The sequence below is a fragment of the Ursus arctos genome, unplaced genomic scaffold (genome assembly GCF_023065955.2).
Source record: "Ursus arctos isolate Adak ecotype North America unplaced genomic scaffold, UrsArc2.0 scaffold_1, whole genome shotgun sequence".
Lineage (NCBI taxonomy): Eukaryota > Metazoa > Chordata > Mammalia > Carnivora > Ursidae > Ursus > Ursus arctos.
In genome coordinates, this window is record NW_026622763.1 from 82,289,481 (window position 1) to 82,391,250 (window position 101,770).

Here is a 101,770-nt window from a genome sequence, read left to right on the forward strand (position 1 = left end):
CTCAAGATCTTCAGGAAGTGATGTATGAGGTGGAAATGAGCCAGGAGGGGGGGAGATGGTGACCTGAGTAGGACTGGGCCGGTAGGAGCTGGGTTTACTGGACGCTGATGATTTGGCACACGGTATACCGGCCAGACGCAAAGGTACAAATGGCAGTCACACCCTCAGCCCAACGTGCCTGCCCTCCTCTTTGTCTGGGTCTGCTTCTTAATTTCTGTCCTATTTTTATGTGACATTCACAGACCAAGTAGCCCTGTGGACGTAGAGCCCGTGAGATACACACAACCTTACATACCTGGTTATGAAGTTCTGTCGAATGGACATCTGTAATGTCTTGGGGCGCCTGGGTGGCTCAGTGGGCTAAGCGTCTGCTTTCAGCTCAGGTCATGATCCCAGGGTCCTGAGATGGAGTCCCACATCGGGCTCCCCGCACAGCGGCGAGCCTGCTTCTCCCTCTGCCTGCTGCTTCTCCTGCTTGTGCTCTCTCGCCCTCTGACAAATAAATAAAATAAAATCTTGTAATGTCTTGATATTAAGAACCGAAACAGAATTAGCAGACTATTTGCCTTGTGTGCCATGGTCACAGCTATTTAAACACTTTGCTCCAGGGGCGCCCAGCTGGCTCAGTCGGAAGAGCCTGCAACTCTTGATCTTGGGCTTGGGGGTTCATGCCCCGTGTTGCATGTAGAAATTACAGAAAAAAATAAATAAACTTAAAAAAAATAGATACTTTGTTCAGAAGGCAAATTATCCCGGTGGTTGCCAGTCCTGCCTCCATGTTAGAATCAGCTGGGGGAACTTTGCAAACATTGGGATGCCTCAGAATAACTCAGTCTCATCTTTGGGGTGAAGCCAAGCTTCAGGATTTTTGGGAAAACTCCCCCAGGTGATCCAAATATGCAGCCAGCACGGAAAACCACTGCTCTGGAGGAATGTGTCAGAGCGCTGGGCTGATGGGGTTTGGGCAGGTGCTGCACTGATGGTCTGTGGAGGGAGGAAGTGGTAAGAAGAGATGGCAAGAATCTACTAGACACTGAAGAGACATATGTACCCATTAAAGAATTACAAACTCAAGATGGAAAAAAAAGATGGCATCCAGAAATAACACAGATTAAAAAAATATTGTCTTAGGAAACATTTCCACAATCTAAAGGTAAAAAATAAATGAATTACAAAGAAAGGAATGAAAGTCCACTAAGCAATTCATAATTATCCTTATTAAAGGAGAAAATATGATTGTTTCCCTAAAAGGGAGGGAGGTTAAGCTTTAAATGAACTTCTATCCACATTTATTAAAACATTCAAGTATGAATAGCTGTTCACTTGGGGGAGAGTCTAGGAATGTGTTTGAAGTTGAGTGGCTCTGTGAGCAGAAGTTTTGTTACGGAATAATTACGTGTGTCTACCCCCATGTTAAGTAGAACAAGGTCCAGCTCAATATGGGCTTCCTGAATGTTATTGCATTTGCTCCTCACAGAAAGCTGGTGAGGCAGATAGGGCAGGAATTTGTGCTGGCATGTGACAGAAAAGGAAACTGAGGCTCAGAGAATCACATAAAACCATGCAACTCAGAAGAAGCATATTGGGCACTTGTGACCCCAAATCAAACCTCTTCTTGTCACACAATCCCACTGCTAGTTACAAGCGGGAGTTTTACAAAGCATTGGTTTTAGAACTTTACAGAAGTTCCAAGTCTGGTTTTCAAAATGAGATAATAGATTAAAGGGCCATATTAGGCATATGGTTGTGTGAAGACTCGGCCATTCAAAGGAGTGAGGGAGGGAGGAAATCCCACAGGGTTGGGATCACTCCCAGACTGGCCTTGAACAGATCAGCAAGGTCATTGACCCTAGTTTCTAGACAGTTTGTGGTAGAACCATCTTACAACTTTACACATTAATTCCATTCCAGGGTCTACTCACTTTCATCAACAGGAAGCTCTTACTTAACCCTAAGTTCTTCCAGTAACATGTGAAAAAAAAAAAAAACCATTCTAAATTCCAAGGAAGAAGGAAATCATGTTCTGTTTCATAAAGTTGAAGTTGACAGGCTGTTGACCTGAGAAATCAGAGTGTTATCAATAGACTTTGGCATCTGTGTTCCTCATAATGATGGAGCTGGTAGCTAGCTTGCCCCTTAAGTAGCTGGGGTATTTGCTACATGCTGTGGCATAAAACAAGCTACCAACTGGGGCGTCTGGGTGGTGCAGTTGGTTAAGGGTCCAATTCTTGATTTTGGTTCAGGTCATGATCTCAGGGTCCTGGGATCGAGCCCTGCATTAAGCTCCCTTTTCAGTGAGGAGTCTTCTTCTCCCTCTCCCTCTGCCCCTCTCCCCGCTTGTGCTGTCTCTCTCTCTCTCAAAAGAATAAATAAAATCCTTAAAAATAAAGACTTTCTGGCCACCTGGGTGGCTCAGTTGGTTAGGTGTCTCCCTTTGGCTCAGGTCTTGATCCCAGGGTCCTGGGCTCCCTGCTCAGTGGGAAGCCTGCTTCTCCCTCTCCCTCTGGCTGCTGCTCCCCCTGCTTGTGCTCCCTCTCTCTCTTTCAAATAAATAAATAAAAATCTTAAAAAAAAAAGAAAAAAAGACTTTCTCTTCCTCTGCCCCCCCTTCTCTAAAATGAATAAATAGATCTTTAAAAAAAAACAAACAAACCAAGTTACCGACTTTCTTTGGATTTTGCAGTGGGCATTAGTTGGGTGGCAAACATCTATTTTTATTCCTGCTTAGAATCCATACCACTTTCTAGTGCCTCATGTTCTTTAGGTGAATGTCTCTTTCTCATTCTCATTCCAGGCAGCTTAGGTCTCAGGGATTCTATCGCCCAACTCTAGGGTTGAGTTCAGGCTTCGCCTTCAGCCATTCAGAGTCTTCTATTCTACTGGCCCCGGTGACTAGCTCAGGAAAGGGGAAATTCAGTCAAGCTAGGCCAGTGAGACTCAATGTCAAGATTTTTTAGAGCTCTCCATTGGGATTCTGAGACACAGGGTGTGGTAAGCCTGGAGCTGTTGAGGTCCACCATACGGAAAGAGCCTGTTGGCAGTGAAGCCAACACAGAGAAAACAGAGCTGAGGAAGACACAGGGCTACAGGGAAGGACTCCTGATGATCTCATCTGAACCCCTGTACCCATCCATGCCCAAAGCTTTTAGATTATATAGACTAGTAAATTCTCTTTTTCGTTTAAGACTGTGTGAATTAGTTTTCAGTCCCTTGCCATTGGAAGAGTCCTGCCCAGCAAAGTAACAGTGGCCTCAGCTCAGTTAGAGTTATCCGCATTCTGACCTGGCAGGCTGGTCTTGCCTTTCCTATTTTGCGAGAAGACGGAACTGAAACTCCGAGTACAGGTCACGCAACAGTTACTGCTGAACTTCTGCTGGATGCTCTCCATGCGGAATTGGGCGCCTGGGAGGCTCGGCCAGTTAAGGATCTGACTCTTGATCTCAGCTCAGGTCTGGATCTCAGGGTGGTGAGTTCGAGCCCCATGTTGCGCAACACGTCCATCATGGAACCTACTTTAAAAAAAAAGTATTTTGCAGATTAAGTGTAAAACACTGAACACTTATCTCTAGCAAGTGAGAGATTTGTTCATATTGGCTTCTTAAAAAATCAACTTTGCCCTTAAGTTTAGGTTAGGTTATTAAAAATGGCTACGAAGCTCCATTATTATTGAAAATGGAAGCTGGAAATTTTTTTGCTAAGTTAAAACTTATGTGCAAGACTTCAAAGGAAGGGAAAGCAAGGATGAGGCTCATTTAAAAATGTAATTACTGCATATTTTTGGGACAAAGAGTAGATGAATTTAAGGTCCATATTTCCTGGTTTTTTTTTTTTCCCAAAGGGAGGATAAATAATATCGGTTACATTTTTCTTTACTTTCCTTACTACTATGGATATCAAAACTGGGGAAACAGAAGTTGGTTGTTTTTTTTTTTTAATGTTCTAGTAGTTACTTGTGCTTTAAATCTTAAAAAAAAACTCAAGAAAAGGAGAATAATGCCTTGACTGCATAATAAAATGTATAATATTGATACTATAACAGTTATGACAACAGAAGCTTACATATATTGAGTACAGAGTATAAGCCAAATTCTGTGCTAAATGCTTAGCATATTAATTTGTCCTTCACAATAACCCAGCCAACCATCCTGCTGTTGAGGCTCGGAGAGGCTAATCTAACTTACCCTTGGCCCCTTAATTGGTTAGAGGGAAAACCTGATTTCAAACCCAGGTCAGTCTGACTCAAGGACTTAATTACCAACTATACTGACTTAATTTTCAATCTCTCTTTTGATCCTAATTGTGCAGAAATGTAACTGAGGAAGTTTTGCTTGCCCTACAGGGTGATTTTTTTTTTTTTTTAAGATTTTATTTATTTATTTGACAGAGTTAGAGACAGCCAGCGAGAGAGGGAACACAAGCAGGGGGAGTGGGAGAGGAAGAAGCAGGCTCATAGCAGAGGAGCCTGATGTGGGGCTCGATCCCATAACGCCGGGATCACGCCTTGAGCCGAAGGCAGACGCTCAACCGCTGTGCCACCCAGGCGCCCCCTACAGGGTGATTTTTAAAAGGCTAAGCCAACGGGCGCCTGTGTGGGTCAGTTGGTTAAGCATCTGCCTTCAGCTCAGGTCAGATCCCAGGGTCCTAGGATCGAGCCCCACATTGAGCCCCATGTTGGGCTCCCTGCTCAGTGGGGAGTTGGCTTCCCCTCTTCTCTCTCACAAATAAATAAAATCTTTAAAAAAAATAAAAATAAAAGTTTAAGCCAATATTAAAAATCAGAGTGGGGGTTGATAGTCAACACCAGAATGTACAGTTCTAGATTTTCAGGAAAAGTGGGGAGATCTGGCCACACTGGGCCTCCTTTCCCTGGATGGGAGGCGAGGTACGTCTGGCTATCCCTTTTTGATGGGACAGGTCCTCCGTACAAGGCCCGGTTCTCTGCACATGCTCTGTGGCTCCCTGGGTTTCCTGCCTCCACCCCTCTTCCTGTTTATCAGTACTTCATCTTTAAGGAAACAAGTCCAGGTACACCAAGCCTGCTGAATGCCTTCCATGGTCCCCTATTATCTGAAAGTCCTTCACACCCTGCTCTACCCCATCTCTCCAGCGTCTTCTCTGAGCTGTCACCCGTGACCTGTGACCCACCTTCTCCCTCCAGCCGCACGGGGTTCCTCACAGTCCACCTAACACACCACACCCTGTCATGCCTTGATGGGTTCCAGCCTTTCTCATGATGTTGTCGCACATCCTTCTGCTCTTTCTCCACTGTTAAATTCTTACTCAGACTTCAAACTCCATCTCCAAGGTCATCTCTTTGGGAGACAGCAAGTCCTTTTCTGGAATTCTCCTTACTTACCTGGGAAGAATTTACGTCTTTCTTCTTTCTGGCCTCTGCAGCCCTTCTCCTCCTCAACTCCTACGCAGGTGACCGCATTTTACCTCATGGAGTTAATTGTGGGCCTGCCTCTCCTGCTAGACTCCGAGCTCCTTAAGGAGAAAGGCTCTGTCTTAGTCCTCTTTGCATTTCCATAAGCTGATATAGAGATGGGCACAGAATAAGGGCTCAGTCTGTGTTGGTCCCCTCCCCTATCTGCCTAATGGCAGCTACTGTCTTACTATCTCAGAAACTTCTCGGCTTAACTCAGCAGCACTGGTTCCTGGGGCGTAGTAAATGCTCTCTGAGTCTGTGTGGAACTATCAATCGAATGAATGTGTGCCCGTCATCGCAGTTCTTCACCTGTGTCTGAGCCAGTATTGAGTCCGGCCCTTCTGGGACAGTTCTGTCTCTATCTGCTCAAGTACTTCCGGGGACCAGCAGTTCCTGGTGCCTAAAGGCTCTGCTCTTCTAATCATGAAGCCGATGAGAGAGTTGGCTTAGAAACCAACATATGTTACAATCAGTGTTCTCAGGAGCAATAGAGGTGAACAAAATCCCAGATTGCAGCCTGGACATCAAGGTCCTCCCCACCAGCCTGCCTGTCCCTCTGGTGGGAATTATATTCTGCTGGACTGGCCTCACCTTCTTGCCTGAATTCCCCACTGGGACAGAAGCCCAGGCTTGAGCAGCAGTCTCGTAGGTGTGGGTTCCAGACCCCCAGCCAAGTTCTTGATGCCCGTCTTCACGGCTCCTAGTCTTTCTGTCGACACCACATTAGGCACTGCTATGAATGTCCTGCCACTATGCCTTGTTGGGTGTTTTGAGCACTGATGGGAACTCAGAACTTACTGGCATTCGTGCTCCTCTCAAACTTGGTCGTTTACCCGGTAAATCCTCTGTTGGAGTAGGGAGCACATCTCTGCTCCTGAGTTAGGTAACTCCTGCCAGGAACCCCCAGCATGCCTTCCAGAGTTGTGTCCTCTCTTTCCCTGGGTCTTCTCAGCTGCTCCATCCAAGCTGAGTTTTCACTTTGTTTTCTGTCTTCTAAAGATAGATCTTGGACTTCCTAGTTCTTCAAGTAACTATCTTGGTAAATTTGTTCTATAAACCAAATAAAGGGGGGCACCTGCTTGATTTCGGCTCAGGGCATGATCTCAGGGTCATGATCTCAGGGTTGTGAGATCCAGCCCCGAGCTGGGCTCTGTGCTGGGCATGGAGCTTACTTAAGGTTCTTTCTCTCCCTTTCCCTCTGCTCCCCACCCCCCCAAAAAAACCCAAAACCAAAAAAAAATTCGTATTATTTTTAACTCAAGATAATAAACAATAATCATAATGCTATGGGTTTTCAGTCTTGGGCTGTCAAAATCTCTTTTTAAAAGAATTCCACAAGGAGCCTGCCCCCACCCCTAAGTCCCTGCGTCATAGGAGGGGTCTGTGGCCCTCCCTCACAGACTCAAGTGACCCAGCTCCATCCTCACTACCGAGACGGCTGACCGCAGGGGCAACCTGTGCTCACATTTCTTGTCTTCCTGGGAGCACAGAGACAGGTTTCCTCTGTTCTCTGACAGCAACACTGGGAAGCATCCTTACTGTTTTCTCACCGAGAGTGACTTCCTGGGATAGTGCGGCACGTTCCCTGCCTTCCTTCTCTCTCCTCGTTGAGCTTGTAGGACTTGTCTTCGTGAGGCGATCCCGCCGATGCCAGATGTCCTGCAGTAGAAACCCGAGAGCTGGCTTATCCAGCCTGTTCCTCCCCAGATGAACCAGGGTTGTTGACGGTGAGGGGGGCAAATTAGTGCAAGTCTAGGCCCGCACATGTATTGCAAGTATGTCCCTTGGATGCAGGGACCCGAACAGCACACCTTCTTTTACGGCCTTGCTGACGATCTTGTTGAAGATGACAGAAGCTACAACATACCGTCTGGTTCCCTGAGTGTTAAAGGCCTGAAATCTCCTCAAACAGCTCTTGCTTTTGAGTTTCTCAAAGGCCCTTTTCGTTTCCAGGCTTCCGGGTGGTGGTGGAGGGGGGGCACTTTCCTTGCCTCCCCCTCTGCTTCTTTCCTTCTTGCTTTGGATGAAATTACAACGTTCGAGTAAATTATTGCGAGAAATGGCATGTCCTGGGAAATAGTACACACACGTCTCTGCGTCCTCCGCCCTCTTCCCCAAACTTCCCGGGTGTCCCCTTCCACGCAGAGACAGCAGAGCTTGCGGGTGAAATGTGAGGATTCTGGAATCAGATCTGGCTTCCAATCCTGGCTCTGCTGCTCTACGGGCGTGTAGCCCTGGATTAATCATTTAACTGTTCTGAACTTGTGTCCTTGTCACAGCAGAGAGGACTCGGATCTAACTCATGTGGTTGCTGTGAAAGGATTGAAATGGGTGTGAAGTGATGGGCACCATGCCCTGGAAACACTGGAATTGTCAATGATTATATTTGGCCGCATGGCAGAAAGAAAGACTATCACAGCGGCGGGCCAGCCTTCCAGACCTGCTCTCCTTTCAACGGCTGCTCAGTCCTTGCTCACTGATATGTGTGTTATCCGTGCCAACAAGTCAGCCTCGCATAGCTGCAAATGTATTCCAGATGCTTGAAGAATTTCAATATTTTCCGCAGTGGAGAATCATCTTAATAGTGTCAATTGGTTTTATCTCTAAAATTATGATAATGTGTATTATACCTCATGGGGAATTTTTTGGTTTGTTTGCTCTGGAACTAATAGAAACATTAGAATTAATTGCTCCAGTGAGGAGGGGGTAGGGAAGAGGCCTCCTCCCAATGTCACCATTTTATTTTATTTTATTAAAGATTTTATTTATTTGAGAGAGAGAGAGAGAGAAAGATAAGGTCTTTATAGAGAGAGAAAGAGAACATGAGCGGGGGAGGGGAGAGTGTGTGGGGGGAGGGGAGGAGAGGGATGTCAGAGGGAGGGAGAAGCAGGCTCCTGAGGAGGGCTTGATCCCATAGGGATCTTGACCTGAGCTGAAGGCAGAGACTTAACTGACCGAGCCACCCGGGTGCCCCCCACTGTCACCATTTTACAAAGCTCCCTATAGGGTCTCAGTGACAGGGACTCCTCACTGCCCGGGGCAAGCTGAGGTCTAGCAGTTTGCATTGTTACAGCTTTCGTCATCAGGAGCAACATCAGGTTGGCTCCTGCATCTCTCCCTTCCTTGCTCCCCATTTTTTCTTTTAGCATTTTCCTACTTTCTGGTACCAGAAGTTCCACACTCCTCTTGTATTTTCTCTGCTCCTGCCCCAGGATGAATCACTTCTCCTAGAAGCCCTGGGTCCTTCTATTGGACTATGGTACTTCGAAGTAAAGGAAAAACACGGTATCGTTTTCCCTTACGTGACACACAATACTCTGAACACTTCTATATTCTGGTCACCAGGTGGGCGGTATTTTTCCACACATCTAGCAATTCTGCGACAGCAGCTGGTGTCTTACATTGTAACTCAATTCTGACACTAGCTACCTGAAAATGGCATCAGGTTCCACAGATGAAAGGCTCGGTCCTACAAGCCTGCCCCCCCCCCCAGTCCCCACCCCACTTCAGACACCAGTCAATGCCTAGGTTGTCACCTGGACTTCTGGTCACTGGAGGCTCCCACGACCTCCTTCTTGGGTTTGATTAATTTGCTACAGTGACTCACAGAACTTGGGAAAACAGTTTATTTACTGGGTGACACATGTTTTGTAAAACTATATGTTAAGTGGTTTTAGTTTTAGTTTCTTATTTATTGGTTTAAAGAAAAGACATTTACTAAAGGCCGCTAGCATTAAGACGACGGCCATCGAACTAGTTTCTCTCACAGGGAGTGGTTATTCCTCTAAGTGTTTCTGAAATTTTCTTGGACAGTCTTAGTATTCAGAGAGTCTGTAGTCACACATATATCATTTATTGTCACTTAACAGTCTTGGGCAGCCCAGATGACAGACATGCATATGGCAAGGCGTGGGGGCAAAGGGCTCCGAGCTTCCAAACCGTCTCTGGGCACACCACTCCCCTAGTAGCCCCCTGTGTGCACCGACGAAGCCTCTCTCCAGACCCCGTCCTGTTGGCTTTTTAAGGAGGTTTCATTACACAGTCATGGTTGGTTAAATTGTTGACCATTGGTGATTGAGCTCAGTCTCCAGCCCCTCTCCTTTCCCCAGGCATGGGAGTGGGGGTGCAGCCGAAAGTTCCAACACTTCAACTTCAGGTCAGTTTCTAGGACCATCAGCCCCATCCTCAGGGGCTTTCTAAAAGCTAAGTTCTCAGGACATGAAATGAGATAAATAGGAAAGTAATAGCTGCCGGATCAATAACCAATGGGTACCCCAATACCAAATTCACATGAATCATGATTCAGAGAATTAATTCTTACAAATGTTTTCTCCTGCTAATCTGAATTTGGAAAGGAAAGGTCAAAATGAAATTTAACCTTCTTTTCTTGATTGGGCACTACAGGCAGAGATCTGGGAGAGCTGACTTTGGTAAGAATTCTTATCCTTCACCAGTTTCTGCCAGATTTCCAGGATCCCATCTGTAGGTTCTAGAGCAAGTGGTGTGTCCCAGAGGGTCCCATCTGGATTTCCAAAAATTTAGAGGAGGGAAAATAACTTTCTACCCTTCTGAGTTCTTGGTTGAAACACTCCATAATAAAAGACAGATTATGAAGGGAAAACCACAGTTTATAAACATGTAGACCTCATGTATACATGTAAAATTTCCAGGGAAACTCCCAAGTCACTCCCCAAGACAGCCCAAGCCACCATCTTAAATACCATCTTTAGCTCAAGACAAGAGAAAGATGTTGGGGTACAGTGGGGAGACCCGTTCTGGGAGGCTCTCAGGAAAAGCATGGTGAATGAGGGTGAAGTTTGTTTTATAGATTTAGATTGCTGCTTTCTCTCTTGCTAAGATTCTCTTGGATTTAGAGTCATCCTTCTTTCTGTTCCTGGTACAGAGAGAGAGAGACACTTACAAATGGCACCAAAAACCCCCAGATTTTTGTAGTGAATGTAGATGTCCCTGACAAAGAGGTAACCTGCACTCTGTTCTCAGAGCTGCTCCCGTGTCTGCTGTTTCTTAAAAATTACCAGCTCAAAAGAAGCCGTATGCCAAAGAGGCACATTCCGGGGTGGCGTATTCTGCTACCTTTCCCCCATGGGCCAGAGACCAGCAGGAGCGCACCCATCAGTCAACAAAGTTGAGTTTATTGGTACTTGCTGCAACGAGGGAGGCTGCACGCCGTGGGGCAGCCCAGTAAGAGGGGGTTTGGAGGCGTTGGTGTAGGATGTGGTCTTGTGTTAAGTGATTTGGGGGAGGGTCACAAGGTGGGATCTGTTCTAGTACCTAAATATGATCTGGGAGGCGGGAGGAATGGAGTGAGGCCGAAGCTGTAATGGGAAGGAAATAGCACTCACTCGCTGTTATCTGGAATGTTTGGTCAGCTTTGCCATGTCTGGTGCCCTTGTTCTTGCTTGTCGTGCTCGGACACGGTATGGAGTGCTCTTGTTTCGGTCTGGCTCCATCACAGCCACAGAGTGACCTCAACTGGTGATAGCAGTCTGTGAATTGTTTATGTTGCGTTGGAAAACATCATGGCCTCACTGAGTGCCAGGCCAGCTCCCAGCTGCGGGCTGTCAGCATCTGCTTTTTCCTCTCTCTTGACCCAAGGAAGTGCCCCCTCGGGGATCTCCCACCAGAGCAGGCAGTGCTGGCGGTTCTCAGGGTACTTATCTTCCCAGCCCACAAGCATCAACAAGGAGCTGTGCTCTTCCTAACCCCATGCTAGGCTTCTGGGACGCTACCCAGGACATCGCCTCCCCTCCATATCTTCAGATCTGCCCCTTCCCTCTGCCTGGAATATTCTTTCCTCATTGCCAGTCTTTGTATTAAGTTTTCCAGGTGCAGCTCCAGGGCCACCCCCTTCCTGGACTGCTTGTGAAAATATTGGAAATGCTTCCATACTGTGTGGCAGATGGCTCTGGCCCTGAGTCTTGGGGCTCACCTATGTCACTCCTTTGGGATCCCAGTTCAGCCCCAGGACCCCATAGCTGGCCCCCATTTCCATAGGTCTCTGTTTGTGCTTTGTCTTCCACGCTTTACAGACCACCCCCGTGTCTCTTTGCTCACTGCCACAGAATTATGTTAAACTCTCACTGCACGTATTTCTTGTTCCATTTTAAATCAGTTTTGTGAATGCCTATCTCTCTCAGGTATCCAGGACTATGTGTACGTAGACATTTATTTTCTGAATTTTACAACAATGCTCGATTTAGAGACTGCTGTCTGTTGTGTATTGAGCCAAATTGGTTCCCTGACCTCCAGGCATTTATGATGAAGGCAGTTTGGCTTGGAGACAAAATCGTAAATTTTTCTTTATTTTCTTCTTTCTTTTCCTTTCCTTTCCTTTCTTTCTTATTACATAATTCATAAATATTCATTGCAGAAAAAATAGCTAAACAATAATTGATGTCATCTCGAATCCCATACCTTGGAGACAAATGCCATTAACATTGTAGTGTTGATTTTTCCAGACTATTACCTACATGCACAGAGAAACATGAGATACTACTTCGAGGCTCTTTTCACAAATGTTATTTTACTTAAAATATCAGGAACAGTTTGCCATATCAATAAATATAGACATATACTACCAATAGTCAATTGTACATATGTATTAAACAATGACTACTGTGGGGATTTTAAAGTTGGACAGTTTTCCTGCTGATATTATTAACTTGACATCATTGGTATTGTGCGTACTTAAAAAGGTTAATTAATGCCACAGAGATAACAGGAAGAGCAGAAGCTTTTATTTAGATTCTGGGCAGCGGGGATGGGGGGGCTGGTGGTGCACACCCACAAAGGAGTTGAAATTTAGGTACGTACTGATATCTTAAGCAGATGTCGCTGTGAAGAGGTCTGTACTGTACACAAAACCTTTCTATTGAAAAGAAATTTTTGAAAATCTTGGGAAGCTCTCTGGTCCATTTAAGACAAAAGTTATCCTATAGGGAGGGCCTGGCCCATTTCTAGGTAATCTACAGATCAAACCGCTGTAAATTAAGCTTCCACTTCCATTCATTTGCACCAGGTTGAACCCAATTGGCTCCTGCAATCCAATAGTTATGATTTCGAGAAAGAAATTTATTTCCAGATTACTTTGGAAATTATAATAATCTATTCTAATAGAAGGAAACTCTTGTAGCAAGAAAAGGTGGACCTATCAGGGAAAATGTTTACAGAAGGAAAAATATTGTTCATATTACAGAAAAAAAGGCTTTTTTGGGATCACCCAGAGAAATTGGAGGCATGGTTGTTATCTGTGTATTCAGGAGTCTTCCTGCAGCAGATATATGTTAGCATTTGTCAGCCTAACATCTCTTTGACTGCTCCCCCCCCTCCCCCTGGAGCTAGCGGTCCCAAGTTCCCATCTCCCCTGCACCGTGGTGGCCATGGGGCCAGGGTGGCCGAGGCAAACATGCCGTCCTCTAGCACTCCTGGTTCAGCGGTGGCATCTTGCCCCCGTAGGATCAACAGGAGATCTTCTGAAAAACCTGATCCAGACATTGAGAGAGAGAGATAGGGATTTTGGGTACTAGGGATCTGGTAATCCTGGAGTGTCTAGGCACCATCTCATGGAAAAAGCCCCTTTAAGGGTGAAGCCCACATGGCAGAAAGTTTATCACTGTTGGAACCCTGGAATCCATCTCTGTGTGACAACAGCTGTGACTTCCTACTTCTAATCCTGTTTCATTTTAAACTCTTTCGAGTTGAGGATCTGTCAATTGCAATGAAAGGAGTGTACTATACCTCCCCGCAATCACATAAACTGACTCCCGTGAGGAAGAAGAGAACTCGCTGGTAAGTTCAGTTCCACCTACATGGAAACCCTCTTTATTATTCAGTGACCGTCAGCTCCTCCTTGAATACTCTGCAAGGCTCCCATTACATTGCCAGATACCTCTGGCTCCTTTAACATTTCTTTCATGTTGGGCTGATAACAGCCTTCCCCCAAGTCACACCCATTGGTATTAATTCTATACCGGGCCCACATGGAACATAGTCTAGACTCCTTTTTACATGGTAGCATTTTAAATATCTGAAAATACTAACAATTTTCTTCTTCAGTCCGAATAGTGCCAGTTTCTTTATCTACTCACAGGAGATGGTTTTTAGACTTCATAATCCTAATGTTCTCTTTAGAAAATATGACATTTTAGTAATGATCCCTTTACAGTATGTTGCTTAGAATTAAACAACTGTTTGGCTAGTTTGGAGAACAGTACACCTACTGTTTCCTGTATTCTAGGTACCGTAGCTCCATAAATACACTTAAAATGACATTATTTGCAGCCACACTGCCTCATCCTGGAACATCCTACATTAAACTCTGGGCTTTAGGATAATTTTAAAAAATCCACAAGTACAAAATACCATACCTAGGACAGTAAAAAAAAGATAAATAAAATGTAATAATAATAGCTCACGTTGAATAAGTTCCTATATGCCAGCCATTTCACAACGTTATATTGTTATTATGTCTCACAAAACCCCGTAAGGTGGGTTTTAAGATTATCCCCATTAGGCAGATGGGAAAACTGTAGCTTTGGTTAAGAGAGGTTAAGTAGCTTCCCTGATGTCCCACAGCTGGTTCATGGTAAGGTTAGTATCTAAGTTTGACTCTCAAAACTAGCTCTTGGGAATTCAAGAGCTATGTTTTCAACAGAAACCAGCTGGATGGTTATGGTAAACTGTCACTGTGCCAACCGACGTTTTGAAAAGTTGTAATGTTTATTTGTGGGAATTTGAGTTTGTTGTGCTGCTGCCTTTTTTTTTTTTTTCCTCCTACTGCTGCTGCTTCTTAAATGTAAATTGTGTTCTGTGAATCCTTGAACATGGATTTATAATGGAGGGCAGGGGGCGGGGAGACAGAACAATTCTGAAAAAAAACCTTTAAGATTAAATAAGTAGTAAAGACGAAGAGTTGTGAAGAACACGATTCAAGATAGGTGGGACAAAATTTGAAAATGTATGAAGAACAAAATTACGAAGTCGGTAGAAAGAGTGAGCTGTGGGGCATGGAAACCACGGAGAAGAAACAGAAACATGGGCAGTGGTGTGGTGGGCCGGGAGAGTCCGATGGTAAGACTTGGCTTAGAACAGACCCATTTGATTTCCTGGAAAGAAAAGGTGGTGAGGTAAGACGGGGTTTATCTTATTTTCCAGGCCAGGACCCTGAGAGGGTGAGGCAGGTGGCCACAACATCAGAGAGGAACAGGGTCCGTTTCAAAGCTGGAGTCTGGTAGCTCCTCAAAGGGATCTGGGATCTGGGCTGGTTTGCAGAATTCCCCAGCCTGGTGGGACATAGAGTGCAGGTGTTCTGGAATGCTTCACAGAGCCCAAAGGATACAGAAGGTGAACTCTATTTGTGAGCTTTACAAATAGTTCCCAACTCCCACCTTTGAAACCTACGTAAACTGGGAGTAGGAGGGCTCCGGCAGAAAGACAAACATCGCTTGGAAGATACTGCTCAAAGCAGCCTCAAGGGGCGCCTGTGGCTCGCTTGGTTAAGCACCTGCCTTCAGCTCAGGTCATGATCCCAGGGTTCTGGGATTGAACCCCACGTCAGGCTCTCCGCTCAGCGGGAAACCTGCTTCTCCCCTCTCCCTCTGCCTGCAGCTCCCTCTGCCTGCAGCTCCCCCCTGCTTATGCTTTTTCTCTCTCTGGCAAATAAATAAGTAAAAATCTTAAAAAAAAAAAAAAAAAGCAGCCTCAAGATGCATAGCTTGGGCGTTACGGTAAAGAGCCAAGGCTGCGACTTTCAAATGCAAGGATGGGCAGGAGGGGAGCCACGCTGCGCGCTGTCCGTTGTCTCTGCACACACCGAGATGAATCTGGGAGAGTTTAAGACCGATGGGACGAGGCTGTCCTTGTACATCTGCAGACACTGAGAGAGGGTCAGAGAAACACAGCAAGTCAGCCAACAAGATCTGAAATAGCTCTCCTGCCCCCCCCCATGAGATAATCAGACTTCTGTAAACAATGATTCATACACAATGGTAAGAAAAAAAATGCAAAGGATATAAAAACGAGTTGGTTGAGAACTCATAAGGAGATAGGGGTTGAGCCTGAAGGTGACGTGGAGGAAATGTTTGAAGAAGGATTCGGAATGTATCTTACTTGTGGACTCGAAGTTTTATAAATTGGATCCGTCTCATGTTGCAAGATGGAGGAAGAAGACAGGGGCTCTGCTAAAAGTCACCATGCAAACGCTGGATTCTCCACCTGAAAGGGCGACATCCGCTCGGGTGAGCACAGATCCGCGGTCATGCTTTTCTTCGGCTGCTCTTATGAAATACTTACAGTGTGTCACGAAGCTCTCAAGCCCTGCTCTTTAAATAAGACTTATATTGGTTTAATAAGCATTTTGGCTAATAGTAAGTTTGCCTCACATACACTGCCTAGCAGAGTATATTTAAAAGGTACAAAATAATCTCTTAATACATGTGATTTTGGAAAAAGCTTTTAAACCATACTTGTCTTTTTTCTGGTGAGCACTGGGTGGAGCTCTTATCTAAATTAAGTAAAAGCACTGTCGGAAAAGAGAAAGAAGCTACTTTCAAAGAGTTTGGAATTTTTAGTTATTTAGCTCTGTGTGGTGCAAAAGACCTCCAACTTTTCACTAAAAACAAGTAAATAGAGGGGCACCTGGCTGGCTCAGTTTCTAGAGCATGTGACTTTTGATTTCAGCGTTCTGGGATTGAAGCGTTCAAGCCTCACACTGGGTATAAAACTTAGTAAAAAAAGAAAAATTAAAAATGGGTCTTCCTTAAAAAGAAAAGGTAAACAAAATTTTAAAAAAGAAAGAAAAGAAAAAGAAGAATTATTACAGGAACCATAACAGTAAGAACGATGTGAGAACAATGGCACAGAGAGAGGATTTGTGAATGGAAACTTTGTTGGTAATAAATTCAGCTGACAATTTAGGCATAGCTAGGTTCTAAAGATTTCTTCATATTCTAAAAACTTTGTTCCTAAGCAAGATAAGTATCTCTTTGAGCCTCAGGTGATTTCAGCTGCCCTAATCAACAACAACAAAAAATTGGGAAAAGGCATTGCCCCAGGCCACTGGGTCTGTCTGTGGCTTTCCCTGCAGGGCCTGTCTACTTAGTGGCGCTCCCCCCCCCCCCCCACACACACACCACGCCCCACACCTTCCCTGCGGTGCCTGATTCTGCCACCAGGGTAGGGGGCCTGTCCCTGTCCCTAGGAAGGACTCTCATACTCAGATAGTTGTTCTGCCTGTGCCTTGGTTCGATCTGAAGGGATGTTCGGAGCCCCATCTTGACCCTAGATTCAAACCCTGTTTTCCAATCAAGCTTCATCCTTGTTAAAATACTAGGCATATTTGGATATCTAGAATAGATAAGTCAAATATGTAAGTTGATAAATTTTCAATCAGAAGAGAAAAGTTACTTGAAAATTACATAATTAATTCAGAACCTTTGGGAATGTGGCCCAGGCATTAGCATTTTTAAAAGCTCTGTAGGTGATTCTAGAATACAGCCAGACATGAGAAGTGGTGATCTGTACTGCACGGGATTTAGGGGATCCCGGCTTCTCAAGTCCACAGGTACAGAAAGATCATCTGGAGATGTTGTTAAAATGCAGATTCTGATTCAGCGTGGCTGGGGTGAGGTCTGAGACTCTGTATTTTTAGCGAGCTCCCAGCGCATTCCTCTGCTGCTGGTCGGCAGACCACGCTTTGGGAAGAAAGGCTTTCGCCTGGTGTTTCCCAAATGTTCAGTGTCATAATCCTTGTCGGGGGACCTTGTGAACCCGTACACATGCACAGGGAACTCCCTGGAGATCTGTGGTTCACCAGGTCTGGGCATCTGTGTGCTGGAAGTGTCTAGGTGGTTCTCATGGGCTGCGTGCTGGAGAAAGACTACCCTCACTTAATTGGGGTAAGGCCTTCGTCACTCTCACTTAAGTTTCAAAGTCCTGAATCTCTTTCTTAATAATTCTTAATTTCGGTTAATAAGCACCACGGCATTTCTAAAATATTCATTACAGTTTTTCAAATTTTCTTTTCTTTTCTTTTTTTAAGATTTTATTTATTTATTTGAGAGAAAGCCCACGCCTGAGCAGGGGGAGGCGCAGAGGGAGAAGCAGACTCCCCGCTGAGCCGGGAACCTGAGGCAGGCTCCCTCCCAGGACTCCAGGATCAGGACCTGAGCCCAAGGCAGAAGCTTAAGGACTGAGCCACCCAGGCACCACCCCAAATTTTCTTTTTTCTTTCAGCTTTTTTTTTTTTTTGTTTTAAGTTATCTCTACTCCCAATGGGCTCAAACGCACATCCCTGAGATCGAGAGTCGCATGCTCCTCTGACTGAGTCAGCTAGGAGCCCCACAAATTTTCTTGATGAACTGGTAGATCGTGCTCTCTAATGTAATGGCCAGAAAGTCAAAAGTGATATGAAACAACAATTAGAGTCCACTTTTCTAATTATCTTGGCATTGTTTCTGCTGACTTCCGTGTTTCCAGATTTATCTGCTTTCAATAATTAGCTAAAAAGTCATTACCATTTATTAAAAAAAACCTTTAAACATTTAAAAATGTATTATTATTATTATTATTATATTTTCAGTAATCTCCACGCTCAGTGTGGAGCCCAACGCAGGGCTTGAACTCACGACCCTGAGATCAAGGCCTGAGCTGAGATCCAGAGTCAGACACTTAACTGACTAAGCCACTCAGGTGCCCCATAAAAAAACAACAAAACAAAACAAAACAAAATCCCTCTTTTATTTTTTAAATTAAATTGTTTTAAATGAAAGAGAAAACTTTTATTGTGTTAAGTCACCGAACTTTAGCATTATTTGTTAGCCCTCCCTCCCATACATTCATTTTATTTTATTTTTTAAAGATTTATTTATTTATTCTAGACAAAGAGTTCGTGTAGGCAGGAGCAAACACCACAGTGATCGCAGAGCCTGATGCAGGGCTCGATCTCATGACCCTGAGATCACGACCTGACCTGAAACCAAGAGCTGGTCGCTTAACCAATTGCACCACGCGCCCCTCACACATTCATTTTAAAGCTGGGGTGTCCAAGGCCTCTCCAACACACACTCCCTGAGAATCCTATCCCAATTTATGACTTTGAATACCATCTACCCTCCGAGGACTTGCAAGCATTGATCTCCAGCCCATGCCTCTCTCCTGAGCTCCAGGCTGGTTGCCTGGTTAACCAGTAAGCAGTTGTCTGGTTAACAACTCCACCTGGATGTTCCTAGACATCTCAAACCCCTCTTGTCCAGAACGGGACACCTGGTTTTCCTCCCCAGACGTGCTCCCCCTGCAGTTTTCCCTGTTCAGGTTGCAGACAATATCATCCTTCTAGTGGCACAGACCAACCCTCTCCGTCACACCCACATTGAATCCAATAGGAGTTTTTGTGTTCACAATGTCTTCCAAAAGCAGCCACTTCCCACCTCGGTAAATGCCACCTGCCCTAAGCCAGTGACCTCTTTTTTCTGAAGGCTGCAGCACCTGCTAGCTAGCTGGTCTCTGTTTCCTTCTTCACCTCCTCCTCTTTTTAAAGTTTCTTTAAACAATTTCAGCAGTTATTAGTAACACAAACAACCGTATCACAAAATATTCTATATTCTGATTTTGGTTTTAGAGAAAAAAATAGTTTTTTAAAAGAAAGCTGGAAGTGTTTAGGCAAAGTTACTACGAGGTTGCGGGTGTGTGTGTCAGACTAGCCACAGCCTCTTAGAGGAGAAGGGGGTCACACGGCTTGTGGAGAAAGCAGCGTTCTCGGCTGCTACAGCTCGCCCCGCACCGTTCTGAACAGTGACTCTTGCCGGCAGGTGAAGGGAATCCAAAGGTCTGGGAGCTTTGTGTCCTCCTTCCCCCAGTGACCAATGACAGAGGGGACTGGTGTGGAAATACCACCCCCCACCCTCTCCCCCACCCCCATCCTTTGCCTCCAGGCAGGAGACACTAGAAAGGGTGATTCAGGCTCCAGGTCTCTCCACAGAATCAGGCTGAGCTGGTTTCCTGCCCTTCTCAATTTCGCTTCCCCACTCCCTCACCTTTCCTCCTGGGAGCACTTCTCTCATAAATCCCCTCCTCCTGAATCTTTGGTCCATGATCTGGGTCTGGAGGAGCTTGACCTAAGACTCTAGCCTGGCTAACACAAGATCATTTGAACTTCAAACCCAAGCAGTCAGCTCGAACTCCAGGCAGGTTTGAAACTTCTACTCCCTCATTATGCTGCCTGTCATGTGGGTGTGATGATTCTGTTTCAGTGTCTTGTTCCTAGCATTCCACTGAAAAGATACCAGAAGACTTTGGAGCAGTGCCTTTTTTTTTTTTTTTTAAGATTTTATTTATTTAATTGGGAGAGAGAGAGAGCACAAGCGGAGGGAGGGACAGAGGCAGAGGAAGAAGCAGACTCCCTGCTGAGCAGGGAGCCCGACGCCAGGCTCGATTCCAGGACCCCAAGATCATGACCTGAGCTGAAGGCAGACACCCAGCTGACTGAGCCACCCAGGTGCCCCGGAGCAGTACCTTTGATACACGTTCATAATTCGTACTGTGGTGATGGAATGTTCAAAGTCCCTTGTAGTGATGGATGAAGCCGCAGTGGGATCATCTCAGAATACTCTAGTGGCTTGGGCTTCTTCCTCAATGCCCTACAGCACTTTCAACATACTTGCCTCTACTATGCACAGGCAGAATCGCTTTAAAAATTCTGTTGGAAGTTCTACTTCCCCTCTAGACTGTTCTACTCATTCTTATTTTCCAGTACAGAACGCAGTGTCTAAAACGGAGGTGCTCAATCTTTTAGGATGTAGTTCTGTAGTGCACAAAACTGGATTTAGAACCATGGTTCTCACATGTCATTTGCATAAGAAGCCGCTGAGGGCGGGGTCTGGAGTCTACATCTTAACAAGCGTCCCAAGTGATTCTGATGCAGGTGATTCTCCTCCATTATTGATACTTTGAAAAACACTAGTTTATAAGCTCCAAATACTCCATAATAACCAAGGAACATAAATGATTATTATATAGCATCTACTTTGTGCCTGGAACCATTGTCAGAAAATTAAATATTTAAAAATAAAAACTCATGTAATCCACAACATAGTGTTATGAGATGAAGAGCGTTATTACCCCAATTTTTACAAATTAGAAAACCAAGGCAAAACAGAAATGCTAAGGAACTCGTCCCATCACCTGTTGCCGCTAAGGATTTGGACCAGGCATTCGGGTTCCAGAGACTGTGCTCTTAACTGCTACCCCATATCACCCTTTTCACTGATATGTGTAAGCAGATCCACGTTATTCCCAGCTTGCTTTCTGCTGAGTCCTTCCAAGGAGACTGAAAGGAAAAGAGGACCACATGACTGCATGAAACACACAGGAAATATTTTATTAGCTTCCAGATGGAGAAGAGGGTAGAGTAAAAATATTTCAATAGTAATCCACGGCTCTCCTCAATGAGCCCACTCGGGCACTCGTGGCCCCCCAGTCGTGGTAGCGCCTGTAGTCCCCCGGTCTCAGTAGGTACTGTCGCCCCCGGTAGTTGGGCATCTCGTAGAGGACCCAGCAGCCCTCCAGCACGTGGAAGGAGTGGATCTCACTGAAGTGGAAGCGGTCATGGAGCGAGGAGCAGTCCTCAGTGATCTCTACCATCTGGCCCCTGTAGTCCTCTCGCTCATAGATCCTGATTCTGTGGGAGCTGGTCTGTGGGTTCAGCAATCAGCAGATGAGAAAAGTCAGAAAACCTAGCCCTTTGCAACTAGTCACACATCCCACAGGGGGAATGGGCATCTCTCTATCTTTTCTATATCAAAGGTGACCAAATTAAAGGAGACTACCAATACCAGGGCTGCTCTGTACAGTTGGATAGGTTGTATACTGCAAAACTCAAAAAAACCCCACCATTCACATAGACCATGAAAGGGATGAATTTGTGAATGGTGCTCCCTAGGGTTTTTTGGGGGGGGCACAACCTTTATGAAGCGTACACACTGGATCCATTTCATACCATTCTTTTTTTTTTTTTTTTAAAGATTTTATTTATTTATTCGACAGAGATAGAGACAACCAGTGAGAGAGGGAACACAGCAGGGGAGTGGGAGAGAAAGAAGCAGGCTCCCAGCGGAGGAGCCTGATGTGGGACTCGATCCCAGAACGCCAGGATCACGCCCTGAGCTGAAGGCAGACGCCTAACCGCTGTGCCACCCAGGCGCCCCCATTTCATACCATTCTTAAGTAACAATTTGTATATAATTGTTTTGTTCTATCCTTCATAGACCTTTGGTGGTCTGGGGTTCTCCTTGAATGATATAAAAATAATTAGATATCAAAATAAAAATACAAACATATCCCTAGCAAAAGGCATTATTTTGAATCTTCATAGCATTAGAAGAGGTGAGGGAGAAAGGAAGTCAAATTGCTTTCCCCAAAGCAAGGCACAGATGGGCTGTGGCATTTCAGCCCAGGTAGTCCCTTAGTCTCTTCTTTTCTGCTTTCAGCCCTGCTACTCTAAGATCCTGAAAAGCAAGAGCCATCACAAAGATGAGATCCCGGTTCTCAGCTCTAACATATCCTCCTGCAAAAGAGTTTTAGGTCATTAATAAAACCAGAAGCTCAAGATCATGAGGGAGGCCTGCACAGGACCAAGGGAGTATAAAACCTTTAGAAAAATGGAAAGTTAGGCTGTTTGTCCTGAGCAAATGCTGTCTGTCCTTCCTTGAGCTCTCGCTCTTCTTTTATCTGCCTTCCCAGAAGGCCCCGACGGTCTCAATGTCTTCCTTCTCCCACCACTGAACGCTCTTCAGGAGAAGTTCTCACAGGCTACCATCCTGCGTACCAACGATGGCTAATCAGGCATCCCCCGTGGTTGGGAAGGACCCACATGCGCATCATCTAATCTGGTCTTCACAGCAACCCGCAACATGTGGGGCAACCATTCTAGCCTTTTCTTCTTCTTTTTGCAAGAAGCTAAGCTGGAGCGTTCAGTCTGTAATTAGGAAAGTCTGGACGGGAAAGGAGAAGCCCGGATTTTCAGGCTCCTCCTGCCCGTCGGGGTCCATCAAGGCATTACACCCGCTGGGGGGGAGGTGTTCACACTTTGCAAAAGTGATACGTTTTCCACAGGACTGTGTCAGAGTCAGATTAGAGAATCCCCAGCGGTGGGATTTCAGGCTGCTGGGCTTGATTTGGGGAACAGTGGGTTTTGCAGGAGCTGCCGGAATCCCATCGTCTGCTACTTGTCTTGACTGAACAAAAAGCGGGACTTGATGTTCTTAATAAGAATCGTTCATGCTTAGGGGAAGGGGTGGCTCGCCCTGTACTCTCCTTTCATCCTTATTCCAACCCTACGAATTAGCTACTTTTATTGGCCCCAGTTTACAGATGGAGAGAGAGAGAGAAGTGGCGGGAGGAACTAGCCCAGGCCCGGACGATCCGGTATCAACCCGCTGCTCGCTCCTCACCTGTCGCCCGGACACTTCGAACTACTGCACTGCTTTTTCCCTGTAGCGGGAGTTTAATTGTAGCGAAGCACAATAAACCTTTAAATTAAAAGCATTGCACCCATTTTCCGTGGAGGACAACCTTAGAGATACGCGCAAGGAGAGGAGACCATAGAGCCAGCAGCACGGGGCTGCCATCCGCGCTCTGCGCGCCCCATCTGGAGGCCGACGAGGCGGGAGGGCCCCGCGGGCCCGGGTGCAGGACTCACGTGCGGGATGAGGCGGCAGGAGCGGACCGCGTCGCTGAGGCCCAGCCACTGCTGGTAGTCGGGGTAGTCCCCGCGCCGCAGGAAGTACTGGCAGCCCGCGTAGTTGGGCTGCTCATACACCATCCAGCAGCCGCTGTCCACGCGGATGGAGTTGCAGCGGCTGAGGTAGGGCTGCAGGTTCGGGTGGTCGCCGCTGCACTCGTAGTGGCGGCCCTGGAAGCCCCGCTCCTCGTAGAAGGTGATCTGCAAGGCAAGGGAGGGAGAGGCTCAGAGGCCTGGCCCCGGGCCCCAGCGTGCGGGGACCCCTCTGGGCCTGGGGCCGCGCTGGGCTCACCTTCCCCATGGCTGGTGGATGGAGGTCAGTGATGGGCCTCAGGCGCGCTCGTCTATATAGCAGGAGGCCTGCTGCGTTGGCAGGAACAACACAAAAGGGGCCCGCGGGGTGAGGAGGGGATTTTCTCTCTCTCGTTTCTATATAATTACGGCGGGGGGTGGGGTGGGGGGGTTTATTGTATGTTTTCTCTTAGACTCTCCAGTGCTTTCGAATTGATGACCCGCGTTAAAACTGTCACTTGGTGTCTCTGGGGCCTAGTTAGGAATTTGGAACTGAGCAAAAGCCTTTCACCGACTTAATAATTGCAACAAAATATTTTACTTATCTTTTAAAATTTCAAGACAATCTCCTTTTGAGTAACAGAGCCAGGTAGTGACTGAGTCTGAGGTCAGAGTGGACCCCAGCATGAGATGTTTTGATTAGAGAACATTTTCTTGGTGCGAGAATCTGGAACATGGGGAAGAACCTGCCTTCTCCATAGTGCGTTGAAAGTAAGATGGGATTTCCCTCTAGGAGGAAGCAGCTCTCCATGACCCTGCAGGCTGACAAGTGGGTACAGCAGATACTGCTAACACTTGAGAAAGGGTGAGGGGGGCTCATACCCTGAGGAAGCCCCATTTAGGCACCGGCCTCCACTCTGCTCCCTGGAGACTGGGCTAGACCAGGGTCATCTCTAGGGCCTCAGCTGGGGTGCCTCTCACAGGCACAGGCAAGGAGACCCTCACTTTGGGAACTCACGAGGTGACTCACTGGTGGTTCCAACTCACACGGTAACTTTCTATTTAATAATTTTGCAAACTAAGGGTTAAGATTAGTTCTAGCTGCTGATAAATATAAGTTGACATGCAAATGTAACGAATTTAAAATCCTACAACCTTGCAGAGCTTCTGCTTTCTCTCCCTTTCCCAGCCCTGGGCAAGCCCTGGTTGCTCTGGAGTGTTAAGGCTCCCACTCAGGGGCTGGAGTCTACCTCCCTCCCCTGAGATCCTGCCTCCAACCACAGCAGCTCCTGCTGTTCAGCTCTCGTTAGAGCAGAGTTTCTCAGCCTCACACTATTCTGACATTTTAGGTCAAAAAATTCTGCTGTGGGCAGTTGTCCTGAGCATTCAACAGCATCCCTGGTGTCAACCCACAAGATGTGAGTAGCATTAGTCTTCTAGTTGTGACAGCCAGAGATGTTTCCAGACATTGGAAATGTCCCCTGGGGGAGCAAAATCAACACTGGTTGAAAACCACTGCTTTAGAAGAAGCAGTTCCTCGACTTGAAACAACCTGATCCACTCTATTTCATTCTTTAGTGTGGATTGTTGCCACCAAAATCTAATGCAAAAAGTCCTTGTCCCTGAACAAATGTCATTTGATGCATACAAATTTAATAAACCTTATTCACATCCTTGTTTTTAAAAATTCCTACTTTTATAGACAATTTGGAAACTATAGAGGAACATTTAAAACCATAGTCTTATATTTAAAAACACTGTTGATGTGTATTTTAAAACTTCCTTTCAGTTCTGCAAGATAAAAGAGTTCTAAAATCCATTGCACAACAACGTGCATATAGTTAACGCTACTGTACTATGTGGTTAAAAATGGTGAAGATGGTAGATTTACTGTTATGTGTATTTTACCACGATAAAAAAAGATACCTTTGCCCATCTGCTCATCCCTCTTAATTTTCAGTTCTTTGATCTAATACTTTCATCTTTAAGAATCTGTCCAAAGGAAATAGTTAAAGGTACATGCAAACATTATGTATGGTAGTATTTATCAGACCATGGTTTATAGTATATTAAAAAAAAAGACACAAATGAAATGTCCAAAATAGGGCATTAATTAGGTAAATTATAGAACATCTGTTTGATGAGATATTAGGCAGCTACCAAAAGTCATGTTCTCAAAGAATTTATTTAAGTATATGGGATATGATCACCATATGTTAAGTTTCTTTTTGGGTAAGTATATTATACACCGAAGGAAATAAGATATAAATAAATGGAAATACATCTTGTGCTTATGGATTGTAAGACTCAATATTGTTCAGATATCAATCCTATGCAAAGTGATCTACAAATTCAATGCAGTCCCTATCAAAATTCTAATAATTTTTTATGTAGGAATAAAAAAAATCCCCCCCTAAAATTCACATAGAATCTCAAGGGACCATAAATCCCCAAAACAATCTTGAAAAAGAAGAACAGAGCTGGAGAACTTGAACTTTCTTTCTTTTTTTTTTTTAAAGATTTTATTTATTTGTTTGACACAGAGACAGCCAGTGAGAGAGAGACAAGCAGGGAATTGGGAGAGGAAGAAGCAGGCTCCCAGCAGAGGAGCCTGATGTGGGGCTTGATCCCAGAACGCCGGGATCACACCCTGAGCCGAAGGCAGATGCTTAACGACTGAGCCACCCAGGCGCCCCAGAACTTGAACTTTCTGATTTCAAAACTTACTACAAAACCACAGGAATTAAAACAGTGTGGTACTAGTATAACCGTAGACTTATGGACCAATGGAAGAGAACAGAAAACCCAGAAACGAGGCCTCGCATATATGGTTAACTGATTTTTGACAAGGTTGGCAAGACCATTCAATGGGAAAAGGCAGTCTTTTTAACAAATGGTACTGGGAAGAATGAATATCCACATGCAAAAAATGAAGTTGGACTCCTACCTTACACCATAAACAAAAACTAACTCAAAACAGATTAAAGACCTAAAGAACTAAGACCATAAAATTCTTAGAAGGAAACGTAGGGGAAAAGTTTCATGACACTAAACTTGGCAGTGATTTCTTGGATATGACACTAATGTATAAGCAATAGGTAAATTGGACTTCATGAAAATAAAAACTTCTGTATGACAAAGGAGACTATCAACAGAATGAAAGTCCATGGAATGTGAAAAAATATGTACAGATCATATTTATCTGATAAGGCAGGGGTATCCCAAGTATATAAAGAACTCCTACAACTCAGCAACAACAAGCAGAAAGCAACAAAACCCCAATTTTTAATACAAGGACAGGAATAGATGTTTCTCCAAAGAAGATATACAAATGGGCAATAATCACATAAAAAGATGTTCAACATCACTAATGACCGGGAAACGCAATCAAAATTACAATGAGATACTACTTCATCCCTGCAAGGATGGCTATTATAAAACACAAAAATAAAATAGAAAATAACAAGTGTTAGGGAAGATGTAGAAAATTAGAAATGTTGTGCATTGCTGGTGGGAACGTGAAATGTTGCAGCCACTGTGGAAGACTGGAAGTTCTTCAAAAAATGTAACATTTAATTACCAGATGATCCAGCAATTTTCCTTCTGTGCACATATCCAGTATAATTGCAAGTAGGGACTCAAACAGATATTTGTACACCAACGTTCACAGCACCAATCCCCAGAGCCCAAAGATGGAAGCAACCCAAATGCCAGTTGAGGGATGAATGGATGCAAAAATGTGGTAGATGCATAGAGTGAAATAGGACTCAGCCTTAGAAAGGAACGAAATTCTGATAAATGCCGCAACATGGACAAATCTTGAGAGCACCAAGCTAAGTGGAATGAGCCAGGCAGGATGAATACTGTATGATTCCATTTATTGGAGGTGCATACAATAGTCAGATTCATGGAGACAGAGAGTGGAATGGTGGTTACCAGGGGCTGCAGGGAGGTGGGGATGCGGACTTCGTGCTGAACAATTGCAGAGTTTCAGTTTGGGATGATGACAAAGTTCTGGGATGAATAGTGCTGATGGTTGCACAGCAACGTGAATGCGCTTTCTGCCGCCAAATTGAATACTTACAGGTGGTTATTATGGTAAATTTTATGTTATGTGTATCTTAACACAATTTAAAACATTTTCCAAGAGCAAAAAGAAAAGAATACATCTATGTTAAGTATATCAATATTAACTTCTTGATTTCAATAATTCTGAGGTTGTAAGAAAACGGTAAAATGGGGTGACTACTAGGGATTAGAAGGGAATTAAGCAGCATTTAAAACAGCTTATTTTAAGGTACTTATAGTTCTCTTACTTTATAATAGGAAATAAAACAATAATAAATATAATTAATATCTTAAATATTTTTTTATTAGTTCCTTTCCCTCCTTGGGCTTTCTCCCTCATCCTCCCCTTACTCTTTCCGATTACCTTCTACCACCAAAGCTTACACTCAAGAACCTAGTAACCTTTCAGGGTCTTCTTTAATCCTGGGAATTTGTGCTCTGGGCACAGCTGTGTTGCAGACGAAGACATCGGGCGCTCGTCTTTGCCCAGCCTTCCTTGCGTGCTGCCTCGGCTGCAGCTAGCAGCTATCCTATGGTCACCAGGGACACCTGCCTGCTCTGGAACCGTGCAGATGCTAACTATGGTGGGAGACAGACAAAACCTGGGGCCCTGATGACATTGCTGAGCTGCTGAGTCAACCATCCCTAAATCCTGTGCCATGCCAGGCCTTCTGTCACATGAGCTGGTAGATTTCTGTATCGCTTGTCCGTTTGATGTGGGGCTTCTGCTATTTCCAGCCTAATGTTTCTGAAGTGATTCAGATTCATTTTTGGCTGAGAGATGAGGTTGAATTTTTTTTTTTAAAGATTTTATTTATTTATTTATTTATTTATTTATTTATTTATTTATTTATGAGAGAGAGTACCCATCAATAGGGGGAGTGGCAGAGGGAGAGAGAGAAGCAGGCTCCCTGCTGAGCAAGGAGCCAAAGAGGGGCTTGACCCCAGGACCCTGGGATCATGACCTGAGCCGAAGGCAGACACTTAACTGACTGAGCCACCCAGGCACCCCGAGATGAGGTTGAATTTTGATCGGGGGAAGGTGGGGAAGAGTAATTCAGGTATGGAAACGATGTGAGCAAAGGCAAAGAGATGTGAACAGGCTTGGTGTGCTGGGAGGACTCAGGTGGGTCAGAAGCATCAGGTGATAGGAGAGGGAGTGGATGGGCTGGGGCTAAGTTCTTGTAAGAAGCATTTTCCCCTGTGGACAGTGGAGAAATAGCAAAGGCTTTTAAGCAGGGAAATGACTTGATCAGATCAGTCTTTGAACATACACACCCTTCATCTTTTCTAAAATTCTAGCAATGAGAGCACAAGACAGAACAGAAAATAGAAGAACCAATGTAACTGAATATAGTGCCCTACTTCCCTAAAGCCTTACATGTGTAGCGTGTTAACACACCCACACACATATACTATACATACAAATACAAGGTTATGTAAGTATATTTAACTGTGTGGGGGATGTGCAGAAATAGAATGAGCTTTGGGTTATCCTATTTATTTCATTCAATGCCTGCTTGGTTGTTTGCAATGACCTCATGGCAAGAATCAGTAAGCTAGTACTGGCATTACTTTGACAAGAATCTTCCAGATTCCGCAATGGAAAATCAGGCGTTCTAGCTTCTCATGCCCCTTCTATTATTAATTATTTGATACTGGAATTGGACTTCAGCTTACCTTACATAAAATGAGTTATCTGAGTTCTAGATAATCTCCAGGTCTAAAATATGTTAAAAATCATATGACTTCATTGTTCTATAGTGCCTGACTTCCTTCCTCTTTCTCTCCTGCTCTTTCTTTCTTCTTCTCCTGATTCTTCTCTTCTCTCTCTCTCTCTCTTTTTTTTTTTTTTTGCATTTTCCATTAGGAATGTCTTTGAATACAGTACTCAACAATCACCTCAGAAAAAGTCACATATACTTTGTATTAGCTAAAAATGTGTGTTGAACTACAAATAACAGAACAACCAATGACAGTGGCATAAATGAATTTGGGTTTCTTTTACGCCCATTACGGAAACTGTGAGGGTCAAACACTGCTGGCTTTGCCCTTACCAGTGAATGCACCATCTGATCTGTTGAGGGCCTGACTAGAACAAAAAGGTGGAGGAAGGACAAATTCGTTCTCTGCTTAAGCTGAGACATCCATCTTCTCTTGCCCTCAGGCACCAGTGCTCCTGGTTCTCAGGCCTCTGGACCCAGACTGAATTATACCACCAGCTTTCTTGGTTCTCCAGCTTGCAGATCATGGGATTTCTCAGACTCCACTGGTGAGACAATACTTCTCATCAGTCTCCTCATATGTGTATCCTATTGGTTCTGCTCTCCGGAGAGCCCTGACTGATAGACATTCAGGGGCTCGACCACATCGAGGCCAGCATTTCTGAAATTGTGGCATTTCCCTCACACTTGTTACCTCTTGGGTATAAAATGTCCAAAAGAGAAGGGAATTGTGGCACAAGAGGCAGTTACTCCCTTCCATCAGGAAGGCAAACGTTTTTCCAGAACCATCTCTTCTCTCTCTCTCTCCACCAGCATTCCTTCCCTTAAGTTTCCACATCCAGCAAGTGTCATGTGACAGCCTCAGCATCAAGAGAGTCTGCCAGAGATTTGTGAATTCCACTTTTCCATACAGTTTAAGGGATTCGAAACCTTCTGAAGCCCATCGCGGTACCCAGCTTCAGAATCCGTGTTTTACAAAGTGGGTCACACTATCTCTGAACCTCAGCTTTTCAGATCCTCATTCCTCAGAGAAAAACTGAAATCTGAACAGATTTTTAATCATCTGGTTTGAAGCAACATCTTGTTTAAAGACCAGAGAATCAAATGAGATAACGTATTATAAAAGTGTTTCGCAAACTGTAAAGTTCTCCTTAATACGAAGGCTTGTTTTCATTGTGAGAGGCGCGTCTTATTTGTTCTGGATCACACATAGCGGCTTCCACTTGCGTCGTGTGGGTTTGTGTATGTGTGTGTGTAAATAATAAAATAAGGAGGGGACCAAAGAAAAACACAAGCAAACCAATGCCAGGAACACACAGAAAATAATTTATTAGTTTCCAGATTGAGAAATGATGAGGAACTTGTTTCAGTAGAAATCCATGACTCTCCTCAAAGAGCCCACTCTGGCACTCGTGGCCCCCCAGTCGTGGTAGCGCCTGTAGTCCCCTGGTCTCAGCAGGTACTGGTGCCCCCGGTAGTTGGGCAGCTCGTAGAGGACCCAGGAGCCCTCCAGCACGTGGAGGGAGTAAATCTCATTGAAGTGGAAGCGGTCCTGGAGAGAGGAGCAGTCCTCGGTGATCTCCATCATCTGGCCTCTGTAATCCTCCCTCTCATAGAGTCTGATCCTGTGAGAGCCAGCCTGGCTCATCCAGAGATGGAAAGAGGAGGAGAGCAAGGCATGAAATGGTCGCAACACACTCATGCAGTCCAGCTCAAGCTGTTTTGAAATATATGATAAGAGTTAACTAATTCTCAGTATTTATATAGTCCCCATTTTCAAAGGCGGAGAGTCAGTACCTTTTCAAGACCATGAAATATGATAGAAAGAATTAAGAAGGAAGTTTCACTCTTTTTATATTTAAATATTTCCCAGGATGAAATACTAACCGTGCTCAGTATCCCATACCAGACGGAACTTCAAACCTTTAACAGCTTATTTCTATTTTTGCCATTTTGAGGAGATATTTTTAATTTTTCAAGAATGCGTGTTTGCACAGTAGTGTCAGTGTATGAAGTGAACGACCTTGCACCGGGTTTAAGATAAATCTTGGCAAGATCACCAAGGACTTGGAAATTTCTGTTTCTGTGGAAAGCAAAGTTAAACATCTTAAGTCTCTCAGACAACAACTGATTCTCATTTAATAATTTAGGAATAGAATGAGGAAAAATGAGACAGAAAAATCAGTAAAGCTCAGGACTAATTTTTCAAAAACCTTAGAGTTTTAAAACACGTATTTGAAAGATATGTGGGTATGTGCATGAAATTTCTCTGTGTTTCTCTCCATTGAGAGGAAGAACTTTTATTTGTATAGGTGGGGTAAACCACAATACGCAAGTGGGGAGCAAAAGAGAGAGAGGTCTTAAAAAAAACCCGAACCCTTGCAAGTTTCCTTTTCAACTCATATCTGCTCTGTGACTCCCACATATTCCCGCACCTAATTATTCTTCTGTGGGATATTAGTGGTTTTTCTACAACTCCACTGTAAGTGATTCCAAGACAGGGCTTATAGCTCGTATATGCCCAGGGCAGCCAACACATTCGTAATAAATATTTGTGGATTAATGGGTACCTGGGGAACGCTTTGCTTTTGTTTGGGGCCAGCTACATTGAACTACGCTATCATAGCTTGTCTTGTGTCCAAACCCTCAATTATCCTGAAGGATCACTACTCCAGATGTTTAACCTCCGCTTGAAACTCTCCATTCAGTGTCCCGATGGGGCGCGGGACTCACGTGCGGGATGAGGCGGCAGGAGCGGACCGCGTCGCTGAGGCCCAGCCACTGCTGGTAGTCGGGGTAGTCCCCGCGCCGCAGGAAGTACTGGCAGCCCGCGTAGTTGGGCTGCTCATACACCATCCAGCAGCCGCTGTCCACGCGGATGGAGTTGCAGCGGCTGAAGTAGGGCTGCAGGTTGGAGTGGTCGCTGCTGCACTCATAGTGGCGGCCCTGGAAGCTCCGCTCCTCGTAGAAGGTGATCTGCAAGGCAAGGGAGGGAGAGGCTCAGAGGCCTGGCCCCCCGGCCCCAGCGTGAGGGGACCCCTCTGGGCCTGGGGCCGCGCTGGGCTCACCTTCCCCATGGCTGGTGGATGGAGGTCAGTGATGGGCCTCAGGCGCGCGTGTCTATATAGCAGGAGGCCTGCTGCGTTGGCAGGAACAACACAAAAGGGGCCCACGGGGTGAGGAGGGGATTTTCGTGTGTTCTTTTTTCTCTTTGCTGCCATAGCCCACGGGGCTCATTGTGGGTTTTGGTCCCATTCTCTCTGGAGTATTCAGGTTGCTATCACTGGCTGATGCTATTGAGACCGTTTGAAAAAAAAAAGTAATTTGGAACATTGTTGATTTAAAAATAGACACAGAGCTTCAGCCATTTCATATATAGTCTACACTTTTATTTGTAGGAGTTGGGGAAAAACAAAAAATGTGTAAGTGAGGGAGCAAAAAAAGCAGCCTTAATATAGTAAATATAGGATTAATCTGTCAGAACTATCAAGGGACATATGTGCCACAATATTGAATACAATTGTTTTTTATTTTTTTAATTTTTTAATATTTTATTTTATTTTATTTCTTGATGTAAAGTTCGATGATTCATTAGTTGCGTATAACACCCAGTGCACCATGCAATACGTGCCCTCCTTACTACCCATCACTGGCCTATCCCATTCCCCCACCCCCCTCCCCTCTGAAGCCTGCAGTTTGTTTCTCAGAGTCCGTAGTCTCTCATGCTTCATTCCAATTGTTAATAGGAAGAAAATGACCTTAACGGAATGTTGAAAATTTCAACTGAGTCCTTTAAGAGAATTTTCTTATTAAAAGGTGTAAGAAATTGAAATATTTTACCAAGGGAATTCACAGAACTTCAAACTTGCAGTATGATAAAAACAAAAACAAAACAAAACAAAACAAAACAAAACAAAACAATCCCAGCTGGCACGGATCTTCAGCATTTGGTCTGAATTCGTTACAGTCTGGAAGTAGACTGAATTCGTCACAGTTTAGAAGTAGACTGAGGATTCGATGTTTCATCCTGGCTAATTGTAATTCAAAAAGGAGAATAGTTTTAAGAGGTTTCATCTCAGAAAGAACTAAAAGGGAAATTTCTAACTTGGAGAAAATAAGAAAAAGTTAAAACACAAAAATCGGTTACCTACCTCTCTGGTTATTATAAAATAGAACCTAACTCCTAAGAAACCCATCTCTAGGAATCTAGATACACCTTTTCCTCTGGGGAACAAGAGCCCACAAAGCTTTTGACTCAAAGGAGATTAATTGCGTGAACACAGAGAGGAGCTACAGCTAAAATGGTGTGGGGAGAGGAAGGAATAAATCTGGAAGCTGAGGCTCCAGGAAGACTTTAGAAAGTATTTATTAGCCTGGAAGAGAAGAGTTTGATGGACTGGAAGGAGTGCTGGAGTGGAAGACGACCTGTGCCTTTAGCCTCTTTCATGTTCAAACAATTCTTCACAGTCCTGTGTTGTCTCGTGGAAATACTTCATCTCGACTTTGGGTCATAAGTCTTTGTAAGTTGGTATTTATAAATGAAACACCAACTACGTACATACGATGATTTCAGTTCTTGTTATCCACTCTAGACAGGCATATGTTTGCAAAATTACTTCTGTTTACAGAGTGGAAAATAAGCAGCCAAATCAAAAGAATTAAAAAAAAGCCCACATCATTTTAATTAACAATTTAAAAAATAATAATTAACAAAGTAAACAATTTTAAATAGTCATTTTGCTCAGAGTTGTTTCTGTGGGGAGAATGTTGATCGATAAACACAGTAAAATACGAGACAGGAGTGAACGCAGAGTCCCAGAGAACACTTAGGGGAGCAGGGTAGGGATGGCTTTGGGGACCGCCACTGCCAAAGCCGACATGCAGTTACAAATTTGGGATACATCTGGAGGCCAAAGCAAGGGGACTCTGGGCTTGGTTTTTTCATTGACTAGGAAAAGAAAAGGCTTTATTTCAGCCTGGGGAAAGAAATTGGGAAAAAGAAAACAAAAAACAAAACCCTCACAGTTTTCATAGAGCTGAAAAGTGAATGGTGTGGGTCAAAATATGGCTTGATTTTAATGCTCCGCAGAAAATTCCAGGATTGACAAAGGTGTGTCTGACCAAAGCCCCAAGCTGCACTTAAAGAGTGCTAAGTGAACAGAAGTTAAGACTTGAGACTCCTTAGGCCTATAGCCCTGAAGCAGAGTTCTACACAAGCTGCCTGGAATGACTGATGGGGACTGTCTTTGGCGGGAGAATAAGAGATAGGGTCAGGCACCCTCAGTCCTGAGCTCTAGTCCAGCAAGTAACCCTTTGTCATTCCTAAATATTCAGGTGGTGTCAAACAAAAGCCAAGGCAAAAGACCCAGGTTCAGGTTAGAGTTCTGCTGCACGCAGGGTCAAAGATTTCTGTAGCTGCTGTACGAGGCAGCGTACAAAATGAAGTGTGTGAGAAATACCACTTTCCTGATTTCCTAGAGCTCAAAATACTTTAGGAATCCAAGTCTCATTCCATTAGAATGGAGAGGAAATTTCACCGTAGTCATTGCTGGGGTTTTGTCACCTCACGTTCCCGGGCTCTGTGGTTGGGTTCTGTGGGCTTAACATGAGACCAAGGCATTCCATGGGGCGAGAGGGTACACTGGGAACTCCCGTGCTGTCCTTGGTGGTGGCTCTCCCCAGCTTTCACAGCAGCGTGGAAACGAGAACTGGCAGCCCCGAGGACTGTGGAACCGGGAGGTGTTTTATTTGGCCCGCACAATGTTTAGATGTTCCCCAGGATGCTTTGGGTTCGTTTGCACTTTCTGCAGCTCACCATACTCTTCATCACTCCTCGTGGTCTTAAAGGAAGTTATTTTGCTTATTTTGCTCTCTGGCCCATGAAGGCATGGAGCTGTAACCTCAAACAGGAGTCTTCAAACTCTGCTCAGTTTTTGCCAAAGGAAAACATTAGACAACAGAGCAAATTCCCAAGCATTCTTCCTTGGTCTGAGCCATATTTTATTAGGAACTTGTGTATTTTGGGGTGTTAAAATGTCCTTTTGAGGGGCGCCTGGGTGGCACAGCGGTTAAGCGTCTGCCTTTGGCTCAGGGCGTGATCCCAGCGTTCTGGGATCGAGCCCCACATCAGGCTCCTCCGCTATGAGCCTGCTTCTTCCTCTCCCACTCCTCCTGCTTGTGTTCCCTCTCTCGCTGGCTGTTTCTATCTCTGTCAAATAAATAAAAAATCTTTAAAAAAAATAAAATAAAATGTCCTTTTGTAAATGTCTCTTCTTTTATAAAATGATGTATGAATAGATGGTGCTTAGTTTTATGATTTTGTTTTGTTTTTAATCTTAAAGGTCCTTGCTTGGCAAAATAAAAACTGGCAACCCTATGTTGGTCTCTATTTAAAGAAAACTGGTCTGGGACATCTAAAATATTGAGAACCATTTGATTTGATATCATGATTTAAACCATTTGGTATCATAAGAAATATGTAAATAAATATTACTGCATTTGTTCCCCCCAGAAATTTGTCTTGGGATGACTTTAAAGTACTAAATAAAAGTACTTGATAATAGTGATTACATACGTATTATTTAGTACTTGAGAAGTACTTGACTTTAAAAAGTGGTTACATACTTACTGTTTAGCGTAAGCATTTCATATTATTTCTGTGTAGGGCTCTGTGGGCATAGGGACAATGCCTTTTATTTGTTTTGCTTGTTTTTTCATCCCCAGTGCTACATATGGCAGGCCTATGGTAGGTTCTTAGTAAATGGTGAAGATATTATCTCAAAGAAGTTAAGATCTTTGGTTACTAACAATTGGGCAGAGTCTATTAAAATTACAGATATCTTGTGCTATCCTTGGGCAGTCTTACTTCTAGGTCTCTATCCTCTAAAAGTTATGGCACGTGTAGATAAAGGTATATGTACAATGGTATTTTTTGCAGTCTTGTTTGTAAAAGGAAAGCCCAATCACCAATGGATAAGTGGTAACATAACCTAGGGAACCTTCAAATAATTGAACACAATGCAGTCATTAGACAGAATAAGGTACTGACCCAGATCTATGTCCATATCATTTTGCATGTTAAAAGAAAGTTGCAGACTAATATGTACAGCATGATTCCATATTTGCGAATAAGTAAGTAAATAAATAAAAAGCACGTTTCATGAGATGTCAATATAAAGAAGGAAAAAATTCAAGAAGAGTGCCCAGCAAGTGTAAAGAAGGGTTAGCAATGAGGAGTGGGTCCAGAAGGACCCTCTCTGCGTCTTTCTTTATAGAATTTGTAAAGTTGTGGTATTATAGGAAGCTTTTACTTTGGAGGAAAAATTTTGATAATAAATTAATTCTCTACTGATGAAAGATTTTTAATTTTTTTTTTTAACTTGCAGGGCTTTGCTTGTGAGCAAGCAGATTTCATTTCAGTTGAAGTCTATTTAAGGGCACCTGGGTGGCTCAGTTGGTTAAGTGTCTGCCTTTGGCTCAAGTCATGATTCCAGGGTTCTAAGATTGAGCCCCATGTCGGACTCCCTGCTCAGTGGGGAGCCTTCTGCTCCTCCCCCCTGTTTGCTCTCTCTCCTGCTCTCTCTCAAATAAATAAATTAATTAATTAAATCTTTTTAAAAAATCAAAGTCTATTTAAAAGATAACGTATGTCTCATTAATGTATTTGTGTTAGCTGCCCTTCATGTAGGGTTTGGCCCAGGGGACATATTGGCCAGGAGGTGCACCCAGGTCAGGAGGCATTTTAGAATAGGAGGGGGGATCTTCAACTGGTCCAAAAGTATGGCAATGTCCAATGGCAGCCTTGGCAGTGGTTACATCATACTGTGCTCAAAAGGAAACAATACTGCGATTCCTTATGTCAGGCTTTTCCCCAAGTGGGCTTCTCTTCATTGCTCATATGTGCTCCTCTATGGCTTCCAGTCACCTGCAGGGTCAGAAGGAAGCCCCTGGAATGCTGGTCCTCAGGGCCCTCAACAGAACGCTTCCCTCCTCACCGGTCACCCTCTCCCATTTTTCTATGTTGACCTCCCTTTCTTTCTTAGACCATCTACCTCTTCTTTCTACCCCTCCTTCTGAGCCTGTTTCAGGCTCATTCTACCTGGCAGAGCTTCTAGAACTGACCCCTCCCCACTTATTCGCTCCTCAGCCTTTAACAGGGAGCATTTACAGGTGAATGAATTGGCACACGGTGAAAGAAAAACAGAAGTCAGCAATTGCCAACAATACAGACTAAATACTTTATTAGGTTCCAAATTGAGAAAATGGTAGTGTGAACCTATTTCAGTATAAATCCACCACCCTCCGCAAAGAGCCTGCCTTAGCATCCGTGGCCCCCCAGTCGTGGTAGCGCCTGTACTCTTGGGGTCTCAGCAGGTACTGCCGCCCCAGGTAGTTGGGCATCTCGTAGAGGACCCAGCAGCCCTCCAGCACGTGGAGAGAGCGGATCTCACTCAGGTGGAAGCGATCCTGGATGCAGGAGCAGTCCTCACTCAGCTCCATCATGAGGCCTTTGTGGTCCTCTCTCTCATACAGCCGCAGCCTGTGGGAGCTTGTCTGCTCGGTCCACCAAGAGAAGGAGTGGAAGAAGCAACCAAACAAAAAATGAACTTGGTAGGTTGGAGCATGGGATGGCTCACGTAAAAACCTGAGACTTGGACATGGCTGGGTATGCTGAGTATGGAGCTGGGCTCTACTGGCATGTAAAGCGTGTTTGCATTCTCATTTTCTATTTCATATCTAGGAAATGTAAATTTTAAGAGGTTCAAAGTCTGGGTTACAGTCTATCAGGAATTCAAATATCTTGACTCTTCCTTCCCTAATTTCCATTATTTCCTAGGTGATAAGTCAAACGTATATTTTGGGAGACAATGGAAAGTATTTTGACCAATATTCTTTTAATAGGAGTAGTCTCTTTTTTAGAATAATATGAGTGTTGTCTCACAAATTTATATGCATATAAATTTATAACTGAAGTTGGACTTTTAAAATCACATACTTCAGTGAAAATTAGTTTAAATAGTCACTTGGAACCAGAATTCAACTGCTTTTCCAAATTAAAGGCATTTACTTTTTCCAAAGTTAGACACAAACTTTGACTAGTCTCTATTAACAATAGAATTCCCATTTTTACTAGTCTGTAGTGGAACCCATCTAAGTCATTCATCATCAATTCTTTACTATTAATTAAAATTACAATGTTACAATCTTAAATTTTTAAAATGAATCTGTTCACAATACCTTCTTATATCCAACCAGCTTCCCATCTGCAAGTTTTGTTCTGTATCCCACTATGAGAGTCCGTTTGTTACAAGCAACTTTGTAATGGATATAATGGTAGCAAAAAATAACAATAAAACAGACTCTTCCCATAAGCGAATTCTTCTGGTATTCTCTGCTGTTTTTGTGCATTTCTCTACCTGGGCTTAGGCAGCAGCTAAAGCCCACTCCACCCTTAGGTGCTTTAAAGGAAAAACCTCTCCCACCCTCACTCCCGTCAAAAATCCGGTGAGCACACGCAGGCAGCGCGATGGAAATCAGGTGGAGCTCACCTGGGGGATGAGACAGCAGGAGCTGATGGAGTCGCTGAAGCCCAGCCACTGCTGGTAGTCGGTGTAGTCCCCGCGCCGCAGGAAGTACTGGTGGCCTTGGTAGTTGGGGCGCTCATACAGCATCCAGCAGCCGCTGTCCACGCGGATGGAGTTGCAGCGGCTGAAGTAGGGCTGCAGGTTGGGGCAGTCGCTGCTGCACTCGTAGCAGCGGCCCTGGAAGCCCCGCTCCTCGTAGAAGGTGATCTGCAAAGGAAGAGTGATTCCGAATTAATCAGTGGCTCCCAGCGGATCTGGTATAGAAGCATTTCTTTTTCTTTTTATTTAACTTGTATCCCGCTCACCTTCCCCATGGCTGGCTGCCAGGGATGTGCGAGTTCAGTGTGACGGGCGGGCAGCGCCGCGGGTCTATATAGCAGGGCTGCTGCTGCGTTGGCAAGAACAACACAAAAGGGGCCCCTGGGGGTGAGTAAAGGGATTTTATGGATCCCTTTTACGTGCTGCATTCAGTGCAAATGCCTGTAGCGTTTGCCCTCATTCTCTGGTATATTCTACTGCTGTTCTGGACGTGTCCTAGTTGAGTCGTAGACTTGCTTTTATTTGGATTCTTAGTGTTTTCTAAATTTATCAGCACATCGATCTGAACTTTTGACCCGAAATTCATGTCTCTACGGATAGGACTCCATTCTGCCCCACGTATTTTCTGGGGGAAGATCTATCCCTTCGTGGGAGTGCTCCACAGTTCCAGGGGCCGGCTGTGACGTAGAACGCACGAACACTGATTTCCCTTGACGGCAGACAGCACTGTAACTTAATTTTTTTTCTCTATGTGATTTGCCAGTCTAGTGCAGGACACAGGTCTGGATTCCGATGTTTGCTAGTTTTGATTGTGGTGACCTGATGCTTTTAGACATAGCTACTAGCTCTTCCTTTGGTGGGGGCACTTCATGTACTAGAAATCAGCCCCTGAAAGTCAACTTGTGATAAGAACCCAGGGGAAGGTTTCTATGGTCATCGGGTCCAAAACTGAGAAGTGTACTGCTTTTTGAAGTGCTTCCCTTTTACGGAGTTGGGGGGGAGGCAGTAAAGCTTCATAAACTCAGAATGTCCACTCAGTAGCCACATGAACTTGGCAAGCCACATGACCTCTCAGAGCCCGAGTTATTTCATAGTACCTATATCATGAGATAAAGTAACTTGAAAAAGAAAGAAGGAAAAAAAGAGAGAGAGAGAGGTGTCTGCAATCAGAAGCTGGTCTGGCGTTCAGAGCCAAGCCATTCCTATTATTCCTCTGTTAGACATAAACAATTTCCCAGAATACCAGCTGCAGGCAGGGTTTCTCTGAGACTATGATGCAATGAGACAAAATAAGTCCACTTCATAATCTTGTCTAAGCACAAGCAAAAACAAAGTCACTGTACCACCCACGCAACACCAAACACCGCCCCCCCCCCCAGTCCATATGATTAACTGCTCCTTCTTTATCAATTGCAGCTTTATCCTTCTAGGTTCCCCTCCCCATCAGTAGACTTATTGAGATATCCAATCATAAAATTACCCCTGTTCTGGATGTTCTGACAACATCCAGTTTAGAGCGAGCCCCTGCTTTTTTAGACTCTTCCCCAAATCACCCAACCAAAATACAAATCCTGTAATAATATCCTTTGCTGATACCCTTTGCTGAGACACTCCACACTTCCCCATGGCCTGTGTTCTCCCTTGCTGTAACAACGAATAAACCCAACTTGGTTTGTGATGGGTGTTCGGGTGGTCTTTGGCTAAAGGGCATTGACATGAATGAACGGGACTATGTGTATAATGTGTTTGGCACATACTTGGCACAAATGAGCGTTACGTAAATGTTCGTGTCAGGAGCAGTACGACATTCCTAAGGATGACTTCAGCCTATTTATCTCTCTCAAACAAAGTCAATCCTCTCAAAGATGCCTGAAAAATTTCTCTTCTATGAAGCCATTTCTCAGTTTAAAAAAAAAACCAAGACGTGGAGGCTACTTTAGAAATCTGTAGTGGCTTCAAACTCTAGTGTGTGTAAAGACTCACCTGTGCTTGTTAAAACTGCAAATTGCCAGGTCCTACCCTCTCCCAAGATCTTGCAGCAGGAGACGGGAAAGACTCCAGGAATCTGTATTTCTAACCAGGACCAGATCGTTCTTGGATCAAACTTTAAAAAACACTAATCTGGTTTACTCTTTTTTTTCCCCCCTTTTAGTAAAGAAAACATTGTTTAGCCATCCCCCGTTAATGTTTTATTAGCACTTATACACCATTTTCCTTGAACATGTAGACAGAAAATCTCTCTGCTTTGTTCTATTAAGTTTTATATCCACACGATGCGAGAATCAAAGCAGAAATACCAGCACTTAAATGATAGTGCTGATTAGACAGGGCAAGGGGTGAAGGGCTCAGAAAATGCAGAGTACTAAACTTTAGTCTTGTTTTTTTTTTTTTCCCCAGATCTTTCTCTTTCTGTCCCAGGGCTCCTGCCTTCTCTTTCTTATCTACCCGCCAATCTCCCCCCCCCCATCACCCCGCCCTGCAACTGCCTTTCTTGGACTCTGGTCATATCTCAGCGGACTGCCCGCAGTCTCCTGACTCTGTCCAGTCTTGCCTTCTTCTCAACTGCATTCTGCCAGCATGCCAGGGCGATCAGGATCAGAACACAACTAGTCATGTCACTGCTCTGGACTGAATGTCTGTGTCCCCTCCAAATTCATGTGTTGAAACCCTCATCCCCACTGTCATGCTGTCTGGAGATGGGGCCTTGAGAGAGAACTAGGTCCTGAGGGTGGAGACATCATGATAGGATTAGTGTCCCTAGACACGAGAAGAGATGGGAAAGAGCTTGCTTCCTCGCTCTGGGTGAGGGCACAATCAGAAGACAGTCTGCAAAGAAGGAAGCTGGCTCTCACCAGACACCGGATCTACCCGTACCCTGATCTCCGACTTCCCAGCCTCCGGAACTGAGAGAAAGAAATGTATGTTTAAGTCATTCAGTCCATGGTATTTTTGCTCTAGCGGCCTGAACGAAGGCAGCCACTCACCTGCTTGAAACCCTTCACTGGCTCCCATTGCCTCCAGAATCCGGTACTGGTTCCTTAGTGTGGCGCACTTGCCCTGAAATCCTCTGTCTTCAGACTTTCTGATGGGTCACACCAAATCCCTTGTTTCCCAATGCACACTGTTATTTTCACATTTCTCATTTACCCCGCTCCCCAGTTTAACTGAGATAGAATTGAAGTATTACATTGTGTAAGTTTAAGGTGGACCACGTATAGGTTTGATACATTAATGTGTTGCAAGATGATGATTACCACCACAGTGTTAGCTAGCACCTGCATCACCTCACATAATTAATATTTGTGTGTGTGTGTGTAAACATTTAAGACCTACACTCTTAGCAAATTTCATGTATATAATGCAGTGTTATTAACTATAATCATATGCTGTACATTAGATGCCCAGAACCTATTCACCTTATAGCTGGAAGTTTTGCTATACTTTCTCTTGATTTTTAATAAACTGACCCTTCTCACTGAGATACCAGTTCTACATTTTTCACCCAGAGAGATTTTACCCCTTTTTTGAAGTTTCATCTCAGGTATCAATTCCTCTGTAAAGATTTTCTTGAAGTTTTCCTAATCCTCCAGGCTGGACTTAATACCGCCAACTTGGTTCTATCAAGCGTCTTGCTCATACCACTGTAATGGTAATTATTACTTTATCTAGTTATTTTGTTTAGACATCAGTTTCTTGAAATCAATGAGGGGAGCCCCTTTCTGGGAAGGGACTATTCCATCTTTATTTTTGTGTTCCCACTAAGTGGCAAAATGAACTGGCACATCAAGGTTACTCAATCAATGCCCGGAGGATATGAATGTTATTCCCTAGTCTGAAATCCGTTGTTGTAATAGTCCATGGGCCCTATTTTGAATGCTCAGCACAACAGGCATACACACTCACATCAAAGTTCAGTATTTGCAACTTTCAATGTGTAGGATGACACAAGCACTCTGCATTTGATCTATTTAATGGGCCTTTATAACAGGGGAGATGAGTAAGCAAAAGAGAGAAAACTGGAATGTCGTGCTGTTCCCTAAACCTTCTGTTCCTTGGTAATTCTACTTTTTGTGTTTCCTGAGATGTCACATTAATACTACAACAGCAGCATCCAATTCCAGAGTATTGCTAGTGTCTGAGGTCCAGCCAGCCATTGACCTTAACACCCACCTTCCTGCTTCCTAGCAGCTAATGTAGCCTTTGTATCATACACAAGCTTGGTTAAATTAGATGAGGTCATTTGGTTGACAGTTACGTAGACCAAACTATCCCAAACAAGGAGGCTGGATGAGACACCAAGGGTCACCATAGTAGCACCAGCCTCTGGCTCTCTTTCTCAGCTTGTCTTTGATGACTGTCCAGTAGATGACAAGAAGATAGGGGGTAACAAATGACCCACCTCTGCTTGACTCCTGTGGCATTCCATTTGGATCAATTGGCTTTTGTGTGAAAAGCAGTACATTTCTTCTCATTTAAGCAACAGGTGGTATGATTGTCATTTTTGCTTTAACAAACCCACAAGAAAATTTAAACCCCTAAAGTCTGGAGGGGAGGGAGTAAGACAATAGCAACATAAGGACCTAACCCCGTGGCAGCAAGGCAGGATAACTGGAGAGGGAAGTCATAATGAGGAAGCACCCTTTTGAGGGTAAAACTCAATATAGCAGCTCGTGGCACTTCTTTATGGAAAGAATTCAGTTTCTTTGCTTGGTGGGCCTTATATAAAGTTAGACTGGCCAGAAAACACTATAGGTTCAATGGGAGAAAAGAGGGAAAAAAGAAGAAAAATATTTAGAATCTGGTGCTCACTTTGGCAGCATGCATACTAAAATTAGAGTGATACAGAGAAGATTAGCATGGCACAAGGATGGCATGTAAATTCTTGAAGGATTCCATATTAAAAAAAAAGATTTAAAATCTTGACTATTATAAACTAGGATCTACAGGAAATACTGGTGTGTATAGGGTATATAGGCTGACACTGGAGTTATCTTGAGTTGTTTTTCATCTTCATGGGCAAAAGGTTAGTGGGATCCTGTAGGGTATCCCTTCTCCCATTCCTCTCTTGGAGGCTGCTTTCATCTCAGACCTTTTACCTCTTTGAGGTTCCAGTGGGAACTTTTGAGAGAGGAGGGAGAGAAGAAGGAAGCATAGGTGAGGAGTTAGTTTGGTTGTATCCCCCTCTGCCCCCCCCCACCATTACTTCCTTCTGTTGATTGTTTTTAATATTGGGATTAGAGGGAGGATACCATTCTCTTTGCCTGTTCCCCACGGATGGGAACACAATTTTCAAGAAGAAAAACTTGATCAGTGACATCCAGGGTCTCTAATTTTATGTGTTTTGGGTTCAAGTGTTTCAGGATCATTTCCATGTCTGAAGTCTGTGATTTTATGCTTACCAAGCAAATAAAGTAAAATTCAGCACTGTGAGAAGCTTTTGGCTTTCCCATTTATGTCTGATATGTTACTGGCAAACAGAGAACTCTGGCTAATATCTCCAGGAAGCCAACACTAGTGTTGGGAGTTTAAAGGTTGAAGAACTGGGATTTAGGAATAATTAGTACCAAATAATTCAAGAACCTATTTTCTAGGGAAAGAACCATGTGGCCCAGTTTGCCTTGAACACTCCTGGTTCATGCCTTTTGCCCCGGTGTAATCCCTAATAGCACCCACTTGTGCTATCAAAAATGACTCAGACTAAGCAACAAATTTGATGCTTGTTCTGTTCATGAGCCACATGGGTGGTAGATATGGAACCCTGGAAAGCATGGTTTGGAAGGAGACTATAAAAAGTGAACAGCCATGTGGGTATAGTTAAGAACAGAGGAGAGATGAGCAAGAATGAGAAAGAAGACCAGGCCACCCAGCAGCAGGTTGGACCTTGCAGACTGTTGAGAGCATGGCCACGTAATATTTAATTTCATATTGTTGTACTGCTGGGATCTAAACTCCTCCCACAATCTCTATAATGAAGCTGGCAGCGGACATGAATGTTTCATATGAGAGATGGTTCAGAGCTCCAGGAAAAGGAGCTATGTCTCCCACTGAGTTGGTGAGACACATGGGGTGGGTCACATGGGGGAGGACAAGATGATCCTAACAGGGCAGGAGTTCAGAGGGGAGGGTGACTGGAAAAGGCATAAATAACTCATTCCCTTTCCAGAATTACAAGAGACATTGAGTACATTTGTGTCGGAGAGCGTGGATATGCAAGTCTCCCACTCCATGTGAGATGACATTTCAGCCATTTCATTAGAATCTCAAAGAATGGGGTACTTTAAATGGATTTTGACCTGAAACCATCAGCTTTATTGTGGAACTTTGTAAGAAACAGAATGAAGAACCATATTTCATTATTGCAGGGTGCTATTAGGGATGTTGTTTGCTCAGTACCCACTTTATTAGGACCTACATGAAAACTTTCTTTGAGGTTTCAGTACTGGGAACAGGTTAGTTTTGGATAATTAGTTTATTTGTCTCATGGACTCTCTCAGTCATGGAACTGGTCTTGTTTCCCCTCTGTCTTGGTGGTTGGATTCAAATCTGGCTTTACCTACAACCAACAAAGTGCCTCAGAACATGGGACTTGGGCTCAAATGTCTCTCCTGGAAAATAAACATCCTCAAAGAAAACACACAAACAGTCAAGCAAACTTCTCCAGAAAATGTCAATTCCTCATTTTCCATTTAGTATTACTTTCCAGGTATAGTCATAATTCTTTACTTCCTATTAGAGTGATAGGAGTTTGAGTTTCCATATGTACATGTGGTTTTTTGTAGAAATCCTGAAATTCTTCTATAAAAGAGACAGTGAATTCTATTTGGATTGAAAATCTCCTGGAGGAATGAGGTATTGACATGGAATTGGCTGCCATTAGAAGGGTAAAGAACACAAGAGGGGAGGGTGACCAGTTTGTTCATTTGTTTTTGAAGCTAAAGGAAGGGTCTAGACGCTGAGACGACTTTCCTCATTAGCTAAGATTTGGCCTACATAGAAAAGATGGTGGAGGGGCACCTGGGTGGCTCAGTCGTTAAGTGTCTGCCTTTGGCCCAGGGCGTGATCCCGGCGTTTCGGGATCGAGCCTCACATCAGGCTCCTCCTCTGGGAGCCTGCTTCTTCCTCTCCCACTCCCCCTGCTTGTGTTCCCTCTCTCACTGGCTGTCAAGTAAATAAATTAAAAAATCTTTAAAAAAAAAAAAAAAGAAAAGATGATGGAGGTAACCTACAAGGATAACTTGAGGCATTACAATAAGTACTAATTTAACATTGTAGCTGCAAATTTACCTTTTAAGACTAACCATAAATGTCTTTAGCCCGATTGAATTGAACCTTGAGCCTACATGGTTTAGTCTTCAAAAGAATGCTGGCAATGATATCCTTTACTTTATCCCCCTTAAAAGACATTGTTTCCCATCATGAAAATGTCGGTCATTATGTTTGGCTAAGTACCATTATTGCTTACAAAGTCTTAATAGGTTAAAAGAAGAGCAGGACTCCGTAGTGCCAGAAACACAAGCTAAATATTTTATTGGATTCTAAAGGAGAAAAGTGGAGAACATAAATACTTTAGTAAAAATCCATTACTCGTCTAAAAGAACCAACTTTGGCGTTCGTGGCCCCCCAGTCAAGGTATCTCCTGTACTCCCCGGGCCTCAGGAGGTACTGCCTTCCCCTGTAGTTGGGCAGCTCATAAAGGACCCAGCAGCCCTCCAGCACATTGAGGGAGTGGATTTCGTTGAGATGGAAGCGGTCCTGAAGAGAGAGACAATCGTCTGTGATCTCTGACATTTGTCCTCTGAAGTCATCTCTCTCATAGATCCTCATTCTGAACGTGCCGGAGTGCTGGGGAGGCAAACAGAAAGGAAAAGATAAATGAACACAAATGGAGAGAATTAGAGTTCTAACCCCTATGCTTCCCTGCCCCCACCAGCCCAAAAGTTCCTGGAGTCCAGGTTTGCTTCCAGAACAATCATGTTGCAGTGTTAAAGAGCCTTCTGGCCCCCCTCACCCTCCCCGCCCACCCTCTCCACCCACCCCTGCGTCTACAGGATTTCTGGGCAATGCGAGGGACAAAACAGGCAGCCCTTCAGTGCTATCCATTGGGCTCTGTCCTTGGCAGCCAAGGTTTGTCTCAAATAAAGTGATCATGTTAAGGCTTGTTATTAGAGAAGGTCCTTCTCAAAAGAGATAAGTGTAAGTCATTGGAAAGGAAAGTCCCATTTGATATAGCACTCTGGTTAAAAAGGAATCAACATTTAGCTATTTTCTCTAAGGCCGATGTTTGGGTTTTGTGTACACCATGGAGCGTAAGATTATTAAGCTTTTGTAGAAAAGAAGACGACCCATTTTCTTTGTCTGTGTTTTTATCGCCTCAGTGTCACTTCGGATTTCAACCTATCTGACTCTTAAGTTTGCTTTCCGGGCTCTTCCCTCACTGTCTTTGTTTCCCTCTGCAGCAAAAATCATCTCCATTGAGCTCTGTTTGGATGACACTATACCCCATACCTCCCACAACTCCGGCACATTCTTCTGAGAACTGTGCAAATGGCTCTCTAGAAAATACTGAATCTCAAACTTTCATTTTGGAATTGGCCTTTCCTCTAATTTATACCTCTAAGTGAGCTAATAGATACTGACCATGAAATTAGAATAAAAACCAAAAGAAAGGGGCTGATCTTCTCCAGGAAGATCATTAAATAGAAAAGTGAGCCAAAGCAAGCAAGTGTATTCTTATCAATTAAGCAGACCCAGATTGTATCTAGAAGATTTGACATATTATTTCTGAGTTGACACCGCTTGGAATGACGCCTTTAGGAAGCTCTATCTTAAACACGTGGCAACTTCTGTTTTCCCTCTGTCCTCTTTTTCTCAATTAGTCTTTGGATTTTTAAATTTTTTATTACATTTAAAATATAAAATTATGGAAACATGTGAGTGAAAAAGCAAGCACCACAGAGTTCATAAAGAATGGCTTCCCCTCTGAGACCCCCTTCTAGAATAGACTGTGGGCAGTGGGCTCACTCTCACCTGCTGCTCTCTAGTTGGAATGATTTGGTTGAAGAATGGTATTTGTTCATGGCTTTCATTTCCAAAGAGACCAGAGAGGAGGACGGAGCCACACTCACCTGGGGGATGAGGTGGCAGGAGCGGATGGAGTCGCTGAAGCCCAGCCACTGCTGGTAGTCGGGGTAGTCCCCGCGCCGCAGGAAGTACTGGTGGCCTTGGTAGTTGGGGCGCTCATACAGCATCCAGCAGCCGCTGTCCACGCGGATGGAGTTGCAGCGGCTGAAGTAGGGCTGCAGGTTGGGGCAGTCGCTGCTGCACTCGTAGCAGCGGCCCTGGAAGCCCCGCTCCTCGTAGAAGGTGATCTGCAGAGTGGAAGATGTGGGAGCATGAGGCCATTTGCCCCTGCTGAAGGGGCTGTGCCAGGGCCGACCCTGAGCCTCCGGGACCCCGCACTTACCTTCCCCATTTTGGAGCGAGGGAGCAGGAGGAGTTGGCCGGCGCTGTGTGGGACGAGGGGGAGTGAGGCTGTATATATAACAGCCCTGACTGCTGCCTCCGCAGGAAATCACACAAAAGGGGCCCCTTTTGGTGAGTTAAGGGGATTTGCCGGCTCCCCGCTCCTCCTCCCCCTGGTCATTGGGGTTAGCTGAATGGTTTACTCTCATTCTTTCTGGTAGGTTCGGGTTGTTCTAATTCACTAAAGCTGTTGTTGCCACCAAAATGAAAAGAGTCTTTACTCTTTTAGTTGTGAAAAAGGATGAACGAAATTCTATCCCCATGCTTTTATTTTGTCGCCTGTTCTGCTTAATTGACTCCTCAAAGGTAATTAAAGTAAGTCATGTATTCTGCTCCGGGACTGGTGGTGGTGGTGGTTTTTAACTTTTATGAAAAATCAGAATTTAAATCATAAGAAATCTTAAGGAAGAGGGAATCAAGGGAAATGATCTGTAGAAGTGCTTTAAAAAGGCTAAGGCGTAGTTCAAAATCGAGACGCTTTGGTCAGCACTGTTGTTATTTTGGGGTCTGTCGAGTAAAACTGATGCTTGACTGGAAATGTGTAGGCTCCTGGAGGCTGGGAATTCTCTTATTCCTTTCCGCCTCTGGGCCTAGAGCAGAGGGTTGGCTCCTAGTAGGCTCTCGGTACTTGGCTTTGACCTGAAAGAAAGCAGATAGCTAAGGCCTTCCTCCCCTTCCTCACAACTCCCCGAGCCTAAATCCTTCCTTCTGCTGGTGGCTGCCCCGAGTACTGCTTGCTCTTTTATGTCCCTGTCCTCCTTCAGTGTCCTAAGATCTTCCCTCCTCATCACCATTAAAGACTCTTGCTTACTTGGTAAGGCTGGCTTGAGTTAGTGTGAGGAGTAATGTAGAAGCCCTCAAAATAGCGACGGCCTCCTTCCTCAGACTTCAGAGATGCTGGAGAGCACCCAAGCCAGATGACAGAGCCTCTTGACCGTATGAATTTCACAGTGTGGTGTGGGGACCCCAAAGGTCCCTGAGACACTTTCAAGAGGTTCCTAAGGTCAAAACAGTTTTCATAACAATACCAAGATGTTCTTGACCCTTTTCCCTCTTATTCTTTTTTTTTTTTTAAGATTTTATTTATTTATTTTGACAGAGAAAGCCAGCGAGAGAGGGAACACAAGCAGGGGAGTGGGAGAGGAAGAAGCAGGCTCCTAGTGGAGAAGCCTGATGCAGGGCTCGATCCCATAACGCCAGGATCATGCCCTGAGCCAAAGGCAGACGCTCAACGACTGCACCACCCAGGCGCCCCTCTTCGCTCTTATTCTTTTTCAGGGGTACAGTGGAGTTTTTCCAGAGGCTCTAGGACATTCAAGAGACTTATAAAAATGTAAAACAATTCCAATCTTTTCGTTAATTGTTGTTGCTTTGGAAAATACAGTTATTATTCATAAAAATATGTTATTTATGTTAACATGTAATAGGCTTACCACCTAAGGCCTCGGGTCAGAGGCCTATACTCAGACTTCTCGGAGCATCTGCCCCACTTCGTCACCACCCAGCATAGCACTGCTGCTCCGCCTTTCTCATAAAATTTCTTCTTTTCCTTGTCTTCAGCAAGGTTATCAACTCAAGAATAAGGGCCACGTCACACTTCTTTATCTCCCACCACAATTTATTAGTTAAGTAGGTGGATAAACCGAGTCCTGCAAACATGAAGAACATGAAAAAATAATGATTCTATTTTGGAGAACAGGAACTCCCCCACGTGAGATCACCCACACGGACGTTCAGAGACATTGAAGCCACTTTCTCCCACTCAGCTACCACTCTCTCTGGTTCTGACGCCCTCTGCTGCTGCTTCTGCCTCTCCTTGCTGACCTGGGAGGACTTGAAAGGAGGTGAAAATGGCCCAGAACCCCAGGCTGGTGCAGGCCCACCACAGCACGGTCTTCCTGTGGGGTGGGGAGGTGTTAGAACCCCACCAGGGCTATGTCGTTCAAGTCTCTAAGTGGCTACGGGAGAGAGGGGAGTGGGCCTGAGAAACAGAACAAAAATGAAAGAAAAAGTGGTAAACAACATTTTTGTGAAGGAAAATAATAAAAAGGATTCTTAGCTATTTCCTTGTAGTTTATTTTTTATATTATACATTTTAAAAGATTTATTTATTTATTTGAAAGAGAGAGAGAGAGAGAGAAAGAGCAGGGAAGGGGCAGAGGGAGAGGCAGAGAAGCAGACTCCCTGCTGAACACCCCAGTGTGGGGGCTCCTTGTACTTTAGAAGATGGATGGATCAATGGAATGAGACTTTAGGTCCTGGATGCTGCAAGACAGGCTCTGTTATGTCTCTTCGTATTTTTTTTTTTAAGATTTTATTTATTTATTTGACAGAGATAGACAGCCAGCGAGAGAGGGAACACAAGCAGGAGGAGTGGGAGAGGAAGAAGCAGGCTCATAGCAGAGGAGCCTGATGTGGGGCTCGATCCCATAACGCCAGGATCACGCCCTGAGCCGAAGGCAGACGCTTAACCGCTGTGCCACCCAGGCGCCCCTGTTATGTCTCTTCATATTATCAGCCAATGGCCCAGTCTAATTATGTGGGAGGTTAAGGGACTGAAGCCACTGAGCCTTTTATCAGAAATATTTGAATACCGAGTTTAGCTGTAATGTACAAGTTTTTTGTTTTGTTTTGTTTTTAATAACTGTAAAACTCCCTTTGGAAGAACTGGTCTTATTTAAATCAGAACAAAAATTTAGAAAGTTGTTTAAGGTCCTCTAGGAGCTCATAGTTAAATAAACTTGTAGATCAAAATATTTGAATGGATCTAATATAACCCTGGCTTCTTCTAAAAATAAGATCATTCATTTAGGAGCCATTATAGTTGCCTGAGGCCTGTTAGGAGCCTGAGTGGAAATAGTTCATTAACCCCCCCCCCCCAAACGTTTTAGTTTACAAGCTGGCTTTTCCTGAAACACTTGCAGACTTCTTTCCTGACTCTCTGGTAACCACTCCCAAGTGAAATCTCTTGAGTTCATCAGCACGTCATTGACATGACCTTGCTGAAGGAAGCCATGTCTACTTCCATTTAAGGCGTTAGGATTGAAACTGCAGCAAACCTTATAGCATTCACTTGGCTTGTGATGATGAAAATAATAATAGGCAATAATAAATAGCCTACTGTATAAAGAGTGTCTGGTATGTTCCAGACACTGTACAAGAAATTGTACAAAGTACCTCATGTAGCCAACACAGCACAGTTATTATGGGAACTTCCCCAAATGTTTGTGAGATGTCGGGCAAGAACATAAACAGAGCCCCCTTTACCTCTTCCCTCCTCTCTTTTCACTCCCTCACATGTCCACAGTCTATCCGCATGCTCCTTGCCCCCCTTCACTTCCCACAAACAGCTGCCTTTTGACTACCAGTCTCCTTGGGAGGACAGGCCCCGTGAAGACTCTCTTTTAGGTCTTGGAAACAAGGTCTAAATAGAGGGAATTCCGGAGTTTCAGGTAAAAGGAGCATGGTCTAAAAGAAGTGTGGGCTTGTCCCCAAGGTTCCACAGATTCCTGTCCTGTGGGGAAGATTGCAGCTGGAAGAGGCGAGAGTAAGACTCTCTGAGGCACCCAGTTCAGGTCAAGATCCCTGACTGCCCAAGTCTAATCAGTACTGATCATGACAGAGAAAAAAATCCAAAAGGTAGACATAGTTAGTAAGTGGAGGAACTGGGAATTGAACTCAGGTGTGTCGGCTCCAAGGCCTAAACTAATTGCCTCTGCATATAACAATGGCTGGTTTTAGATGTTACCTTTCTAGGTGTGCCTATCTTATATCTTCCCTAAATTATACACTTCTCAATGTCATACTTTCCTTTTAATTTACGAAAGGCCTAGCATCCAGCTAGCCTGTGGTGTCCCTACCAACCCCAAGAATCTTTGTCTTTAACAGGAGCTCTGGTAAATTGTAGTGGACTCTTCAATTGACTGATTGCTGCCAGGCTGAAGAAATCAGCATTAACTGACTATAAAAGGCTCTGTAATCCCATATTCATTTATTTGTCTTAGATTTCTCAGACAGTGGTAATGGGTGACTGTCAAAGGGACATTGAAGATGTTCACATTTTCTTGACTTAAAGGAATTTTCTAGAAAACAGCTAATTTATTCTGACGTGTTTTCCTTATAAAGTCCATATATATGGCACAATTAAACACAACTGATGGAGGGGTGACTACTACTTACTGAGTCTCTGCTATATGCTAGCTTCTTTACAGAACATAGCTCATTTACTCCTCATAAGATCATGCAGAGAAAACCAAAGCTCAGAGGGGATAAGTGACTTGCTCAAGGTCACCCAGCCATTAGCTGGTCAAGCCAGGAACCAAGTCTATGGAGCTCAAAGCCTGCATTGGTAACCACTGAGATAACCCATTTTGAAACCTAACAGAGTCTTAAAGTATCAGAGCTGGAAGGAAACATGGAGCTCATCTTGTCCAGACCCTTCATTTTATAGAGAGGGAAACTTGTGGTATACTTGTGAGATCAAATGCTTTTTTCTAAGCCTCTAAATTCACCAGATTAAAACAAAACCAAATCCTAAATTAACAAAGTTATTTTCAGTGGGACATGTCACCTTATTTTTCATTTTTTGTTAAAACAGAGCTCATATGTCATTAGTCACCCAACTAGAGGGCAACACGTGATGATTTAGCTGGGCCAGCAACAAAATCTCAAACCTTCTGCATATTTGGAATTGATAAGAGCCACAACATTTTAATAATATGTGTATCTTAAAAAAAAAGATTTTATTCATTTATTTGTCAGAGAGCGGGAGAGAGAGAGAGCACAAGCAGGGGAGTGGCTGGCAGAGGGAGAAGCAGGCTCCCCGCTGAGCAAGAAGCCTGATGTGGGACTCAATCCTAGGACTGTGGGACCATGACCTGAGCCAGACAGGTAACCAACTGAGCCACCCAGGCATCCCAATAATATGTGTATCTTATCATTTATCCTATAAGTTTCTTCCACAAGAAGGAATCTTATTTTAAAAGGATCATTACTTAAGTTTCTGTACAGAGCATTAGTTTCTAAAGATTTCTTTCTTTTCTTTTCTTTCTTCTTTCTTTCTTTCTTTCTTTCTTTCTTTCTTTCTTTCTTTCTTCTTTCTCTCCCTTCCTTCCTCCTTCCCTCCCTTCTTTTCTTCCTTCCTTCCCCTCCTCCTCCCTCCCTTCCTTCCTTCCTTTTTAAGTAATCTCTATACCCAACGTGGGGCTCAAACTCACAACCCTGAACGCTGAGATCAAGAGTTGCATGTTCTACTGACTGAGCCAGGCACCCCAGAGCATTAGTTTTTTTTTTTTTTTAAGATTTTATTTATTTATTTGACAGAGAGAGAGACAGCCAGTGAGAGAGGGAACACGAGCAGGGGGAGTGGGAGAGGAAGAAGCAGGCTCCCAACAGAGAAGCCTGATGTGGGGCTCGATCCCAGGACCCTGGGATCATGCCCTGAGCCGAAGGCAGATGCTTAACAACTGAGCCACCCAGGTGCCCCATCCCAGAGCATTAGTTTTTAAAAGATCTTTATTGAGATATAATTCACATACCATACAGTTGGTCCATTTAAAGTATATAATTAATGGTTTTAGTATGTTCACAGATATGTACAACCATTGCTATGGTCAATTTTAGAATATGGTTGTCACCACAATGAGAAATCCTGTGCTTTTTAGTTTCATTCCTTTATCTACCCATTCCTTCCAGCCCTAAGCAACCACTAATCGATTTACTGTCTCTGTAGCTTTGCCTATTCTGGATATTTCATATCAGTGGAATCCTATAATATACATACTTCTGTGACTGGCTTCTTTCACTTTGCATGTTTTCAAGATTCATCCATGTTATAGCACATATCAGTATTTCATTCCTTTTTTATGGCCAAATAGTATTTCATAATATAGATATATCACATTTTATTGATCCAGTCATCCATTGATAGACTTTTGGGTTGTTTTCACCTTTCGGCTATTGTGACTAGTGCTGCTATAAACACTCATGTGTAAAGTTTGTGTTTGAACACTGCTTTCAGTTCTTATGAATATATATCTAGAAGTAGAATTGGTGAGTCATATGATAACTCCATGTTTAACTAAGGAACTGCCAAGCTATCTTCCACAGCTGCCACACCATTTTACATTTCCACCAGCAACTTATGAGAATTCCAATCTCTCTACATCCTTACCAATATTTGTTATTTTCTGGAGCTTTCCCCCCCCTAAAATTATTATAACTATCCTAGTAGGCATTAAGTGGTATCCCATTGTGGGTTTGATTTGAATTTCCCTAAGGACCAATGATGTTGAGCATCTTTTCTTTTGTTTATTGGCCATTTGTATATCTTCTTCAGAAAGATATATATTCAAGTCTTTTGCCCATCATGAGAGACTATGGACTATGAGAAACAAACTGAGGGCTACAGAGGGGAGGGGGGTGGGGGAATGGGATAGGCCAGTGATGGGTAGTAAGGAGGGCACATATTGCATGGTGCACTGGGTGTTATACACAACTAATGAATCATCGAGCCTTACATCGAAAACCGGGGATGTACTGTATGGTGACTAACATAATATAATAAAAAATCATTATAAAAAAAAAATAGTGTTGTCTTTGTGTTATTGAGTTGTAAGATATATATATTCTGGATACTCAACTCTTGCCAGATATATGGTTTGTAAATATTTTTTCCCATTCTGTAGGTTGCCTTTTGACTTTTTTTCTTTTTTATAAAAATTATTTTTTATTTACCTTATTTATTTATTTTTAATTTTTCTTCCAAGATTTTATTTAAAGTTAGTTAACATACAGAGTAGTATTGGTTTAAGGAGTAGAATTTAGTGATCACTTACAAATAACACCCAGTGCTCACACCAACAAGTGCCCTCCTTAATGCCCAACACCCATTTAGCCCATCCCCCCACCCACCTCCCCTCCAGCAACCCTCAGTTTGTTCTCTGTAGTTAAGAGTCTCTTATGGTTTTCCTCTCTCTCTGTTTTTATCTTATTTTGTTTTTCCTTCCCTGCCCCTATGTTCATCTGTTTTGTTTCTTAAATCCCACATATGAGTGAAATCATAGAGTATTTGTCTTTCTCTGACTGACTTATTTCACTTAGCATAATACCCTCTAGTTCCATCCACATGATTGCAAATGGCAAGATTTCATTCTTTTTGATGGCTGAGTAAAAGTCTTTTGTATATATATATATACCATATCTTCTTTATCCATGCATTGGTTGATGGACATTTGGGCTCTTTCCATAATTTGGCTATTGTTGATAATGCTGCTATAAACATGGGGCTGTATATGCTCCTTCAAATCATTATTTTTGTATTCTTTGGATAAATACCTAGTAGTGCACAATTGCTGAGTCATAGGGTAGCTCTAATTTTAACTTTTTGAGGAACCTGCATACTATTTTCCAGAATGGTTGCACCAGTTTGCATTTCCACCAACACTGTAAGAGGGTTCCCCTTTCTCTGCAGCCTTGCCAACATCTGTCATTTCCCAAGTCATTAATTTTAGCCATTCTAACAGGTATGAGGTGGTATCTTATTGTGGTTTTGATTTGTATTTCCCTGATGCCAAGTGATGTTGAGCATTTTTTCATGTGTCTATTGGTCATTTGTATGCCTTCTTTGGTGAAATCTCTGTTCATGACTTCTGCCCATTTCTTAACTGGATTATTTATTTTTTGGGTGTTGAGTTTGATAAGTTCTTTATAGATTTTGGATACTAGCCCTTTATCCAATATGTCATTTGCAAACATCTTCCCTCATTCCATAGGTTGCCTTTTAGTTTTGTTGATTGTTTCCTTCACTGTGCAGAAGCTTTTTATCTCAAGGAAGTCCCAATAGTTATATTTGCTTTTGTTTCCCTTGCCTCCGGAGATGTGTCTAGTAAGAAGCTGCTACATTCACTTTCTTGATAGTGTCCTTTGATTCATAAAACATTTTAATTTTAAGTCCAATTTGTCTTGTTATTGTTGTTTCTGCTTTCATATTTAAGAAATCATTGCCTAATAAAAGATCATAAAGATGTATGCTTGTGTTTTCTTCCAAGTTTTATGGCTTGACTTTTTACATTTAAGTCTTTGATTTTTTTGAGTTGATTTTTACATATGGTGTGAAATAGGGGGCTAACTTCATCCTTTGCATGTGGTTGTCCAGTAGTTTCAGCACCGTTTGTTGAGAAGCTATTCTTTCCCATTGAATCATCTTAGAATCCTTGTCAAAAATCAGTTGACACATGGGTTAATTTCTGGACTCTCAAGTCTATTTCATTCATCTCCATGTCTACCCAATGCCAGGACCTTGCTGTCTTGATTACTGTTGTTTTATGGTAAGTTCTGAAATTGAGAAGTACTCCTACTTTGTTCTTCTTTCTCAAGATTGTTTTGGCTATTCTGGGTCACTTGCAATTCCATGTGAATTTTAAAATCAGTTTTGATAAAACGGTTAACAGGGACAGGCACTATTTATGCTTATACAGATTTGGAAAGAGAATTTGCATTCTGGGAGAGCAGCTTTACTATAGTGGAAAGAAATTCCAGAGGTATGCAGTGGAGTAAATATTAATACTTCACTCTGTGTAATCAAGTCTTTTTTTTTTAATTTAAATTCGATCAATTAACATGTAGTGTATTATTAGTTTCAGTGATTCATCAGTCTTATATAATACTCAGTGCTCATTTCGTCATGTGTGTAATTGAGTCTTTTTTAAAGATTTTATTCATTTATTTGAGAGAGCAAGAGAGAGAAAGAGAGAGAGAGAGAGCATGAGCGGGGGGAGGGGCAAAGGAAGACAGAGAAGCAGACTCCCTGCTGAGCAGGGAGCCTGATGTGGAACTCAGTCCCAGGAGCCTCAGATTATGACCTGAGGGAAGGCAGATCCTTAACCTACTGAGTCACCCAGGCGCTCTGTGATTGGGTCTTGATAGAAATTCATACTGGAGTCCAAAATAAAGATGACTGTATTGTACTCTTGAATTTGAGCAGACACTGGGGATACATGAATTTTCTACATTTACGTTTGTGTAATAATTTAAAAATAACAAAATATGTTCACAATCTTTCCTTATCTTTTCATCATAATTATCCTGGAATTTAGTGAAGCAGGAATTTCTTATCCACCGTTAATCTTCAATAAGGTAATTTTGGAACAGAGAGGATAAGAAATGACTTGATCAAAGAGATAAGCCAGTAAGTAGGGAAACCAACCATCCTGGTTTACCTGAGACTGAGGGGCTTTCCAGGCTGTAGGACTTTCAGTGCTAAAACTGGGAAAGTCCCTAAAAATCTAGTCCGAATTGGACACATCGCTGGTAATTAGCAGAAGTAGGATAACGACTCAGGCCCTTTAACGCTTACTTTAACACTTTTCTTACCCGCTGAACTCATCAAGCACGCTTGACCTTCTCTACCTTGGGAATTCTGCTTAAAACCCCTCTCTCCACTCAGCTTTTCTTGACTCATCTGAGACTTCAGCTGCCCTAACCTTTCCGACAATCCCGTGTCTTTGGTGTCCCAGCCTCAACTCATTCTATGTTTTCTACTTTGTATGGGGTCTAATAGGTTTTCCTTCCATTCGCCTGCCCTCTCTTTCTCAGACTGGGGGTTGTAGAAGCAAACATGTTGTTTCTCCCTCCTTCCCATGACATGTGTGGGGGCTCCAGGAATACTGTTGCCTGACCAACGGGGAAGCAAGTAGACGGTCAAAACACCTGACCTTCAGGGTCAGGTAAGTTGCCAAGGGTCACCATTTATTAGAATTCAGTGGTTATCTAAAGATAAACAAGAGTCACTTAGTGCCAGGAGCACAGTTGTGTATTTACTGCATTTTGATGTGGATCGTACCAGGAAACAGCCTAGTACAAATCGATGACCCGTCTCAGAGAGCCCACCCTGGCATCCATGGCCCCCCAGTCGTGGTAGCGCCTGTAGTCCCCCGGCCTCAGCAGGTACTGTCGCCCCCGGTAGTTGGGCAGCTCGTAGAGGACCCAGCAGCCCTCCAGCACGTGGAGGGAGTGCAGCTCATTGAGCCGGAAGCGATCGTGGATGCAGGAACAGTCTTCAGTGAGCTCAGACACCAGGCCCCCATAGTCGTGTCTCTCGTACAGCCTTATCCTGTGAGAGCTGGTCTGTTGTGACAATAAACAAAAGAAGAAAAATCAGTGTGGGCATCTCTGATCTCAGTAAAAGTGACTTAGTCAGCCCGCATCTTCATGAAGCACGGTTTTCAAGCCATCCTGCTGTGTATGTGTCTTCTCCTCACATTGTTGGTCTAACAAATTAGGAAGAATACTAAAATAAAACTGACCTGATCTTGTGGAAGAAACAAACATTGAGATAAAGGGAATAAAAGGGATTCCTTTGTAGGAAACCATTGGTCACAACTGTATTCAGTGAGTGTGCAGAGAGGATTTTAACGCTCTTTTCTGTTATGTCCGCACGTAACAGGGTCCTAACAAGCTTGTTTTTAAGTCACTCTTTACACATAATTTACGGTAATGTGTATTTACCCTGAGTCCACGTGTCTGACATTTTGCCAAGTCACCTGAACCATTTGAGGTTCTTGCCTCAAAGAAATTCGTGTTTTATTTATCTTTTTGCCTCTGCAAATTTCTCTAGCCTACTTTGGTTTCACTTCTTGAATCTGCTTGTCATACCTCACAATTTGGTGTCACCAGCAAGGAGAAACACAAACTCAGCATGTTTAAAAACATTAAGCAGCACTTTGATGAGGACCATGTCCCATGAAATCCTAATTAATGACCTGTCTCTAACCCTGGTAAGAAACTAGTTGATAATGACTCCTGGGAACCAGGGAGCCCCTTGGACCTGAGACATAGTATTCTAGTTTCTAGATCCTTATGCCATAGAGACTGTGTGGAAAACAATCACTAATACAGTCTGAACACATTACACCTACATTGTTCCCCCGAGGTCTGTTAAATGTTCCTACCATTAAAAAATAATGATTTAGATAGGCTTTTTTTCTTTTCTTTTCTATACATGATGATTTTTATTTAGAAAGTAGGAATCAGCTGGCTGCTACCAAGTTTAACTTCAGAGGCTATGTTGTGATTTCTTACGCCCTAAAAACAATCTTGTCCTTAAATAAGAAAAAAAAAAAAAGAGGTTACAGTGATTCATAAGCCTACTCACATTTTTTTTTTTTTTTTTAATGCTTGACAGTCATGCATTGCTATCCTTACTGTGAACACTAGTCCTGAGTTGAAACAAACTGACTTTGACCAACAGGAATTTACGGCCACAGATCAGTGATGATTTCCCGTCAGTCTGGTGGAAGCGAGACTCACGGAAGGAATGGCCCGGCAGGAGCGGATGGAGTCGCTGAGGCCCAGCCACTGCTGGTAGTCGGGGTAGTCCCCGCGCCGCAGGAAGTACTGGTGGCCTTGGTAGTTGGGGCGCTCATACAGCATCCAGCAGCCGCTGTCCACGCGGATGGAGTTGCAGCGGCTGAAGTAGGGCTGCAGGTTGGGGCAGTCGCTGCTGCACTCGTAGTGGCGGCCCTGGAAGCCCCGCTCCTCGTAGAAGGTGATCAGCGGTGGGAGGAATGAGGGAATGGCCAGAAGTCAGCGGGGAAGGAACCCCGAACACAGGAGACACGCAACAGACGTGGCATGGCACCTCAGGTGACTCACCTTCCCCATGGTTGTTAGCAGCGGATGATCAGCGTCCGGCGTGATGGGGACAAGAGTGGCAGCTGGTATATATAGCAGGAGGGCTGCTGCGTTGGCAGGAACAACACAAAAGGGGCCTGGAGGTAGTGCGTGAGGGGATTTCTATGTTCTCTCTCTTTTTTTCATTTGGGATCATGGGGTAGGGGGCTCTCATTCTCTCTCTGGCATTTTCGAGTTCTCCTCACTAGCTCCAGTGAAAGGAATTGAGGTCAGCAGAGCCATCATGACCTTGGAGACAAAGGGCGCACTTCTCATCCTATGCAGCTCTCTAGAAATACATTACATGCCCGGCATTTTGTGTGTTTGCCTATGGAAACTGCTGAGATGGGGTTGGTGGTTCCATCTGGGGTGACTTGTGACAATCCTATGAGTTCCAGAAGGACTTGAAGGGCTAAGGGTGATTTAAAAAATCCTCTAATTGAAAGACAATTACATTTTCTAAATTACCTCCTCAGTATGATATGGTTTTGCTCGAAGTATTTTGTGTATGTTTATGTAGGGCGAGAAAAAGATTAGAATGGTGTAGGCATACACCAAAATGTTAGTCATGGTAATTAATAAATGGCAAGATTATAGATCCTAGTTTTATGTTTTTATTTCTCCTTTTTGCTGTTTTTGATTGCCTTAATTTTCTTTTTTAATTAATTAATTAATTTGACACAGAGAGAGCACAAGCAGGGGGAGCTGCAGGGAGAGAGAGAAGCAGGCCCCCACCAAGCAGAGAGCCCTGGTTGTGGCTCCATCCCAGGACCCCGGGATCATGACCCAAGCCGAAGGCAGACGCCTAACCGACTGAGCCACCCAGGTTCCTCGATTGCCTTAATTTTCTACCATAAATACATATTACTTTCATGAGATGAAAAACAAACTCAATTTGTAAATGTGTAACACTGAGCTGCTGGTGAAAAGCAGCAAATTTTAAAAATAAGTCTATTTTGTTTTGAGATTAAACGCTTCTCCTTGGACTAAAAATAAAGAGATTTCCTAAGACTCTGTGAGACCGTCTGAGAGCAGGAAAACATACAGGATCCTCCCATCCCTCTCTCTCCCACCAACTGTCTCCTAGGGTTGCTTCTTGTTTTCAAAACCAGCATCATGATTTGCCTACGTTTTCCCTTCCTGGAGCATCACGGTTTCACAGAGCCCAGGTGACTGCCTGAGGAGCTTTCTCCACTGCTGCTGTCCTGCTGATTTGAAGCGCTCCTCAGCTATGCAGGGCTGCGGGAGGCCTTCAGTCCCCAGCTCGTTTTTGTCACCTGTGTGTATGTAGAAAGATGGAGTCAAACACCTCCGTGGGTCTTTGGGCAGCATGTAAAGCAGATGTGCAGCTGTCGAAAGGACAGACAGCAGTAGCCACGAAGAAAGAAATGTTCCCTCCCAACTAGCAGAGCTAGACCACAGGAAATGGGGCAAAGTCGTAGCACACTAGACAGCGTACCCAGGGACCACAAGTTGCTGATACATCCCCTGCTTCCCTGCCAGTGCTGCGGGCCTACTGGTAAACCTCAGTTATGGCCATAACCGAACCCAGGTGGAAAAGGCAGCATCGGTCTCCCCAACAACAGTGCCACATCGGGGTGCACCACCATTTCTGGTGAAAGCCAACAAACCAAACACGTGTTTTTGCACGTGTTAAAGACAACTGTTCTGCAGACAGGTGGCCCATCAAAACCTTAAGAGAGGTGTAATCTGTACTCACATTCATTTGGTCAAATTGTTACTACATGTATTTACAAGCCAAACCACCGGCCTCATCAGCATTTTGGAAAGTGCTGAAAGACTAGAACATTTTCTTTTTCCTAATAGTCATTATATTTACTGAAAGAAAGCCTGCCCTCATGTTTCTTTTAACGCTTTATTGAAATGATTTTAGATGTTTCCATGTGAGAACATAGTAAGGCAATGAATGACAGATTCATTTTATTTCAGATCGAGACTTTGGGAAACTGCCTCCGACCCCACCACTCTGCAATATTCGAGCTTAACATTCGTGAAATGTGCTGCAAAGCCAGTCTGCTCTGACATCGAAATGCTACATAGTCTGAAAATTCTCCCACCAGCAGTCTTCCAGTTACAATGAAGTAGCATAAGATATACACTTAAAACACACACACACAATATAGACACACGATAGGATTCTAAGAGAAGAAAGCCCAACATCCGAAGAAACACTTCAATAAACTTTGCGCCAAAAGCTAACTTTAAAGAAAAATGTGCTGGCAAGAGTTGCAGTGTTAAGATGATGTTTCTTTTCCTCTCCCAGAGACTTTATCATGAAGTTCCATGGTGCAATCCCAAGTTTCTAAGTGACCTGCGGGATAAAAAAAAGTGATTTTGGTATCAAGTCCATCAGTTTAACATGTACACAGACATTAGCTTTCAGTCTATAGGGAGTTAAGGTCAAATATCAAATACTAAGTTACGGACAAAGATGGATTAAAATATGTGTAGGTACAAAAGAACTTCCATGGAATTGTTCTGAGACGTTTGGCAATTGAGTTATATTTCTCAACCAAATACAGTATATGATCTCACACTGAATCCTGTACAGAAAGAAAAAAAATGTTTAGCAAAGGACATTATTGGGTCACTTGGCAAAATTGGTATGTAGATGGTAGATCAGATCAAAGTATCAATGTTAGATTTTCTGAAGTTGATCATTATACTATGGTTATTTCAGGAATGACTTTGTTCTCAGGAAATACACACTGAAGTATATAGGGGTATAGTGATATAGTGAGTGTAACTCAGATGGCTCAGAAAGAATTTTATATCTCTACACAGAGAGAAAGAGAGACGAAAAGAGAGAGACAGAGGCAGGAAAAATGGAGCTGCTAATGGAACAAAACACTAACAACTGGTGACACGGAATAAAAGGCGTACGAGGGCTCTTTGTGCTATTCTTGCAATTTTCCTCTAAGCTCAAAATTATTTCCAAATCGAAACACAAATAATAGAAGTTATACTTCTTTTGACTAACCATACCTAAAGCAAATCATTTCTTTTTTTGCCCCTGAATAGTTGTGTATTATGCTTACGCCATATTATTTTGAAATGTTACATATTGCTTTGAATTTAAACTTGAATCGCCATCCCTCCATTTCTGATGGAGGGGTGCTGAAATCTCCAGCTATGATAGTGGAGCCAGTGATTTCTCCTTGCAGCTCTATCCATTTTTACCTCATATAGCTTGATGGTCTGTTGTCCGGTGCACACATGTTAAGGTTTGTATGTCTTCTCAGAGAATTGACCCCTTTATCAAATGCCTTTCTTTATCCCTGATAATTTTTCTGCTTTTGAAGTCAGCTCTGTCAGAAATTAATATAGCTTTTTCTTGGTTTTGATTAGGGCTGGAGTGATTTATTTTATCTCCCCATTTACCTTTAATCTATCTGTGTCTTTTTTTTTTTTTAAGATTTTATTTATTTATTCGACAGAGATAGAGACAGCCAGCGAGAGAGGGAACACAAGCAGGGGGAGTGGGAGAGGAAGAAGCAGGCTCATAGCAGAAGAGCCTGATGTGGGACTCGATCCCAGATCGCCGGGATCACGCCCTGAGTGGAAGGCAGACGCTTAACCGCTGTGCCACCCAGGCGCCCCCTATCTGTGTCTTTATATTTGAAGTGGGTGTCTTGTAGATGACATATAATCAGGTCTTGTTTTCTGATCCACTCTGACATTTTCTTTTTTCTTTTCTTCTTCATAATTTTATTATGAAAATTTTCATCCAGAAAAGTTGAAATATTTGTACAATGAAAATACATAGGCCCACCACCTGCAGTTAACAGTTTGGATTTCCTTCTCTCTGCTTGCATTGCCCATCTGTTCTTGCATGCTGTCTACTTTATCCATTAGAGCTCTTAGCATATTAAATCAGATTTGTTTCAAATTCCTGGTCTGATAGTGCCAACATCCCTGCCTTGTCTGTTTGTAATGCTTGCTCTGTCTCTTTAAATTATGTTTTATTTTATGCATTTTAGTATGCCTTGTAATTCTTTCTTGATAGCTAGACTTGATGCCCTGAGTAAAAGGAACTCTCTAATAGGTCTTCAGCGATGTGGTGGTGGGATGTGGGCTTAAGGTAAGGGTTCTGCAGTCCTCTGATTTGATCTCAGTCTTTAGTGAGCCTGTGACTCTGGACTTGGAAACTCACAGGTGTTTCTCAATGTTTCCTCTCCTCCAGTTGGAACCAGATGACTAGAGCTGAATGAAGTGGGTATTTCCCTTCTTCTAGGTCAGCTGGGTTCTGATAAAACGTCAACAGGTTAGGCTATAGGTAACTAGTAGCCACTCAGGGTAGGCCTTGCTAAGAACAGAGTGCTCTGCTGTATTTAAAAAGGATTCCTCCCACCCCACCCCACCCCCACCGCCGCCCCACCTCCACCCCTACCCCTCAGCTGCTGGAAACATGAAAGGAATTTTCTCCAGTATTTACTGTGAGAACCTGGCAGAGCTCCTGCAGGTAAATCTCGCAAAATTGTGGGTACCCTGCTATGACTGGGTCCCCCTGGAGGTTTTTTTTTTTTTTATGTTTTTTTTATTATATTATGTTTTTAACCCTCCTAGTTGTGTGCACAGAGTTTCCTGTGATTTGCCAATTGTAGTTAAGGGTTTCCTACTCCAGCACTGTATGCCAGCAGCTTCCGCCTGGGAGTCTTCGCTCTGGTGAACTCTAACTCCCCCACATCCGCCTGTCTCTCCGACCCTGGGGGCAGAGGTTTGCCCTTTGACCTCTCCTGTCTTACAGATCCAAGAGGAATTGTTGATTTCTCAGCCTGTTCAGCTTTTTCTTGTTAGGAGGAGTGGCAGTTTCTAAATTACTTGCCTGTGGAACTGGAAACCAGGGTCCCTCAAACTGCCCTGTCTCTGTATCTTGTTCGGTCCACGATACCGTGACTTTGTCAGGAGTGGTAGTCACAGGAGCGCCTGTATTATTGCTAGCCATGGTCCTGGCACTTTTCTAAGCCGTTCCACATATGTTAGCTCATTTAGTCCTTGTAACAACCTTATGAGATAGGTACTGTTAGAATCCTTTCTTTATAGATGAGAAACGGAAGCACAGAGAGATTCACTTAACGATTCATGCCCGTTATTAAATGGGAGAACCAAGAGTCACCTCTGGGCTGTGTGACTCCAGAGTCCGCCCTCTTCATCACCAGTCTGTCTCCTAGCTCTTTGGTATGGTCCTGTCCACTTCGAATCCATTTCCCAGTAATGTGCTCAGTATCGACACTTTCCTAGGATATGGTGTTGTTCATATTCATTTTGACTAATTGATGGATTACTAATATCAATATAGTATAAAAGGAGTCTTTAAAATTATTTCCCCAAATATCTGGATTGTTTAAAAAAATTTTTTCTCCCTTTCCCTTACTTTATGAAGCAATTTTGTGGTTTGAAATACATAGAACATTCTGAATGAGGCATTGTTTTATCTTGAGGTTGAAAAAAGTTGTACACCAGCTAAAAGACATGATACCATATCCATAAACAGATGGATAAGGAAAAGACTCGAAGCTGAAATATATAAAATGAAAAACCTCTTCAAGCAATAAACTGTGGAAGTGTATTTCCCATACATTTTTAAAAAAGATTTATTTAGGGGCGCCTGGGTGGTTCAGTCAGTTAAGCATCTGTCTTTGGCTTAGGTCATGATCCCGGGGTCCTGGGATCGAGCCCCAAGTGGGGCTCCCTGCTCAGTGGGGAGCCTGCTTCTCCCTCTCCCACTCCACCTGCTTGTGTTCCCTCTCTTGCTGTGTCTCTGTGTCAAATAAATAAATAAAAAATCTTTAAAAAATATTTTATTTATTTGACAGAGAGAGAGAGAGAGAACAAGCAGGGGGAGCAGCAGAGGGAGAGGGAGAAGCAGACTCCCCGCAGAGCAGGGAGCCTGATGCAGGGCTCGATCCCAGGCCCCTGGGATCATGACCTGAGCTGGAGGCAGACTGCTTAACCGACTGAGCCACCAGGTGCCCCTCAGAGATTTATTCTTTTCATGATTAAGGTTAAAGTCTAGATATCAGTGTGTGTATGTGTGTGTGTGTGTGTGTGTGTGTGGGCGTGCATACGTGCAAGTACTTCTGTATTATTTCTGGAGTAACTTTTTTCTTGCTGTTCTGTTTTACTTTCTAAAATTTGCTATATCCAAACTCATATTTAAAAAAAAAAACAAAACCTCATCTTACTTCAAACAGTTCTTCAGTAACAGATATGGTTCTAGAAAAACTATGCCTTCAAATCTCATTATAGCAAATATCTTTAAAAGAAAACTCGTACAGTAAAGATTTCCCAATAGTGGTGTTGTTACGTTACTAGAATAACACTTATTAAAACCCTAATGTGACCAAAGAGTCACATTATGCGCAGGACAGCAGGACAGCACCCAAACTAGATTGTAAGACATTCTAATTTTCACTTGTGCTTCATTTTCACTTGTGTTTCTTAAAGCAAACCCAATGCATAATCCAGTGTACCAAGTTTCAAAATTCCCTTTTCCCTTTGCTACCTTACAACCCTGCAGCCGGCCCACCAGTCTCTCATTCAACAAAGTCCTAAAGCAGCCCAGGTGGCCAACTGTACCACGTACCTGATTCTCTCCCCTCTCAGCTTTTATTATATCGACTGACTTGGTCTCCTGACGTCTTTTTACATTTCCTTTTCACTTTGCACATGCCAGTAGAGAGCCCGGGCCTGGAAGGGCCACGAACTCTCCTGCCTTTCTCCCTTGTCTCCAGCCCTGGGCATCTTGGACCATTCTCTGAATTCGGCGGCATCAATGTCCCAGGAATCAGAGGGACAGGGCAGGAGCAGCAGAGATACAAAGCAGGCAAACACAAACTTTCATTAGAGAGAAAGGGGCCAGGAAGAGAAACCTTTAGGACACAGGCATTCATATACATCTCCTCAGCACACTTCCTTGAATCAAACAGTCACAGCTGATTAAGTGGTGACTTTTTTCCCAAATGCTAGAAGATAATCCTGGTTCGTATTTATTTAGGGTTTACTGTGCACCAAGCACTTACCTATTCTCTTAACATGCATCATCCCAGTTATCTATCCCGACCACTCGGAGAGGAGGTACCCTTACTTTTCCCACTTTGCAGAGGAGGAAACGAAGGCGTCGAGAGGTTACATAGTCCGCCTGAAGTCACACAGCTGGAATGTAGTGGTTTCATTCAGATTCAGACCCGCAGCCTCTAACCCCAAAGGCTGGACTTTTAACCACAAGATCAGTAAAGTACTCCCCAAACGCTTGGTATCAGTTTGGTCCGATTTACATTTTTAGACCTACTTTGTTCTTTGGCTGGGTGTCCAAACATCCATGTTTTGAACATTTCCACGCTGTGCTATCTGCTTGCCTTGCAGAGTTGCTGGTGACATTTTTATTTGTGGCTCCCCTTCTTAACTTGACACCTAGAGACACATGTGGTAACCGTAACTGTATCAAAAAATTTTTTTAAAAACGAATCCACCCACAGTTTTAGATCCTTCCCTTCTAGAGTGCCTTGCTCCCGTCACTAAAGGGTCTGAGAAGTAAGACTTCCCTGATGCCTGTAATGAAGGGAAATTAAGTCATGAGTCCTTCTGGTTTGTTTTTACTTTATTCAACTGGACAGAGAAATCTTATTACCCTCACAACTTTGGCCTTCCTTCGTGAGTTTACCTCTTAGTTTTGCTTAACTTTCCCTAGGCAGGTTGAAGTAAAGAGGCTTACTCTGTTTGCGGGCGTATTCCGCTGCTTTGGGCGCTGTTAACATGGCAAAGGGATGCAGGGAGAGGCGGAGAGGCGGAGCTCGGGGAACCTGAAAGGAGAACAGTCCTCTTTTTAAAAGCTGCACACGCTTTGTGCTGTTAACACCTGCTAGTTATAGCACTTGGTCTGTTGAACCAACCCATAGTCCTTAGCTCTAAGCACCTGTCAGGGAGACTCACATTTCACACGGCACGCACGGTCCTACAACTGTCTTTTGCTCCCACTCTTGGTCCCCTTTGTCCAGGATGCCCTTTCCTACACGGATGCTCTTCACATTGTTGCCTTTTACCTGGGATAACAATTTGCTCCTTTTCTGCCTAGAGGCTCCTATTTTTCGTTTGAGATGTAGCTCAAATATCACCTTTTCTGAGAAACTGGCCCCGTGTCTTCCCACCCCCACGCCCCCTGCTCTCCTATGCAGGCACCCCGCACCCCCACCTTACCCCAAGGCAGAATGACTGACTCACCCATCTGGGAAGTCAAAGCATGCACTCGCATAGAACAACCCCAGTGGGTTGTAGTTAGTTATAGCCCACAGTCTGCTGCCCTGGAAACTTCTTCAAGGTTAGGACTGTCTCTTCATCCCTTCCTTCCTTCAACAAGTTTTCAGTGAGCACCTACTATGGGCCAGGCCCTGTGGTTACGATGACAGACAAGGTTCCTGCCCTTCTGGAGCCGAGCGAGGAAACGCAAACAACAAACCATCCAATGTGATACGTTTAATAAACAAAACAAAATGATGTGCTAGCAGGTGACTGGACAGCCACCACTTCAGACAGAGGGCCAGAGAAAGCCTCCAGAAAGAAGCAGTGTTTCAGCTGAAATTTCTAGAACGAGTGGCCGCCAGTTAGGGGAAGTGCTGGAGAGGCGTGCTCCAGGCAGAGAGAACGAGAAGGTCTTCTGGGAATAACCTGTGTTTCTAGACACAGAAAGGGAGCTAGGGTGGCTGGAGCACAGTGAGAAAGGAGAAACTGTAGATGGGGCTGAGAGGGAGGCAGGCAGGCGCCAGATAATCTGGGTCCTTGTTGGCCACGGTAGAGAGCTGTGCGTCATTCCAGGACTCAGTGGAAGTCATTGAAATAGTTTCAAGCTGCAGTGTGACCAGGTCTGATTTAGGGTTTAAAAAGAGTGCTCTGGCTGCCGGGTGGAGAATGGGTTGGGTGTGGAAACAGGAGCCCAGTTAGCTAATGTAACCTTCTCTCTGCAGGGCTGCACAGAGTGCCCTACCTAGGAGGCCCTCAAGGGTTACTGACTAGTTGAACGACTACCATTCTAGTCAAGCGATAGTGGTTAACAGCACGGACTTTAGTGTCAAACAGGCTGTGCGTGAGTGCGGGCTGCACCACCTACAAGATGCGTGACCTTGGGCATGTCACCTAACTCCTCTGTGTCTGTTTCTTCATGTGATAATAATAATACTCGTAATGGCCTTATAGGGTTGTGGTAGGAAACTCTTTTACTGGACGTACAGAGACATATAATAGAAATCATCCCAATGTCTAAAATGGAAGAATATATAGAGAAGTTGGGGCGTACCCTTACAGCACAATGCTGTGTGCAGTGAAAATAAACGGCAGGGATGAATTTGTGCAGCATAGTGCTGAAGGACAAAAGAAAGCCCTGGAATAAAACATTTGCTTCAGTTATAAAGACTGCCTTTTATATTACTTCTATCAAGTTCAAAGAACACGTAAAACTAAACAATATATTGGTGGGACACGCATATGTGGTAACACTAGGATGAAAGACAAGAAAATAATAAACCCACAGTTCTAGATAGTGGAAAGAAACGTGGAGCGACAGGAAGGGTGGGGGCTGGAGAGGGTGCGCGGAGAGCTCCCAAACTGTTGAAACTGTTCCATTTCACCCCCCTGGTGGAGTTGCTGCTCGCTTGGGCTTTATACTTTAAACTTGCATTGTAAGAATTCATTTGGACATTATGGATATCGAAAGCATGGTTTTCCATCTCCCATCACGAAGACCTGCCAATATTGAACTTTTGTTTAAACCCAATGGGTCCCTCTCCTTATCGTGAAAATCCATTTTCATTTCTGTACACTTCAGGCTGGGTTAGCATCCTTCAAGAAGAGAAAACACTCGTCAGATTATCATAGTAAGTGCCTGGAGTCTGGGGCTGCAGAAAAGTGTGACGGGGGAAGATGCGACTGCCACAGAAAGACCAGGCTGCTGTCAACGGTCTCCTGGATGGGAGACAGGAGTGGGGGTGGGTGTGGAGATAATAACACTAATGTTGAAGGCTCCCCTCCCGATATGCGTGGTCTCACTGAATGCTCAGAAGGACCTAGCATAGTTTGCTAAGTATAAGCATGCATATTTTCACATAAGGAAAATGGGAATCAGAGAAGTTAAATAACTTATCCAAGGCCACCAGCTAGCAAGTGGCAGAGCTGGGACTGGACTGTTTGCCTCTGAAAAGCCTGCTTTGGGCTCTGGATGGAGTTAAGTGATGGCCGCTCAGACTTTGGGGTGTGGCTGCAGGAAGAGAGAAGGAGTAGAGGTTCTGATGGTCTCCAGCCACCTCTCCTTGTCTTTCTCCTCTCTCGGTTACACTAATTTTTACTCTCTGCTTCCCTTTCCTTTTTTCCCTCTTTTTCTGACAAATGGAACTGAAGAATATTTTTATTGCTTGCTTGCTGTGTTGAAAGCAGATTTACACTCCTTTTTCTTCAGCTTAAAATTGAGTAGGTGATTTTATATTTATCTGAAGCTAATTGTAAATACCGTCATTTGTGTGAGACCTTTAGCTGATTTTTTTCCCTATAGGTCCAAGGTCCTCGGCAGAAAAATGGCTCCCTGTCATCAAATAACAGCTCCCTATCAGGAGTAGAACCTGAGGATAATAGAATTGGTGAACAACGCTGGGCCCATGATGCCTTTCTGTCACCAGGTGGCAGCAAATACTCCTGAAGAAAGCCGTCAGCCTAAGCACAACCCATATTATATCCTGTAGCCGACTCTAGCGGCCAGACCGTCCACATAATCTGATTAGTATTCTACAGGGCTTGAAGCTCTTGCTTGGAGAGGATTTTAGCTCTCACTTAGGAGACATTTTATCCAAAGGAATCAAAGTTTATTCAGATATATGCAGCAATTAGAGAAGAAACTTTGTCAATAACTTCTTTTGAACAACCCCATCTCCTGGTTAAAACAATTTTTTTGAAATTATGTTAAACCTCAAAAGACTGTTAAAATAGCTCTTACAATTTAATCCATTGAGACGTTTTACTAATTTCTCTTTTAAGCTGTGGAGGAGGTCCCGGAGTTGAGCTGACATATAGCAGCGATAGCAAGGCCTGGGCCGGCATTCTTGAAGCAGGGGGGAGCTTGTGGGGTCCACAAGGGTAGAAGATCCTTAGACTCTTGTATTTGTGGCTCAAATGGTATCATACCCTTTGTGATCGTTCGGTGTCTAGTATAGGCAAAGTTGGTATTATGTTGATAATGTATAAGGATGGTTGATGGGCTGTTTAATTATTCAGAGCAGTGGTTCTCAACCAGCTGTGCTTTTGCTTCTTAAGGGACATTTGGCAAAGTCGAGAGACATTTTTGGTTGTCACACTGGGGGAAGCTATTGGCATCTAAAGGGTAGAGGCCAGTGATGCTGCTAAGCGTCCCACAATGCACAGGACAGCCCTGGCCCCACCCCCCTACACAACAAAGGATTATCTGGATTGAAATGTTGCAAAACCTTGATTTATGGGAATATAGAGGAAATCAGATATTCAAGTCCCAAGTACTAGGACCTTAACTATAGTTATTGTTTTAAGGTTACCATGTGTCAAGCATTAAGGGCTTTACTAGTACTAATTCACCTCATTTCCCACAACAATCCCATTTTCTGGTCCCTGTTTTTATGATGAAATCAGGGGTGATGGAATTTAGAAGACTTGCCCAGAATTCCTCTGCTCAGAGTGGTTCAAACCCAGGCAGCCTGGCTTTAGAATCCTCATGTTGAACCCTTACCCCAAGCTGCCTTCCAGATACAAACCAATAAATGAGCTGATATCCCAGTCATATCCTGTAACAATATACAAATGCAGGTGTTTGAAGGAAAGCTCCCTCCATGACCATCTTATCTATTTCCCTTTGGAGCTGGTCATTCTGTAGTCCATGTGCACATCTGGGCTTTTTGGTTTTGGTCACCGATGTGAGAACAGAGACTGTGCACAACCAAACAAGGAATGTGGTGAATAAAGTCTCTTTACTGAATAAAAGACTGGATAGATAGATTTCTGATAGAAATTGGCCAGCCCACCTCTAAAGAGCATGGCTTCCTATTCTGGCCCTTTAAAATGAACCTGGCTACTTGGTTACATGGTTTGAGCTACTTGGACACCTGTGTTTCCAAACCTTCTTGACTGATAACCCAACCAAGACCAGAAGGGTTCATAGGGCCATCCCCTCCAGGATGTGATTTTCCATATTTGCCCTTTGACCTTGTGAGTTGAGGCCAACCAGTCAGCGCCTGATGCCTGCGCTAGCCGTCCCCAGGCACCAGAAGTTGTGGAAAAACAAAATGGCTGAACCAGAAGGGATTGAGCTGAGATATTTATGTGTATGTGTTGGGGGTAGGGAGGAGGGGAAAAAAAGAACTAAAAGATCTGGACTTTCTTTAAAGGCCAAGGACAACTTGGTCTCTGAGGAGCACTGGGCCTGGGGTGGCTTATATTTCAACCAAGGTAGAATGTTAGCTCCAACATAAGATATAAGACCCATGAGAAAATTATCTTGTCTGACTTATTCACCCTTATATCCCTTGTACCTACAACTAAATTGAATGAATGAATGAATGAGGTTGAAACTAGGATGATCAGAGGTAAGGTGCTGATGTCCTCTGTGATCAAGGGACCTTGAGTCTCAGGACAAGAGCCAACTTACACAGGGATTAAGGTGATGGGACAGTTGGATTCAACGTTACAATACTTCAAAGTAAATGCTTGACTCTTAGGCTGGACCTGGTGAGCTCTTGGTTTTATATGACCCTATTGTTCGCTGTATGGTCTATGGATAAAGAACAGGGGGAGCAGGCATTTCTATGGTCATAGCCTTGTCCCTGGTCTGGCCTTCCTGCCAAGTCATGGCGGGACATCGAAGGTGACAGTGTGAGCAGAAGGCTGGGTAGGAGGGTATGGATTCTCTCTCTTCCCTCCCTGCACACCCCTTCTGCTCAGCTCCCTTTCCTCTTCCCTTTTCTAGAGGTATCTAAAGGTAAACCGATCAGTGTTCACCTCTAAATACCAGCTTGTATTTAATGTTTACTAAATGCGCATATGTCCATAAATAGCAAAAGCTGAACTGGCTGTAGAGATCACTCAATATTCAAAAAAAATTTTTTTACATCAGTATATGGAAACTCAAAGAGGGAAAGGGACCTTGGGCTCCGTGAAAGTGGTGTCAGAACTCAGGTCATTGGACTTCTGATAGTTGCTGCTTCTACTGCTGTGGTTTAAAGGACTCTCGTGGGAAGGAGAAGAGTGGCAGCAGCGAACTACAGAATTTCTCATGAGATTGAACCTTGCAGGTCTTGTCCTAGTTCTGAATGTTCTAGCACATCATGCAAGAGGAGCACTTGGACTTGCCAAACCTACATTACAAAACGTGTGAGTGAGAATTCTGTCCACCAGAAACAGAGGCAGAATCTAGACTCTAAGCTGGTGCCCCATTTGCTGCCTCTACTCAGCCTTACGCAAAATATGGTTGTTATTACTGACACAGCCCCCACGTAAGGAAGTCATTTTACAAAGATTTATTATCCAAGTAAGATATGGCTACATCTGGTTTTGTACATTTGATTAAAAAAACTGTTGTTTCATGAGGTTGAAAATGTTAAAAATACACTACAAATGTATAAAATAAATTTTCTCTAAAAATCCCTTTTATTGATAGTCTCAGATCACCCCTACCTTAGTAGCCCCAGAATTGGTAGAAGGATCAGCTCCGTACATTTTAAAGACTTCCTCAATTGGGATACTGTTCTGTTAAAAAACAACAGCACCAACAAATGCATTATCATATCATGGCTTTTCTTATATTACAAAACAAAGAAATTATACCTCTGGTATGTCCAGTATCATGTCTGGATAGCATGGGCACTACATAAATAACTTCTGAATAAATGGATACATCAGAATCTCCAGCATCTAATTATGTATGTCTTTTCATTCCATTTCTTGCTTTTTAAATAAATGCTTTCACAATACCATACAGGAATCAAAGACTTTTTATTACATCTTAGAAACACTTAACATTTGTAAATCCTAAGCATTTAGAAAGATTGGTTGAAAAATAAAATAGATATGCATTAATATAAAAATGCACATAACAAATATAGTCTCCATAAATGCGAGTAGTGTTCTTTTCCTTACCATTAAGATTCCAGCATAAGATGATAAAATCATTGCTTCTCTTTCTTTCCGGTTTGGATACACAGGTCTGTCATGAAATGGCATTTTCCTAAGGGGGAATATGAATAAATAACAGTGGAAGGTTTATTTTTGTTCTTTTTGACACCTGGTAAGCTTATAATAATAATAACAATCCATAATTAATCTCCAATGGCCATGTGTTATGCACTTATTTACAAAACTGAGGTGGTTAGTCTGCCATCAGTAAAGTGCACACTTTGAATTCTGAATCTTCCAACAGTGGTGATGAATTTGCTTTCATCTGTCCATGTTTTCACAGCTCTCAAACACTGGCCACTATGGTGGACAATTATGGTTTTGCCAATCTATATCCTCTTCCCCTTATTGTGGCAGAACTCTCCCTTCTTGCTCGGGGGAACTGCTTTACCCATTGTAAGCCTATCTGCTTCTAGGGAAGCCAAGAACACCCCTAGATTCCAAGGGTGGAAAACACACTGTGGACTAAGCTAGTCAGAGTATCCCATCCCCCCACCCTCCACCTCTGGACAAGTCAGGGGCTGAGGCACAATTGAGACACAGTTCTGTGATTTTTTTCTTCATCTATTCTCCTATGGACTGAATATTGTGATAAAATGGGCTAAAATTAAGAATAATGTCCACTGATGGGTGGCTCAGCCAGTTAAGCATCAAACTCTTGATGTCAGCTCAGGTTATGATCTCAGGGTCCTGAGATCGGGTCCTGAGATCGAGCCCCTGTTGCTGAGTGTGGAGCCTGCTTGGGATCCTCTCTCTCTCTCTCCCTCTTCCCCTCACTCCACTCACGCATGCTCTCTCTCTCTCTCAAAAAAAGAAGACTGTCCACCCATAGGAAATAGTCCAGAAGTAAATCCTGATGACATGATTTGAGTTTTGAATCAAGCCATGCCTAGTGTAGACCTAGCCCTGGACTTTTCAAATAAAGTTAATAAATTCCTACTCCCCTCCCATTTGGGGGGGGGGGTTGTTTAAGTCTGTTCAAGCTGGATTTTCTGCTTATTACAACTAAACCCTAATTGATATAGCTATCCAAGACGGTAAGTGTTCTAAGGTGATGGAACAGAAAAAATAACTGGCCTCTGAAGCTATTAAATCCTGGCCTCATTAGTTCCTTATTCTTACCAACTGAGTGAGTCTGCCTGACAGATGATCCTGGAAAGGGTTCAAACAGCTCTAGTCCAAATAGCTCAGCTCAGGGATAAATCTAGTTAAATGCTTAAGAAATTGTATTTGATAGTCCTTCGAAAATGACCACAGCATTTACCCACAGAATTAACCATTTTAAAAATCACGGCACATGCGTGATAAAGCACAGTTATATTTCTAAGACACAACATTATGTGTGAGAAAGATCATCTGACAGAAACCAATCAGCAGAGATGCAAAATATGTCAACATGACTATGTTGACAACTGTGGGGTTTCTTCAGGTGTCTAGCTGGCTAGGGGTCCTCACCCTGCAGTGTTTTCAAATCAGAGTGCCTCACGGTGGAAAATGCCAGACAGAAGCTTTCTCTATCACTACTCATAGTCATACATTTAAAAAAAAAGATGGAAAAAAAGAAAAAACCTATTTCAACTCACACTTTTTCCCACTCCAGCCAAGTTAAGTCTTCTGAGTGATCCAGCCATTGCAAAGCAACATTGATGGCCAAGTCATAGTGTGCCTGGAAGCAGGAAGCACAGACAGCAAAGGGAGGGGCTTAGACATTGGCTGAAGAACCCCCTGGACCCAATGACAATGGCATTGCTAAGCCTATGCTACTATTTTGTCATGTCCACAATGGGAGGATCAACCACTATGTCCAGTAGCCTGATACTCAGATTATTTAGAGATCTTCAGTCATTACGTTTTCCTCTTACTAGGGCCATTTTTTAATCTTTGACTCATGGTGACAGGAAAAGAAAGGATAGATTGTTGGAAGGAAACTAGGAATCCGGGGGGGGGGGGCGACTGGGTGGCTCAGTCGGTTAAGCCTCTGCCTTCAGCTCAGGTCATGATCTCAGGGTCCTGAGATTGAGGCCCGCATCAGGCCCTCTGCTCAGCGGAGAGTCTGCTTCTCTCTCTCACTCTGTCCCCTCCCCCCACTCATGCTCTCTCTCTCTCTCAAATAAATAAAATCTTAAAAAAAAAAAAAGAAACTGGAAATCAGAGAATAGATTCAAATCTAGATATTGCCAACAACTCATGGTATATCCTTGGGTAAGCAACTGATGTTCTCAGGGCCTCGGTTTCCTCAAATTTTAAAATAGAAAAAGGTGAAGGTGGGGGAAGAGGGCCACAGAAAATGATTTTCAATTATGTGAGCACAATGTCAGAAATGCGCTCCCAGGGGCACAGGGGAGTCAGGGGGAGAATGGGAGGCTTTTGAGAGGAGGCCCCGGTGGAGCTGGGGCTTGAAGGACAGGACGAGGAAAACTTCTGTCGGTGAAGAAGGACATCCTGGGTGGAGGGGCCCACACGAGCAAAGGACTGCAAGTAGACCCAAATGAGTGGTTTGCTAAGAGTTTTGTATACAGTAAAAAGCTGAGGACCAGTTCGAATGTTCATTCCTCTCCTACGGGCCATCTTTCTGGTAATTTCTAAGCATATTCACCTTGTCCCTGTCAAAATCTTCCTACTTTCCTCTCTATCCCCACCTCTGGAAAGGGAATGTTGGTTTTGTGTTGGGGGTTTTAGATGGGTTCTAAGGTTCTAACATTGTTTAAACAATGTACAGTTGGCCCTTGAACACCCAGGGGTTAGAAGCACCGACGCCTACAGTCTAAAATCCTTTTGTAACTTTTGACTGCCCCAAAACTTAACTACTAATAGCCTGCTTGTTCCCTGGAAGCCTTACCAATAACATAAACTGTTGATTAACGCATATTTTATGTATTATATTGCAGTTTTATAATAAAGTAAGCTAGAGAAAAGAAAATGTTATTACGAAAATCGTAAGAGAAAATACATTTAGGGTACTGTACTGTATTTATAAAAAAAATTCTGCGTATAAGTGGACCCACACAGTTCAAATCTGTGTTGTTCAAGGGTCAACTGTACTTATTTCTTTCAGCGACTAAACCAAACTAGAAAGTGAACAATGGCAAGAAAGAATGGTGATCAGTGGTTGAAACCCAATCCAAAGGTTGGTGCACGGACCAGAAGCCTTGGCATTGCCTCTTTGCTCATGAATGCAAATTCCCAGCCCCACCCAAACCTCCCGAATCAAAAGGGCCTGGCACTAAGACCTCATTAGAGCTTGAGAAGCACTTGTTTAATTGATTTAATTTCTCCATTTAACATGTGCCCAGAGAAGCACTTTAGAACCCCAAGGGGAACTGTTTTTCCAGCTCCAGGGAGGGCAGGCAGGGAGAGGGGGAGGGGCGGGGAGAGAGCCTTTCTTCTTATTGCAAGAGGAGTAAACAGGTAAGCATAAAAAAGCTGAGGGTTTATTAATTTCTTTTGAATTAGATCTTTACATAATTTCTTCCTTAATTGCTGTGAAGTGAACTTTCACTACATAATGTGAATCTGAGTGTCAACGTGAATAATGAGGAAGGATTTTAGGATTATTCAATTCTGTGGTTTTCTCCACAATGCAAATGGTAAAAAACAAAAGAAAATATTATTATATTAGAGAACTACATAAGTCATTTTGTCAAAAAAATTTTTAACATCACGTATCTAACATTTAACCTTGTACTCATTTGCTTTTTAATCTTTTCTAGGGGAGAAAGAGCAAAGAGCGAAAGTCTCATGACTTTTATGTTCTCATTCTTTTCACTTTCAGTGTAATGAGTTGAAAAGACCACGTGGAGGGCCCTAGGGTGAGAAGACGAGGAAGAGATCATTCTGGAGAATCAAGATTAGCCTTCTTCATGATCTGCGTTAGATCCTTGTTCCGTCCCCTGAACACAAATAACACAAATGCGACTTGCGTTGGCACGCCTTTCTTTACCATATCATCTAGAAAGGTGAGTTGCCTTCTTCCTTTTGGGTCAAATTCATTTTCCCGAAGTCTGATGCCAATATAATCTCCCCTTAAAAGCAAGAGAGCAGCATTGAACCATCGGGAATGAGAGGGGAGCTCCGTCTGCAGAAGAGCGTTCTTCCCAGTCCCTCCCTCCTCCACCAAAATACAAAGTCACTGGTGGCTCTGGTGGCTCAACTGATAGTCATTTTGATTTAAATAGCAATTCTTCAATGGTATAGGTTTAAAACGTCTAACCACTATGAACTTCAATCACATTTATCTAAAAATAAAACTCACGCAGTCGGAATAGAATTGATAGGAACGCAGAGGGGGGCGTGACACATTCCCACAAGCAGAAGAGATTTTGCAAAACCAAAAAGATTGAGACCCACTGTTTAAAACAAAGATTCCCTTGCTGCCCGTGTTAAACTCAGGCAGAATGTCCAAAGTTGAAAATTTCCAGCTATATGATGTTCTGTATGGAGGTATTCTCTTGCCCTAAGGCCTTTGTCCTCCCCCCCCCCATTAGAATGCAAATGCCCTGAGGAGGAGTTATGCTTGAAAACATACCTGGAATTTCACTTTTGTGTGTCCTGTGGAATCCTTTCCTAGGGGCCCTGGCAGGAGAATAGAAAGGGGGCTACCCCGGGGTGCAGGGTACGGGGATCAGGAAGAGGAAGAGAGACCCAATGAAGGAAAAAGGATTCTGGGTCCCCAGGGTCCGTCTGCACAGGTCCACACTTGGACCTACAGCTGGTTCTGTTTTCAAGGTCTCTACCATGCATTTTGGGCAAGCCACTGCCAGGGCGGAGGGGGTCGCAGGGGAGGGAGTAAGGTTGTGTCTGGTTCCCAAAAGCTCTTCTGAGTCATTAAGCTAAAGTTAATAAAAATTCTCAAGTTTTGCTTTCTAATTCCAAGATACTCTATTTAAAGTAGCCTAAATGTATTCTTGGGATATAAAATTATATTTATATAATTTTGAAATTCCAGCTCTACGTGGAGGAATTGACATTTCTGACAACATTTTTTAAAATTATATTGGCCTCCAAACACATACATGTAAATACGTGTAAAGTCATACATATTTTATTCCAGTATTTCTTAAGGACTTGTTTAAAAATTATTACCATAGTAGGCAGAGAAAGGATATTTGATGGGGACTGTGAGACGGTGTTTGATAAAAAGGATATCATTATAGTGCCTATAATGTATAAGTAATAGAATAGCCTTTTCCCCTCTTTTTATGTGCTCTGTGATTTTCAACACCCTCTTTAAAAAGTACCGAGTCACAGAAAACTACCACAGGAGAAATTTTTTTTCCAGGGGAAAACCTGACATTTTGTTTGTTTGTTTGCTTTTTTTAAAGTTCGGATGTCAAGAAAAGGAGATGAATTATTTAGTCGGTAAGACTGACAATAAGAGAGGCAGAGGCTGCAGTTGAAATGCTGAGCCCTTGGGTACATTTTGCAGAAATCTCTCCTCTATCTTTCACCAGCAGGGCCCTTCTGAAGGCGCATCCTGACCAGTACGGGCAGTCTGGGTTGGGGGCTCAGCTGTTCGGCTCTAGAATGCTGATGCCTCCGATATGCACGATCCTGGCAGAAACATCTCCCCAAGAGTCAGCATCCTGCTTTGCACCACATGTGAGGCCTCTCAGGCAGGAGGCAGAGCCTAGATCGTCTATCTGGCTTTCTCCCTTAGTGCAGGAAGAGATTCGTCCTCGGGCTTTTACCCACCCCCACCTCCCGCCAATATCCAGACCATCTATGACCTGAAACCCACGAAAGCCCAAGTGTAATAAAAGTTTATTCTCCATCATACTTACAGGAGCTTCTTCATTTCCTTCTTTAGCAGCTTTCTTTCCATGACTAAAGCCTTGTCCGACTGAGCAGATATCTGCAGCCTACACTGCACCTGATATCCTTGGGGAAGACCCAGGCTCTCTGAGCCTATAAGCTACAGCAGCAAATCAGACAGAATTTGAGTTAGGGATGCTATCACTCCAAATACCAGTCATGGAGTCCTAGGCTCTGGAAGGGAGCCGGGAGTGAGCAGAGCTCAGACCTCTTATCCAGCAGGTTCCAGGTGAGAATTAAACTGGCTGGAGGGTCGGGGGGTGGGAGGGCAGTGCACTGTACCTTGAGTTTGTCTGACACCCCTTATTCTTTCCAAGTTTCCCAACATCCACCATTTACTTATCCTTGCAATAAACTAGCAAGTAGAACAGTCACGGCTCAGGTAATAGTAGATGAGACTATTTGGACAGAAGCATCCAAACATACTGTGATCTGAATATGTGAGTTCTGTGTGCATTCAACATAGTTAATAGCAGGAAATCCACCTTGGTACAATGGCTCATAATGGGATTTTCTATAGAACCCATGTACAACTTCCTGTGGCCAGAAGGTCCTGGAAAGAACACGTCACCATGGCAAATATGAGGCCATGTCTTCAGTTCTTATCTCCACAGTGAACCAGAAATTGGAATTTACAGAATGGGGTCGCAAGGGGTTTGAAGTCACAAAAAAGGAGTTTATAAAAACAAAACAAAACATCACTTTTCAGTGGGGTGCCCGGGGAAAGGTATAAGTAGGATGTCAACTATGTCTGCAATGTTTTATTTCTTAAACAAGATCAAAAAGCAAATTGTGATGGTTAATTTTATGTGTCAACTTGGGTAGGTTACTGTGCCCAAGGATTTGGTCAAAAATTATGCAGGGTGTTTCTGTGAAGGTGTTTTTTGGATGAGATTAATATTTAAATCAGTGAACTTTGAGTAGAGCAGATTACCCTCCATCATGTGGGTGGGCTTCACCCAATTAACTGAAGGCTAAAATAGAAGAAAGATTGACTTCTCCCAAGCAAGAAGGAATTCTGCCAGAATTCCCAACCTGAGTCTCCAGCCTGCCAGACTATCCCCTTCAGATTTTGGACCGGCCAAGCCACCGCAATCACGTGAGCCAATTCTTTAAACTAAATCTCTCTCTGTGCATGTATACACACACATACATATATTTTCTGTTTCTCTGGAGAACCCTAATACACAAATATAAAAAAAAGGTTAACATTTGTTGACTCTGGGAAGATAAATCCACAGATATTCATTATATTACCTTCTGTACTTTTGAAATTGTACATGTGTTTTTAAATCATTACCGTGAATATGGCTGGAATAGATAACTGTAGAAAATTTTTTTAAAAATTGCAATGTATAAACATTAAGCTTTATTTAATTCAGCTCACCAACAATAAGCAGAGAGAAAACAGGATGTCATTAATTTAAATGAATTCTTCACCAGACCAATTTCATTATTCTGGACCATTCTTGCTGCCACAGCATCTGCTTCAGTCTTGGATGGGATGTGGAAAAGATGAAGATGAAGGGAGCGCAAAGTAAGAGCATTCCATAGGAAATGAATGAACTACCAGATAGTAAAATAGTTCTCTATGGGAGAGTCCATTGGGAGAGAATACTACAAGCCAGAGAGGGGACCTCGTAGCCTAGAAAGAAAAGCACTGGACTGGGAGGGCCAGATGCTGGGATGTGGTGTCCACTCCACCACCGACTGACTGGGGGGGGGGGGGGGGGCTGTGACCAAGCCTCTTGGCTCTTCTGCACCCTAGTTTCAGGTGTTGTCTAAAAAATGATGAGCTTGGCTAACATCATCCAGAACACCCTAGCACTCGAAACTTCATAAAGGCTAGCATTGTCATTCTACTTCATTAAGTTAGAAAAGCATTTGTTGGTAGACCATTTGTCTTATCTCAATTCCTTGACAAGGGTCTGGGTGGGCTCCCTTAGCTTTGATGCCTTTTTCAAAAGCAAACGTCTTAGTATTTGCTTTAACCCATTCTTGTTTGTAATTCTGAGGCAGCCCTTTGATTTTCAGACTTACAAAGGATAAAACATGCGTCTCTTGACCACTGTGACAGCTTCCTCTTAGACCACCCTCCCCGACCACCATTCAATATGGCATAATATACAAAGGTTGAAATCTTAAAAATATGAGCATGTCCCACCCCCAGGAGGTCCAGAGACCCAGTAAGCCTATCCGCTAGCTGTGTCACCTTGGATAAATAATTTGTCTCTCTGTGTTTTTGCGTTTCCTCTTCCTTAAAACAATAGTGAATGTTTGGAGAGGTCCGTACTAGCTGTAGAGTTCAGTGACTTACATGCATTGAGTATCCGCCTGGCTGAAAGGGGGCCATTTGCATAGTCTATTTAATTTAAATTTGAATTCAGCCAGTCACCATTCTTTTCTATCTATAGAGCTTTAACAAAAAACAAGACTCCGGCTGGAAATACGCACAAAAGAGCTAATGGAAAGATGTCAGCTGTCTCAGGCATTGGCTGATTCATAGAAACCAACCCCCCGGAAGACACAGCCTTGGTCTGTAAGAATATCATGCTCTGAATATCTGTACACTCCACGCAGATCCCCTCTCTGCTCCCCTACATCTACGATACAGGACTCTCAGATGGTTTTCTATTAGGTGCCCAGCTCTTAACAAATTCCCCTTTCAGAATCTCTCACCAACCAGAGACGGATTCCGGAGCTTTTGTTCTCTCCCTGCTTCTGGAGGCGTGCCGGAGCACAGAACATCATGGGCTTGGGCTGGTGCTCACAGACATCAGGAAAGCCCATGCTTTTTTATTGGTTGCTAGGAAACAGTGACTGAATGAAAATAATTTGCTCTTACCCAGCCTGCCTCACCCCTGCCGTCCTGCAGGGGAAAGAATGTCATATATTTAGGACAGGACTGTGACCCTGACCTGGAGTTCACATATCTTTTTACCTGAGTAGGCTTCGGTTTCCCACCTAAATGATTAATCAGAAAGCCGAGAGGATGCGAGAAGTCCCCCTCCCCTGGGGTTTTTTATAGCACTTGGCTGCAGACTCGGGAGTCAACTGACTGAGCAGGGATTGCCGGGGAAGCCAGGGAACCTGTGGCTCCTTGCACACTTAGGGTGCCCAGACATGGGAGAACTGAAGAGACTGGCAGCTAAAGGTGGGAGAATTTGGTACAAAGCATCACCATTTCCCCCCTGCTAAGCGGTCTCCCTGCCTCCTTGCCTCCTCATCCTAAGTACTTCCCGCCCTGCTGAAAGCTTGCTCACGGTTTCCCCACCGCTATTAGAAGAAGACTGAAACTCACCGTGGCCTGTCCGGGCGTCAACTCCAACAGGACAGCGTGGAGTTTATTCTGGGCCATGTGCGCCTGGGCGTCCGTATCACTTCCGCTCCTCTCCATGGACCAAGTCTCTTGGTTACTATATTCTAGGTGTTCCATGAGTGACAGTAAAAACTCTAGATGTGGATTTTTATAGACTAGTTGTTCACTCCACGTTGAATTGATAGTATATCCAGACATGGCCAGGCTTTGTGAGCCTAAAGTTTATACCATTTGAATTTTATGCAATTTAAGAAAAAAAATGCAAAACTGTGAATACAAAATTGAATGTTTTTTAGAACCATTAATCACAAAGAGCTGACAAATGCCACACATTAAAAATATAGGGAAAAAAATCACAGGATTATCTTTATTATTAACTGAAACAGCCTAAAATTCTTTTTTCTTACATACTGTTTGATGACTTCTTAATATGACCAAGATTTTGTAATATTATTTTCTATTGAGAGATTAGAAAGATAATGCAGTCTTTCCTCGAGTGTGGTTGTTTGCAATTATTTTTAATTATGAATAAAATATTAGAATAAACTAAAAGTTGTTTTTCAGCTTACTGACTAACTTACTGTTAGTGATGCCGGCTTTCTAATGTTTGCCACAATTTCCTGCTCCCCCAAGGTGTTCCTTGCCCAAGGGACAGCCCTGGAACACTTTAGCCTTGACCTTGTTAGGCCGGTTCACCCTTGCCTCTCTTCCCCATCTCCCTCCCACCCCAGCTGAAGCTGCTGCTGCTGGTCTGACTCAGCCAAGACTTATCAACTCCAGTGCTCTCCTCCCCAGCTTCAGTTCTTGGAGACCCAGAGAGGGTCCAGGTGCTCAATGGACCAACAGGGGCTGCTGGTTGCCAAGACCCACCATTGATGGAGGTAAAGCTAACAGTGTGCCTGTCCTGCCCCAAAGCAGGGGGCTGTGACTAGGCTGCCTCTTCCTGCTTTCCCCACGCAGAACTCATCCAGCCTTTGAAGGCCCCGAGAAAGTGAGGAGCCCTTTACCTCAGCTGCTTTAGCTTTGAGAGAAAGCCCACCTCTTCTTATACTTATTGTCAAGACATGAAATAAAAAAAAAGAACACAGCAGCCAAAAGTGCTTTTATACCACAGCGAGAAATTCTCTGTTCTCACAGCATATCCCAGAGGCAGATGTGAAAATAATATCCATGTTATATACATAAAGAAACCAAGGGATGGAAAGGAGAGTACTTTGCCAGAGAAAAAATTCACTTTATCAAGTCTGACTCCCCGGGCAATGCATCTTCGCCAGACTTTTTTTTTTTTCTAAGTAAACTCCATGCCCAACATGAAGGCCTGAACCCACAACCCTGAGCTCAAGACCTGAGCTGAGATTAAGAGTTGGGCGGCTCAACCGACTGAGCCACTCAGGCGCCCCTTCACCAGACTTTTTGATGTATTCTTTAAACTTCCTAAGATTCTCATAATATTCAAGATATTTGCATATAATATACCGACTTGACACTGGGGAACATTTCCACAGAATGCAGATATGAATTTTCCATCTTCATCAAAGCGCATGTAAATTACCAAAAAGTAACGCTACTGCATAGTAAGACAATGGAGTGACAACTGTGTGATTTTGGTTAAGTTACTCAATTTCTGCACTTTATTTCCCTTTTTTGTGAAGTGCAATGAAAATCTACCTCATAGATTACCAAATATTAGAAATGTCATATATACATGGAACACTACACCAAAAACTAAGGATGTACTGTATGGTGACTAAATAACATAATAAAAAATTATTATTAAAAAAAAAGAAATGTCATATATATATATTTGGCCTGGAACATCATAAGTCTTTTACAGATGGTTGTTATTATTAGTACAGTTTTTGATCTTATTCAATTGTATTTATTCATCTTTATCCTTTAAAAGTATTCTCTTAGTGGGTTTATATTGAATCTCCTTATTTAGATGGTATGCTTTTAAAGTGTAAACATTATGTCTTCTATCTTTGTGTTCCCCAAATGAGATGCATAGTAATGATGCACCTATCATGCATTCACTAAATATTATCTGGCATGGGGAAATCTTTTATGTCTTGAATGTGATGTGAACTCTGAACACATTTAGCAGATAAAATCTCTGCTCTCTCATTTGTAGGCATGGTCTTGCCCTTATTAGTTGAACAATGTGGGGGTGGTTGTCAGCAGGGATTGACCAGATGGCAGTGTTTTTAGCATTTGCATTTGGTAGAGGGAGAAACCTTCATGCACGTATAAATAGTATATGGTAAGCCAGCATATGTGAGCACAGAGTTTTTACACACACACACACACACACACACACACACACACACGAGATGAGATTTAATAATCTTCCCTGTGAACACAAAAGACTGACTTTATTCACCTTAGGTTTTAGACATGTCTGAGCATATCTGGGCAAGTCCGGAGGATCACTGGTTACAGAGTTGTACCAAGATTCCGTTTGCATCAGTGGTTCACAACATCGGCTGTACTTTAGAATCACTGAGGAGCTTTTAAAACCCCCCAGATCAATTAACTCAGAATCTCTGGGGGTAGGACTCGGGCATCCATAGTCTTCAAATTTCTCTAGGGGTTCCAATATACAGATGAGACTGAGAATTACTGACATGTGAAAGACTGAGGAATACCCTAGGTAATGCTCCGTTATGCAGTTATACTAACCTTTAGTTTGAGGGAAAGTTCTCTTCACTTCCCAAAAAAGACAGGAGGAAGAGATGGTCTGCTTTTCTCCTTTGGTCAGGGTCCCACTAGATAGGGTGCCCAGCACTATGACAGTCAACTTATTACCAGTCTGAAGATGAAGCTACTAAATGGATGAAGGCAGAGCCGAAGAACTTCTGGTTATGGGTTTTTATGTCTTGAAGTTCTCACTTTTATTTTTATTTATTTATTTATTTATTTATTTATTTATTTATTTATTTGACAGAGATAGAGACAGCCAGCGAGAGAGGGAACACAAGCAGGGGGAGTGGGAGAGGAAGAAGCAGGCTTCCAGAGCAGAGGAGCCCGATGTGGGGCTTGATCCCACAATGCCGGGACCATGTCCTGAGCCGAAGGCAGACGCCCAACGACTGAGCCACCCAGGTGCCCCTGAAGTTCTCACTTTTAAAATCATTCTTATATTTAAAGCCAGTTGTAGTTAGAGATTAAGAGTAATTTTAGCAAAAGACGTCCTAAGTGATATACTTTCCTAAATCTAGCCCCAGATTCATGCCAGAATCCTCAATAGAAGGACCTACACTAGAAGAGTGAATGAAAATGAAAAGCATATTTCCTCTGTGATCACCATGGGACATTGGGAGCACAAGCTGGCAGCAGTGATGATACCACAGCTTCTTCCAGGATGGGAGAAATATGACCAGCCATGACAGCAAAACTGGAGGCAGCCTTAATTTCAGACATCAGTACTTGGCCGTTAGGCATCAGCAACTTTGACGCAGATGTTTGTAGGGATGGAAACTTTTTCCTCTATCCTCTTAGGTTATGTATCTGAGGGCTGTGATTTAAACTGACAAAAGACAGATTAACAGGAGAAAAGGCATAGCAATTTTTATTGATGTTAATATTTTTATGTGCATAGATGTTTCACAGGAAAGTGAAAACCCAAAGTTATTAGGCTCAGGGGCTTATATACAATTTCAACAAAGGGCAATAAATTGTGGAGAAGTAACTGGACAAAGGAAAGCATGTTTGAGCTTCCAGGGATAATAAGTTGTGGGAAAGTGAGTAGGAAATATATGGGGGAAAATAATGGTGGAAAATGATGATTTAGTCAGGCTTGTTTGTGGAGATGCATCTTGGTGTTATCTCTGTCTTGGGTAATAGCAGTTGTTCTCTTCTTCCTGGTACGGGAGAGAAGGCCACCTTCAAAGGGGAAATTTATGCCCTGCTTTTAGGCAGATGGAGGGCAGCAAGTTCTTCCTGTGTCTGATTTATCTCAATGGCCTTCAAATCAAAATAATCCTTACGCCAAAGTGGTATATTGTGGGGTGCCATATTCTGATCCCCTTCACCTTGACAGTTACTTTTGAGTGCAGCAGTGATATTCGGGTGGGTAATAGCGGCCATCTTTCCTTGGGGCCATTTTAGGTTTAGCAGCAAGGGACGTTTTACAGGACATTTGGCTGCATTCAACAGAAACAATCTTATTCTGTTAACTTTAAACATGTATCTTATTTCTAGATCATCATGGATCTATATCTTTCTCTCCTATCATTAGGTTGTGAACATCACATTTATATTACATTTTGATTCAAATATTTTTGGTATTAAATTTCAACATTTAAAATATACTACCTTTTTTATAAACCTATTTTGACATTTTCTTATTACACTACAAGCCTCTAAAGATGGGAATATTGTTCTACTCCATGACCACCCTTATAAAGGATACAAAACCCAATAGGACAAGGACCCTGCCTTCAAGAAACAAACAGTGAAGAAGTGATAGGTAATGTTGCCACCTTAATTTTTTTCCAAGTCATGTTTTGGAAGCATGGTAGGGATTGGGCTTACCCAGATCTCTTATTGCTCAATAAACCTAAGGAGATAAATCATCCTGAAATAGTGCCTTTGCAATAGTCTTTCTTAAAACAACAAACAACTTAAAATTTAACTATTCTGATAAAAAGGAATAAAAGATCATGCTTCAAGTTACTATTGCTTTCTTATCTAAGAACAAGTTTTACTTTAAAAATAAATACTTTAAAATAAATACTTTAAAAGGAGAGGGATGACTGGGTGGCTAAGTGGGTTAAGTGTCTGCCTTCTGCCTTCAGCTCAGGTCATGATCCCAGGGTCCTGGGATCTAGCCCCTCATCAGGCTCTTCGCTCAGCGAGGAGCCTGCTTCTCCCTCTGCCTGCTGCTCCCCCTGCTTGTATTCTCTCTAATAAATAAAATCTTTTAAAAGTTAAAAAAAAAGTAAAAGGAGAATCTGACTTTCAAGAACTTAGTGTAAGCATTGGGGGAAAAAAGTCACCCCATCTTGGTAAACTGAACCATTTCCCACCTTCCTTAGATATTTGTAGCATTGAAGCAAGAAGATTTGTACAACTTTCGCCAAATAAAGTCAGAAAATAGTACAGAAGCTGCTTCTATCAAAGAAAGCATCTCACCTCCTCCTCCCTTCTGTCACTCACTCCTTATTTCCCCAGGAGTTGGGACTCACTGATCTCATGAGTAGTTGGAGATGGAGCCCAGCAAACGGAGCACACCACCCTCACTGGCTCCACGGAACAACTAGTGAAATTTACCTTGGAGTCACAGAGTCCGACAGAAGCCCTTTTGGTTTTCTTTCTTACCTCAGATCCCCCAGTCACCTGACAGTTCCCTCTCCCTTTCCCGCTTAGGACCTCGTTTTTAACTGTCAGCTGTACGCGGACCAGACAGGAGATTTCAGAAATGGAGTAGGACTTCTGGGGGTGGACCCAGTTTTTAAATATAACCTGGGTTTCCTCAGCCCCATCAGGCTGGCACAGAGTTTGTAATAGACTTTCAGATTGTAACAAGGAGCAGTGTTGATAGACTGGTTCTATACCAGAGTTGAGGAAACGCCAGTTTCCCACGTACCCTTCCCCCAAATCTCAGCAAATTCCATGGGGTTCTCCTGGCAATCTTGTGTAGTTTTATGTGACCACTTCTGTAGTTGGTCTCCTGCTTCCCTGGTCACTGCGAACCTTTTCACCTTCACCTCCCTCAATCCATGTGGCTTGAGACTCAGGTCACTCTCAGCTTCTTAGGACTGAATCATAATGTCAGCCCCTTCCATGGGTCAGGCTCATCCTTCAGTTACCTCTCTCAGGAATGGAGAGACCACCTCTCACAAGCCCCGTTTCATTCCTTCTCATGGCTTATCATGCATCACTGTCTGATGCTCTTGGTGACTCAGATTGTGAGGATTTTGATTTAGTTGGTAGGTTCGTGTTTTAAATAGCCTTCTCTAAGACTTTGTAATAAATGCCTGTGTTTGAAAGCAATCTGAGAACCACCTGAGATTATATGTGTATATGCTCAAAAATGACCCCTCTCCTTTTGGACGGTTCTGCAGAATCCTCGAACTAAGCTTGAGTATTTTTACTTGGTCCATCATATGAATTCCTTTGGGAAGTCTCTTCCATTCCCAAAACAATTCAATCCCAGGATCCTGGGCGAATGTACTCAGGAAATCCTAGGTTTGTGTGAATTTGCCACAGGTATGTGATTTAGATGTTCTCTCTGAAATCCTGTTTTTATAAAGAAGGTCTATATAGGGAAGTAAATATGATTTGGGGAGGATAGTCAAAGTAGTTCACTTAATTATTTTTTTTAATTTAAATTCAATTTAATTCACATAGAGTGTATTATTAGTTTCAGGGGTAGAATTTAGTGATTCATCAGTTGCATATAACACCCAGTGCTCATTACCTCAAGGGCCCTCCTTCATGCCCATTACCCTGTTACCCCATCCCCCCACCCACCTCCCCTCCATCAACCCTCAGTTTGTTTCCTACAGTTAAGAGTCTCTTATGGTTTGCCTCCTTCTTTGTATTTAACTTATTTTATTTTTCCTTCCCTTCCCCTATGTTCATCTATTTTGTTTCTTAAATTCCACATATGAGTGAAATCATAGAGTATTTGTCTATCTCTGACTGACTTATTTCACTTAGCATAATACCCTCTAGTTCCATCCATGTCATTGCAAATGGCAAGGTTTCATTCTTTTTGATGGTGGAGTAATATATGTACACACACACACACATATTTATATACCACAACTTCTTTATTCATTCATCTGTCAATGGACATTTGGGCTCTTTCCATAATTTGGCTATTGTTGATAATGCTGCTATAAGTATCGGGGTGTATGTACCCCTTCGAATTAGTATTTTTGCATTTTTTGGATAAATACCCAGTAGTGCAATTGCTGGGTCACAGGGTAGCTCTATTTTTAACTTTTTGAGGAATCTCCATACTGTTTTCCAGAGTGGCTGCACCAGTTAAATTAATTATTGTTACATTTCTTTTTAAAAGCGATTAGTTAAAATGATTCAAGTAATTCTCTAATACCCTCTTGCTGAAAACTCAAATGGTATAGAGAGATATTGAGTCACATGTTACAGCCTCCCTCCATTTCCCCAGCAATCTTTCTTCCCTAGTCTAAGCACTCTGAACAATTCAGTAGGTGTCACTGAAGATGTTATAAGTCTTTACATATGTAGGTAAATATAGAAACAGCTGTGGCATTTGTTCTTTTTAGTGTAATGGGATTATAGTGATATTCTCTGTAATTTTCCCGCCCCCTTAAAAGCCCCTTAGAAAGCTCTCCTTACCGGGACACATAAATCTACCTCATTCTTTTAACTGCCGTGCCTGTCCCATAGCATTACATTGTAATATATTCAACTGTCCCTCTAGAAAGAGACATTTAGCTTGTTTCTAATTGTTTGCTACAGTAAGCAATTCTGCAGCCGCATTTTTACATAAATATGTATTTGACTTCGTGAATAAGCATGTCCCTAAGACAGATTTCTTGCAGTGGGTTTGCCGCATCAAGGGCTAGGTACGTTTCCATATTGATAGAAACCGTTAGAATGGTTGTCTCCATTTCCCCTTCCTCTGATACTGAGTGTAGAGTCTATCAACTGATTCTTTTGGTGCAATTGGGGGATCACCAGGATTTTGCACACACAGCCAAGGAGTGATTTTGGCAAATATTTCAGACTACATGGGACTCTTGGGCTATTGAAAGTAGTCTTTCAACATCTCGGTTGCAGATTCTGATCCAGAAGGAGATGAAACAGGCTTTGTGTGCTTGTGGTTTTGAGGGAAGCATTTCCTCTCTCGTCTGTGAGGTTTCTTTCATAACACCGTGTTTTATTAATAATACTTGCAAAGCACGCTTTCTAGCCTCATCAGTACTTTGTCTTGTGCCCATAGTGTGGTTACAGCGGTGAGTAGGTCAGTTGTAAATATCTGACCTGGACAGTAGGGGGAAAAGCCTTTCCCTCCTCGTTTAAGACTCAGCCAGGGGAAACTGAAACCACTTTTTAATCCTAAAAATCATTCCCTTTGGCCTTCCCAGGGCTTCCCAGAGAAACCTGCCCAACTCCTAGTTTACCTCCCATGAATAGCACCATTCCCGTTGCGTGTTTGAGGAATGAGCCTGCCTTCTGTGATGGCTAAGTCCCTCTCAGTCTGCTTCCTCTCTTGTCCTTGGAATCACCCCACTCTCACCTCCGCAGGACCTGCCATCTTTCTTGAGCTGGGAAATTAAAATGCCATAGTCCTTATGACACTCTATGGCACATTATGGCAACCAATTTTCTGTAGTGGGGGAAAAGCTGTGGAAAATGAACTCGTACCCTCCGTGTTACTCGGAGTGGAGTGGTGATGGGGAGGGAGGGGATGGCTGTAAAAATATGTGGAGTTTAGAGATATTTAGACATGGAAGTGGGAGGGGAAGGGAGCAAAAACAACAGTTTAGGTGACTTAACCAGAGACTTTTTCAACACTTGCTAGTTGCAGTATACACTTATTTCTAAACCCTGTGGCCACATTATGAAGGAATGCCATTTCCTCATTTTAAGATGTGATACCGAGGCTCAAAGAGGCTATAAGACATGCCCAGAGCCTCATGACTAATAAGTAATTGTGCAAGATTCCACCTTCGTTGGTCTTATTTCAAAATCCTGGTGGTTCTCACGATAATGCAGTTTGTACCAGTTTATTGCAATAAACAATAAATAATTTTTTAAGCATAAGTATATCTCAAATATTCCATCTGCGTATATTTTACTAAGAAGTTATTCATCATTTATTTGAAATTCAAATTTAACTGGACATCCTGTATTTTCATGTGCTAAATCTGGTGACCCTAGATTCCCTAATCTATTAAGAGCCAAGAACGGGGTGGGGGATGGGAAGGGATGGAAATCTCTCTTCCTTCTCTCCTTTTTCTTTTTTTCCCCCCTTTTTCCTCCCCCCCCTTATATTTCTTCCCCTGTTTTCCTCAAGATAGCACGACACATACCTCATGATATTCTTGCCTACACTCCGGATTCTAATTTCTAGAAAGAATGTGGTGTTTTCACTGACTTGTGTTTTAAATCAAATGGCCTAGAGAGGACTCTATGAAGCGCTCTCGTTTCCACTTTGGACAGCAAGGCTAAAGGTGGACAGTCTCTGTTTTAGATAATGCAGGAGAGGTGTTCCTTAGGATTAAAGTTGTCTGATTTTAGCTTGATACAAAAACTATTCTGAAGATATACAAGAAACAAACAAGGGTAATTGTGCCCAAGCATGATTGGATCTAGAATTTGTTCTGCCAGGGTTGTAAATCAACCAATCTCTACAACCATGTGGCAAGCACCGTTTGTGGCTATCTGCAGGGTTCAGAGATAACATCCTATCCTTGGAAAGAGAATAAAGGCACGAAAAGAGAAATACTTGGGATGGGGCTTTTACAAAGCTTGACGATATCTGTGGACACCAAACTGTATGCCGCTGGCACACCATCAAGACTGGGACATTTTAAAATGGTGGCTCTGGGTGTATAGAAGTGGTGATGTCTCATGTGGTCAAGCCAGGAGTGTATAGGGGGGTCAAACCAAGTTGTTATTGAAGCTTTTCTGTTGAGCATTAACTTCAGCATTGGAGAAACCCTTGTGATTGCCTGGCCAGGTTTGCCTCTGGCTGCTCGGAGCCTGGTAGCAGCCAAGGTCCAGGAGGGTAAGGAACTGCGTGTCTACTCTCTATGCCTGGGGGCGATTGGGAGCGTTGGCTGCAGCTCCGTCTGGCACAGTGCAGTGGAGGACTGGTTGTCCAACCACCTGGCCAGTACTTAGGGCCAAACTTAGAAAACCCGTGAAACAGGAAGTCGGTCTTTGGACCATCTCCCTGTCGTGCCGCACCTCTCCCCTGTGACCCAGAGTAGCTGTCACATCTCTATTCCCTGACTTCCAGGCAGTGAGCTGGGTGAGAGCCTGTCATAGAAGGCACTGGTGTTTTGCCATTTATGGGGAACTTCTGGAAGCCTCAGCACACTAACAATGCACTGGGAGGCTTTCTTCAGGTAGAGCTTTAGACACCATGATACCATGATTGGCAACCTTCGTGTCATCCTTCAGAGGCAGAACTCGGAGTCACTTCTGCTGATACTGAACATGACAGTCCAGGCCCTGGTGCCTGGAATGTCACTGTGTTTCCCACAAAGACATGTTCTATCTTCATCTCAATATTCCTGCTGGAGTTCGCAATAAACTACCCCCCGATATAAATGGTAGTAGAGGCTGTAATAACATCACCTTAGATATGCTCCAAGAATCCCAAAGGGACTTAGAAGAAATTCGGCATTCTGGTTTGGAAGTGTACTATCAAACAGCTATGAGTTTACCTCTTTATTTTGGGAGGGTCTGTGCTTTCTGCTGCCTGAAAACTATTGGTAGAGATCATCTTTCCTGAGTCATGAGGCATGTGGACTGGTAAATACGCTTTGGCGTATGGGGCTGTTATTGAAATGACGTGAAAAAGGATTTGGCATCCTATGGCAATTGATTACTAATAGCAAGATATTTGGAGTGTTCTGTTTTTACTATCTTCTTTTCTTTCTTTTTTTTCCCAACGTTTTTATTTGTTTATTGATTTTAGAGAGAGAGTGAGCAGGGGGAGAGGCAGAGGGAAAGGGAGAGGCAGAGGACTCAAGCAGATTGCACGCTGAGCATGGAGCTCGATGCAGGGCTGGATCTCATGACCCTGAGATTATGACCTGAGCCAAAACTAAGAGTCAGACACTTCATTGACTGAGCCACCCAGGCACCCCTGTTTTTACGATCTTATTTTCTAGTTATGGTATTAATGCACATCTGTTGGAACATTGTAGAAATTATGGAAAAGGTATATCAAAGAAAATCTTGTGCCCTTTAAAACCTTCTTTCTTTGGAAGGATAAGGACATTGTCCAAATGCCTTCCATGCCTGTGAACTCAAACTCCTTAATGTTACAGAACAGATAAAGGACAAAATGAAATAGGTAAGGGCCAGAAAAATAAAGAGTTTTATTATTTTTTTAATGGAGTAAATTTTGACCAACAAAATGCTTTTCTTTTATCATTTGAATAGGGGAAAATGTATTTGACACTTGACATCTCTGAAAAGATGAAGTTTAGACCTTAAGATTGGCCATGAGGTAACTTTGACCCCTAGTACACAAAAAGGATTGTTTTCATCAAACTAAAAACCTTGGCACTGGTAACAAATAACCTCAGCCCACATCAATGTCTACCCTCTGAGGGCATCTGGGTGGCATACCGGTTAACCATCTGACTCTTGATTTCAGCTCCGGTCATGATCTCAGAGTCGTGAGATCAAGCCCTGCATCAGGCTCCTTGCTGGGTGTGGAGCCTGCTTACGATTCTCTCTCTCAGGGCACCTGGGTGGCTCAGTCAGTTGAGGGTCCAACTCTCTCTGCTCAGGTCACAATCTCAGGGTCCTGGGATTGAGCCCCATGTGGGGCTCCACTCTCAGCATGAGTCTGCTTGTCCCTCTCCCTCTTCTCCTCCTCTCTCTTTCTCGCTCATAAATACATAAAATCTTAAAAAAAAAAAAAGATTCACTCTCTTCCTCTCCCCGTGCCCCCCAAACCTCCTCTCTCCCTCTCTCTTAAAAAAAAAAAAATCTAGGTTCTTTGGGAGGTTTGAGTTTAGGAAATGAAGTTGGGAGTAAATTCTGAATAATTTTCCAAATTATTACTCTGGAAATGCTATGCAAGACTTATCAACAGACTCCAAAGGAAGTTCTACAAGGATTTGCCTACATCTGTGTGTGATGACGGCCCTGTCTGAGTATCAGGGTGCTGTCTCAAAGGGGACTATTTAAATAGACTCATCGCAATATATTCTTTCAGATATATTTTTTTAATTACACGGCTTAAATTTTAGCTTAAAGCTGCTTTATTCCATTTTTAATTTTTAAAAAACATGTCAGAAATGCTATCTTACTAAATGCCAAATTCTTTTACATATTGGGGTTGGCTTCTTGGCTTTTTGCATGAATCCACTGAAGCTTCCCTGAGCACCTGACATGAAATAGCCACCACGCTCACTCCCTGCTTCATTTTTATCAAGTACCATGGCGACTGGCTTTTCACATTTGGTTCCCCTGCTAGAATATGTGCTTCATGAGAAGGGGACCCTGCCCATCTTGTTTCTTGCTGTTTCTCTAGGGCTTGGCACAGAATAGGTTCTTAAAAGATCCTATTGAAATAATGGATGACAAAATGAATGAATCTCTATTCTTACACTAATACCTCATTGTTGATTGACTATTTAATAACTATTAATGCTATTACTTCGTTATTCTTTTACCAAATTTTCTTGACGGTTCTTGCATGTTTTTCTTCCCAGCAGACTTTAATTGCTTTTTCAAATTTTCTCTCCAATCTCCTTTGGTTTTTGATTAAAAAATGCATTCCACTATTAAATTTGTGAAGGCTTGGCATATTTGTAATATCGACTTACCATGTGCAAATATGCTATGTCTTTCCATGTATTAAAAAAATCTTTTATGTCCTATGCCTAAAAAAAATGAGTTCCCACTTTTAATGGTAAAATGATAGGCATGAAAATTACTTACAGGAATTTTAATCTATAAGAAATGAATAAATTTAGGCTTGGAAATCTGGAGTTGTAGGTACTGGTTCCAATCATACCCCAGATTGCGTGGCTTCAGGATGTGGTCAAAGGATAACCAGAGTTCAAGCGACCTAGTCCATTATCAGGGGCTGGGCCGGAGGGACGACATGGGTGGAGGAGGATGGGTCTGCGATGGTTGGATAAGCTCTAGGTAATCATTATCTTCTTCAAGAAGAGAAGAAATATTACCTACATGTCTACAATGCCTCTTCAGCAAGTTTAAAATCTGAGAAGTTCTGGAAGCTGAGAAAGTGTTTTTTAATAATCTAATCCGAACTGACATGAAGCTCTAGTTTGTAATCTGTCCCCTAATGGGAAATTCATGTTTGGTTGTAAAAACATTGTAGTTAAGTATGGGGAACAGTTCTGGCCCCTTCGGCAGAGGGTTTGTAATACGCAGAATATATACCCCTTGTGACGTTTCCTACACCTGAAATCTGGCTCAAGGTTCAAACACAGGATTCAGAACCTTTTGATTGCTAGATTGCCACATCTCAAATTTTTAGCATAATTTTTTTTTAAATCACAATTTCTGGGGATGTTATAAAACTGCTTGGTTATAAAATGAAAGATTTTATTGAATAAATGTTCTTCGACATGGACTTTGGTAAGTGAATGAATTAAATAATTTTCCGGACACAGGTTCTAAGTTTTGAGTGCTGAATAGTGCTTAAATCACCCTTTCTGTATAATAATAAATAGCACCCCAGTCCATTCAATGCATCCATGATTTCTTCTGACTCGATGATAATTCTAAAGCCATGTACTATTCTGGGCAATGGTCTGAAAGTGGAGTTCTATACAGAGGGTCATTCAGAAGGATAACAGAGATGACAAATATTCTACTGTAAACCTCTCCATTACAGGGTTTAGAACGAATGAACTCACTACTGTAACCACTGTAACATAGTAGTGTACACATGAACTGGAGGAAAAATTTAAAGGATTTCGTGAAAAGAGTTTTTCTCTAGCTTTCCTTCCTTTTCAGGTCCCCATTTCTTAAGTTTCTAGTTACATATTCACTAACTTATTATTTGCTTGGTTAAATCCAACTTCAGTGGGGCGAGGGGCAGAGGGAGAGAAAGAAGCCTCAAACAGACTCTGCACTGAGCATGGAGACTGATATGGGGCTAGATCTCAGGACCCTGAGATCATGACCTGAGCCGAAACCAAGTCGGACTCCTAAATGACTGAGCCACCCAGGTGCCCCTCTGTTATCATTTCTGAACAAGGCTTAGTCTCATTCCTGACTGGGTTCCAACTTAGAGTAAAAGGTTGGTAAGCTCTGCAGATTGTTTTTAAGAGTACTTTTTGTCTTTGGAGTGAGAAATGGATGCAGTGAGCGATGAACACAAGCCCTGGAATAACAGAGACTGGCATTTTCATCCTAGGCCCACCCTTACCCCTAGTGGGTAGGTAGGCAGAGCTCAACTTAGCAGGGCCAGGCCCACTGTGATCCATATACAGACAGTGCCCTGCTCTAGGTCCCACATGATTCACCAACAGAGTTGTAGTGGGTTGAGTCATGGTCCCCCAAAAGAAGTCCAAGTCCTAACTTCTGGTATCCATGTGTGTGACCCTATTTGGCAAAAGGATCTTTGCAGATGGCATTAAGTAAAAGATCTTGTGATGGGATAATTCTAGATTAACTGGGTGGGCCCTAAATCCAGTGACAAGTATTCTTTTAAGAAGAGAGAAAGACATGGGACACATGGGTGGCTCAGTCAGTTAAGCATCTGCCTTTGGCTCAGGTCATGATCCCAGTGTCCTAGGATCAAGCCCCACGTTGGGCTCCCTGCTCAGAGAAGAGTCTGCTTCCCCTTTTCCCTCTACCCCTCCCCTTGCTTGTGCTCTCTCTCTCTCTCTGTCAGATAAACAAATAAAATATTAAAAAAAGAAGAAGAAGAAGAGAGAAAGACATAGACAGGGAAGAGGAAACATAGGAAAGTATTTCTTCACAAAAAGATGGGGTTGGAAATTGAAGCAATGAGTCTACAAGGCATGGGAAGCCAAGGATTGCTGGCAAGCACCAGAAGATCAGAGGGAGGCAGGGAAGGGATTCTCCCTGAGACCCTCCAGAGAGAACCAGTCCTGCTGACGATGGGATTTGAGACTTCTGGCTTTCCCAGCTATGAGAATAACTTCTCTTCTTTTTTTTTTTTTTTTAATTTTATTTATTCATTCGACAGAGATAGAGACAGCCAGCGAGAGAGGGAACACAAGCAGGGGGAGTGGGAGAGGAAGAAGCAGGCTCATAGTGGAAGAGCCTGATGTGGGGCTCGATCCTATAACGCCGGGATCACACCCTGAGCTGAAGGCAGACGCTTAACCGCTGTGCCACCCAGGCGCCCCTAACTTCTCTTCTTTGAAGCCACCATGTTTGTGGTAATTTGTTGCAGCAGCACTAGAAAATTAACACCGGTGCTTTTTCTATGGCATTTCAGGGGGCAGGGAGGCTGTTTTCTAAAACTGTACAAAAGTCTCTGTAGAGCGGACAGTGGTTCTGAGTCCCATTATGTGACCTCTGCCCACTTCCCAGGCCACTACCTGCCATTCTCTCTCCTCACCCCCATTCCCCTGGCTAAGTCTTGTTTGCCAGAACTTAAACTTCAAAATTCAGCTCAGGGAACTCACTGTTTGGGAAGCATTCCCTGAGAGCCATTGCCACACCCCTAGTCAGGTTATGCTTCCCTCTGAGGCCTCCAGGTCATGTCTGTCAGTATTTACAATATCATGTCGTGTTCTCTGCTTACTTGACTTGCTTCTCTTGAGTCTACAAGCTCCTTACGGGCAGTATGAATGCTCTTGGACCTCTAGCAACTGGCAAAGCTCTTGTCTCATGGTAGGTATTCCAATGTTTATGGAACCAATGGAAAAAAGGTTGAGTGGCAGGGCTACCAAGATTGTGAGTTGAGCTTTGGTGAATGCAACTCCAGTATGAGGGATCCTCCCCACCCCCCACCACACCACCAAGCAATTCTCCAGTTCTCAGCATACATTGACCAGGTGTCCCACAAATTTAACTCAAGTCTGATACTATCTACCTGGAAATGGTGTTAGATCTCATAGACTAAAGGCCTAGTCTCAGAAGACTGTTTCCATGCCAGATGTCAGGCACAGGCTGCTACTTGTGCTTCTGACCAACTGGCTGTAAATGCACGAACCCTTCCTTGAGTTCAATTAATTTGCTAGTGTAGCTCACAGAACTCAGGAAAATGGTTTATTTACTACCTTACCAGTTTACTACCTCTAACTCAGGAACAGCTAGCTGCAAGAGATGCATAAGGTAGGTTACGGGGGCCGGGGACCTTCCATGACTTCTCTGAGACTACCACTCTCTCCAAACCTCCACATGTTCACTAATCGAGAAGGTCCTGAATGCTATACTTTGGGGATTTTTATGGAGGCTTTATCAGGTAAGTCTGATGGACCATTACCTCAATTTGCAGCCCCTCTCCAGAGAATGGGGGATGGAGCTGAAAGTTTCAAGCTGCTGATCATGGCTTGGTCTTTCTGGGCACCAGCGCCATACAGGAGCCCAGCCAAAGTTGTCTCGTTAGAACAAAAGACATTCCTATCATCTTGGAAATTCCAGGGAATTTAGGAGCTCCATGTCAGGATTCAGGATCAAAGACCAGAATTAGAACAAAAGATGCTCCTAGTGTTCTTTTCAAGTATGAAATTACAAGGGTTTTACGAGCTCTGTGCCGAGACTGGGGGCAGAGACCAACACATATGTTTTCTATTATTTCAGAGCAACAGAGGCTAAGCCATGACATGTATCTGCCCAGTAGAAGGGGTGTCTTTTTCCAATTCACTATGGAAGGTGCCTGTGGGCTAGAGATGGCCCCATGGTGGATGGAGGATTGACTTACTTGGGGTAGTAGCAATGCTGTGGTTCCAGGACTTTTTTCCTGTTAGTAAAGCATCTTGGATAATCCACCTAGCAAAGATAGGACCGTGTAGGAAATCTGTAGAATGAAAGTGTGTTCCAACTTCAGTGAGTATGGAGATCTTCCTGATAATTAACTATATTTACTTCCTGAGTAAACATTCATGGAGTAGTTCCAGTAAACAGAAAGCTAGGGGGTCAGAAGTTCTGTAGAATGAAAAAGGAATGATAACATCTGTTTTTTTTACCTCCAGGCTGTTTAACTAAATATTTCCCAGCACTTTCCTCCAGTGAGCGTGCATTCTGAATTTGTCAACCCTCTCCTGTTTATCTCCAAATTAAATAAAATAATGTGTATTTAAGAAATATTTATAGCCCTATTTTTCAGCTAACTTTGCAATGATTTCATTCCTGTTGTTGTGGCAAGAACACACAGGTTGTCACCCTAAAAATAGGGGCTCTAGAGTCAAACTACCTGGGTTTCAATTCTACCTTTGCCACTTAAACATCTGTGGTGGGTTGTATTTTCCCAGGTAGCCACAACAGCTCTCCTGTCCCTCATGCTCTTTCTTAGAAGGGGATATCAACGCTATTCTCATCAAGGCAGGGAGGGGGTGCACTGCTCCCCTTGAATCTGGACAGGACTATAATTATTATAGAAGTGAAATTGTGTGACTTCCAAGACCAGGTCTTAAAAGGCACGCATGGACTATTACTCAGCAATAAAAGGAGCCAACTATTGATGTGCACGCAGCTGGATGGATCTAAAGGGCTTGAGGTGTAGTGAACAAGCCCGTCTCGAGAGGTTACAGCTATACAATCTCATTTATGTAACATTCTTAAAATGATAAAACTATAGAGATGGAGAACCACTGAGGGGTTGCCAGGGGACAACTACAGGGCTGGGGAGAGGTGGGAGAAACTCTAAAGGGATAGCATGAAGGAGTCCTTTTGTGGAATCGTTTTTTATGTTGATTTTGATGATGATATACATCTTAATATGGAAACAAATTGCACCGAACACAGACACGCACATGCATACACACAAATGACTGCAGGTAAAATCTGGTAAAACAGAATAAATTCATAATTTGTTTAATAGCTTTGGGCAAATGTAAATTTCTTGGTTATGATATTGGTCTACAGTTATAGAAGACCACACTATTAGGAGAAGCTGAAAGAAGGGTTCAGGGGACTCTATATTTCAACTTCCTATTAAGTCTATAATTAACTGAAAAAAAAACATTTTAAAGGCAATACAGCTTTTACCTGTTCTCTAGGGATGTAGAGTCCAGCTGGGATGTAATGGGGGAAGTCCAGGCCACGTGGAGAGGTCACGTGTGGGGTTCTTGATGACGACCCCATCCTGGGTCCTAGCCAACAGACACACGAGTGAGGAGACATGACAGGAAACAAGACGACTCCAGCCACAGCCACTGTCCGACTGCAACTCCAAGCGAGAACCCCGAAGTGAGAACCGCCTCGCTGAGTGCAGTCAGCCTCTGGAACCATGAGAGGTAACAATGAAGTAATTAACGGGGTTGTAAGCCACTAAGTTTTGAGATAATTCCCTCTGCAACAAAAGATGAACAGAGTATCATCAGTGTGATCCCGGCACTTCTGCGCCTCAGTTTCTTTATCTATGAAATGAAAAAAATATAGGTATCTGCATCACAGGGCTACTGCGAACACAAAACCAGTCATCAAGTAAAGGATCCAGGACAGTGTTTCTGTGAGACTGATAAATATCAGCTACAGGCATCATTACTGTGGGTCCAAATTATAACGAAAGGACAAGCAAGATATGGAAGAGCCCATCTAGCTCTGGGTCTATTCCAGATTGACGCTAAATGACTCGTCCTCTCTTATCCCCAAAGATGGAGAGCGAACCGCTGGAACTTGGCAATACAGTGGCTTCTATCTTGAGCACATCCTTAGATGACCTCTGTCCTCTGGTTTGCCTGTGGAGTAAATGTACATTCTAAATATAAATGATGGTTTTATTAAGTGATCCCCTCCCCCTCAACCCCAGAGGGAGTAAATTTTCTTCTATATGGGTACAAACCT

At 43.3% G+C, this 101,770-nt stretch overlaps 6 protein-coding genes and 1 pseudogene across 9 annotated transcripts; 1 reads left to right on the forward strand and 6 right to left on the reverse strand.

Annotated features, from left to right (window-relative positions):
• Positions 1–20,863: 20,863 nt before the first annotated feature.
• LOC125281319 (gamma-crystallin F-like) lies at positions 20,864–23,484 on the reverse strand. Its single transcript, XM_048214296.1, has 3 exons — positions 23,476–23,484; positions 23,142–23,384; positions 20,864–21,136 (listed from the first exon to the last, which is right to left on the reverse strand). The coding sequence occupies exons 1-3, from the start codon at positions 23,482–23,484 to the stop codon at positions 20,864–20,866; spliced, it is 525 nt and encodes a 174-aa protein (XP_048070253.1).
• A 6,869-nt stretch (positions 23,485–30,353) lies between these two features.
• On the reverse strand, positions 30,354–32,064 carry LOC113248734 (gamma-crystallin D). Of its 2 annotated transcripts, none has more exons than XM_048214295.1 (3): positions 32,056–32,064; positions 31,725–31,963; positions 30,354–30,630 (listed from the first exon to the last, which is right to left on the reverse strand). In XM_048214295.1, exons 1-3 carry the CDS (start codon positions 32,062–32,064, stop codon positions 30,354–30,356), a joined length of 525 nt encoding a protein of 174 aa, XP_048070252.1. The 2 variants fall into 2 exon arrangements, with proteins under 2 accessions (XP_048070252.1, XP_048070251.1); XM_048214294.1 differs by having other exon boundaries at positions 30,354–30,626; positions 31,721–31,963.
• A 5,203-nt stretch (positions 32,065–37,267) lies between these two features.
• Positions 37,268–38,885, reverse strand: LOC113248717 (gamma-crystallin C). Its single transcript, XM_026490331.1, has 3 exons — positions 38,877–38,885; positions 38,536–38,778; positions 37,268–37,540 (listed from the first exon to the last, which is right to left on the reverse strand). Exons 1-3 carry the CDS (start codon positions 38,883–38,885, stop codon positions 37,268–37,270), a joined length of 525 nt encoding a protein of 174 aa, XP_026346116.1.
• A 4,526-nt stretch (positions 38,886–43,411) lies between these two features.
• LOC113250971 (U6 spliceosomal RNA) lies at positions 43,412–43,512 on the forward strand (annotated as a pseudogene).
• A 2,664-nt stretch (positions 43,513–46,176) lies between these two features.
• On the reverse strand, positions 46,177–48,082 carry CRYGB (crystallin gamma B). Of its 2 annotated transcripts, none has more exons than XM_026490312.2 (3): positions 48,074–48,082; positions 47,736–47,978; positions 46,177–46,452 (listed from the first exon to the last, which is right to left on the reverse strand). In XM_026490312.2, exons 1-3 carry the CDS (start codon positions 48,080–48,082, stop codon positions 46,177–46,179), a joined length of 528 nt encoding a protein of 175 aa, XP_026346097.1. The 2 variants fall into 2 exon arrangements, with proteins under 2 accessions (XP_026346097.1, XP_026346092.1); XM_026490307.2 differs by having other exon boundaries at positions 47,730–47,978.
• Positions 48,083–57,984: 9,902 nt separating this feature from the next.
• LOC113248034 (gamma-crystallin A) lies at positions 57,985–59,793 on the reverse strand. The gene is made up of 3 exons (XM_026489449.3): positions 59,785–59,793; positions 59,440–59,688; positions 57,985–58,257 (listed from the first exon to the last, which is right to left on the reverse strand). The coding sequence occupies exons 1-3, from the start codon at positions 59,791–59,793 to the stop codon at positions 57,985–57,987; spliced, it is 531 nt and encodes a 176-aa protein (XP_026345234.2).
• Positions 59,794–61,664: 1,871 nt separating this feature from the next.
• On the reverse strand, positions 61,665–83,517 carry CUNH2orf80 (chromosome unknown C2orf80 homolog). Of its 2 annotated transcripts, XM_057304412.1 has the most exons (8): positions 79,779–81,043; positions 77,939–78,020; positions 75,582–75,664; positions 73,963–74,050; positions 73,501–73,572; positions 67,538–67,625; positions 67,115–67,236; positions 61,665–62,134 (listed from the first exon to the last, which is right to left on the reverse strand). In XM_057304412.1, exons 1-8 carry the CDS (start codon positions 79,817–79,819, stop codon positions 62,126–62,128), a joined length of 585 nt encoding a protein of 194 aa, XP_057160395.1. In that variant the 5' UTR covers positions 79,820–81,043; the 3' UTR covers positions 61,665–62,125. The 2 variants fall into 2 exon arrangements, with proteins under 2 accessions (XP_057160395.1, XP_048070550.2); XM_048214593.2 differs by lacking the exons at positions 77,939–78,020; positions 79,779–81,043 and adding an exon at positions 83,111–83,517.
• Positions 83,518–101,770: the final 18,253 nt, after the last annotated feature.

What these genes read in the sequence shown, in the direction of transcription:
- LOC113248717 (XM_026490331.1), bottom strand. An exon ending in CCTGCTGTCTCATCCCCCAG is followed by an intron (nt 37,541 to 38,535) that starts GTGAGCTCCACC and finishes TGGACCGAGCAG; the next exon opens with ACAAGCTCCCACAGGCTGCG.
- LOC113248734 (XM_048214295.1), bottom strand. An exon ending in CGCTCCTGCCGCCTCATCCC is followed by an intron (nt 30,631 to 31,724) that starts GCACGTGAGTCC and finishes TCTCTGGATGAG; the next exon opens with CCAGGCTGGCTCTCACAGGA.
- LOC113248034 (XM_026489449.3), bottom strand. An exon ending in CCTGCCGGGCCATTCCTTCC is followed by an intron (nt 58,258 to 59,439) that starts GTGAGTCTCGCT and finishes TTGTCACAACAG; the next exon opens with ACCAGCTCTCACAGGATAAG.
- CUNH2orf80 (XM_048214593.2), bottom strand. Translation starts at nt 83,326, where the DNA reads ATGTCTGGATATACTATCAATTCAACGTGGAGTGAACAACTAGTCTAT. An exon ending in CTTATGCTGGAATCTTAATG is followed by an intron (nt 73,573 to 73,962) that starts GTAAGGAAAAGA and finishes GTTTTTTAACAG; the next exon opens with AACAGTATCCCAATTGAGGA. An exon ending in GGAATACGCCCGCAAACAGA is followed by an intron (nt 67,237 to 67,537) that starts GTAAGCCTCTTT and finishes ATGTGTCTCTAG; the next exon opens with GTGTCAAGTTAAGAAGGGGA.
- LOC125281319 (XM_048214296.1), bottom strand. An exon ending in CCTGCCGCCTCATCCCGCAC is followed by an intron (nt 21,137 to 23,141) that starts GTGAGTCCTGCA and finishes CTGAACCCACAG; the next exon opens with ACCAGCTCCCACAGAATCAG.
- CRYGB (XM_026490307.2), bottom strand. An exon ending in ACCTCATCCCCCAGGTGAGT is followed by an intron (nt 46,453 to 47,729) that starts GTGGCTCCGTCC and finishes TTGCCTCCCCAG; the next exon opens with CACTCCGGCACGTTCAGAAT.